The 144,179-nt window shown below is 41.4% G+C and overlaps 7 protein-coding genes and 1 long non-coding RNA gene across 13 annotated transcripts; 6 read left to right on the plus strand and 2 right to left on the minus strand.

Annotated features, from left to right (window-relative positions):
• Window positions 1-1,577: 1,577 nt before the first annotated feature.
• On the plus strand, window positions 1,578-7,703 carry LOC121398098 (B-cell antigen receptor complex-associated protein beta chain-like). 2 transcript variants are annotated; one of them, XM_041576653.1, is made up of 6 exons: window positions 1,578-1,690; window positions 4,440-4,481; window positions 5,204-5,515; window positions 6,473-6,594; window positions 6,799-6,840; window positions 7,560-7,703. In XM_041576653.1, the coding sequence occupies exons 1-6, from the start codon at window positions 1,588-1,590 to the stop codon at window positions 7,656-7,658; spliced, it is 720 nt and encodes a 239-aa protein (XP_041432587.1). In that variant the 5' UTR covers window positions 1,578-1,587; the 3' UTR covers window positions 7,659-7,703. The 2 variants fall into 2 exon arrangements, with proteins under 2 accessions (XP_041432587.1, XP_041432588.1); XM_041576654.1 differs by having other exon boundaries at window positions 1,610-1,690; window positions 6,470-6,594.
• Window positions 7,704-13,642: 5,939 nt separating this feature from the next.
• gh1.L (growth hormone 1 L homeolog) lies at window positions 13,643-16,649 on the plus strand. The gene is made up of 5 exons (XM_041576655.1): window positions 13,643-13,714; window positions 14,062-14,219; window positions 14,346-14,462; window positions 15,655-15,813; window positions 16,449-16,649. Exons 1-5 carry the CDS (start codon window positions 13,705-13,707, stop codon window positions 16,647-16,649), a joined length of 645 nt encoding a protein of 214 aa, XP_041432589.1. The 5' UTR covers window positions 13,643-13,704.
• Window positions 16,650-18,263: 1,614 nt separating this feature from the next.
• Window positions 18,264-30,954, minus strand: arf1.L (ADP ribosylation factor 1 L homeolog). Its single transcript, NM_001086588.1, is given in 6 exon segments — window positions 18,264-19,404; window positions 19,518-20,664; window positions 21,902-22,026; window positions 23,253-23,363; window positions 23,488-23,652; window positions 30,909-30,954. Coding segments are annotated over 4 exon segments (546 nt in total). The 5' UTR covers window positions 23,636-23,652; window positions 30,909-30,954; the 3' UTR covers window positions 18,264-19,404; window positions 19,518-20,502.
• A 202-nt stretch (window positions 30,955-31,156) lies between these two features.
• Window positions 31,157-39,806, plus strand: LOC121398333. The gene is made up of 3 exons (XR_005964264.1): window positions 31,157-33,540; window positions 35,755-35,759; window positions 39,123-39,806. It is a non-coding gene; the product is annotated as an uncharacterized LOC121398333 (long non-coding RNA).
• Window positions 39,807-40,717: 911 nt separating this feature from the next.
• On the plus strand, window positions 40,718-75,199 carry nsf.L (N-ethylmaleimide sensitive factor L homeolog). Of its 2 annotated transcripts, none has more exons than XM_041575422.1 (20): window positions 40,718-40,861; window positions 47,823-47,908; window positions 52,015-52,114; window positions 52,362-52,401; window positions 60,698-60,864; window positions 61,591-61,698; window positions 62,053-62,128; window positions 63,608-63,763; window positions 64,383-64,582; window positions 65,286-65,451; window positions 65,546-65,620; window positions 67,444-67,631; window positions 68,069-68,164; window positions 69,051-69,341; window positions 69,448-69,514; window positions 69,599-69,678; window positions 71,011-71,145; window positions 72,266-72,379; window positions 72,489-72,544; window positions 73,836-75,199. In XM_041575422.1, the coding sequence occupies exons 1-20, from the start codon at window positions 40,850-40,852 to the stop codon at window positions 73,861-73,863; spliced, it is 2,241 nt and encodes a 746-aa protein (XP_041431356.1). In that variant the 5' UTR covers window positions 40,718-40,849; the 3' UTR covers window positions 73,864-75,199.
• A 2,654-nt stretch (window positions 75,200-77,853) lies between these two features.
• On the minus strand, window positions 77,854-89,590 carry wnt3.L (Wnt family member 3 L homeolog). Its single transcript, XM_018234885.2, has 5 exons — window positions 89,367-89,590; window positions 83,075-83,316; window positions 80,318-80,583; window positions 79,537-80,023; window positions 77,854-78,461 (listed from the first exon to the last, which is right to left on the minus strand). The coding sequence occupies exons 1-4, from the start codon at window positions 89,441-89,443 to the stop codon at window positions 79,544-79,546; spliced, it is 1,065 nt and encodes a 354-aa protein (XP_018090374.1). The 5' UTR covers window positions 89,444-89,590; the 3' UTR covers window positions 77,854-78,461; window positions 79,537-79,543.
• Window positions 89,591-95,500: 5,910 nt separating this feature from the next.
• On the plus strand, window positions 95,501-104,325 carry wnt9b.2.L (wingless-type MMTV integration site family member 9B L homeolog). 2 transcript variants are annotated; one of them, XM_018234886.2, is made up of 4 exons: window positions 95,501-95,678; window positions 101,543-101,799; window positions 102,791-103,056; window positions 103,544-104,325. In XM_018234886.2, exons 1-4 carry the CDS (start codon window positions 95,587-95,589, stop codon window positions 104,000-104,002), a joined length of 1,074 nt encoding a protein of 357 aa, XP_018090375.1. In that variant the 5' UTR covers window positions 95,501-95,586; the 3' UTR covers window positions 104,003-104,325. The 2 variants fall into 2 exon arrangements, with proteins under 2 accessions (XP_018090375.1, XP_041433112.1); XM_041577178.1 differs by lacking the exon at window positions 95,501-95,678 and having other exon boundaries at window positions 100,213-101,799.
• An 18,084-nt stretch (window positions 104,326-122,409) lies between these two features.
• Window positions 122,410-135,076, plus strand: gosr2.L (golgi SNAP receptor complex member 2 L homeolog). Of its 3 annotated transcripts, none has more exons than XM_018234443.2 (6): window positions 122,411-122,579; window positions 125,185-125,249; window positions 126,218-126,326; window positions 131,148-131,280; window positions 132,473-132,613; window positions 134,550-134,965. In XM_018234443.2, exons 1-6 carry the CDS (start codon window positions 122,551-122,553, stop codon window positions 134,709-134,711), a joined length of 639 nt encoding a protein of 212 aa, XP_018089932.1. In that variant the 5' UTR covers window positions 122,411-122,550; the 3' UTR covers window positions 134,712-134,965.
• Window positions 135,077-144,179: the final 9,103 nt, after the last annotated feature.

Consider the following 144,179-nt stretch of genomic DNA (forward strand, 5'->3'; position numbering starts at 1 on the left):
GAAGAAAGGGAGGAGTTGCTGAGTTTGCCAGCAGAGTGCAGGAGGCGGCTGATCCTGATAGAGATGGAATTGTTTGTATTGATGAGTTCAGAACCAACCGTGTCCCTAAAACGAAGAGGGAAAAAAGGGGCAGATTCATTTGTATCAGAACTGGTGTATCCCAGCATAACGAAGTAGCAATTGTTACTGCTTGGCAAAAAATTATGAAGAATAAAAGATCTCCCCATTAGAGTCCCATCCCCCTAGTAGGTTAGTACACATTGAATCGCATAGTGGCTCTACAATGCCACCAATTGCTGGGTTGGGTCCTATATAACTAATCAGTCCTTACCTCAATTACATTATCAAACAATCCAAAAGCTCCAGTCAGCCAATCTAATCCCAGATAAATCATAGATGAAGTTTAGTCTCTCCTACACCATTCACTAGAGCAGTGATCTCCAAACAGTAGGGTTGCTCTCCAACCCCTTGGATGTTGCTCCCAGTGGCCTCAAAGCAGGTACTTATTTTTGAATTCCAGGCTTGGAGGCAAGTTTTGGCTGAATAAAAACCAGGTGCACTGCCAAACACAGCCTCAATGTAGGTTGACAATCCACATAGGGGCTACTAAATGGCCAATCGCAGCCCTTATTTAGAACATTTTTCATGCTAGTGTTGCTCCCCAACTCCTTTTACTTCTGAATAGTGATGGGCGAATTTATTTGACAGGCATGAAATCTCGTTGAATTTCCGTGATGGTTCAGACGGTGTCAATTTTGCGATTCGCAAATTTTTCGCCCGGTTTGCGAATCTTTCTGGAAATTCGCAAATTTTGTGGCGAAGAGAAACAGGATAAATTTGCCCATGACTACTTCTGAATGTTGCTCACTGGTTCTAAAGGTTGGGGATCCCTGCACTAGAGGAACAATACCTGAATGCAGGTCTAGACTCCAGCTGTAGAGAAAACAGGATCAGATGATGAAACCAAGTCAAAGGACATGCCATGGTCAATGAAGGCAGCAAGGATTGGGGAACATGCCAAATTAATGTCTCCATGTTGCCTCCATCTCTGAAATCATTCCTAGCTCCGTCTGTTCCTCCTTCCTGTTTTTAATCAGTCTCTCTATGACCCTATGAGTCGTATTCTTTCTAGCACAGAGTTCCTAAACTTTTTCATGGGGACCAAGGCAATATTTTGGAGTCATCTTCATGACCCAACCAGAAGTAACTTTGCTCACTCCTACTTGTTGCTGTATAGTAATACTGTTTTCTTACCCTTCCAATAGCACAGACACAGTTTAAGTCATAATCAGAGCCTCGCAACTATCATTGATGGCACAATGTCATTGTGTCTAAATATCCCATAGGCCTGATGGTTGCAATTTTCACAAGTGGATTTTAGATTCAATGTCAGCCTTCATAACCCCAATATATTAAATGTGTATAAATTCACTTGCAAAACATGGGGCTTTTCATGCACAGAAACCTCACTGAAGTCTGGTAGTTACTAAGAGGAAGTTCCTGCCCAGAGTAATTTGCATGAATAGGACAGGCCTTTCCAGCTGATCAAGGCTTATCCCCCCGAGACCTTGCACAGTCGCACCCAACATGATAAGCCCAGGACGACGACACAAATACACTTCTTGCGCCAGGATGAAAACATCTCCGGTCTTGATCTATCTGCTGTTTGTGATATGTGTCCTTATGATAGGTAAGCAGCCTTTCTTATTTTCTTTGTATATGACTTATGAATATCTCCAAGGACTTTTTATAGACTGTAACTTGCATAAAGAACAGACTTTTTGCATGGCTGCCAACTCTTTACACTTCTATTTCTTTTGAGAAGTGCAGAAGAACAACCTAAAGGCATGTGTGCTTGATGGAATCTTGGTTGGTTGATGGGATGCAAAAACCCTTGGTTCATTGCCATAACTCAGAATTCAGCAGTTCGTCCATATATGATTTAGGCCAAACTGCACAGATGAGACACCTTTACAGAAAGAGAGAGGATCTTGGAGTTGATTTAGTAAAATAGGCGCTAAATTGCACCAGTCCAATTGCCTCTAGCTACAAATAAGACATTTGCTTCCAGTAGACTGATCAGTACTAGTTGCTAATGGATTGCTATCGGCAACCTTAGTATACACTTTACACATGGCTTTATTTTGTAATGGAGACCTGATGAATTGCAGCTATTATTTACTCTATACCGGTGGAAACACAAGTATGATTCACAGAATCTTGTTTACAAGCTCACGGGCGATGCCGACAGAAAGTAATGTTGAAAAACGTAAAAAAAAAATATCCTTCCTGGCCATCTGTGTGAAAGAGGAAGCTAGAGCTATGTTCTCTAGAAGTTTTAGGAGATCAATCAGCCAGAACAAATGGTTCTCCATTGGTGGGGGTGATAAAATATTATAGACACTGGAATGCAAATGTCGAGCAAGAAGCATTATGGTCAAGCAATTTGGCCAACCTAAGTCCTATTGCTTGACCATCACTCTACAAACAATTTTGAAAGCCCATCTGATCACAGTTGAGCAATAATCTAGCTTGTTGATGTCCCCCATCTTTGCTTGTTAAAGATCTATTGTTATTCAGAAATTGACAGTGGTCACCCGTCCTTCCTGCTTCTCTTGAGATCGGTTGATGATTGATGGTCATGGTCAGTTGTCTATGTGTGTGACCAGACCAATTATGATCCTTTTTTTAAGCCGGTAGACCAAATGTATTACAAGGGAATTGACCTGTGTGGAAGCACATCATTGGCTTACAATGTTATAAAATATTAAATATATTCTCTTAGAAAGACATGTGAAAAAGCACCATGGATCAAATACACTAAATGCCCCCACACAAACAATCTTTAAAAGGAACCCGTAGTGTCTGATTTAGGCACTTTTCTGAAAACTATTTTGGATCACAAAGCAGTTCTTGTTAAGTGAAGCTTAAAATAGATAGTAGAGCAGATATCGAGCCCAGGGCAGCAAGAAAATTCCATGGACTTGTCTGGGTGGAGGGGTTGGGTGTACACGGTGACCTACTGCAACTCAACTTGGTCAGGCTGGCTTCTATGCTGTCTACTTTTGGCACCGATCTACATTTTGAGCCTGAAGCTACTATATAATTACCATATTGCCCCCCCCCCAAAGTACTTCATTTAGTACACTCTTTGGGCCTCGAGCTCTCAGTCTACTCTTTTGTAGAGCTGAGCCCTTTTCTTCAACTTGAGCTCATTGCATGCTTATGTTGTTAATCATGTTCCAGTAAAGGACAGCAAAGTATAAGCTCGAAATCTCAGAAAGTTGATTTCAGGCTATGCTGCCCGCATCCACTTTATTCAGGTGGTGCAATAGTACCCCCTATTGTACAACATAAGGCTATTATAAGTCATTGTGGAGTTCCATACCCGCTTAAAGTCACAAGCTTGAAGGTCAAGTTCTTTATACAGGTCATGGAACTCCAAAGTGACTTGTAGTATCTTCAAATTATAACTAAAGACATCACTGAGCACCATTTATAAGGATATTTTACAGGGTATTAAATGGTTCTTTTTCTACTGTTCCATAACAAGCAGGTGGGTGTTTGTCTGCCACAAAACCTGACAGTTATAAAAAGAACCAGTCATTGAAGTAAACAGTAGGACACAGTCAGATGGGGAAGATTAACCAATTTGAATAAAGTCCCATGAGTCTAAATCTGAAGCATGAGACAGACAGTGGGACAAGATACGAAGGCGGCATTCTACCCACACCACCCCCACATGACTAGGTCAACTTTTTTATTTCAGGGCTAACTTTGATATCAGTCATTTAGTCCATGCATCACATAGCTTATTACAAGCATAAATATATTGGAAAACATTGCTATAACCAGCCTTTTAGCCATATTTACAGAAATATCTAGGTCATCAGTTTTCACCCCCAATCTCACCCTAACTGACTGACTTGGTCAGATTATGACCAATGATGACCAATTATGACCAAGGGTGGCTTGGATGATTATTCAATATTAAATATCAATGCATCCAGTGCAATTGATGTTTATTGTTTCTGTATTCGGGAGACATTTTGTTCTAAAAGTGACTTTCTAACGTATAAACGGCAGACTTCTTAAAACACAAGAAATTGCTGCGGCTCCTGTTCACATCCTCATCTGTTGACGCACCATGTTCTGGCCAACATGAAGATTACATTGATATCAGTTGGGATCAATTGACGGGGATCAATTGGGAATTGTAGGGAATTGCAAGTCCTAGTATTCTGAAGCCAGATTTGGGCGCTGAGGCATGTTAGTGCAACAGTTCCAAAAGATCAATCTCTCCGAACAAACTTCAAACTTGTATTGCAGTTCATAACAGGCCAAGGGCCATGAATCGGTTGGCACTGCCCTAGATCTCGTCTATTTCCTGATGCCTGAATACAGTGAAATTGTAATATCTGAATTTCTCCTTTGTGCAGGTCTTGGATCTATTGTAGAAGGTTGCCAAGTCCACGATACCGGTAATCATTTCTCTTTGTCCATAAAAAAATGTAAATATGAAAAGGGCATTTTAATGAAATACTACAGGCATGGGATTTATTATCTGGAATATTTGGGAATGTTGGGGTTTTTGAGTGATATAGAGCATCATGCCCCAACCTACTCGTGAGCAGAGTTGAGGAGCAACACAAGAATGCCAAATAAGGCCTGTGATTGGCTATTTGGTAGCCCCTATGTGGGCTGGCAGCCTACAGTAGTCTCTGTCTGGCAGTACACTTGGTTTTTATGCAACCAAAACTTGCCTCCAAGCCAGGAATTCAAAAATAAGCAACTGCTTTCGGCCACAGGGGTTGTTGAGCAACATGTTGCTCCTGAGCCACTGGTTGGGGACCACTGCCTAAAGGCTACAAAAAATGTAAACATTAAAAACCTCAAAAGGATTGTTTTACCACCAATATGGATTCTTGCAGTTCAAGAACAAAATAAGAATAATAAATTTCAATAAAATTGAAATTCTCATATTTTGGAAATTTCGGAATAATTTCTTGCCCATGTCTTGCTGGGAGACTTGTCAGTACTAAAGATGGCTGCCCGCACTGGGAGCATCCTCCAAGCAAGGTGCCCTTTAAGACCAAATTTTTTTAAGACAAGTCAAGAATTGCGGGAGAATCAAATCCCTTGTACAATGTATGTGTTTTATGTGTGCAACAAGGTAACAGTTCATGTCAATTTCTGTGTGTAGGAGATGCATTTCCATGCCAGAACCTGCGTTTTATGGCCATTAGGAAGGGCCGGACGGCATATATTTACTGCAATGGAGTGAGAGAAAATTGCAGCAGCACTGAAAACTGCACTTTCTCGTGGTACATTGGAAATCCAGATGGCTCTCGCATTAGTTATATCAGGCAAGACGCAGACCCACACATGCAAATACGAAACAGCTATTATATGTCCACCTTAACACTTAATAAAGTCCAAAAGAAGCATAGCGGTATATACTTCTGTGAGTCGAATAAACGTCAAGCCCAGTGTGGGACTGAGATAATGGTGGTAGGTGAGTATCAATAAAAAGACTTTAGAGTTGGATAGAGTGGTCTACTCAGGTTGCTAGCATGTTATTTGGGTGGTGGGAGTGCATTCATAAGAAAAAGCCAGATAGATTGAGAATTTGAACATGCTAATTACCTTTCCTACCTAATGTATATAGGTGTTATTTGCCATGTATACTAACATCGCTCGTATGAGGGGCTACTTTCAGGCACTGCAGTTGTGGTTGTCAAACATTTTTAATTCAAGACCCAACTGAAGGGCCCCACTTGAAGCTCCAGCCTTTGGTCAGTGCCACCCTAAGATCTTGAGATAGATAATTATGGGTGTATCAGCCATTCAGAAGTAAAAAAGAATGTCTAATCAAACAAATACCCATTGTCCCCAATTCCCATCCTAGCTAGTCTTCAGGCTTAGCCCACTCTGACATTGCTACAAGTTTGGAAACCACTTCATGACCTAAACCACTGATATACAGATCCATCCACCAGCTATAACTGACTGCAACTTCATCATTGACCTACAATTTAGTGGCTAGACTACTATTGTCTAATAGAACAAATAGTCATTGTCCCCATTCCCACCATAACTATTCTTCAGTCTGAGCCAACTTTGACATTGCCACAAGTTTGGAGACCATCGCATTCGAAGAACGTCTCTCTTGTGCCTGTATTACATAAAGTAAGTAGTTCAACAAGATTAGTGCAATGAAATGCAAATTATTAGTTCCATGGTACTGCAGAAGGCATGACCTACATCACTGATATACAGTTCCATGCACCAGCTATAACTAGCTGGACCTCCATCATTGACCTACAACCTAGTGGTTGAACATCTTAAGGACTAGAGGTTGTATGTGCCAGGTGTAAACATTCCTACCAGCTAATGAGTTGGTGGCACTCCATATAAAGCATGTTACCACAGTAGGTTGCAGTTTTAGGTACATTTTTATGTTGTTCAGCAGGTTGCACTGGGAAACCAGGAAGCGCATTTTCAAGAAACATAATGAAGGACTCATTAATACTGGTTGAGACAATCCTCGTCTTGCTTTTTACGCTAATACCGGCTATGCTGCTTATGGAAATGGTAAGTTTGGATTGAAATATAGAATCAGATCAAACAAGACTTGTCTTGTCAGACATTTGCTACTAAAGCACTAACCAGTAAATTCTACCTGTTGTTGCTATTAGTTACTAGACCCAAAGCAAATTCCACACTAGTTATGCCACTGTTTTTGTCCCCCCCTAAATATGTAAGAGCTAACTGGTTGTATTTCTCTCCCAACATTAGAACAAGAAACGCAGTGTGAAACTAGAAGAGCATATCTACGAGGTGAGTAACAATGTCATGAATTAATTATGTATATGTTTTAGGGAGACAAAGTGTCCAACTTGGGAACTGAATTACCCAGAGGAATATTACCCAACAGGACATTGTCCATTCGCTTTCTATTTACAGCCATAATTCTTCCCAGGAAAGTCCCAAATGTATAGAGATGGGTTTTATTGGGAAGAGGTACATCAAAGGTGTGGCTGGATATAAGTGGGTGTGGCTTGAGTGGATAAGACATGTAGCCTGAATTGAAATACAGAAATGTATGCCTCTAGGTTCCAGCAGAACTCAATTGTGAAGCCAACAGGTTAACCAAAAACTCATACTGGTAGGAGCATATTATATCTATGCTTGGAAACATGATTGTCCATTGGCTCCTTTCCATTTTGGAAAGCAACTGCGGGAGTTCCATATCAGTTACTGTGAAAATCTTGGATACAGTATATTTGTAGATTTAACTTCCTGACTATGTCATGGCTACCCGGTGTTCAGAATGGAAACCATAGGGATGGACCATTGAGACTATAGCATCTACACTGCACTTCCATGTTTCCTTTTTTGTAGTCTGGTAACTCCATCTCATTCAATAGACAAGCTCCATAGTGAACAAGTGTGATTCTGAACCAAAAATATTAGTGGTCAGAGAAGCCACATAATGTCTTTCTCCTGTAGGATAAAAGGACTACGCAACATAATAGCTGATTTTGTTCTTTACACAGGGTCTTGACGTGTACCAAACAGCCACGTATGAAGACATTCATACAGTACGTAATCTAAGTACAAAGCGGATGATAGCAGAACATCCTTGCATGGAGTAGAAGGAGGACATGCAATCTTCCATCATAGATCTGAAAACCCATGCAATGGGGTCTGCCCCTGACTGGTATTTTGGGAAATATGGGGACATTCACCCTGCAGGCCTTGAGAGTTCCTCATAGCTGTTACTGACCTTGCTATTTTACAATTAAGCTAGACCTCAGGTGGCGCCCTTTCTAAACAAAGCCCTGGACCAATGGTCACATCATAATAGACTATACCATACATTGGTACCACATCCAGGCATGAGGTTACCAACTTAATCCTGACAGTGAAATCCTTACTGTACAAATGGACATGGAACAAGAAGAAAACTCCAAAGTTGATTGCAACTCCACTCTTGGGCAATGCCAACCATAGCGACCAGGTCAACATGCATGTTAGTGGCAAATGCTAGTGTTAACCAATTGCTCAAGCTCGTTGTTATAGCTAATAACATTTGTATGTATTTATACGCATTTGGAATGCAGACTACTTCTGTCAAGTACATTTCCCAGTTATGAACCGGTTCGTATCTATTGCAAATTATTGTCTTCTGCTCAGGAAGAAGCTGTTTTAGAAATGGTTCCTCAAGCAATGATGTCCCCATTCTTAAGCTTTCATAATTATGCTTGGGCTGTCACACAACTGCTTGTAATCTTGCAATAAGCTGTCATATAACACATGTACAAAGGGTAAGAAAATTCAACACAATATTCAATTGCTTTTTTTCTAGATTTTCAGAGGTATTTTGGAGGACATCGTGCAGAACGCTCTTGCCCAGTATTATGCTAGGGTTGGTATAAGTTAGGGACCCCATTATTCCTAAGCAAAGGTTCCTCTAATTTAGTCTGAGAGAAAGTAGCTACTTCAGAATTATGCTTAATACAGGAACAGGACCTGTTATCCAGAATGCTCGGGACCTGGCATAAGAGGTATTATGTTATGTGTACACCACAGTCTCTTGTGTGGAAAAGCTATTTCATTTTGGAAATTATTGTTTAAGGAGAAGGAAAGGGATAATAACTTGGGGGTTCAAAAATACTAGGCACCAACCTGTGATTATAGACTCTTACCTATGCCACCGGCTCAGGGTACTTCTGTAAGAGCCCTACACTGCCATCTTTATCTTCTTTATGGATCTTCTCTACTTTCCGGTTCCAATGCATTGTAGAGTGAAAAGAAGCAACAAGCCAGCTGTTCTACTCTACTCTACTGTGCATGCACACCTGGAACGGGGCTGCAAAGAAAATCCAAGAAGTAGAATGTGATGCTCCTACAGACCTTCCTGATTTCCATCAGGTTGTCGTCAATGTACAAGTTCCTACACATTGTGTAACTGAATCAGTAAAAGCCAAATACACCTACAGTACCTATACAGACTATGGGCCCAACCAACTTACCCAAACCCTACAAGATTCCTTTTAATGGTGTTATCAATCACCGAGTGTATAATTTATTGCATTCAATATAGTATGTGTATTTTTTTTTATCCAAAAATAGTTCCGTTTTTGGTGCTTTTCATCTAGTGGAAGTGGATTTTATTGAAGTGAATGTGTTTGTTATTGATAGTAAAATATTAATCGCAAACGTCTTGCAATATATATGTATCTATGTCTGTGCCAAAATGAAGGCTGTCTTTGTTACCGTTACTAAACTGCAATCAAGTCTCCGGGTATAAAAACAGGTCCAGTTCCTAAATTATCGGTGCGCCATCTTGGCCACTGTGCTTTTGGAAATGAAGCATCCAAGATGGCGCCCATGAAGTAGGTTGTTGATCTACATTCTCTGCCAGTGATTCAGGGACAGACTACATTTTTTGACGTAGAGAAAATCTAATAGTTTCAGAATAAACTTCTGCACCTGAGGTGGAAAGAGAGAGACTGGAGCCCCTTGAAATTGTGTGCATTCCACACATTGTTTATCTATCTCTTCAAATTAAAATTTTAAGGTTTGAGATGTAATTCCCCGTTGATAGGTTGGTGTTTTTGCCTCTATCCTGTTGCATGTGGGAAATGTAACTGGCCAATTAAGTTAATGTGGCTCTCCTTGCCCTTTAATCCCTCAGCAGGGACTACACCTACAGAAAACAGAATTCTATTAATTTAATTGTCATGGAAAAGTGCCACGATCAGGCCAACATAACATCAAACATACATGGATAGGCAACTTTTCGATCAAAAAATATATGTAATACAGTATATATGTAAGCAATTGTGGCTAAATCAGTACCATTTAATTGTAATTCATTAGCCTTGGAGTTAACCCCCCAATCCCCTTTGTCTTTTGGCTATATGTACAGAGAAAGAATGCTCTGGGCACAATAAGCTTTGGCCCCATACTTTACTAATTCATATAATAAAATAAATGTGAGATAAACCTTATATTTGACTGTGATGAATAATTTCTGATTTCATGTTATGGCTGCCTTGCTCAGCCTGAAATACAATCCGCAGCAGTATATGAATAGTGAGGGGATCGCTTGGGTATCCACACTGCTCAATATCCATCATATAGGTGTGAGGAAATGAATGAATGCACAAGGGATGCAAAGAGAGTTCAGGCAGTGCCGAAGGACACATAACAGCCTGGTACTCACAGTAGTATTTTAGAAAGGCTGCCTTTCTGACACTGGCACTGTTTGTGGGTGAAATGTGTTTTCAATATGTATTTGTTATATTAAAGGGTTCCACAGTGCTCACCTACGTACAACCTGTATTAGAACAGGGACAAAGCAAGATCTTGGACAGTCCCTGTGCACATATAAAATGAAGGACCCACCTCCAGTCACAAAACACAGAGAGGGATCTTCAAAATCATTCTGAGGCCCAGTTCTATACTACTAGTAAATTAGTTGGGGTCACAGACTTTGGCATCCATTTAGCAAGGAAACAAGGTCTACATCTAGAACATTGTCTACATCATACTAACATTAATGTTGAGAGGAAGATCATACTAATATTAATGGTGAGGTGAACATTGTCTACTTCATTCTTACATTGAGGCCCAGTTCTATTCTACTAGTTAATTAGTGGGTGTCACAGACTCTGGCATCCATTTAGCAGGGAAACAAAGTCTACAACTAGAACATTATCTACATCATCCTAACATTAATGGTAAGATGAAGATCATACTAATATTAATGGTGAGGTGAACATTGTCTACATCATTCTTACATTGAGGCCCATTTCTATTCTACTAGTTAATTAGTGGGGTCACAGACTCTGGTATGCATTTAGCAGGGAAGCAAAGTCTACATCTAGAACATTGTCTCCATCTAGAACATTGTCTACATCATACTTACATTAATGCTGAGAGGAAGATCATACAAATATTAATGGTGAGGTGAACATTGTCTACTTCATTCTTACATTGAGGCCCAGTTCTATTCTACTAGTTAATTAGTGGGGGTCACAGACTCTGGCATCCAATTAGCAGGGACGCAAAGTCTACATCTAGAACATTGTCTACATCATACTAACATTAATGTTGAGAGGAAGATCATACTAATATTAATGGTGAGGTGAACATTGTCTACTTCATTCTTACATTAAGGCCCAGTTCTATTCTACTAGTTAATTAGTGGGGGTCACAGACTCTGGCATCCAATTAGCAGGGAAACAAGGTCTACATCTAGAACATTGTCTACATCATACTAATATTAATGTTGTTGAGAGGAAGATCATACTAATATTAATGGTGAGGTGAACATTGTCTACATCACTCTTACATTGAGGCCCATTTCTATTCTACTAGTTAATTAGTGGGGATCACAGACTCTGTCATCCATTTAGCAGGGAAACAAAGTCTACATCTAGAACATTGTCTACACCATACTAATATTCATGTTGAGATGAAGATCATACTAATATGAATGGTGAGTTGAACATTGTCTACATCATACTAACATTAATGGTAAGATGAAGATCATGCTAATATGAATGGTGAGGTGAACATTGTCTACATCATTGTAACATGGAGGCCCAGTTCTATTCTACTAATTAATTAGTAGGGGTCAAAGACTCTCGCATCCATTTAGCAGGGAAACAAGGTCTACATTTAGAACATTGTCTACATCATACTAATATTAATGTTGAGCTGAAGATCATGCTAATATTAATAGTGAGTTGAACATTGTCTACTTCATTCTTACATTAAGGCCCAGTTCTATTCTACTAGTTAATAAGTGGGGGTCACAGGCTCTGGCATCCATTAGCAGGAAAACAAGGTCTACATCTAGAACATTGTCTACATCATACTAATATTAATGTTGAGCTGAACATCGTCTATACCATTCTAGCATTAATAGCGAGAGGAACATTGTCTACATCATACATTTATGTTGAGCTGAAGAGCATACAAATATTAATGGTGAGGGGAACATCATCTACATTCTTACATTGAGGCCCAGTTCTATTGTACTAGTTAATTAGTGGGGTCACAGACTCCGGGATCCATTAAGCAGGGAAGATTTCAAACCGCACAACAAGGTCTACATCTAGAACTCTAGCTCTTTCTAAAGGAAATAAAAGAAGTCGAGGGCCTATAGATGTCAATGGAAGTTGCGCTGATCCTATTGGACTTTTTTTTAGCCATTCAGACTTTTAGAATTTTTCTGAATTGTTTTTCATTGGTAATTGTCGAAACAACATTATTCTTTTTTGTATTTTTTAGCACATCATTCAGTATTTTTCATTTTTCTCTTTTTGTATTTGGGTCTGTAAATAAATGACAAGGCATTCCTGATATTAGAGAAATAAAGTTTAATCATAGTTTTAAAAAACTCTGAAGCCACTAAAATGTGAATGTTAATAAATGGCCTCCCCATTTTTGGCACATACTGAATAATCCACCCCCCCAATCTCACCACTGACTTGCCCTCAGACCTCACCCAGTTTCTGGCACCCCTTGATGGGGCAGTACTACAGTTTAGGAATCTCCAGTATGGGCATTGGGTTGGTATTGGGACCACCTCCCTTGGGCCCCTCTCGGTCGCCACAGAGTAAGGGCTGGGAAGCACAACACCATTATAAAGATTTATATAAAATGAGCCACCATGTCTAGTGTCACTTTATAGTTATTTCATTTATTGCTTTTCCTTCTCTTGCCATTAGCTTCAAGGAAAGGCCACAGCTGATTGGAGATGGCAGACTCTTCCTACCCAACCCCATGGATATATTCTCTCTTTACTGTACATTTCTTCTCTGCACCTTCATTTCCCTTTTGCTTTCTTTGCCCTCATTTCTATGAAACTGTGACTCCAGCAGTTTCAGCATTGCACATGACTCCATGTTTCTTTAGCTGTCTGGCTACCTCCATTCATATTTCCTTTTGTACGATTCTTTTAGTGCCAATTCCCCTTAAAAGAGGCCATCAAGTGTCCTAGGAGGTAAGGTCATGTAGTTGGATGCTATTGTGGGGGTGTGTGGTTTGCCAAAAACATCCGGTAATGGAAAACTCCAGCCATAGCAGTAGAATGGATAACTGGACGTGTCTACTTTGTGCCTTATCTACCATGTCCAGCCAACATTCCATTGTAATTAAGTCAACATGGATTCAAGCATATCTTCTTCATTGGACAAGGATGTTGGAAATTGTATTTCATAAAATCCTTAGCTTGTATGAAATATCCTTCAGCACTGTTTTTGAAGTTGAATATCCCTAGTACAGAATTAAATTCGTTGCCCATCATTTTGGTGTCAGGCCAAACTGTAAGTTACGTAGAAACCTGTGGTTAATTCATTGTTTTGACACCTTTGTGTTGAAAAACAATGTGTGCTCGTCCCCGCTCAATAATAAGGCCAGATGAGGCAAAGCAGCAGGCTCGATATGTGGTGGGAAAGGAGATAAATGTCAAAACACAGGATCCATATTAATGTCTATCCCAGGGCAAACATATCACTTATGTATAAGGTGTGCCCTGGTTACGCCAGTGACAGCAGTGTCAGCCTTATCCCTATTAATGGGATTATGTATATAAAATGGCTCACAACCGCACCGATTCATTCCAATCTCCACCGAGCCGAAGACCTTCAGTGACCACCTGTGGGACATTCAACTTTCGAACACATGGCTACAGGTTTGTAAAGGGCAGGGTTGTCTTAGGAAGCCAAGATCTCATTTAACCCAACATATCACACAAATAATAATAATGGATCCCACCAGTCTCTGCCCCAGTGAAGTTTACAATATCATTTTGCTGGTGTCTGCTTCATGCATAGTCAATTATAACTTCTTTCGCTGCCTGATAGATTGTTTTTGACTGTATATTGGAAAGTTGGGAAGAATCACATTTTCTTTCATTATTAAAAAAAACAACAGTTTATGGTAGAGGTCCCTTGTTATGTTTCAAATTCTGCCCCAAATAAGTGTTGCTAATGAAGTGCGTGCTGGAAATGTGGGTGTTGTGACCATACATTTTTGCAGGGTTCTGCTCTTCATTTGGACTCCTAGTCGTCTTGTTGCTGAAGAACGTTGCTGATGTTGGCGCTTTCCCATCGGTGCCTCTGTTCAGTTTATTCACCAATGCTGTAAGCAGGGCACAGTACCTTCACATGCTGGCTGCCGACACTTACAGGGATTATGTGAGTATCCCTAATTTTTTGAGGGGGCATATATTTCTTCATAACCCCAAGCAATTTATGTTGTGTTTAAAACATATGCATCAAACGTTGCAGGAGGCCAATAGTGTCGGCTAACTTGTGTTTTAGGAGAGGACCTATATCCCAGAAGAGCAGAGGCATTCTAATAAGAACTCCCATGTGGTGTCCTGTTACTCTGAAACCATCCCTTATCCGACAGACAAAGACAACACTCACCAGAAGTCTGTAAGTAAATACTATAGAAAGCGTTGCATAGTGGTCGTGCCAAAAATACAAATTGATAGAGGGTATTTATCTTGCCAACGTGAGTTCTTCACATCCTGGACCTTTCTCAGTCTGTAGTTTGTTAAGAGACTATCACCCAGCACTTATCAACAGAGGATGCTGAGAAGGTTAGGTCTACATTGAACTCATAAGTTGCACTGCTTTGAACTCTCTCCATTTCATTCATGCTTAGAGTTAAGTCAACCAATCCAAAGTTCACCTTATGGAAGTGTTGAGGGTTTGCCGAAAAATACACAGGGGTCCCTGTTTAATGTTGTGCTTTTATCAAGCATGTTGGTTTCAAAAATATTGGGCACCATATTCCATAAATATTCTAGAACTTGCTGAAACGATATGCCCTTGTCTATTCAACAACTTTTTATTAGTATCTGCCTATGTAAGCCTAAAGATAAACTTAATCTGAGCCATGTGACTTTTTTGTAACTTTAAAAATGTTCCTCAAATTTAAATACCCAAATACTGGATTGGTTTAGTTTTTGGCCAAACCTTTTTTGCAGATGATCAATTTTTTGGCCAAATCCAAGAATTATGGATTCAGTGTATCCCTACTGTATCCGTAAGTTTCTGGACTCTGAGCCAAGCTCAACTCGAGTCCAGGTAACATTTGAGATATATCAAATATTGTCTACCATGCTACAGCGTTCCAGAAGTATCCAGAACAGCAAATTGATCCCATATCTTTTGATTGCTCTTCATGTAGCAGCCCCTTATCTTTTCCACTGCCTACAGCAACAGGCCCACAATTAGGGAACCACTACTATAGTTCTTGTAAGTGCCAAATGTGAACTGTCCTGCTTTTTCCAATGTGTCTGCTGAGAGAGAAGCGAGAAGTAGTGAGAGGTTGTATATACGAATATAAAATAGCAGAAGCCATTTCTAACTTTCTCCCAAGCAAAATGCTCTGAAAGAGGTTCTTGACTGTCTTCATAACTTATTGTTTTCCACCTGATGATCTCCATCTGATGATTTGAGCTCAACTGATTTTTAGCAGCAACTAAATTTTGGCTTGCTAGGTTCCTTCAGCTAAAGCGATCCCCTTCAAGTCAGCTCACTCCTACAGGCCAAAGAGATAAGAACATGTAGCCTGTACCATAAATAATGTTTTCTTTTTCATGTTCTTCCAACTCCGCAGGACATGGAACTTTTGCGGTTCTCTCAGACCCTCATTCAATCGTGGCTGAATCCAGTGCAAGCCCTGAGCAAAGTGTTCAGCAACAACCTGGTGTTTGGGAGTTCTGATGTGTACGAGAGGCTGAAGTATCTGGAGGAAGGCATCCAGGCTCTGATGAGGGCAAGTACCTTTGAGTGGCAGGCAGATACTGCTTGGTTAGGTTTATAAATGAAGGCTCTAGCATGTAATTCTCCCTGGGGATATGTTGAGAACACTGCAGATAAAGTATTCCATGGTGGGTGCAAGAACATGGCTCCATAAGAATGTTGTTGTCCTTCTCTGGTACCTTTTAAAGGGCCCACCATTTGATCAGGGCCCCTTTTAGCTCATCACATTGTTACAAATATATAAAAACATTGCTGAAACAGCCATTAAGCCACAGTTAAACAAATATTTAGGACGTCAAATGTGTTCACCCCTAAATCTCATTCTAATGGACTTGATTAGCTTTCGGATGTATCTATAACGTTCTACCTTAGCTGGCCTTCAAGGTTGGCACAACCAAATCAAGGTCCTAAGCCCTCTAAGGACCAGTCCCAGAGGATGGGATATCTGTGAAAGTTATAAACATCTTTAGCTACAGGTTGGTTGTTTCTCCAAGCACTTCATGTAGCATCTGTGAAACATTGGATACTCTAATGAATAAAGGCAGGTGCAGCCCAGCTAATGGTTTGGTTGGCTGGAAGATGGGTCCAAGATGGACACCCAAGAGGGTGTTATTATATTTTAGAATTTATTTCTTTCATATTGTTCAGGAGCTGGAGGATGGTAGCTTCCGCAGCTTCCCCGTCCTGAGACCCCTGTACGAGAGGTTTGACATCAACCTGCGCAGTGACGAAGCTTTGGTAAAAGTCTACGGCCTTCTGTCCTGCTTCAAGAAAGATATGCACAAAGTGGAGACCTACCTAAAAGTCATGAAGTGCCGGCGCTTTGTAGAAAGCAACTGCACCATTTAACTGTGTATTTCTTTTCAACAACAGTTAGCCCTATCCCCAGGGAGCTCTGCCTTCTAACACTGCCTTGTGTGGTAGGAAAGGGGATAGGATCCAAGTTGTATATTACTTTTGCCTATAAATTCTGGTCAGAAACCCTGTTTTTTTTTTTTTTGCTTTGTGTGTTGCTGAATTTGTTGTAAATTGTGACTTTAAATATATTCTTAATAAAGATGCATTTACAGATTTGGGATTACACGGCGTGTTCAGAATGCAGTTTAGAGGAGACGTTCATCTGTAGGTTCTCCTGATTTAGTTATACGATGTGCCAAGCTGAAAGTGATTGGTAATTTACAATCCAATTTTCTAAGGGGTCACCTTTATTATCCTGTGGAGGGAAGGGGTATTTTAAGGGTTCTCTGGCCCCAGTCAGGCATACATGGAACCTAAACATCCCTGCCTATGGACCTACATAGCTCTATATACCCTCGCCAGTCATGGATCTGAAATCCATTGCAAGTCTAGTAAAATCTTTTAGTGGCCACATTGCCCTACGCACAGCGAATGTGCAAACGAGACCTCCTGTTACTAAGGGTGCAAGCTGGTCACATCCCAACACCAATGCATTGCATGGAAATTCCGGTAAAGTATATATCCATGCAACCAACCAGATACAACTTTGAAAGTCTTAAGGTGGCCATACATTATAAGATCCCCTCGTTTCACAAGGTCATCAAATGAGCGGCTCTTACCCCAATATGTGACATTGTATAAATAATATGCCCACCAGAAGGCCGCAGATATTGGGCTTATCCGATTGTTCTGCGCTACCGCCAAATGACTGGATTACGACGGGAATATCAGATGACTTGATGAGGGCCACATCAACTAGCCGATGTAGTCCTTGATCGGATGGGAAAATCAAACCTGCCCGATCGAGACCTGGACGATTTTTGGTCAGATATCTGTCTGGGAGGGCCCCGTGCACTGGCAGATAAACTGCAGAAAGGACCTGAATCAGCAGATTAAGTCTGCTCATGTATGGCCACTTTTAATTTCAAAATCAAATCAGATATAGGTACGGGACCCGTTATCCAGAATGCTCTCGACCTGGGGTTTTACAGATATTTCATCTTTCCTTAATGTGGATCTTTATACCATAAGTCTACTAGAAAATCATGTAAACATTAAATAAACCCAATAGGCTGGTTCAGACTTTTCGTAATTAGGAGCTTTCTGGATAACTGGTTTCCAGATAACGGATCCCATACCTATACAGTCACGAAATCGACTGACTGATGGCATCAGTACATCCTATAGTGCAACTGCAAAGCAGCAACAGCGCCACCTAGCTTCTCCATCTATTAGCGCACGTACTATACTGTACAAGAGCCCTCAATGCAGAACATCTAAAAGCAACTTGTAGCAGTAACAAAACTGGTTCCAGGCACATAATATATGAAAATATGGGATCTATTATCCAGAATACTTGGAACATAGCGATTTCTGGATAAGGGGCTTTTTCTATCATCTGAATCACTGTGCCTTAAGTCTGCTCTGTCATTGAAATGTTCTAGAACCCCAACACGATTGTTTTACCGCCAATTATGGATCCATGCAGCCAACATCCAACCAATATTATTTCAATACTTTTTATTTTAGAGCATATCAGACAAATTACAACATGGTTAGAAAACAAAAGAAAAAAAAAAAAAGAAAAAGATTTAGGTCCAATTGTACATCATGTACTTCACACTTTAGAATCAGTTTATACAGGAAAATAAAAGTTGAGCATTAAAGCTTCGATTCATTTGACGCATGAAGATATGAAAACGGTCTCATTTACAGACTTTTAAAGAAGTATATATATATATATATTTAAAATTGTTAAGAGCTACATTCCCAAGTCCCCACAAAAAGAAAAAAATGGTCTACAAATCTTTTGAGGTTTAAGATGAAACGGAAACCCCTGATGCTGCACACTGGGAGTAACACAAAGTAAGAACCACTCTCCCGCCTCCATATTAAAAAAGACATTAATTGAAATGTTCGTTAGATCCAGTAGGTGTGGCCTCGTGGGAGGGAAGCGGGGTACAGAATGAAGGGAAGGATAGAACCCTCAGTGTGGGGGTAATTCTGCTGGTGATAAAATGTTTCACAGCTAAGCCAAACGCTAAGGGAGAGGGGTGTAAATAAGTCATTTATACTAAAATATGGCTCTGATGATGGTACGGACCAATGCTCGTACACAACTACAACCCCCAGGATCACCTTGGAATGCTGTAGGTTGCCTTAACTCTGCCGTAACCTGTCTTTATCCTGCTTAATAGAACAGTAGCCCTGCCCAGCCCTTGTTTCTGGATTTCAATATTTTTCCCCCAAATTAAACAGTTATCCGATTATTTTCTTTTAACCAAAATCCATTTTCTAACCACCCAATTTTATACATTTCAAACTATGTCGCTTCGCAAAAAACAATTAGCAGGTTTTTTTTCCATATAAAATTATTTATTTACCGAGTTGTCCTACATTCTTGTTACTAGTAATGTACACCTTGCGCCCTTCCTGTTTGTGGATGTCCCCCCCCCCCAGAACTCTGGAAATGCCGCAAACCAGTCAATACATTTCTGGAGTGACTGTGCACATACATATTCCCTCTCACCTTTTTACCCCCTCACCTCCCTGCTGCTCAATTATTCTTAAATCCCCAAATCTCAGTCGTTCTGATAAACACAAAGCTACATTGAGACCAAGAATTGACAATTTGGGGGGACAAATTATTATATATATATATATATATATATATATATATATATATATATATATATATATATATATATATATATATATATATATATATATATATATATATATATATATATATATATATATATATATATATATATATATATATATATATATATATATATTTGATGCAATAAAATATTAGTAAATTAGAATACCTCATCACTGTACAGATTTCCTTCCAGGCAGGGGATATCCAAGAGCACCCAAGGATATTCCTTATAGAAATAAAAAAAAAAAAAAATTCTAAAGAGTGGGAGCAGTCATCTCAGAAGCCTTTAAGAGCAGGCTGGTGATACTACATGCAAGTCAGTATGAAGTGTGCAGGTATGTAGAGAAGTATGTAAACTGCACTGGGCCAACACTGAGAAAGTGAAACATTCCTATAACCTATTCTATTCAATCCAGTGCCTACGGCTCTCCGACTGTTGCCAACCTAATTACCATTACTGCAATGTCTGATGGGAGTTGCAGTAACAGACTGAAAGCCCACTACCTTGACCGTGTCTATGCACCCATTTTTTCAGCTCTACAGCTGCCATGTAAAATGAAAAAAGGCCATTTCTAATAAATGCCAAACTTGCTTAAAAATAATGGCCTTCTAGGGGAAATAAAAGTTGTGACACAATCAAATTGGGTGGATAAAAGCATGAATGGATACATTTAAAGGCAGCATATGGAGAGGTGAGGGGCACTTCACTGCATTTTTTAATGCAAGATGCCCTGAATGTTTACATCACAACGCCAAGATAGGCAGAAAGGATGCTACACAATCTGAATGCAATGCACAAAATGGGTGTCGAAGGCAACTGCTGACATGGCTGAATGGGTAGTGTTATTTTGGGTGTGGAGGATTAATACTGCTAAGCATGTATAAGGCACAGTGTGAGATTGCTGCTCCCACTCAAGCAGGCGTGCAAGCACACACAACTGTAACGTGTGCTGAACGAAACATGCCTGCCCGGTACACAGCAGAGATGCTAGCCAGCTCTGACAAGATGTTGAACAGGATGGGAGTTGGGTGGGAGAGAGAGAGGGGCATAGGGATGGAGGGCACTCATATGGAAAGGGATCACTTCTGGTTCTTCAGCTGGTTAGAGAGCCAGTCCAAGCCCTCATACAGCCCATCTCCACTGGTTGCACAGGTAGCCTGAATGTACCAGTTCCGATGACGAAGGGAATGCAGGCCCAGCTTGTCTGTGATTTCAGCAGCATTCATAGCATTTGGAAGGTCCTGTAGACAAAGAAAAAACAAAAACATGAGAAACAGGAAAGGAAAACAATGAGGCATGAAACCAAGGCAGGCTATGTGCAGCTGTAGAACTACAGCATCCAACATCTTTCCTTCTAGTTTATTTAGCAAAAAAACCATGAGAGTTGTAGTAGGACAACAGCTGGTTTGTAGCTCTTCGGCTATTTCAGATAAGCAGAACAGTCGCAGGGTGAAGTGGAGCAGTTTAAATCCTTAAAAATAACGTAGAATCGGTGAAAGCTATAAATATTTTGTGACAATGACCAGGACTCCAATTGAAGGGCATGTAAAGGCAAAAAAAATAAAATCCAATTTTTACTTGCTTTAATGAAAAAGAAACCTCTCCCCAATATACTTTAATTATGAGAAACCTGACTGTATGCAGTGAAATTCTCCCTTCATTTACTGCTGTGGATAGGAATTGTCAGACGGTCCCTAACTGCTCTGCAGGGAAACAATTATACTTATGAACAGCAGGGAAGCCCCAGCCTTACTTCCCAGCCGTGCAGAATTCGAGCAGCTTGGTTTGTTTCCCTGTAGAGCAGTCGGCGACTATATAGAGATTTAGATTGGATTTTATTTTTGCCTTTAATGTTTCCAAGTCCAGCTGCAGGGACAAAGATCATGGAGCCAGATTTAAACAGATGAACTGGGATTCTATTTGGAGGATTATTTTGCTGCAGCCACTGGTTCTGCAGAGTTGGAGAAAGTTTGTATTAAACAATACAAAAACTATAAAATCCACATTAGATTACATGACAACACAGGACCCAGTGCAGTCTGTATATTCTGATTATTAATCAGTCTTGCTGTATCGGCTTCTGGCAGATATTTGACTTGTGCTGTTTTGATCATTTATGACGATCCCTAAGCAGCCCAGATCACACTGAGCATGTGCACAGTCTTAGTCTTGCAAAGATGTATAACAAAGTTACAAGATGGTGACCCCCTGTGACCAACTTTGAAAGCATAAATCATTTGTTTGATTAGACTTGTGGTGCAGTAAATTCATGTTTATATGTAGTATACAAAATACAGCATTTCTAGCATTATTCTAGTTTAGACTTTACTTCCCCTTTAAAAAATAAAAAGCCGTGAACTAACTAGGTGGGTTGTGACCATAACTACGTAGCAAAACAGCTCATAAATACACAAAAGCTGCAGACAAAGTTGACTTATTGGAGAGAAAGGTTTGGGTGTAAACAAGGATTAATCTTACCTGCTTGTTTGCAAACACTAACAATACTGCATCTCTCAGCTCGTCTTCTGCTAGCATCCTTGTTAACTCCTCTCTGGCTTCATTCACTCTCTCTCTGTCATTACTATCCACAACAAAGATGAGACCTGCATGAAAAGAAAACAAGTTGCATTTAGAACTTCCACGATTCTCTTAAGAGATAAAAAAATTAAACATTTGCTTGACACGAATGACCCCTGTATGGTTATTATAAGAACTGTAATGTTAGAGTAATTGTCTGTTTGCCATTAAGTCCAATTACCCTCAGTTTTCTGCATAATAAATGCAAATAATAATCAGGTTTGGCAATTGACCAGAGGCAGGTAGCAATACTTAAAGGAGAACTAAAGCCTAACTAAAGAAGTAGCTAGAAATGTTGTACATGATGTTTTGGGTTTTTGTACCAGCCCAAGGCAACCACAGCCCTTTAGCAGTAAAGATCTGTGTCTCCAAAGATGCCCCAGTAGTTCCCCATCTTCTTTTCTGTTGATTCACTGCACATGCTCTGTGCTGCTGTCACTTACTGAACTTAGGGACCCACTCACAATATACAGTACACATAGAATACAAATGTCACAATATAAGGCTGATTAGTAATTAATACAGATAATTACTACATGGCAGCACAGAAACCAGTGCAATTAGCATCAGAATTTAATAATCAGCAAACCTGTAGCATCAGCTTATATTACAGCCAGGGAAGCTCATTTTCTGCTGGATAATTAGTGCCGAGCCCTAAGCTTAGCTTCTCAACAGCCAATCAGAGCCCACTGAGCATGTGAGTGTCACAGACACTTTACAAGATGGTGACCCCCTGTGACAAGTTTGAAGTCCTGGATCATTGCGGCTATTGACAAGCTCAAACTTTAGCCTCGTGCAATAAGTTAAGTATATAAAATGGCAGGATCCCTATGAGCTTCACAACCAGGCCATTTGTGTACACACACACTTTTTTGTTTATATAAAGAGTTTGAAGCAGTCATGCAGAATCCTGTGTAAAGGTGGCCATACACGATAAGATCATTTGGGGAGGTCGTCAAAGAGCTGATCTTTCCCCGACATGCCCACCAAGGGCCAAACAATCTGATTATACAAAGGAAATGGGCGTCAATGGGTCGTAGCTGATGCAGTGCTCGATTGCAGGAAAAAAAAATGCACGTGCTGGTTGAAGATCAGGTAAATTTTTGGCCAGATATCAATCGAGGAGACCCATCAGATGCTCCCACACATGAGCAGATAAACTGCTGAATCGGTCTAAAGGACTGATATCGGCAGCTTTAATCTGCCCGTGTATGGCCATCCAAACTGTATTGTCGGCACCAGATTTGCTTACCCTGAGTGTTCTGGAAATAATGACGCCACAGAGGTCGAATTTTGTCCTGACCACCAACATCCCACACTGTAAAACTGATGTTCTTGTATTCTACTGTTTCAACATTAAAACCTGGAGTAGAGAGGGGAATAAAAATAAATAAATAAATAAATAAAAAGAGCACATGAAATAAATTTGCACAGACTTTAAATAACAGCCATGCACTGTATACTAAAAAGATAAAATAATTAAATACCTATTGTGGGGATGGTGGTCACAATCTCGCCAAGTTTTAGCTTGTACAGGATGGTGGTCTTTCCGGCTGCGTCCAAGCCCACCATGAGAATTCTCATCTCCTTCTTACCGAAGAGACCTTTGAACAGGTTGGCAAAGATGTTCCCCATTGTAGTGTGTTTGTATCCTAGAAGGGAAACAATAGTAAAATTGAAGGGATTCTGTCATGATATTTATTACTAATTTACACTGCAAATAATTCGCTGTACAATATAAAATGTCATTCCTGAACCAGCAAGTGTATTTAGTTGTAATATTGGTGTGTAGGTGCATCTCAGGTCAATTTGCCTGGTCATGTGATTTCAGAAAGAGCCAGCACTTTAGGATGGAACTGCTTTCTGGCAGGCTGTTTTTTTCTCCTACTCAATGTAACTGAATATGTCTCAGTGGGACTTGGATTTTACTATTGAGTGTTGTTCTTAGATCTACCAGGGAGCTGTTATCTTGTGTTAGGGAGCTGCTATCTGGTTACCTTCCCATTGTTCTGTTGTTAGGCTGCTGTGGGAGAAAGGGAGGGAGTAATATCACTCCAACTTGCAGTACAGCAATAAAGAGTAGGGATGCACCGAATCCAGGATTCGGTTCAGGATTCAGAATCCTTCTGCCTGGCCGAACCCAAAACCTAATTTGCATATGCAACTTAGGGGTGGGGAGGGAAATTGTGTGACTTTTTGTCACAAAACAAGTAAATGTTTTCCCCTTCCCACATTTAATTTGCATATGCAAATTAGGATTCAGTATTCTGCCGAATCCAAAATAGTGGACTCGATGCACCCCTAGTAAAGAGTGACTGAAGTTTATCATAGCACAAGTCACATGACTGGGGGCAGCAGAGAAACTCAATATGTTTATCCCAATGTCAGATTTCAAGATTAAATTTAAATTTTTTTTTGCTCTTTTGGAAAAAAAATGGATTTCGGTGCAGAATTCTGCTGGAGCAGCACTATTAACTGATGTGTTTTGACAGTATGTCCAGTCTTTTGGCAAAACACTGTGCAATACAATCTCATCGACGGCACCGTTTTGACCGCTGCAAATATTTCCAAGACGAAAGTCAATGGGGAAAAAACAAAATCAGCTCCTAGTGCTCTCCGCTGTGGTTAAATACAATAGGCAGGCATAATAATCTGAAACGCTCTCTTTAATTGTCACTTATGAGATACACAGCACTTCTGGAAGTCTTGCTGCAGTGTGGGTCCTTCTATAAAGCCCCCTCCTGATAAAAGGTGTGGCATGTGGCTCTTCTAAATGTAATTTATTTTTCATAATTTCCATTGGGCAGCACTGGTTACAAAGCAGCGTTTCTTGCAATGCTTCCCCCACTCTCTATCAAGGCCACATTCATGAGTGCAGCAATTATAAAGGCAACGTCCTTCACAAGCCTCTATGTTGTCAGAGCAACGTATCAAATACCTTGCACCACCCCTCCTGCAACAAAAAAACGACACTGACGAATGTGAGTGTGGGAGGACAAGCATTGTCTCATTTTAGATGAGCATTTAAGGGTCTCTGGGAGAGAGAATAATTATGTAGTGTATGTATTGTGTGCATGACGATATTGTGCATGGCCCTATCACAGAGTTTGCCTCCGTGACATCCAGTAGAAAACAGATATTCTTAGAGGGGTTGTTCACCTTTAAATTAACCTTTAGTATGATGTAGAGGGATATTCCCAGAAAGGTTGCAATAATAATAACTCCATAGCCTTAAAGAGCAGTTTTTTTTATGGGGTCGGTGACCCCCGTTTGAAAGCTGGAAAACGTCAGAAGAAAAATGCTCCACTATACTGTCTAAGAAGCTTCTAAAGCAAAGATACAGAACACAATCAGCTCTATGTTCACGGAGTGCTTCTTAAACATGGCAGCTCCTACCCCATGTATAAATAATAATAATCCGGTATCTTTAAATAGCATTTGTTCTTTAGATGGGGGTCATTGACCCCCATTTGAAAGCTGGAAAGAGTCAGAAGAAATATTTTAATAGTAATTTAAAAAAAAAAAAATACATCAAAAATAAACAATGAAGATCAATTGAAAAGTTACTTGGAATAATCCATTCTATAAAATGTATAAAAGTTAACCTGAAGGTGAACCACCCTTTAATTCAAAGCCCTGCTGTTAAGGTGGCCATATATGGGCAGATTAAAGTTGCTGATATCGGTCCTTTAGACCGATCTTACAGTGTATGGCCACCTTAAAGGAGACATATAGGATAAATGAAAAAAACTAATTTTGTAAGTAATTATAAGTAATATATGGTGTTGCTTTTACATGGTGCTAAAAATGTATATCTTTAAACATGGCCCCTTTATTGGAGCTCCCTATAGATGTTCTCTGGTCCCTGACTGTGTTTCAAATGAGGGGTGGGCGTGTCCTAACGGTCCCTGCCAGAAGCACAGTAGGAGGGGGACAGCCAATCACAGCCCTGCAGTCACACAAGCACAGACAGGCTTCAGTTCCCCATCAGTTCCTGCTTGCTGCTGATTGGTTCCTGTCCTACAGTGCAGTGAGCTGAGAGCCTGCGTGGAAGAGAAGGGAGGGATTATTAGGGTTTTTGCAGAAATATTCAATAAATCAGCCTGAAACACTTTTTAAAGCACAATTCCTCAATCTAAATGAGTATAAAGCACTGGTACATTCTTATTTTTTACACCAAATGTCTCCTTTAACCTGACCACATACAGCAGCAGTGTAAATGAGTCTAGCAGTCTGTTTCACTGGGTCACATACATATCAATTGTCAGGAAATGAATAAGCAAGTTCAACGTGGAAACACAAAGTAGTGTCTCATTGTTTCTGAAGTAAACCGATACTTTTCCTTTATATCAGCGGACTGGGGTTTTAAAGGGGATGTTCACCTTAAAACACTTTTTTTCAGTTCAATTGTTAACCAGGAATAAAGACCGTTTTCAATTGATTTCCATTTTTATTTTTTTTTACCGGTTTTTCCAAAATCTAAGTTTAATGTTGAATGTCCCTGTCTCTGGTGTTTTGAGTCTGACAGCTCAGTAATTCAGGTGCAGACTCTGAACTGTTACAATTTGCTCCATTAGTTGATCCATTTCTCAGCAGCATCTCTGGAGTATCAGCAACTATCGTATCAAGTCTAACAGTTGCCTGTAATGAAACTCAGGAAATCAGCTCAGCAGGGACAAAGATAAGAAATGTATAAACTAAATTTATCCATTAAAAACAGTTTGCAGGGTCGGAAGTAGTGATGTGCAGGTCAGGCTTTTCCCCGACACCCGTCCTCCCACCATACGTGCCCGACATCCGGGTCTCTTAAAAACTCAACCTGGAAGCCGGCGACCCGGAAAGGAGCATGCGAGGTCGGCTCGTACATAGCTAGTCGGCGGCCCCCCTCCCAGAGCTGCTTTAGAAGGTGAAAAATGACACTTTACACTTCAATTTACACATAGAAAATAGAAAGTAATTGGAAAAAATATTTATTTCTGGCGAATTATCTGAATCCAACTGAAAAAAGTGTTGGAAGGTGAACAACCCCTTTTAATTGCAAAGGCTAATGTGAGTAACTAATAGTGGCCACAGACACACAAATTTTCGTTCGATATATGTGCGTGTATGGTGTGAAAAGAGCTGACCGATATCGGTAGAAGACTTGGATACTCGTTGGCTCGTTGATCGGGCTGGGCAGAAAATTTTGATTGGGCGCCTTTTGATTGGGTCTCCATTGTAAGCGCTGAATCGGCAGATACAGGAAGAATTCTATTGTTTCTATATGTATATCTGATGATTTAGCTCTACACGTGTGTATTAAAACAAACTATCTTTCTTGGAAAAATCCATTCCAAGAAAGAGCAGAACCAACATCTATGGCCACCTTTAAGGCTGCAAGAGGCTCTTATTTAATAGGCACTTCCTGGAATGCCGTGCTGGCTGGTGGGAACATGTGATCTCTGCTGCAGTCACATGACAATGACACAAGTGCAGCCGACAGCCGCAGTAAAACACATAGAATCAAGCTAATAAAGCGTGCAATAGTAAGAGCAATGCCTTTGCTAGCCAATCAACTACAGAAGGAGCAGTTTAACAGCAGCACTATTATGAGCCACATCCAATCAGATCTTTGCTTTTACAACACAGTTTGTTGCACTCCCAAATCCAGCATCTCTATTTAGACCTGCCCTCCCCTTTATTCTAAACCCAAGAAGCATTTTTATTTTATTACAACGTACATTGATTTTCTATTTTTAGGTGAGACATTAGCAGTTTTAGACTGCTTGCCCCAGGCTTTTGGCTCAGCAGCTTTCTTGGAGTCTAAACGGGAAATGCAGGACACAGCTGGGGGTCGGTGACACTCTGATCTTCAAGGAAAAAAAAAACACAGACTTCTGAGATGAAAGCCTGCTGTTGGCAGTCTAAGGGTCAGGCCACACAAGCAGATTCGGGGAGATTAGTCGCCCCATCGACAAATTGCCTCTTCTTTGGGGCGACAAACTCCCCGAACTGCCTTCCACTGGCTAAAATGAAAATCGCCTGCAGCAATTCACACGTGGCGCTTCGTTTTCCAAAGTCGCCCAAAGTTTCCTCATACGGCAACTTTGGGCACTTTAGAAACTGAAGCGACGCGTGTGAACTGCCACAGGCGATTTTCATTTTAGCAGGGAGAAGGCAGTTCAGGGAGATTGTTGCCCCGAAGAAGAGGCGATTTGCCGATGGGGCGACTAATCTATCCGAATCTGCGTGTGTGGACTTACCCTAAAACTGCTAGTACAGGTTTGGGAGTAATTATTCTGAAACCAGTTATCCAGAAAGCACTGAACTACAGGCAGTCTCCCATAGACTCCATTATGATCAAATAATGCAAATATTTAAAACTGATTTCCTTTATCTGTGTAATAATCAAACAGTCGCTTATACTTGCTCCCAACTAAGATATAATTAATCCTTATTGGAGGCAAAACCAGCCTATTGGCTTTATTTCATGTTTATATGATTTTCTAGTAGATTTAAGGTATGAAAATCCAAATTATGGAAAGATCCCAGGTCCTGAGCATTCTGGATAACAGGTCCCATACCTGTACTTTTGACTTTGCTTCTCCCGTTGCCTTCGTTCATTGTCGCTGAATTAGGATGAGTTCTAATCTCTCTTATTTCATTCACCCCGTATATATTTCATTCTTTTCATGAATTATTTACGGAGTTTGTCGTTTCTACAGCTCAGAGGTAATGTACAACCTGCTGGAGACCTGGATGGTTAGTGTTGCTGCGTATGTGAATATATTCCCTAGTGAAGGGCCCCCCTCCAACCCACTGTTAGTTCAGCAACAGCTAGAGATTCGGTTGGGGGAGCTCTCATGTATAAAAGGAGACATGGATGGAAATTATTTGGTTATTATTGAGTCTGTGGGAGATGACCTTCCCGTAATTCAGAGCTTTCTGGATAATGGATCCAATACAAGCCAGGTAGCCTTCTTGTCTGTATGCAGGTGATGGGAGATAATGTTCAAATAAATAAATAAAACCCTTTAATTCAGCCATGGCTCTTGGTTGGGCAGCTCTTATATATCTAAATGTTACAGACATGGATAGTTTTCTCTGTAATTATATCACACAAGAGCCATGAATACCCTGTAAATGATATCCTTATAAATGGAGCTTAATGATGTCATTTCTGGCACATGATTCATTGAAACATGTGTATTATAAGAAGGAGGAGTTCCATGACCTGTATATAAAAACACTTGGCCTTTGTCCTCGTGATTTTATATGGTCGTGGTAACTTATAATATCCTTATATTTTACAAGCAGGGGTACATTATTTACTATAAGGGCTGGAAATAAGAGAAATTGTTATTGGTTTATAAAACCCTTTAATTCAGCCATGGCTCTTGGTTGGGCAGCTCTTATATATCTGAATGTTACAGACATGGATAGTTTTCTCTGTAATTATATCACACAAGAGCCATGAATATCCTGTAAATTATATCCTTATAAACGGTACTTAGTGAGGTCATCGGTTATAATCGGAGCTTAGTGATGTCATTTACGTCACATGACTCACTGAAACGTGTGCAGTATAATAAATAAATAAAGTAGCCTCTGTTGCAAAATGAAGATAGTCACCTCAGAGATCCATGACCTGTATAAAAGCACTAGTCTTTCGGCCTTGTGTTTTATATGGTCATGGAACGCCTCAATGACTTATAATATACTCTATATTTTACAAGCAGGGGTACATTATTCACTATAGAAGGGTTAGAAATAAGAGAAACAATTGTTATTGGTTTATAATACACCAGAGCCATGAATATCCTGTAAATTATATCCTTATAAACGGTGCTTAGTGATGTCATCAGCTATAATCGGAGCTTAGTGATGTCATCAGCTATAATCGGAGCTTAGTGATGTCACTTAAGTCACATGACTCACTGAAACGTGTGTATTATAATAAATAAAGTAGCCCCTGTTGCAAAATATGAGGATATTAGAAGTCACCTCGGAGTTCCATGACCTGTATATTCGGCCGTGTGCTTTTATATGGTCATGAAACTCCTCGGTGACTTAGAATATCCTTATATTTTACAAGAGGGGGTACTTTATTCACTATATAAACGGTGCTTAATGAGGTCATCGGTTATAATCGGAGCTTAGTGATGTCATTTCCGTCACATGACTCGCTGAAACTTGTGTATCATTATAAAGTAGCCATTGTTGCAAAATATGAGGATATTAGAAGTCACCTCGGAGTTCCATGACCTGTATATTCGGCCGTGTGCTTTTATACGGTCATGGAGCTCCTCGGTAACTTATAATATCTTTATATTTTATATATTTTACAAGAGTATATTACGTACAGGGTGGCAAGCAGCAAGGCAGCCATACGGCAAAGTCAATTAAGACCCCCTTTAAAGCTTGGGAATAAGATATTTCATGAAACTGCAGACATAGGGGTCCCCAGTAGTTACAGTTCCATCCCTGGGGGGCAGCCATGCATACAATGGCAGAGTTAGATAAGAATGAATGAAGGCTGGTGGGTTCCATAACTCATGGGCGCCCAGTGTGGCCCTCCAGCAGCTGGAGCCCACAAGCTGTATATAACATGTAACAAATCCCCCCCACCCTCGCTATGGTTTATCCCAGAGGACCCTGTGATGATTGGGGCCCACAGCAAAATCTATTTGGCCCTGAAAAGTCAGGTCTGGCTTATATAGAAGTAAAACAATATTAGAATAGGCCGTCAACTACCCCACCTTCCTCCCAAGCAGCACTAGGTGTGACAGAACTACAACACACCCCAACTACATGCAGCTGTATGGTTAGAACGCCTAGAACCCGGCAACCAGCTAAACAAGATACAGAAACAGCAATACATCAATCCCTCGGCAAATTATATCTGTCGTCCCCTCGAGAAATCTCTTACCACCGTCTCTCCGTCTCCTTCCACCTCCCGCCGCCGCTCCTTTACTGCTCACTCACACGAAATGGCGGCCACCGCTCGCTAGCGTCACTCTAGGAGGAGAACCGGTTGCGTACCTGTGTGGGTGGCACCGCGCCGCCCAATCAACATCCACCATTAAGGTCACAAGGGTCAAACCGGACCAATCCACTCACTGATCGTCAGTAAATGGCATTTCGGGAGGGGTGAGAGGTTTGGCCATCTTGCTACTCCACCGCGAGTTGGGTTCCTGTGTAACTGTGAAGCCTCACTAGCTAGCAAATAATAGCAAGGCAATGCAAGCAATAGAAATGCGCGAATACATAGGTTGTATTATTAATATGTATTATGGTTTTGGAGATATGTAGCAGTTGCAGCTTTAATTCGTGTGGGTAATGGGGGTACAAATATGGCAGAGAAGTAGCTTCAAAAGTCGCTTGTCAAAAGTGAGCTTGTGTTTCTGCCAAATCACATCAGAAACGTCACAGGATGGGCCCCAATCGTAATATGATTCGTCTAACAGTGAGAATGGGCGTGGTTTTAACCTGTGAGGTATATAATGGAAGCTGCTGGCCGCGTCCTATATTTAGCTTGCGTGGCGGTAATAGAGTGGTTGAGTGAGTGGATAAGCAAGACTGGAAGTGGGCCGACTGGTTCATTGTTTAACTGGTTGCCATGGAGGCCTAATTCACCTCATAATTGCCCTGTTACTAGTATACACGTGTAGGGGCAAAAGGGGCCTCGCCCATGCTGTGAAACAAAGGGCCAGAGTTGAATAAATCTTGTAGAAACCACTCACTGTCCCCATTTATGTGTTAAACATGTCGAAGTTGTCATGAACCCTGTGAAAGGCAACATTAACCCCAAGAGCAAAAGCTTACAGATGAGAAAGTAGAAACAAAAGTCATAAAAGAGTAAGAAGACGCCTCACAACGTTTCTGTTTAATTCAGGCAATTTTCAAGCCCAATTGTCGGGCCCTCAGCCCTCAGCCATTTGTATGCAGAGATTTCATTTGGATCTGCTCTATACTAATAGGAAATTCAGTCGGGGATTTATTCGCTTCTGTCAGCCGAATCCAAGCGTCTGACAGAAGCGAATAAAAAAGGCACATGACTTTTAATCGCACATAACCGCCTGCCGCACGTGTGGTTCTCTTTTCCCCCTCATTTCCCTCATTTACATATGCAAATTAGGGTACGGATTCGGTTCAGTATTCGCCCAAACCGTTCACAAAGGTAGCGACGAACTTCTAGGTGAAATTCAACTTTTTTTTTTCTTCCAGCTCATCAGGATTCACAGTGGTTAGACTCTAATTCTATTCACCGCTTCCGTCTGTTGTCGCCTAAACAGTATTTTTATAGGAACAAGAGTAACAGGTTTCCGGCCATGAAAACAAACACTCCATTCCCATGGGGCGTGTAAACGTTTGGAAGTTTGTTCTATGCACATGCAAATGTAAGTGGAAAAATTCCTATGTGTTGGTAAAGAAACATGGCATTATCCTACCTACAGACTAATGACCTCCCTGTAATGTACAACCTAAGACCTTCTAAATCGCTAGGGTAGCAAGTCACATAGTCCATTCTAATTATGTATAATCCATGTCCTTCTTTGGATCACTTGTTAAGTCAGGCAGGCGCCATCTTCAGGCCTGGACTGGCAATCTGTGGGTTCTGGCAAATGGCAGAGGGGCTGCTATAAAGTCCCATAGAAAGCCAGTATTTAATGGGCTGGTGAGGGCTGTTTGGGCCTCAATTCGGGCTGATTGGGCCTCTGTGTACCTGAAATGCCAGGGTCTGTTTTAATTCTCAGTCCGGACCTGGCCATCTTAGAAAAATAACGAACGCTTCCTTCACCTCATTCAGTCTGGCTGCTACAGTCGGCCACGGTCAGATGCAGAATTGAATTTACGAAGTGAAAAAAAAGCTTTAAGGAGAAAACGGTCAGCATGACCTATAGGTAACTTCAAACAAAGAATAATTTTTTTAAAGATGTTTTTTTCATGTCAGCTTCTCTTTGAGGCGCATATGCGAAAAAAAAACTATGTTGACCCCTGGAGCGCGTCACTACTGACATAGCGCTCATTAGGCATCAGCGAAAGCAGCTCAGTAGAGGCAGCAAGAAGACAACGATTATCACGAACGCTCAAAACAAGTAGAAGCCCTCCTTTAGTATGTATTTCATAAATAAATCTTCGATCCGGCGTTAAATACATATAAAGCTATTTATTAATCATTGAATTTGTGCCGCGATCTTGGCCTGCTAAGTAAAAATGTGCGTCCCCTCGCAGCGCACCACAGGCGCTTGATGCTGTCTGTTGGCAGTACAAACTGTACTGTGATGCTTAGAATATGATTGGGCAGGGGGCGTGTGCTTCAAGGTCAATGATGACTATCGCATATGCAGATTAGCATGTGCGTCATCATGAATAGGAGAAAGGCAGCGCCCACGGTACTTGCGCATTAGATCTAAATTATACACAATGCACATCAAGGCTGCCTCTGGCAGCAGGAAAGAAGAAGAATGTGTTGGCGTGACGTCACCCGAGTCCAACGCTGCAGTCTTCCTATGATCGCTACTGCTTCCAGATTAGACCAGGGAGAAAGCATGTAAAAGGTAGGGATGTAGCGAACGTCGGAAAAAAAGTTCGCGAACATATTCGCGAACTTGCGCAAAAATGCGAGCGGTTCGCGAACGGTTCGCGAACCCCATAGACTTCAATGGGAAGGCGAACTTTAACATCTAGAAAAGACATTTCTGGCCAGAAAAATGATTTTAAAGTTGTTTAAAGGGTGCAACGACCTGGACAGTGGCATGCCAGAGGGGGATCAAGGGCAAAAATGTATCTGAAAAATCTGCCTGTGTGTGCTTGGAAGAGATAGTGTAGGGGGAGAGCTGTTAGTGATTTCAGGGACAGATGATAGTAAGTTTGCTGGCTAGTAATCTGCTTGATACTGCTCTGTATTGGAGGGACAGAAGTCTGCAGGGATTTGAGGGACATTTTAGCTTAGGTAGCTTTGCTGGCTAGTAATCTACTGTTCTCTTTAAACAACTGCCATACGTTGACCTTGTAGGCATTGTTTGCCCAGTTTTTTTGGACGCAGCCACTGAAGCACAGTTGCCATAAAAAATATGCCATATAAATGCTGAAAATAGTAATTTTTCGCCATACGTTGACCTTGTAGACATTGTTTGCCCAGTTTTTTTGGTTGCAGCCACTGAAGCACAGTTGCCAGAAAAAATATGCCATATAAATGCTGAAAATAGTCATTTTTTGCCATACGTTGACCTTGTAGGCATTGTTTGCCCAGTTTTTTGGTCGCAGCCACTGAAGCACAGTTGCCAGAAAAAATATGCCATATAAATGCTGAAAATAGTAATTTTTTGCCATATACGTTGAGTCAACGTATGGCAAAAAATGACTATTTTCAGCATTTATATGGCATATTTTTTCTGGCCTCTGTGCTTCAGTGGCTGCGGCCAAAAAAACTGGGCAAACAATGCCTACAAGGTCAACGTATACACTACTACAGCGGTGGATACGGATTACGTAAAATATATGAATGCTGCTTGAAAAAAAGTAACTCAAGTGGTTTTTCTAGAGACGATAATATTATCAATATTTAGACAAAATGTGAACAAGCTCACACAGCTAGATGGCGGGTTGAAGAAAACAGTGTGCAAATAATGCCTACAAGGTCAACGTATACACTACTACAGCGGTGGATACGGATTACGTAAAATATATGAATGCTGCTTGAAAAAAGTCACTCCGGTGTTTTTTCTGGAGACGGTAATATTATGGATATTTAGACAGAATGTGAACAAGGTCACACAGCTAGATGGCGGGTTGAAGAAAACAGTGTGCAAATAATGCCTACAAGGTCAACGTATACACTACTACAGCGGTGGATACGGATTACGTAAAATATATGAATGCTGCTTGAAAAAAGTCACTCCGGTGTTTTTTCTGGAGACGGTAATATTATGGATATTTAGACAGAATGTGAACAAGGTCACACAGCTAGATGGCGGGTTGAAGAAAACAGTGTGCAAATAATGCCTACAGGGCAAATAATGCCTAAAAGGTCAACTTATACACTACTACAGCGGTAGTAAAATAAAAAAAAGTAAAATAAAAAAAAATGAATATTAAAAAAAAAAAATTAAAGTTGGTGCTGCTGAACTACTAGGAGCAGCAGATTAGCACACCAGTCCCACTCCCCAACACTGCTAGACTAATAGCACTGGGCTCTTATAGTAGTAGTAGTAGTAGTAGTAAAACAACAAAAAAATAAATAAAAGCAGTCCTTACAAGGACTACTGTTATTGCAGCAGTCAGCAGATGAGATCAGAAGCAGGACAGCTGCCCACTGCAGCTACATACAGAGCACTGCAGTAGAAGGTAGATTACTAGCCAGCAAAGCTACCTAAGCTTAAATGTCCCTCAAACCCCTGCAGACTTCTGTCCCTCCAATAACAGAGCAGTATCAAAACGATTACTAGCCAGCAAACTTTCAACTGTCCCTGAAATCACTAACAGGCAGCAGCTCTCTCCCTACACTATCTCTTCAGCACACACAGGCAGAGTGAAAAAACGCTGCAGGGCTTCGGTTTTTATAGGGAAGGGGAGTGGTCCAGGGGAGAGCTTCCTGATTGGCTGCCATGTACCTGCTGGTCTGGGGTGAGAGGGCAAAAAAAAGCGCCAACAATGGCGAACCCAAAATGGCGAACGTCGCGCGACGTTCGCGAACTTCCGGCGAGCGCGAACACCCGATGTTCGCGCGAACAAGTTCGCCGGCGAACAGTTCGCGACATCTCTAGTAAAAGGCTACGTAAGTTCTATCTCCACAATACTTTGATTAGAGTCCTATTTATGGTTTGCCTTTCCTTCTCCTTTAATCAGTGTACTTAGTAAGAGGCACTCGGAACTTGTTGGTAAGGTGGAACTGCCAAGTTGTGCAGCAGAGGGTTGTGTCTACCAGGCTCTCCAGGGGATGGGCATCTAGATCTTCACAGTCAATGAAAATGGCAAACATTGTAAGTCATTTAGAAATCTTTTGGCATTTGTAAAACCAAAATGTCGCCTGGAACAAAAAAGGTACAAAAAGACGACGCATTTCGCTTTTAACATCGGCCTAAAGAATTATCTTGAGAAAAGGCGGAGCACTAAAGTAGATTCTTGTTATGAGGGCACCTTATTTCTACAGTGAATATAAGTGGCCTTGGCAAGAGTTGATCACTGCATATCTACTAATATAATTATAATTAGGTGAGCATTTAAGATCATGTGTTATTGTACAGGTATGGGATCTCTTACCTGGAAATCCAATATGCAGAAAGCTCTGAATTACAGGAAGGCCATCTCCTACTGTGAAAAGTATTTTTTTTTACTCTGTTCTGTTAAGGTCCCCATAGGCGCAAAGATTTCTCTTGCAGAACGACAGATTTTAGCGAAGTCCGACTAATCCTTCGAAATTATCGTGTGGTTAGTGTATTGAACGATCGAACATGTTACGATTTTTCGGCCAACATCTGTCAGGAAATTGATCGGCCAGGTTAAAAAATATTTGTCGGCCCCAGTGCAATCTATCTATGTTTGCAGGGCCAAGCAGGCAGCTACCCTTTGTTTTCCTGGCAAATTGGTCTTTTTAGTTGATGGACAATTCGTTTGATCGTACCATCATTCCGAGGAAATCATGGTCTCACGATGATGATCGTATCTTTTCAAAATCTTTACATCTATGCCCAGCTTTATGGTAATTCTGCATTGTGGGTTGAAAGCATGGTGATTCCAGCTGAAAGCATACTTTGCACATTGGGCTGAAATTATTACTACTGTAGGCTTTGATAATTGTTTTATGAAATAGTGCAGTGGAATTTAAGGCACTTTAATTTTACACTTGATCCCTACTTCTTCAATTAATCAGATATTTGCAGAGGTTTAAAGACCTATATCTTGAACTTCTCTTTATCTGTAAAACTGAGACACAGGCAGCCGCTGAGGAAAGGGAGGGTCCTGTTTCTACTGAGTTTATTATCTCTATTTGAACTAGATATTCTGCTTGCATTTGTTCAAAGGAGTTAGTATAGTCCATGAAAAGTTTATAAAAAAATATAATAGTAATTGTATACAAATAGTATACATATAATAATAGTAATCAGACAAGAAATTTTGCTCAGTTTTAAAATAAAACAAGCATAGAGTCTTTAAAAATCGTTAAAAATTAGAAGTAGGGATGCACCGAATCCACTATATTATCCAGTGTGAAAGTTCTGGCCAAATTCTGAACCAAATCTGAGCCCTAATTTGCATATGAAAATTACGTAAAAAGAGGGAAATAGAACCGCATGTTTTACTTCCTTTTTGCGTTTGCGTGATAAAAAGTCAAATCCGAATCCTGCTGAAAAAGACCGAATCTTGACCAAATCCACAGCACAACAGTTTTCAGCTCCTAATTACAATTCTTAATTCTGTTTTGGGGCCCATTTTTGCTTTATGCTCTAAATAGAGCTGTTCCATACTGCTGCCTTTGTGAGCCAAGTGCAAGGCAGCTAAATCCCGGGAATGAATGCCAAGAACTGAATGGACCACTGAACTGACTTTCCCCATCTACAGTATAATAGAATAACAGCAGCTTTTATTTATTTTTATTTCACTTTATGACAATTATGCTGCATAGACCAAGATACTTAACCCAGTCCTGACCATGTCTCTTATACACTTGGCATCTTTCAGTTCATAAAGGGCCGGAATTACAAAACGGGCACCCCTAGGCCTGCTGTCGTTCATCACCCCTGTCCCCTCCCCTTTATTCGTGCAAATTTATCAAATCTCCTGCACATCCCCATTGTTCAACGTGGGTGTAGTTGGGCAGCATGATGCCCCCTAAAATCCTGCCGTCCTAGGCTTGGGCTTTGGTGGCCTTTCCACAAATACCACCTGGACAAATGAATCCTTGAAAAGCAGTTCCAAATGGGAAAATATTAAAAAGACACCACAATTAAAGAATGTGTAACGTTACATAGAACAGTTCTGGAAAAAAATATTTACTAAAAGATCATCTGGTGCCATGTCCATTGTGTTCCTATAGGAAATTCTGGCGGAGATACCCACACATTGATTGGGTCCTTTTCCATGTTTTTTACCTGGAGCTGCTTCCATATGATGCCCATAAGGATGCACTGCTGTATTAATCTGTGTGTGCACATTATTATAAGTTGTATGGGGCAGGCACCTCCTGTCTCTTGTAACAATTGACACAATCATAGAGTTGATATTTCTGTATTCTTTTATTTACTCAGATCTGTGTTACCGGACTCTATGCTTAATGTATTTTAAGAAGCGTCCAGTAAAAAAGGTTTGTTGTGTAAATAAAATGATACATTATACAACAACAAACATGCCTGCATGCCTTGGAGCATTGCCTGGAAGCATCTCCATGATATGAGCTACAACCAAACCCTTATCCTATCAGTCAGATCATTAGAATGTTATTGACTGTGAAAAAACTACAAAATATAGGGGTATAACAAATGGAGGGTGATTTATCAAAATCTGAATTTTTCTGATTTTTTTAAAAAAGTCTGACTTAACTTGAATCCACCATTTGACCTTATTTATTATAAAAAAAACCCCCACAAATTAAACGGATTGGGGAAAAACTCGTACGAAAAATAGTATCATACAATCTTTTTGAGAGTTTTTTTTATGAAAACGTACAATTTTTTTTTAGTGATTTTTCCTGAACCTGATTTTTAGGATTTTTGTCCGAATTGGATTTTTGGGCTAATTCCAGCGCAGACCAGAAAAACTTCCACATAGGATAGGGACTGCTGCCATTGACTTGAATACAACCTCGGCAGGTCTGAGATGCCGGATTTTCGGAGTCAGACTTTTTGCTGCCTCTGGGTTTACTAAATCCAGAAATTTTTTTCCACTAAAGATTCGGATTTTATAGTAAAAAAAAACGTTTTTGAGTTTTTGGCATTCGGACTTTGACAAATAACCCCAATAAAGTGTGAAAATATGTTTATATGCTTACGTTGATTTGTCTGCCATAACTTCTGAAACAAGCATCTCCCATAAATTGTAGCTATAAAAGCCTATAATAATTCTTATAATAAGGCTGATTAGTAATTAATAAAGATGTTAATACAATGTTATATTAACACTCAGTGGAATTTTTCTTTTTCAGAGAACACTTTTTCTGTGCACGTTTGACCCGAAAATCCCGAACCAGAAGATCATTGCCCATTACTGGGTAATGCTCAACTCCCTGGAATGCAGAATGGGTGTTTAGATAAATATGGAATACATTAAATTAGATTTCCAGCCCTCGGCGTATAAATGTACTATTAGCAGCACATATACAGACATAATCATAACTGTCTTGGGGCCCTAAGAGTTAAAAACATTGAAGGACAGGGGCCCTAAGAGTTAAAAACATTGGTGGCAAGGGGCCCTTTAGAGTTAAAAACATTGATGGCCAGGGGCCCCTTAGAGTTAAAACATTGATGGCCTGAGGCCCTAAAAGTTAAAAAAAATTGGTGGCCTGGGGCCCTCAGAGTTAAAAACATTGGTGGCAAGAGGCCCTAAGAGTTAAGAACATTGGTGGTCTGGGGCACTAAGAGTTAAATACATTGATGGCCAGGGGCCATAAGAGTTAAAAACATTAGTGACCAGGGGCCCTAAGAGTTAAAAACATTGATGGCCTGTGGCCCTAAAAGTTAAAAACATTAGTGGCCTAGGGCCCTAAGAGTTAAAAACATTGATGGCCAGGGGCCCCTTAGAGTTAAAAATATTGATGGTCTGCGGCTCTGAGAGTTAAAAACATTGATGGCCAGGGGCCCCTTAAAGTTAAAAATATTGATGGTCTGCGGCCCTGAAAGTTAAAAACATTGGTGGCCTGGGGCCCTAAATATTGGTGGCCAGGGGCAGGGTATTTACACACTGTTAGGGTCAGGGCACAGGAAGATTCGGGGAGATCAGTCGCCCAGCGACAAACCTCCTCTTCTTCAGGGCGACTAATTTCCCCGAACTGCCTCCCACCGGCTGGAATGTAAATCGTTCTCTGAAGTCGCCCGAAGTTTCCTCGTGAGGCAACTTCAGAAAACGAATGGCTCTGAGTGCCATCCTGCTGGAGATTTTTATTCTAGCAGCGGTGGGAGACGGGAGGCAGTTTGTGGAGATTAGTTGCCCAGAAGAATAGGAGGTTTGTCGTCGGGCGACTAAATGTCCCTGAATGTGAGTGTGTGTCTCTGCCCTTATCTGAGCTGTCATGTTGCTGCCAGATGATTTGAAGCCTCGCGCCTCTACCTCTTTACTTTGCTTTGGCTTTCCGAAGTCGCCCGAAATTTCCTCGTGAGGAGACTTCAGGTGACTTTGAAAAATGAAGCATTCTGAGTGGCATCCCAACTGCGGTTTACATTGTAGCCGGTGGGAAGGCATTTAGGGGAGATCAGTCGCCAGTTTGTTGCTTGGTGACTAATCTCCCCCAGTAGCCACTGCCCCATCCTGCAGCACAAACTGTGACCCTCCTCTCTCTCCCTCCATATTCAGTGCTACAGTCAAACAGCAGGGGGCAGCCTTTCATCTCTGAAATGGAGAGAACCGCGCCAGCCCTGCGAATGTACGAATCTGGAATTCCCTTCCAACTAACTTTGTAGCTGCCACCCCAAACCTTTTGTCGCGATTTATTTATAAATAATACGCTTTCTGACGTTATAACACTGTAATCAGCGAGTCTCCCGTGCCCTATACTAAAATGGCGCTTTGCCTTATATCACTGAGGCGTCGCTGGGAGCGTAGATGAGGCACATGACCTTTTCTCCGCCCCGCTCCTCGCTTGGGCCCGCCCTCTCTGCTGAGCTGTACCTCTTCCTTATACTGCAGGTCTGACAGTGAGAGGAGAGCAGAGCAGACATGGCGGTGCGGGTAAGTGACTGGATTAGAGGGAGGGGAGTGACTGACCTGCAGTGAGGGCTAAGCGGCTGTCACTTCCTGGTCCCCCGGAATGGCGTCTGAGGGTTTACTGAAAAGAGGAAGCCCAGTCTGGGGCATTTACCCTGTCATTCATCCCTGTTTGTTCAGACACGTATTTAACCCTGCAGCAGGGATGTTTCAATCTGTATACAGTGTTATACACAGAGACAGGGTTATACATATTCCAGGGACAGGGTTATACACAGGGATAGGGTTATACATATGCCAGGGTTATACAGAGGGATAGGGTTATACACAGGGACAGGGTTATACACAGGGACAGGGTTAAACACAGGGATTGGGTTATACATATGCCAGGGACAGTGTTATACACAGGGACAGGGTTATACAGACTCCAGGGACAGGGTTATACACAGGGACAGGGTTATACCGAGGCCAGGGACACAGTTATACACAGGGATAGGGTTATACATATGCCAGGGACAGGGTTATACATGGGACAGGGTTATACATGGGACAGGGTTATACATGGGACAGGGTTATACATATGCTAGGGACAGGGTTATACACAGTGATAGGGAAAGGGTTATACAGATGACAGGGACAGGGTTATACAGACGCCAGGGACAGGGTTATATGTATGCCAGGCTGAGACAGGCTTCCAAGCAGTCCATAGGGAGGAATTGTTTTAAGGAATGTACCTACTGCAGGGTTTGGAATCCAGCGCAGTCCTCTGCTGTCATTCTCTAGAATAGAGTGTTCTATGTGTGTATGTGGGGATTCTGCAGCTCCCATACGATTGTCTTTCAATTTACTACAGGCAGCATCTATCTATCAACATACACAGCTCTATATATGTATATATATTATATATTTACATACATACACAGGTCTGAACTTGTGGAAAGGCTACCAAGGCCTGGGCCTGGGCCTAGGGCGGCAGAACTTATGGGGGCCCAACCACACCCACATTGGATCAGAAGCACTGGGGATGCGCAGGAGATAAAATAGTTTTTTTAATTTCCCGTGCGCCAATCCCATCACTCTGGTCCCAATTTGCATGAATAAAAGGGTTGGGACGGGGGGGAGGTGAACGTCAGCGGGCCTAGGGGTTCCCGCTATTTAAATCTGGCCCTGTACATACATAAACATGCCTACCCACACTGTCTGTCTACATGTCTGTCTGCTGCTATGTCTATCTATCAATCATCTATAACTATTCATCTATCCATCTATCTATCATACCTATCTATCAATCATCTATATATCATCTAAAACTATCTATAAATCATCTGTCGGTGCCTAGAAAATATAGGGGACATCAACTATTATAATCAATAAGGGGAGAGCAGGTAAAACCGCATGAAATACAAGATGCATGGGGATACTCTATGTATTATGTTACATCTATAAGATGCCTAGACATGCACAGAGGTATGAAAATGAACAGCCATTTTGGATGATACATAGAAAAAGCTTTCCATCCTCTCACCAAACACATATGTATCATATCTATCTATCTATCTATCTATCTATCTATCTATCTATCTATTTATCTATCATCTATCTATCTATCTATCTATCTATCTATCTATCTATCATCTATAACTATTTATCATCTATCTATCAGTCATCTATCTATCTATCTATCTATCTATCTATCTATCTATCTATGAAATACAAGATGCATGGGGATACTCTTATGTATTATGTTACATCTATAAGCCATGCACATAGGTATGAAAATGAATAGCCATTTTGGCAGCTGCCATATAGCAACGGTACGTATGTATAAATGCAGTTGTTCTTGCCGGTGCTCTTTGCCTGCAGAGTACTGAGCAGCACTGACACCTGACCGTCAAGTCATTGGCATTAGGCCACAGTATTATCAGCTAATAAATCCTGCAGTGTGTGTGTGTGTGACGGGGCTTCCTATAGATACACTGATTTCTCCCAAGGTTGCAACGCAAGCAGAAGCAGAGAGGGAGGCCTGTATCGGATTAATGCAGTCAGAGCGAGCAGATCCGACAACTGCAGCTGATGCTTTGTGGGATCCATTGTTGATTGCCCTGGGCAGTGCAGGGCATTTTAGCTCTAACTGACAAAAGGTTCAAAAGACTTGATCTATAATCCCCGCTTGTATTATTTCAGACCTTATGAAAAGAGATAATCGCAGGCTGCTCATATTACATCCAGTTGGAACCAGCCTTAAAATAATATGAATAATATAATATGAAAACATAAACAATTCTCGTTGGCTGTTGTTCAGCACTGTGGACAGTTCTGTATTTATTTTTTTTTTTTTTTGCAACCTTAGATTAGTAATCTGTCATTTTTATTTGTGCAGTTTAGTTCTATTTTTTATCTCTCCAATGGGCCTTCTTGTCCCTCTTACCCTCTTAATTTAAAAAAAACTATAGAAAAAAACAATGAAGACCAATTGAATTGAATTAACCACCCCTTTAAGACTGCCAGAAAAAAAGCAATTTTTGGTGTTTTGGTAGAATAGTAAACATGTCAAAGATACAGTTACATTATATGGGAAAAACTAAATGGAGACTAGGCACACCCATTATTGGAGACCCCCTACTAGACACACTCATTATTGGAGACCCCCTACTAGGCACACCCATTAATTGATGACAATTTCAAGCTTCCTATTTTGTGGTAACAGTTTTTGGCCAAGGCCTTTCCTGTTTTAGCACAATAATGCCACATCATTCACAAAACCAGGTCCATATAGAGCAGAATCTACTGATGAAGAAGATTTGGCTGCATGTGAGATTGAGAAGCAATTCCCAGGACTATGGACAGCGGATGAAAATGCAGTAGAATGCAAAAGTTTAGAGCCCCCCGTTAATTGAGGATGCTCAGTAATTAAGGTAAATGTGTAAATCTCTAGGTTACCGATACAGGTCTGATATAAGCTGCTCCTTTGAAGTTAAATCATTTATTATATAGAAACATTAATCAGCATGTTTTCCAGCATACGCCTTCCCTGCAGCAAATTTTCTTTACGCATCTCATTGCAGCTCGGCAAATTGTTTGCTCCACACTCCAAGTTCCATCAGTCATTGATTGTGTCCCTCACATCAGGCTGAATGATCAGTGCTGCAACCATCTGTACGTTACTTTTGGAACATACCCCTTCCGATATTTTAGAATTCAGACAAAATTGATAGGTTTGGATGTACACTACATGGCCAAAAGTATGGGGACTCTTGCCTGTACAGCATCTCATTCCCAAACCAAGAGGATTAACCTGAAGGTGCTCCTCTGCTGCTATAACGACCTCTATTCTGTTGGGTTTGATGAGATGGGAGCAGAAGAACTGCACAGAGCCCTGACCTCAGTCCAACTTACTACCGGTGGCCAACGTCATCCAGGTCTTCTCCTGACCACCAGTGCCCAACCTCTTCCATATGAATAGAAGCTCATCCCACCAACAATGTTCCAACATCTAGTGAAAACCTTTTCAGCAGAATAGATGTTCTTATAGCAGTAGAGGACCACCTTTAGGTTAATCCCCTTGATTTAGAAATGAGATGTTGTACAGGTAGGAGTCCCTGTACTTTTGGCCATGTAGTGTACATCTGAAGTCTAAAATATCTGAAGGGCTATGTTCAGCGTTGGACTGGACGCCCAACAGGGCTTCTGCCACAAGGCCCTCCACCTCTGGCCACCACCCCTCCAGGCCTCCATGCATACCTGTGCTGTAGTTGCTCCAGTGATTGGGCAAGGGGGGGGGATGCGATCAGGGAGCAGTGCGGGCTGTAGGTGGGTCTGGGTTGGCAGGGCCCACCATGTTTTTACTCGATGTCCTGCCAGCCAGTCCGGCCCTGGGTATGTTCCAAAACTTGGTTGCTGCACTAGCACTGCAGTCAGCCTGATGTGAAGACACAGTCATTGACTGATGAGACATGGTGTGCTGAGCAATTAATTTGGAAAGAGGCATGTAGAGAAAATGTTCTGAAGGAAGGGAGGGTGCATGTTGAAAATATACTGATTAATGTTTCTATATATTAGGGATGCACTGAATCCACTATTTTGGATTCCGCCAAATTCTTTGCAAAATATTCAGGCAAATACCGAATCCAAATCCTAATTTGCATATGCAAATTAGGGGTGGGAGGGGGAATTTTTTTTTACTTCCGTATGTTGTGACAAAAAGTCACAATTGTTTTCCTCCCCGCCCCTAATTTGCATATGTAAATTCGGTTCAGCAGGCAGTAGGATTCGGCTGAATCCAAATACTGCTGAAAAAGCCTGAATCCTGGATTCGGTGCATCCCTATATATGTAAATGATTTAACTTCTGCTTCTATCAGATCTGCAATTGGTCAACCTTGAGCTTCACACATTTACTTTAATTATTGAGTATCCTTAATTAACGGCGGCTCTGAGCTTTTTCATTCTGGCACATTGTCATCCGCTGTCCATGGTCCTGGGAATTGCTCCTCACATGCAGCCAGATCATCTTTATCTGTTACCCTCCGTTTTATCTCGTCCCCTGAAAAACGTAAAATTGGGGTTCTACTGTAATTAATCCTTATTAAAGGCAAAACCAGCCTATTGGGTTTATTTGTTGTTTACATGATTTTCTAGTAAAATTTAAGGTATGAAGATCCAAACCCCAGGTCCAGAGCATTCTGGATAACAGGTCCTATACTTGTATTTATTAATAGTGATTGATCAGATTAAATTAAATGCTGTTTGATGACATGATGGGATTTTAGACCTACAAGATGCACCAGGCCATACTCCTCTCATTTAAAGGGGAACTATGCAAATCCACTCCACCCTTAATTAATTAAATAGCAAACTACTGTATTTTTATATTCATTTCCCTTCTTCATAGTGAAGAGCTCTCATTAGGTGGAAATTGGACTTCTTTAGCCCTTTTGTCCCACCTTCTGTGCTGCCTGTGGGTAATAAATAATGGAGAGCTAAATATTAAGAGGTGCATAAATATTTATCATACATCTTCCCTCTAAAGGCTGCAGTTTTTTGCTTTGCCGAAGATTTTAATGTTGCTGTCTTGTTGCAGCATTCCTTAACCCCATCCTAAAGCCCCATTGTAGTGTTGTAACCAATCTTAGTTGGAATCAAATACAAGCTACTGCTATTATATTATTATTATTATTATTATTATTATTATTATTATAGAGAAAAGGGAAATCATTTTGAAAAATGTTAATTATTTCATTAAAACAGAGTCTATGGGAGGCAGCCTTCCTGTAATGCAGTCCTTTGCTGGATAGTGGTTTTCCAGATCCCATACCTGCATTGTAATTAATAACTGTACGTGATACAGGTATGGGGTCCGTTATCCGTAGTCCAGAAAGATCTGAATTGCGGAAAGGCCATCTCCCATAGACTCCATTTTATCCAAATAATCCAAATTTTCAAAACTGATTTCCTTTTTCTGTGTAATAATAAAACAGTCGCTTGTACTTGATCCCAACTAAGATATAATTAATCCTTATTGGAGGCAAAACCAGCCTATTGGGTTTATTTCATGTTTAAATTATTTACTAATAGATTTAAGTTATTAAGTTACGGAAAAATCCCTTAGGTCCTGAGCATTCTGGATAACAGGTCCCATACCTGTATACACGAGACCCAGTACCAATCTGCCGGCAGTATGTGTAGTGACACCCCTGCGTCTGTCTCGCCTCGGGAACGGGAATCTTGTTTGTTATGGAAAGCTTATGCAATTAGTCTGGCAGTCAATTAGAAGAAAGCCTTTGGGAGTTCATCCTATGATGGGGACTGTGAGCCGAAACGAGTGCCTCATTACGACCTCTAATTTACTTTTTTTTTTTTTTTTAAATTAATATGATTGAATTTAATTTGAAATACTACCTGCTGGCTCTGTCCTACATTGTTGTCAGATAAAAAAAGGCTTTTTATTATGATGATAATGTCCCTTTAAATTAGGGATCCACCGAATCCAGGATTCTGTTCGGGATTCTGCCTTTTTCAGCAGGATTTGGCCGAATCCTTCTGCCCAGCCGAACCGAATCCTAATTTGCATATGCAAATTAGAGGCGGGAGGGAAATTGTGTGACTTTTTGTCACAAAACAAGGAAGTAAAAAAAGTTTTCCCCTTCCTACCCCTAATTTGCATATGCAAATTAGGATTTGGATTCGGTATTCGGCCGAATCTCTCGCGAAGGATTCAGGGGTTCGGCCGAATCCCTACTTTAAATACTCCCTAGTCAACATCAACGTCCCTAGTTCATCACATCCACTGCTTCTGCCCTTGTCTTCATCGGATCTCCGTAAGTCGGGAGCATTTTCGGGTATTCGCCCAAAATGTTTCAGCTCCTAATAACTTTAAAGGGGTAGTTCACCTTCAAATGAACTGTTAGTATGATGTAGAGAGTGATATTCTGAGACAATTTTTTATTATTTGTGGTTATTTAGCTTTTTATTCAACAGCTCTTCAGTTTGCCGTTTCAGCAGTCGGGTTGCTAGGGTTAAAGTTACCCTAGCAACCATGCATTGATTTGAATAAGAGACTGGAATATGAATAGGAGAGGCCTGAATAGAAAGAGGAGTAACAAAAAGTAGTAATAACAATAAATGTGTAGCCTTACAGAGCATTTATTTTTTAGATCAAAGCTGGAAAGAATCAGAAGAAGGCAAATAATTAAAAAACTATAAGATACTAAAAGTTATCTTAAAGGTGAACCACCCCATTAAATCCAAGCACTGGAAATAATCAAATCAGCTTTAAGAACTTCTATACATTTAACCCACCGTTTATATTAATGTGCCTTTTACCGATTCCAGCCATGTTTTTTAAGAAAGTGAAATGAATAAAAAAAAAAAACAAGACGTGCAAAATAATCGCTGGGATGCCCGTTGCTGGGAGGGAATGGGGATATAATTACTATCATTGTCTTGTTGTGGTATAATTAACTGTATGTGCTTTTTGCTCCCTACAGTCCATGCAAGCAGCGCGGTGCCCCACAGATGAGCTCTCCCTTAGCAACTGCGCCGTCGTCAATGAGAAAGATTTCCAGTCTGGCCAGTAAGTATAGCTGGAATCAGTGGGTGTACTGTAGTCAGGAATGGGGGTCCAACCAGGAATCTGCATTCACCTTTATACGTTTAACATTTACTATCTTCTAGAGTGGCTAATTCTGAGCAACTTTTCAATTGGTCTTCATTTTTTCTTTTTTAGTTTTTAAATCATTTGCCTTCTTCTGACTCTTTCCAGCTGTCAAATGGGGGTCACTGACCCCATCTAAAAAACAAATGCTATGTAAGGCTATGTAAATTAGTTATTCCTCATCCTTCTATTCAGGCCTCTCCTATTCATTTTCCAGTCTCTTATGCAAATCAATGCATGGTCTTCACCTTTAAGAAGTAGAGAGTGACAATTCTGAGATAATTTGCAATTGGTTTTCATTTTTTTTATTATTTGTGGCTTTTGAGTTATTTAGCTTTTTGTTCAGATGGTTTCCAGTTTGCAATCTGGTTGCTAGGCTCCACATAATCCTAGCAACCATGCACTGATTTGAATAAGAGACTGGAATATGAATAGGAGAGGGACTGAATAGAAAGACGAGTAATAAAAAGCAGCAGTAACACATGTGTAGCCTTACAGAGCATTTGTTGTTTTAGATGGGGTCATTGACCCCCATTGGAAAGCTGGAAAGAGTCAGAAGACTTTTTATAGAGACCTACATTGTTTGGGGGGTATAGTTTTCCTTGTGTACAATGGGTTTTGGGTATGGGATCCGTTTTCCGGAAACCCATTATTCAGAAATTACGGAAAGTCTGTCTCCTGTAGACTCCATTATAATCAATTTTTTTAAAAAATTTTTAAAACTGATTTCCTTTTTCTGTGTAATAATAAAACAGTCGCTTGTACTTGACCCCAACACAGGTATAATTTATCCTTATTGGAAGCAAAACCAGAATATTGGCTTTATTTAATGTTTACATGATTTTCTAGTAGACTTAAGGGATGAAGATCCAAATTACAGAAAGATCTGTTATCCGGAAAACCCCAGCCCCCTGAGCATTCTGGATAACAGGTCCCATACCGTATACACAACACTAATAGATAACTTATGGAGGTCGTTATTGGGTTTATTTAATGTTTACATGATTTTCTAGTAGACTTAAGGTATGAAGATCCAAATTACAGAAAGATCTGTTATCTGGAAAACCCCAGGTCCCGAGCATTCACAGGTCCCACACCTGTACATTTTTGCTCTGTTGACTATATGATGGTTATTAGGGTATACTGGCTTAAATTGTTTTGGAGCCCTATGTAAATGTAATTTTTTTTGTCTACCAGCTGTTTGGGTTTCCAGCAAAACAGTTGGATCTTCAGCTAGGGAAGCACCAAATCCACTATTTTGGATTCGCAAAAGATTCATCCGAATACCGAATCCTATATACAAATTAGGGTGGGAATGGGAAAACATTTTTTACTTGTTTTGTAACAAAATGTCACGCAACTTCCCTCCCCGCCCCTAATTTGCATATGCAAATTAGGATTCGGTTTGGCCGGGCAGCAGGATTCAGCCGAATTCCGAACCGAATCCTGAATTCGATGCATCCCTATTTTCAGCTTAAACATTTAGGGCTAGTCCACACGAGGAGATTCGGGGAGATTTTGTCGCCTGGCGACTAATCGCCTCGTCTTTTGAGCGACTATTTCCCCAAACTGCCTCAGCGTTTTTTCCCCATAGGTTGCAATGAAAAGTCGCCTACGCTAATGCACACGCGGCGATGCGTTTTCAATAGTCGCCCAAAGTTGCCTCAGCTTTTTCATTGCAACATATGGGGAAAAACGCTGAGGCAGTTCAGGGAGATAGTCGCTCAAAGGACGAGGCGATTAGTCGCCAGGCGACAAAATCTCCCCGAATCTCCTCCTCGTGTGGCCTTACCCTTAAATGCAAACCAACACAGGTCTGGGGTATTGGAAGTAAGCTTCTGTAATTTAGGACACTGAGCAAATTTACACATAGACAGTAACCCATATCAACCAATCACTATGTGGCTTTTTTCCACCATCAACAGGTTGAAGTATAAAAGCAGACATTCAATTTGTTGCCATTGGTAATTGCCCAGGGGGGAAACTTGCCCTGTATTTATACACAAGCCCCCATATGTTTCAAATAAGGATTGTAGGGTTTCCTTCTCCTTTAATATTCCTTGTTTAGTTGGGAGATTCTTCCTCGCTATTATTGGACCAGAACACGCACAAAACACTTAAGCTGATGCGAGAAAAAATCTGTCGACAAAGTGAGAGGCTAATGCATAATTCCTACGCTCATAAACCCTGTAACCGCTCATTAGCAGCTAATTCACCCATTATAACTTCTCGTCTCTGCCAGCATTTTGGGTGTGACGGGGGAGCTCACCAAAATAAAACTCACTGCAAACGGGATCCCAACTAGACAACCGAATGTTAAAAACGTATGCAAAACGGAGACATTCCGGAGGATCACAGTGAATTGCAAAAGTGTATTTTATTATGTAAATTCTGACTTACTGTAATTTGTTTTGGTTTTCTGTCTGTACTTCTCCCCCAAGAGACCTCATGCCTCCTTTACTTTAAGGAACAGTAACACCAAATAATGAAAGTGTTTTAAAGTAGTGAAAATATAATTCTCTGCACGGGTAAAACTGATTCTTTGCTTCAGAAAGACTATTATAGTTTATATAAACAAGCTGCTGTGTAGCCATGGGGGCAGCCATTCAAGCACAGGATACACAGTAGATAACAGATAAGTACTACTATAGTTTATATAAACAAGCTGCTGTGTAGCCATAGGGGCAGCCATTCAAGCACAGGATACACAGTAGATAACAGATAAGTACTACTATAGTTTATATAAACAAGCTGCTGTGTAGCCATAGGGGCAGCCATTCAAGCACAGGATACACAGTAGATAACAGATAAGTACTACTATAGTTTATATAAACAAGCTGCTGTGTAGCCATAGGGGCAGCCATTCAAGCACAGGATACACAGTAGATAACAGATAAGTACTACTATAGTTTAAATAAACAAGCTGCTGTGTAGCCATGGGGGCAGCCATTCAAGCATAGGATACAGAGTAGATAACAGATAAGTACTACTATAGTTTATATAAACAAGCTGCTGTGTAGCCATGGGGGCAGCCATTCAAGCACAGGATACACAGTAGATAACAGATAAGTACTACTATAGTTTATATAAACAAGCTGCTGTGTAGCCATGGGGGCAGCCATTCAAGCACAGGATACACAGTAAATAACAGATAAGTACTACTGTAGTTTATATAAACAAGCTGCTGTGTAGCCATAGGGGCAGCCATTCAAGCACAGGATACACAGTAGATAACAGATAAGTACTACTATAGTTTATAAAAACAAGCTGCTGTGTAGCCATGGGGGCAGCCATTCAAGCACAGGATACACAGTAGATAACAGATAAGTACTACTATAGTTTATAAAAACAAGCTGCTGTGTAGCCATGGGGGCAGCCATTCAAGCACAGGATACACAGTAGATAACAGATAAGTACTACTATAGTTTATATAAACAAGCTGCTGTGTAGCCATGGGGGCAGCCATTCAAGCACAGGATACACAGTAGATAACAGATAAGTACTACTATAGTTTATAAAAACAAGCTGCTGTTTAGCCATGGGGGCAGCCATTCAAGCACAGGATACACAGTAGATAACAGATAAGTACTACTATAGTTTATATAAACAAGCTGCTGTGTAGCCATGGAGGCAGCCATTCAAGCACAGGATACACAGTAGATAACAGATAAGTACTACTATAGTTTATATAAACAAGCTGCTGTGTAGCCATGGGGGCAGCCATTCAAGCACAGGATACACAGTAAATAACAGATAAGTACTACTATAGTTTATATAAACAAGCTGCTGTGTAGCCATGGGGGCAGCCATTCAAGCACAGGATACACAGTAAATAACAGATAAGTACTACTGTAGTTTATATAAACAAGCTGCTGTGTAGCCATGGGGGCAGCCATTCAAAGGAGAAAAAGGCACTGGATACTCATCAGATAAGCTCTGCATAAGTATAGGAGCCCTCTAGTTTTAGGCAGCCCAGTTGTACAAAGATATAATGTCCTTTGACACATCTATTCTCCTGTCTTTAGGCATGTCAATGTGAGGACTTCCCCAAACCATCGCTATATATTCACAGTCAAGACTCACCACACTATACTGCCGGGAAGCATTGCTTTCAGTCTCCCACAGGTAAGTGTCCTTGTCCAAGGGGTTGTACACCTTTAAATTAACTGTTAGTATGATGTAGAGAGTGATTTTCTGAGACCATTTGCAATTGGTTTTCATTTTTTATTATTTGTGGGTTTTGAGTTCATCTTTTTATACAGCGAGGGTCACTTATATGTGGCATTAGGCCGAAGAGCTTGTATTTGTATGGTTTGGCAGTAGGAATATCTTACAGTATTGCGTTTTTTGACCACTTTTTTTCTGTTTATAGAGAAAATGGGCTGGACTCTCCATTGGACAAGATGTGGAAGGTAATATTGGAATCAGCAGTGCTCCAACATAATGTTATGTTTTGACTAAATGGGTTATCCTGGTGTTAATTATAATTACATCTTAGTGTTAACTAGAATTTTACTGAGGGTATTTTTCTATACAGACTATGAGCAAACTTAGAGGACTGTTCCTGCTGAATTGTGCTTAGCACAGGGGATACCTACACTGCCATAGTTTTATGGGATCTCTCTGTACAGACTATGAGCAAACTTACGGGCTGTTCCTGCTGAATTGTGCTTAGTACAGGGAATACCTATGCTGCTATAGTTTTATGGGATCTCTCTGTACAGACTATGAGCAAACTTAGGGGACTGTTCCTGCTGAATTGTGCTTAGTACAGGGGAATACCTATGCTGCCATAGTTTTATGGGATCTCTCTGTACAGGCTATGAGTAAATTTAGGGGTGTTCCTGCTGAATTGTGCTTAGTACACGGGAATACCTATGCTGCCATAGTTTCATGGAATCTCTTTGTACAGACTATGAGCAAACTTAGGGGGCTGTTCCTGCTGAATTGTGCTTAGTACAGAGGAATACCTATACTGCCATAGTTTCATGGAATCTCTTTGTACAGACTATGAGCAAACTTAGGGGCTGTTCCTGCTGAATTGTGCTTAGTACAGGGGAATACCTATGCTGCCATAGTTTTATGGGATCTCTCTGTACAGACTATGAGCAAACTTAGGGGCTGTTCCTGCTGAATTGTGCTTAGTACAGAGGGATATCCATGTTGGCACATATTTATTCTGCCCTTTAGTCAATGTTAAGGGAAAAAACACAGAGTTGCTCCTTCTATGGCGAGATCTCTTTACAGACCCAATCTGACTGGCCGTGTTTAGTCAAGGCATACATTAGTTTCTTATTTTGGACAATTAACAACAAGAAATAAACATTAAGGTTTATTGGCTTGTTAATTGTACCTCTGAGCCTCATCTATACCACATTATCAGGTTTGAGTTGTGCCGCTACAAACAGCTGCAGCCACCCGAAGCAATAATAAAATATTGATTAAAAACCGACACCTTCTATAAGGGCTTTCTTCTGGTGTAAAATCCATTTATTATTAGAGTTTGCGACTCCAAATCCACTAAAAAGTATTCTCTTTTTTTTCTCACCACGAGGCTGTAAAGTAAATCAGCCCCAAAGCACCTTTTCCCGTTATTGTTATTGCTATCATGCTGTCGTTTTGCTTTGGAAACAAGGAGAGCAGAACAGCGGCAGTTATTGAAATGAGGAAAAGGGGTCGTTATATATCCATGTGTAATTTGGAATATTCCGACCGGAGTAAATAAAAATGTTTTTTTTCCCGTATCCCCTGCTTTAATCCTGCGCTCTCAGTCATGTAAGGTGAAGGCTGCTTCCGATCTAGCCTTGAATAATTGAGGCACTTGGGAGATTAGGAGACCTCTTTTCACTATAAATAGTCCTTCAGATTCCCCTGTTCCCTTAGCTGAGCGCCGGTATTTTTTTTAGCCGTAGGAAAGAGAAAAGGGTTATGCTTATTTATGAATAATGTGTCTTCATATAGCATTGCCTGCTGTACAAAGGCTGGATGAGAGCAGATCATTCAAGCAAACTCTCTTAAAGGAGAACTAAACTCCAAAAAAGAATGTGAACTACGGATACTGAACTTATTACACTAGGCTAAAGTTTCAGCTTGTCAATAGCCGCAATGATCCAGGACTTCAAACTTGTCACAGGGGGTCACCATCTTGGAAAGTGTCTGTGACACTCACATGCTCAGTGGGCTCTGATTGGCTGTTGAGATGCTAAGCTTAGGGGTCGTCACTAATTATCAAACAGAAAATGAGGTTTGTCTGTAATATAAGCTAATGCTACAGGACTGATTATTAAATTCTGATGCTAATTGCACTGGTTTCTGTGCTGCCATGTAGTAATTATGTGAACTAATTACTAATCAGCCTTATATTGTGACATTTCTATTCTATGTGTACTGTATATTGTGAGTGGGTCCCTAAGCTCAGTAAGTGACAGCAGCATGTGCAGTGAATCAGCAGAAAAGAAGATGGGGAGCTACTGGGGCATCTTTGGAGACACAGATCTTTACTGCTAAAGGGTTGTGGTTGCCTTGGCTGGTACTGAAGCCCAAAACATTATATACAACATTACTAGCTACTTATTTAGTTAAGTTTTAGTTCTCCTTTAAGGAGGCCATACTGGGGGATAAAACTGCTGACTTGGCCCTTTCTGAATGAGTTTGAAGCTTAGAGGTACGTGTATAAGGCCTTCCCAGCAGCCTGTCTCACCAAAATTGTTCGGATCTCTGGAAGGCAGGTTTGAAAGACCCTAATACTCCATCTAGTTCAGTGGCAGGTGTCAGTTGTGGATGAATACGATTCCCTGCATGAGTCGTGGGCCGTGAGAATCGTGTGCCATCCACTGATGAAGTATAAAGCCGCCCCCCTTGGGCGAATGCTGATCATTTTGTCATCCTTCCAAAAGAATGAACTGGAGCCGAGTAAAACTCATGGCCAGTGTTACATTCCAGCAGGCAATTAGTACTGTTCTTGCTTCGGAATCTGTGCTGAGCTCTATAATAAAGAGTGCAGCCATCTGTTCTGCTCACATTTAGCAGGGAAATAACTCGTCATGTTCCATGAGTTGCAAAATCTTAATATATTTACTGGGTTGTAGGTGGGTTGACATTTTGCAATCTTATTCTTGTTCATTTGGCTAGCCCAAGTAATCACCCATAGAGCAGCATTGTTTCATTGCCCTGCTAGGCACTTGGGTTTGGTTCTACCCAGGTTACTATATTTTTGGTGAGTGCTTATTCCCCGGAATTTTCTTTGTAAACTCAGGATACCACATATAGTTGCCGCCGGGCCACGGCCCAGTATGGGACAATTAACGCGGTGCGTTGAATTCAGTGTCGGACTGGGACACCAGGGGCCCACCCAAACAACTTTAGACCAGGGGCCCACTCTTAAGTATTATTTTCTTCCTTTCCTTAGTCAACCTCTATTCTCCTATTCTCTTTTCTTTCCATACTATAACATATTATTCCATCTATTTAGCCTCTTTATTCTCATAGAAATAGGGAATGGCCATGAAATAAGCCAAATGTTTAGAAGCAGGAGGGCCCACTGACACCTTGGCCCACCAAGAGTTTTCCTGTTATCCCGGTGGGCCAGTCCGACACTGGTTGAATTGGTCCAGAATAGGACGCCGGCGCTCCAGAATAGGACGCTGACCCCCTCCAGACCTCCTCCTGACCCCTCCCGATCCTCTCCCCCGGCCCAAAAAAGGTTGGGGACCCCTGGTCTAAAACCATGCTGTGACTTCTAAATATATCAACCCTATTGTTTGTGTGCAGAGGCCTATCATAGGTTGCACCCTCCGCTCTATGTAAACGATGGCTACGCTCATATGGTGTTGCTACATAAATAAGGACTATAAATAATAGAATCAGGACTTGTCTTTCTAATGTGTTTGGCTTTGTGAGTATTATATCAGGGGTTCCCATTAGTAGTAAAATGACCTTATCCACACACACACCAATTCTTCTTCTCCAATGTCCTAATTTCTGCCATTTCTCTTCTATTTGGCTTAACTGACAATTTTCAGCAGTCCGCACCTGACAGTCTCCCTCGGTATCTGATTTATGCGGCTGATAAATTATTGATTGAGGAACGTTTAATTGGTAGCAGAGAGGCCAGTGCCTTTGAGCTTTTAATCAAAAACGGGCCCAGACTGAATCGCAACCCAAAGCTTTATGTCAAACCAATTGGGCACCTCATTTCAATTACGGTTTTCTAGTATGGGGATCTAATTTTGCACCCCGACCCATACGAATCTCTGGGCTTGTTCATGTGTGTACTGCTGTCCAAGGTCCTGATTGTTACCAAGGGATCGTGCTCTGCTGTCGCTGATCAATTACAGACATTAGACGTCATTCACTGACCCAGTGAAGCTTACAGTTTAAAGTCTGTATCAGAGTCACACAGGAGGAAACCCTTGAGGACAACATACACACTTCTTGCGGATAGTTCCCTGTCTGGAACTGAACCCAGGACCCCAGCACTGCAAGGCAGCAGAACTCTTGTGTCACCATGCTGCTGTGCTGTAACAATACATTTTTGGGGATAAATTCTGACTTTTGCCATCAATTGATATTTGTACTTTATCAAGGATGTATAAATGACCTCTTTGATTTTCCTTTTTCCTTGCCATTATAATGGGATGTTAACTGATGCATTGGAAACCCGCACCTTTCTTGCCAACAGAATGAATGACTTTTTCACAACAGAAAGTGAGGGAGTGTACTTGGCACTGCCACTCCTGTAAAGATCTCCCGTGGGATGGGTTTTAGATGGCAGTTTCAGAGTGAGCGCGGCCTCTTAATTTTTCTTCACCCTGGCAGCAGCTGCCCCCATGGCTACACAGCAGCTTGTTTATATAAACTATAGTAGTACTTATCTGTTATCTACTGTGTATCCTGTGCTTGAATGGCTGCCCCCATGGCTACACAGCAGCTTGTTTATATAAACTATAGTAGTACTTATCTGTTATCTACTGTGTATCCTGTGCTTGAATGGCTGCCCCCATGGCTACACAGCAGCTTGTTTATATAAACTATAGTAGTACTTATCTATTATCTACTGTGTATCCTGTGCTTGAATGGCTGCCCCCATGGCTACACAGCAGCTTGTTTATATAAACTATAGTAGTACTTATCTGTTATCTACTGTGTATCCTGTGCTTGAATGGCTGCCCCATGGCTACACAGCAGCTTGTTTATATAAACTATAGTATTACTTATCTATTATCTACTGTGTATCCTGTGCTTGAATGGCTGCCCCCATGGCTACACAGCAGCTTGTTTATATAAACTATAGTAGTACTTATCTGTTATCTACTGTGTATCCTGTGCTTGAATGGCTTCCCCCTTGGCTACACAGCAGCTTGTTTATATAAACTATAGTAGTACTTATCTGTTATCTACTGTGTATCCTGTGCTTGAATGGCTGCCCCCATGGCTACACAGCAGCTTGTTTATATAAACTATAGTAGTACTTATCTATTATCTACTGTGTATCCTGTGCTTGAATGGCTGCCCCCATGGCTACACAGCAGCTTGTTTATATAAACTATAGTAGTACTTATCTGTTATCTACTGTGTATCCTGTGCTTGAATGGCTTCCCCCTTGGCTACACAGCAGCTTGTTTATATAAACTATAGTAGTACTTATCTGTTATCTACTGTGTATCCTGTGCTTGAATGGCTGCCCCCATGGCTACACAGCAGCTTGTTTATATAAACTATAGTAGTACTTATCTATTATCTACTGTGTATCCTGTGCTTGAATGGCTGCCCCCATGGCTACACAGCAGCTTGTTTATATAAACTATAGTAGTACTTATCTGTTATCTACTGTGTATCCTGTGCTTGAATGGCTGCCCCCATGGCTACACAGCAGCTTGTTTATATAAACTATAGTAGTACTTATCTATTATCTACTGTGTATCCTGTGCTTGAATGGCTGCCCCATGGCTACACAGCAGCTTGTTTATATAAACTATAGTAGTACTTATCTATTATCTACTGTGTATCCTGTGCTTGAATGGCTGCCCCATGGCTACACAGCAGCTTGTTTATATAAACTATAGTAGTACTTATCTGTTATCTACTGTGTATCCTGTGCTTGAATGGCTGCCCCCATGGCTACACAGCAGCTTGTTTATATAAACTATAGTAGTACTTATCTATTATCTACTGTGTATCCTGTGCTTGAATGGCTGCCCCATGGCTACACAGCAGCTTGTTTATATAAACTATAGTAGTACTTATCTGTTATCTACTGTGTATCCTGTGCTTGAATGGCTGCCCCCATGGCTACACAGCAGCTTGTTTATATAAACTATAGTAGTACTTATCTGTTATCTACTGTGTATCCTGTGCTTGAATGGCTGCCCCCATGGCTACACAGCAGCTTGTTTATATAAACTATAGTTGTGTTTCTGAAGCAAACACCCCATTTTAACCACTGCAGAGCAAAAATACCATATATTGTCATTTCTTTAAAGCACTTTTTATTTTTTTTGGTGTTCCTGTAACTGAGTTCATCTTTATTTTATTTTCCATCTGCCTCTTTCCTCCTCACGGTCTCCATGCCTCCGTTTCATTTGCAATGGGCTGCTGAATGTACAAGTCACATCATTGACTCTCGACAAATAAAGGCCACATCTCCTCCCTATTTCTCTCACACTGCCCATTGCAAAGCATCAAGCTCCAGCTCAGTGCACCATTATTTATTTATTTTGTAACTGTGCCAATGCAGCATTCTGTGCTCCTCCCAGATCAGCTTCACCGTCCTCCTGTATTCACCCGTAACTCCATGTGCCAAACCATACACAGCCGTATCTCACCTACAGCCACTATCTCAAACACTTTCCCCAACTTCTTTCCTTCCTATTAGAATATTAGAATAAGGTCCACTTATACAAGGACTACATGAAAACAAATGTAGTGGCCATTGACACGTTATACAGATCCTAAAAAAAAAATGTAATCATATAAATATTAAAAAAAAAAAAAAAAAATGAGAGAGTGAGAAGCAGGAGGGTAAATACACAGAAAAGGGAAAATTATAGAAAAGCTCTTTTTTTAGTGGAGTTAAAGCCAGAAACAAAAAGAATCCCATATAGAAGGTGCCAGCCACATTAGTTGTTCACCTTTCAATTAACTTTTAGTATGATGCAAATTGGGTTTCATTTCTATTATTTGTTAGTTTTGAGTTATTTAGGTTTTTATTCAGCAGCTCTCCAGTTTGCAGTTTCAGCAGTCTGGCTGCTATGGTTCAAATTCCCCTAGCAACCATGCACTGATTTGAATATGAGCCTGGAATGTGAATAGGAGAGGCCTGAATAGAAAGAGGAGTAAAAAAAAGTAGCAATAACAATTAGGGGCAGATTTACTAAGGGTCGAATATCGAGGGTTAATTAACCCTCGATATTCGACTAGGAACTAAAATCGGTCGACTTCGAATATCGAAGTTGAACGATTTAGCGCTAATCCTACGATCGAACGATCAAAGGATTATTCGTTCGATCTAACGATTAAATCCTTCGAATCGAACAATTCGAAGGATTTTAATCCAACGATCGAAGGAATATCCTTCGATCAAAAAAACACAGGCAAGCCTATGGGGACCTTCCCCATAGGCTAACATTGAGTTCGGTAGCTTTTAGCTGCCGAACTAGGGGGTCGAAGTTTTTCTTAAAGAGACAGTACTTCGATTATCGAATGGTCGAAAAGTCGAACGATTTTTAGTTCGAATCGTTCGATTCGTAGTCGAAGGTCGAAGTAGCCCATTCGATGGTCGAAGTAGCCAAAAAAACACTTCGAAATTCGAAGTTTTTTTAATTCGAATCCTTCACTCGAGCTTTGTAAATGTGCCCCTTAATGTGTAGCCTTACAGAGCATTTGTTTTTTAGATGGGGTCAGTGACTCCCATATAAAAGCAGAAAAGAGAAGAAAGCAAATAATTGAAAAACTATGAAATATAAATACTGACGGCCAATTGAAATGTTGCTTAGAATTGGCTATTCTATAACATACTATAAGATAACTTAAAGGAGAACTAAACCATAAAAGTGAATATGGCTAAAAATGGCATATTTTATATAGTGAACTTATTGCACGAGGCTAAAGTTTGAGCTTGTCAATAGCAGCAATGATCCAGGACTTCAAACTTGTCACAGGGGGTCACCATCTTGGAAAGTGTCTGTGACACTCACATGCTCAGTGGGTTCTGATTGGCTGTTGAGAAGCTAAGCTTATTGCTCGTCACTAATTATCCAGCAGAAATGAGGTTGGTCCTTTAAAGATGAATCACCTCTTTAATCAGTATTTCAGTATTACTGCGCCTGTTTTTAGTGGCACAACTGAAACCTGATATTGTGGTATGGACAAGACTCTGGGGTACAATTAAAGAGCCAATAAAACGTAAAGTTTATTTCTCGTTGTTATTTGTCTAAAATAAGAAACAAATGTATGTCTTGACTAAACACAGCCAGTCCAATGGGGTCTGTAAAGAAAACTCGCTACAGAAGGAGCAACTCCACGTATTTTCCTTAGAGAAAATTAGAGAGAATAACTCAGGGATGAAGCTCAATAACATTGTATCACACGGGAAAATCATAAACCCTTATTTTTATCAGCAAAAAACATAAGTCTTGAGGTGTGTAGTACAGAAGATGCGTAGCCCCAGGCTCTGTGGGAGGCTAATTATATATTCTCTTTCCTTTTCAGTTGGGGTATACACATTTGACAAGACCAAACAGTGCATCGGCACCATGACCATAGAGATTGATTTCCTGCAGAAGAAGAACATCGACTCCAACCCTTATGATACGGACCGAATGGCAGCTGAATTCATACAGCAGTTCAACAACCAGGCCTTCTCTGTAGGCCAGCAGGTGAGCTTGAGGCTAGGGAACATAACTATATATATATATATATATATATATATATATATATATATATATATATATATATATATATATATATATATATATATATATATATATATATATATATATATCCTGGGCCGCCATCCAGGGGGGCACTGGGGGGACAAGTAGGAGCCAAGTCGCGTCGAAGTAGCAGCGGAGTCGTGTCGAAGTAGGAGCCGAGCCGCGTCGAAGTAGGAGCCGAGCCTCGTCGAAGTAGGAGCCGAGTCGCAGTCGAGTAGTGTCGTAGTAGGAGCCGAGCCGAGTCGAAGTAGTAGCCAAGTCGCGTCAAAGTAGGAGCCGAGCGGCGTCGAAGTAGGAGCCGAGTCTCGTCATAAGTATGATTGTTTCCCTGCAGAGCAGTTAGGGACCATCTGACAATTCCTATCCACAACAGTAAATGAAAGGAGAATTTCACTGCATACAGTCAGGTTTCTTATAAAAACAGTACACATTTTTTAAATAGTATATTTTAAAAGTATATTAGAGGTTTCTTTTTCATTAGACAGTAAAACTTAGATTTTATTTGTTTGCCTTTACATGCCCAATTAGTGGGAAAGGGTGCTTTTTCTGCATTATTTGCTGATTTTTTAATGGCAATAAACATCTGAACTTACTGTTTGTAGAGTATCTTGTGCACGTTGAACTGTCAGGAAACTACATGTGTGTAAATGTTCCCTTTTTCCTTTACAGCTAGTGTTTAGTTTCAATGACAAGCTTTTTGGCTTAGTGGTGAAAGACATAGAGGCCATGGATCCAAGCATTCTAAGGGGAGAGCAGTCAACAGGAAAGAGGCAGAAGGTAAGGCCATTGCATTATATCCACTGGTGAAGTCCATACACACGAGATTGCAAAATCTTGTAATCATAAATTAGTGTTAAAGTGATAAATTTGAGTTTGTAACATTTCAAAGCCTCCTCCGGAATATGAGCCCACTGTTACCCATATGTCATCAAACACCAGGAAGCACAAATGTTTATGTAGGGGTAGAATATCCCCAAGTGCCTCGCACTTTAAACATTGCCATTGTGGAATGGGACCACAGTGCAGGTTAGATAGAAAATTATATTGTTTATTCCTTTGTGATATTGTTACAGATGAGCCTGTTTATATTTTCCATTTGTCTTTATGTTCATGCATTTCTTTCTCCTGCAGATAGAAGTTGGACTGGTGGTAGGGAACAGCCAGGTGGTGTTTGAGAAAGCCGAAAGCTCCTCTCTGAATCTCACAGGTAAAAAGCAGTAGGGAATAGGTGCTCTCAGCTGTTATCAGAGATATGATCCCCATCAAGCAAACCATGGGGTAGTCTCTCTGATGCCATCAGCTGATAATTGTATTGTTTTTATACATGGGGTTTATTTTTTTAAAGTAGGCTCAATCATTTCCACACAGATTATCCTCCACCCCCTGCTAGAACAGAGCTCAGGGTCGCATATTATGCACCTTTACTTTTCCCTAATATCCTGCTTATATTGGAAGATCCCTGAGGTTTCATATGCTCATTTATAGCACTTTGTTGTAAGACACAGATCCTTATTTTATATTTCGCTACAGAGCCTTCTTAATATCGCAGGTTTCTTCCTTTTCACAGTGATAATACAGGTTCTGTTATCCGGAAACCCATTATCCAGAAAACTCTGAATTACGGAAAGGCCGTCTCCCATAGACGCGATTTTATCCAAATAATCTAAATTTGTAAAAATTATTTCCTTTTTCTGTGTAATAATAAAACAGTAGCTTGTACTTGATCCCAACTATAGGTCCCTATACACGGGCCGATGAAAGCTGCCGACAGACCGAGTCGGCAGTTTATTGGCCCTTGTGTGGGGCCATCTGATGGGCTTCCCCGATCGATATCTGGCCAAAGTCGGGCAGGTTAAAGAAATCCCATCGGATCGTGGGCGCATCTGTGAGTCTATGCGGTCCCGCGATCCGACCGCCTGTATTGATCCATTATTATCCAATTGTTGCGTCCTAGGGCCCACGATAGGATCAGCCTGATATTGCCCACTTCAATGTGGACATATCAGGGAGAGATCCGCTCTTTTGGGAACATCGCCAAACGGGCGGATCTCTGTGTCTATGGCCACCTTAAGATATAATTAATCATTATTGGAAGCAAAACCAGCCTATTGGGTTTATTTCATGTTTAAATGATTTTCCAGTAGACTTAAGGTACAAGTATGACATCTGTTATCCGGAAACCCATTATCCACAAAGCACCAAATGGAAGATTATATCTCATAGACTCAATTTTAATCAAATAATTAAAATTTCTAAAGTGGCATGCTTTAATAATAAAACAGTAGCTAGCACTCGATCCCAACTAAGATATAATTAATCCTTATTGGAAGCAAAACAATCTTATTGGGGTTATGTAATGTATAGATTATGTTTTTAGTAGATTTACGGTATGAAGATCCAAATTACGGATAGATCCGTTAACATCCCAGGTCCCAAGCATTCGGGATAACAGGTCCCATACCTGTACCACGTTTCTGAGCGAGTTATGACTGCAGTATTTATGCCCTGCCAGTAGAGAGGATTCGGTTATTAGGAAGGCAATGAATATTGCTTCCCCCCATGACCATGTTTCATAATGTTAGTCTCTATAAAGAGGTAGATGTCTTATATGTGTGTAAGTGTATAAATAATTGATCAAAAGAGTTACTACTGTCATAAAAAACATTCTTTCTATCCTTCTATTTAGGCAAATCGAAGACAAGGCAGGATCGCCAGTCTATAATCAACCCGGACTGGAACTTTGAGAAGATGGGCATTGGGGGGCTGGATAAGGAGTTCTCAGATATCTTCAGGAGAGCCTTTGCCTCCAGAGTCTTTCCGCCAGAGATTGTGGAGCAAATGGGTACGACGCGCTGTATCACTGTGCCAATGACGTTTAAAAGCCACATAAATTACAGTTACATAAGTCACTGAATATCCAGTTAAAGAGACAGTACAGATGCTGCCCACGGGTTAATTTCCGATTCATGTCAAAGATGTTGCTTATCTGTTTTTGTTTGTCTTCTGTAAATGGTTTTAGTCGCTAGGTGTTTCACTGAGAGCCAGGCTTTGCCTGTGTGTTTCTTTCTATTTGCCACCTGTGTGGTAGGTAAAGGTCACCCTCTAACTGTATTAGACCAGGATGACAGACCTTTCATTTCTCTGCACACACAGCTGTCAGCAGGGGCAGGTAATCCCCCTGTGTGCCAACTGCAAAAGGCCAAATCCCCATTTCTCCCACCCCTAATCTTCCCATAGCTTTACAAAGATAGTCATCAGCTGGAAAGGTTGCCAGTACAGTCACGTATAAGGACGAGCTGTGCCATAATAAAATTCTGACACTTTTAACCCGTTTTCTTTTGAATGGAATTCAAAAATAATGTCATGAAAGATGTATGCTTTGTATTTCTGCCCAAAAAAAGTGAAATATTTCGTAGAGTGGTATCAGAAATCAATCTGAGGTTAGCTGTTCCTTCCTACAGGCTGCAAGCATGTAAAAGGCATTCTCCTGTTCGGCCCACCTGGTTGCGGCAAGACCCTGATGGCTCGACAGATCGGTAAAATGTTGAATGCCCGCGAACCCAAAGTGGTCAACGGCCCTGAAATTCTGAACAAGTACGTGGGAGAGTCTGAGGCAAATATCCGCAAACTCTTTGCAGACGCAGAGGAGGAACAGAGAAGGGTAAGGTTATTGGTAGGGGCACAGACCGTTCACTAAGCAGTGAATAATGTTACTCTAAGGGGTATATTTATCAAAAAGTGAAGTTAAGACCCCCATTCACGGGCCGATAAAAGCTGGCAACAGACTGAGTCAGCAGCTTATTGGCCTGCGTGTGGGACCATCCGACGGGCTTCCACGAAAGTCGGGCCGCATTTGTTGGATCGTGGCCGCATCTGTGCTTTTATGCGGTCCCACTATCCGACCGATTGGATCGTTGGGTCCATGATTGGATCAGCCCGATATCACCCACTTCAATGTGGGCATGTCGCCAAACGAGCGGATCTCTATGTCTATGGCCACCTTTAGAGATCGCCGCAGTCCTCTAGAGTGAAATTCCGCCACTCTCCATTCATTTCTATGGGATTTTTAAACAAGTATTAATCAATGGGTGAAAGTTCATCCTTTGATAAATACGCCTTTCAAAATCCCATTTAAATGAATGGAGAGTGGTGGAATTTCACTCTAGAGGACTGCGGCGATCTGTAACTTCACTTTTTGATAAATATACCCCTTTGAATGGAACATTGATCAGTTATTGGTAATGTGGGGAAGCAAAGTGGAGAATGGGTCCACTTGGTAACACCTTTTACACTATGATATTTGTATGTTCTATGGAACCAGTGCCATGGTAACAATCTGTGGGGTTTTTTTTCTTGTTCCCCAGCTGGGTGCCAATAGCGGGCTGCACATCATCATCTTTGATGAAATAGATGCCATCTGCAAGCAAAGAGGGAGCATGGCAGGCAGCACTGGCGTCCATGATACTGTGGTCAATCAGCTGCTGTCCAAGATTGATGGTGTGGAGCAGCTCAACAATATCCTAGTCATCGGTGAGAAGCTCGGGAAAAGCACCTCTGTACTGGGAAGGGACAGCACTGACTTATTGTGTCTGATTCACCTCCTTTCCCTGTATCTCCTGCCCAGGTATGACTAACAGGCCTGATCTGATAGATGAAGCTCTTCTGAGACCTGGAAGACTGGAGGTGAAGATGGAGATTGGTAAGTTAGTCGACCATTAGGCATTGAACGTTAACTTGGCCGGATCTGTCCCTTTCATCCAAGAGGCAAATGGACAAATTAAATCCTATTTAGCAACATGGGGTAGGTCATATGTTTCAGTACAGACAGGGCCGCCATCAGGGGGTACAACCGGCTTTGCTGCAGTTTTTGAATTAGCCAGGCCCCTCTTGAAGAACAAGGAAAGTTAAACTAAAGAAGTAGACTAGAAATGTTGTATATAATGTTTTAGGTTTCAGTACCAGCCCAAGGCAACCACAGCCCTTTAGCAGTAAAGATCTGTGTCTCCAAAGATGCCCCAGTAGCTCCCCATCTTCTTTTCTGCTGATTCACTGCACATGCTCTGTGCTGCTGTCACTTACTGAGCTTAGGGACCCACTCACAATATACAGTACACATAGAATAGAAATGTCACAATATAAGGCTGATTAGTAATTAATACAGATATCGGCTTATATTACAGACCAACCTCATTTTCTACTGTATAATTAGTGACGACCCCTATGCTTAGCTTCTCAACAGCTGCTCAGAGCCCACTGAGCATGTGAGTGTCACAGACACTTTCCAAGATGGTGACCCCCTGTGACAAGTTTGAAGTCCTGGATCATTGCTGCTATTGACAAGCTGAAACTTTAGGCTGGTGCAATAGATTCAGTATATAAAATATGCCATTTGTTGTCGTATTCATTTTTAGGGTTTAGTTCTCCTTTAAGTGATGTGCCGTCGAACTGCTGAAGTCCCAAAAAGAGCAAAAGCCCTGATAGGGAACCCTGGCCACCGATGATTTTTTTAATTTGTAGGGGGGCTCTAACCACCAATATTTTTAAAAAAAATACTTTTATGGGGGACCTGGTGCCAATGTTTTTTTTTAACTTATAGGGGGACCCTGACCACCAATGGCTTTTTATAACTTGTGAGTGGGGTGTTTACTATTTATAGCAGTGATGTCTGTGTGAACTTTTTACTGTGTTGTGGGCGGGATCTGGGGTGGGGCTTGGGGCTGGGGTGGGCGGGGACCAGGGGGCCCAGAGAATTTTACTTTACTGGACCCTGTGATTTCTGATGGCCCTGAGTACAGGCCCAGATTTGATCAGTCTTTTAAAAAGGGCTGCTCACATTAAGGCTAAAAGGGTTGTTCACCTTTGCAATAACTTTTAGTATGATGTAGAGAGTGATATTCTGAGACAATTTGCAATTGGTTTTCCTCTTTTATTATTATTGAAGGTTTGTGAGTTATTTCGCTTTTTATTCAGCAGCTCTTCAATTTGCATCTTAAGCAATCTGGTAACTAGGGTCCAAATTCCCCTAGCAACCATGCATTGATTTGAATAAGAGACTGGAATATGAATAGGAGAGGCCTGAATAGAAGGAACCGTAATAATAAGTAGCAATAACAATACATTTGTAGCCTTACAGAGCATTTGTTTTTTAGATGGCAGTCAGTGACACCCATTCGAAAGCCGCAAAGAGTCAGAATAAAAAGGCAAATAACAATAAAATGAAAACCAATTAAAATGTTGCTTAGAATTGGCTGTTCTATAACATCATAAAAGTTACCTTAAAGGTGAACCACCCCTTTAAGTGCAAATATGGAGAAATCGGGTGAAAGACATATAACAGGGTAGGATTAAATCAACAAATACCCAAGACACAGTCACTGTAATGGGAGAGAGTAGATGGACTTTAACGGTGCAAAAGCCCCCCTGTGTGCATGCAAAGTAAAGGAAGATTTAATAATAGGGCAGAAATTTTTTATTTTTTCTACGAATTATGAATTCTGTTTTCTCATTCGTTGCCTCATCCAGGGCTTCCCGACGAGAAGGGTCGCCTGCAGATCTTGCACATTCATACGGCCCGGATGAGGGAACACAGCCTTCTCGCATCGGATGTGGATGTCGGCGAACTGGCACAAGAAACCAAAAACTTCTCTGGAGCAGAACTGGAGGGGCTGGTGAGGGCGGCCCAGTCGACGGCCATGAATCGGCACATCAAGGTGAGAAGCGCTTGCCTCCAGCTAGAGTCCTGTGCGGGTTCATTTTTTGGAACCCGTACTCGCCTATTGGAAGTAGGCGTGATCAGAAAAAAAGTAAAACAGGAAGTGTTGTCATTGTAAACTGGAAGTGACATCGTAGTGATCAGAAAAAAGGCGTAAAAATCGCTTTTGAGAAGACCCGCGGCCCAACCCGCAGAACTGCCAACCCGCATCTATACCCGCACCCGGAACTTCAACCCGCAGGGTACCGCAGGTTTTTGCAGGTACCCGACCCTCTGCAGGACTCTACCTCCAGCCACAACATTGTAACTGGAGCCAGTGCACATTAAACAATGCTATAACCTGCGTTCTTTGCAATATCCATGTTTTTATCTGCATCAGGCCGGGGTAAGCAGCAATGTTTCTTAAAACTGAACTGCAACCTCTCTTCTTCTCAGGCAACCAATAAAGTGGAGGTGGATATGGAAAAGGCAGAATGTCTGCAAGTGACCAGAGGAGACTTCATCAATTCTTTAGGGAATGACATAAAACCTGTAAGTGGTCAATACATTTTCTAATCTACCCCTGTGCCCAGAGCCAAAGCTGAATAACTCTCTGTACCCATTAGTAATTCACCTGCAGGCTGTAACTTAAAGGAGAAGGAAAGGTTAAAACTAAGTAAGCTTTATCAGAAAAGTCTATATAAATACACCGGTAAACCCTCAAAGTAATGCTGCTCTTAGTCGTAAAAGAAACACAACATTTCTTTCCCTCTATTGTGTACACATGGGCTTCTGTATCAGACTTCCTTCTTTCAGCTTAAACTTCAGGGCTTGGGCTTGAGCATGCTCAGTTTGCTCCTCTCCTCCTCCCCTCCCTGCTGTAATCTGAGCTCAGAGCAGCAGGTAGAGACTCAGGCAGGAAGTGATGTCACAGCAATCTAATATGGCAGCTGCTATCCTAAACAATCAGACACAGTGGGGCTCATTTATCAACACTGGGCAAATTTGCCCATGGGCAGTTACCCATAGCAACCAATCACTGATTAGCTTTTTAAAGCCAGCTGCAAGTAGAGCAATGAATGCAGCAATTTAATAGGTTGCCATGGGTTACTGACAAATTTGCCCAGTGTTGATAAATGACCCGTAGTGTCTACAGCTGTCTACTTGTGGCTAATCTAATGGCAATAAACTGCCTTGTGGCTTTCTTTCTCCTTTAAGTTCATAAATAATAAGAATGAATAAACTTGGTATAGACAAAACTTGACATTTTCTTCATATAGTTGTAGAGTACCATTTCTACCATCTGTAACAGGCTCTTTCATTGGCAGTTGGTGGGGGGGTGTGTATATATATATATATATATATATATATATATATATTTATATGTGTGTGTGTGTTAACTAATGTCCTTTCACATAATTTTTAAACTTCTCTTTAGGCTTTTGGGACGAACCAAGAGGACTATGCCAGCTACATAATGAACGGCATCATTAAATGGGGCGACCCTGTTACTCGGGTTCTCGATGACGGAGAGCTGTTAGTCCAGCAAACGAAGAACAGCGATCGCACGCCGCTTGTTAGCGTTTTACTTGAAGGTCTTCCTCATAGTGGCAAAACAGCCCTGGCTGCCAAGATCTCGGAGGAATCCAACTTCCCGTTCATTAAGATTTGCTCACCGGAGAAGATGATTGGCTTCTCTGAGACAGCCAAGTGCCAGGCCATAAAGAAGGTAGGAAACATCACGATTCTATATAAATTTTTACTCTCGTATCGGCCTCTTTCACCCCCTGTTCTAATCTGCTCCTCTAACAGAACTGGTTTCCTTCCCTCCCCAGATATTTGAAGATGCGTACAAGTCACAGCTGAGTTGTGTTGTGGTTGATGACATTGAAAGGCTCCTAGGTGAGGGTGGTCCTCTAGTTACATTGCATCCTGTAATAGTTTATTATGTATCATATGTATTTACTGTATGTGTTTTCCCCCTAGACTATGTCCCTATTGGTCCTCGTTTTTCCAACTTAGTGCTGCAGGCTCTGCTTGTCCTTTTGAAGAAGGCGCCTCCTCAGGTAAAAGAGCTAAAGTTCGGTAATGCTGATAAAAACTCCACTTAAAGGAGAAGGAAAGTTTCTAAACAACATTCCCTAAAAACCTCAGCCTTAATATAGTCTCTAACATATTCCCCCAGCTCAGTGTCCTGTTGCTTAGTTTGCTTCTGAAATGGCAAAGTCCGTTCCTGCAACCAAGTACCTGCTTCAATCCAGTGTTGCTTCCTAACCGCAATTTCTCCGGGCAAACACATGCGAACTTCACTGCTCTGCTGCTGCTGCCATTTTTTTTAGCATATTAGCATATATTGAGCTTGCTAGCCCCGCCCACTTAATCACATTGTCCAATCGGATTTTGCCCTTATTGTTTCTATTACTCCACTAAGCACAGCCCCTCTCCCTAAAACCTTCACACATGTGCAATATGCAGGAAGTGACGTCGGCAGTGAGAAAATGGTGACCGCAATCTAAGTGATTTTCATTTAACTCCTTTCCTTCTACTTTAAAGGGAAAGTAAAGTGTAAAATGCTGTATTTTGTATACTAAACATAAACTTACTGCACCGCAAGCCTAATCAAACAAATGATTTATGCTTTCAAAGTTGGCCACAGGGGGTCACCATCTTGTAACTTTGTTATACATCTTTGCAAGACCAAGACTGTGCACATGCTCAGTGTGGTCTGGGCTGCTTAGGGATTGTCATAAATGATCAAAACAGCACAAGTCAAATAATATCTGCCAGAAGCCGATACAGCAAGACTGATTAATAATCAGAATATACAGACTGCACTGGGTCCTGTGTTGTCATATAATCTATTGTGGATTTTATAATTTTTGTATTGTTTAATACAAACTTTCTCCAACTCTGCAGAACCACTGGCTGCAGCAAAATAATCCTCCAAATAGAATCCCAGTTTATCTGTTTAAATCTGGCTCCATGATCTTTGTCCCTGCAGCTGGAGTTGGAAACAGTAAAGGGGATGTAAAGGCAAAAATAAAATCCAATACAAATCTCTACACAGTCGCCGACTGCTCTACTAGGAAACAAACAAAGCTGCTTGAGTTCTGCATGGCTGGGAAGTAAGGTGGGGGCTCCCCCTGCTGTTCATAAGTATGATTGTTTCCCTGCAGAGCAGTTAGGGACCGTCTGACAATTCCTATCCACAGCAGTAAATGAAGGGAGAATTTCACTGCATACAGTCAGGTTTCTTATAAAAACTGTAGACATTTTTTAATTAAAGTATATTGGAGATAGGTTTCCAAGTAAAAATTGGATCTTATTTTTTAGCCTTTACATGCCCATAATGATTATAATATGTTCTTCACCATTCATATGCTTCTTTCTCTATAAAGGGTCGCAAGCTGCTAATTATTGGCACCACCAGCCGCAAGGACGTGCTTCAGGAAATGGAAATGCTCGATGCATTTAGCACAACCATCCGTGTCCCAAATATTGTCACAGGTGAACAGCTCATGGAAGCCTTGGAGGTGAGGACTTAATGTCTGCTCTATCAGGAATATGGATTTTGCTCTGTGAAAATGAAATTGCTAAAACATTAGCTAGGGCACTTCTGGTTTAGAAGTTCTAAGGCACACACTCCCTTTTTACTATTGCTGTATTTGTATTAAAGGGGTTGTTCACCTTTAAATTAACTGTTAGTATGCTGTAGAGGGTGATATTCTGAGACAATTTGCAATTGGGTTTCATTTTTTATTATTTGCAGTTTTTGAGTTATTTCGCTTTTTATTCAGCTGCTCTCCATCTTGCAATTTCAGCAATCCGGTTGCTAGGGTCCAAATTCCCCTAGCAACCATGCATTGATGTGAATAAGAGACTGGAATATGAATAGGAGAGGCCTGAATAGAAAGACGAGTAATACAAATGAGCAATAACAATAAATGTGTAGCCTTACAGAGCATTTTATTTTTAGATGGGGTCAGTGACCCCCATTTGAAAGCTGGAAAGAGTCAGAAGAAGAAGGCAAATAGTTAAAAAACTATAAAAATAAATAAATAATGAAGACTAATTGATTAATTGCTTAGAATTGGCCATTCTATAATACATGAAAAGTTAACTTGAACCACCCTTTAATGTAGTGGAATTATTATCAGAGGAATGTGTAATAGTATTCCTGTTGCATGCTGGTCTGACCTACCATAATCCTCCTTATATCTTCCCAGTAAGGGCAGAGACACACGTGGAAATTCGGGCGACTAATCTCCCCACAATTCTTTCCCGCCTGCTAGAATGTAAATCACCGGCGGAATGGCACTCGGAGTGCTTTGTTTTTCCGAAGTCGCCCGAAGTTTCCTCATGAGGCAACTTCAGAAAACGAAGCACTCCGAGTGCCATCCCACTGGTGATTTACATTCTAGCCGGCGGGAGGCAGTTCAGGGAGATTAGTTGCCCGAAGAAGAAGAGATTTGTCGTGACTAATCTTCCCGAATCTGAGCGTGTGTCTCTGCCCTTAGCTTTGTATTATATTCCTGGGACAATAGAACGGAATAATCTACAGGGTTTGTTTTTGAGGCAGATTGCTCTTCAGTCGTTTCAACACGTTCATGAACTTTGCTAACTCTTCGTTTTTTTTTTTGTTTGTTTCAACAGCTCCTGGGGGGTTTCAAGGACAACGAAAGATCAGTAATCGCTAAGCAAGTTAAAGGCAGAAAAGTGCATATTGGAATTAAAAAACTGCTGATGCTAATTGAGATGTCCATGCAGGTAAGGCTGAGACTATCGTTATGATTGGCTTTATCACTACCTGTAATGACTGCAAATCAGAGAAGATTTCTTCTGCCATGACCCTAATTCTGCACTTCTGCTCTTCCAGATGGATCCGGAATATCGGGTTAGCAAGTTCCTTTCTCTTCTCAAAGAAGAGGCGGCGTAAGTATTTGACTCTTGACTTGAGACCGACAGCAGATCCAGCACCCATGCCCCTTGTCTTTAAAGATGATGAATTATGGTATTTGGAGATACAGGTATTGGACCTGTTATCCAGAATGCTCGGGACCTGGGTTTTTCCGGATAATGAATCTTTCTGTAATTTGGATCTTCATACCTTAAATCTACTAGAAAATCACGTAAATATTAAATAAATCCATTTGGCTGGATTTGCTTCCTATAAGGATTAATTATATCTTAGTTGGGATCAAGTACAAGCGACTGTTTTATTATTACACAGAAAAAGGAAATCATTTTTTAAATATTTGGATTATTTTGTTATACTGGAGTCTATGGGAGACGACCTTTCCGTAATTCTGAGTTTTCTGGATAATGGATCCTATACCTGTACCATGATACTACTCCTGATGATGTACAAACTTTACCCATCACAGATTGCCATCCCTCCGGCGATTCCCATTCTGCCAGCGGGAGGCAGTTTGGGGAGATTAGTCGCCCGAAGAAGAGATATTTGTCGCTTGGTGACTAATCTCCCCGAATTTGAGCGTGTGTCTCTGCCCTAAGGCTACAAATGTATTGTTATTGCTACTTTGTATTACTCCTCTTTCTATTCAGGCCTCTCCTATTCATATTCCAGTCTCTTATTCAAATCAATTCATGGTTGCTAGCGTAATTTGGACCCTAGCAACCAAACTATTAAAACTGCAAACTGAAGAACTGCTGAAAATATAGCTAAATAACACAAAAAACACAAATAGAACAATAAAAGCCAATTGTCTCAGAATATCCGTCTCTACATCATTCTAAAAGTCAATTTAAAGGGGTTGTTGACCTTTAAATTATCTGTTAGTATGATGTAGAGAGTGATATTATGAGATGATTCGCGGTTGGTGGTTTTTTTTTTAGTTATTTAGCTTTTTATTCAGCAACTCTCAAGTTTCTAATGTCAGCCATCTGATTACTAGGGTTCAAATTCCCCTAGCAACCATACACTGATTTGAATAAGAGACTGGAATATGAATAGGAGAGGCCTGAATAGAAAGATGAGGAATAAAAAGCAACAGTAACAATAAATGTGTAGCCTTACAGAGCATTTGTTTGTAGATGGGGTCAGTGACCCCCATTTGAAAGAGTCAGAAAAAAAAGGCAAATAACAAAAAATAAATAATGAAGACCAATTGAAAAGCCACTTAGAATTCAACATTCAATAACATACTAAAAGTTAACCAACCCCCTTAATGTTGCTAACCAGAACTTCTCTTCTTTCTTCAAGAGAACCGGTGCATCGTGGCTATGACTAACACAATTCCCCTCCCAGATGGAAGCCAACATTGAAGCCGTTAACCACATGAAGACGTTTTAACATTCCCCAAAGAGCTGCTCTCCCTCAGAAGGCTGGATTCTCCCACTGCGCTACTGGCTCTGCCACGTCTCCATCACACGGTGCATGTTCTTAATAAACAACTTCTCCTCCGTCATCTGAGGCTGTCGCAATATCTCCTTCACTTTTCAGCTTCCTCAACTGCCGATACCCAAAGCAGTCTGTGAATCCACTGCTGTTGTTTTAGTCGGTATTCCGTAACTCTGACATGTCTGTTGGCCTAGAGCTTTTCCCATCGGGCACCCATTGGTAAGCTTATGCAAATTAGGGGCAGGGAGGGAAATCGTGTGACTTTTTGTCACAAAACAGGGAAGTAAAAAATGTTTTTCCCCTCCCGTTCCCAGGTTATGGTTCGGTATTCGGCCGAATCTTTCGCGAAGGATTCGAGGGTTCGGCCGAATCCAAACCAATGGATTCGGTGCATCCCTAATATATACTGTACCTCCATACCCTAGTATACAATTCTGCATGTAAATCTATGGTAAACACAACTATACCACCATGCTCTAGTGCAGGGATCCCCAACCTTTAAACCCGTGAGCAACATTCAGAAGTAAAAGGAGTTGGGGAGCAACACAAGCATGAAAAATGTTCCTGGGGTGCCAAATAAGGGCTGTGATTGGCCATTTAGTAGCTGTAATGTGGATTGTCAACCAACACTGAGGCTCTGTTTGGCAGTACATCTGGTTTTTACACAACCAAAACTTGCCTCCAATCCTGGAATTCAAATATAAGCTCCTGTTTTGAGGCCACTGAGAGCAACATCTATGGGTTTGGGGAGCAACATGTTACTCACGAGCTACTGGTTGGGGATCACTGCTCTAGTGCATCAGATAAATGGAAGAAATCAATTAAATCCAAGGTCCAGACATTGTATTATAATAATAATAATGATGGATGATTTCTAGTGCAGGGATCACAGGCTTAGGCTTTGCATGCAACGCTCAACTCTGCGAGTCTGCAGTGGGGGATATGGTGGACACATTGAGTATCTTAGATAAGAGCCAATGGGATTTATGGGGTCCAGCCTTCCACCTCCCCCCCCAATGAGTGTAATAACTGTTGGATCGTTGGTCCTAAGATGTCCTCTTGATAAGTGCTGTGATTATTATGTAGCTGCTTTTCTTTGCCTCCCTCACCTTTCACACCCCACCTTTCCACTCCACTGTACATGTATATTTTTATTGTGAATTTCGAGTATTTCGTGGGATATCTCAGCCGAAACCAGTTACAGTAAAGTCATTATTTATCCGTCACGCCTGCCTCGTCTGAGTTTTATCTGCGGCGGATTTGATCAACGAGGGCGCTACCCCTAAACCGAACCTAAACCCACATATTGTAGATATCACTCCGGAGAACCGATTTCTCTAGTCCTCATCGCTTTATTTGAAAAAATGCACAACGTGTTTCGGATCGGGTGATCCTTCCTCAGGTGCTCAAGGATCACATGATGTGCATTTTTCAAATAAAGTGGTTACCGACTAGAGAAATCGGTTCTCCAGAGTGATATCTACAATTTGTGAAAGTTTGGAAGCTCTGGTGGTGCTTTACTCTGAAGGTGAACCCCAAAAAGTGTGCATGTCTTCAAACCTAAACCCATTGCATCTGTTATTGTTTGAGTTTTATAGAATGTTTATGTCTCCTTTAGGCTCATTTACAAAGGCAGTGCATTGTACAAAGTAGGGATGCACCAAATCCACTATTTTGGATTCGACCGAATCCTTCGCGAAAGATTCAGCAGAATAATGAACCAAATCTGAATCCTAATTTGCATATGCAATCTTAGATTCGGTGCATCCCTAGTACAAAGTGCCATTTTCATACAGATATATTGCATATAATTTTGTGTGAAGATGTGGAATTGTCTCCCTGAATCAGTGGTACAGGCTGATACATTAGATAGGTATAAGAAGGGGTTGGATGGTGTTTAGCAAGTGAGGGAATACAGGGATATGGGAGATAGCTCATAGTACAAGTTCGTCCAGGGACTGGTCCCATTGCATCTTGGAGTCAGGAAGGAATTTTTTAACTGGCAGTTAGACAGGTTATATATACAGTAGACTTACGGTTGAACTTGATGGATGTGGTTTTTTGTTTTTTTTCTACCATAAATTACTATGTGACAGATTTACTAAAGGGCGAAGTGACTAATGCTGGCGACCATTCGCCATCGTTACCATTTTTAGGCTAGCGCTGTCTGAACGAATTTTCACCTGGCGTAGTATTAGGATGGCTGCAAAGCCGTCGCTGGCAAATTTTCGCCCCTTAGTAAATTAACATGATCTTACTCAAATTGTAACAAAACTTCAGCATTATGTTCCCAAAGGCTGTTCTATTCAGACTATCCAGGAGGGGGCAGCAAATACTGATATATCATGCTTCTGCACTAAAATGCTAGACGGAAGAAATATATACAACTATAAAGACTGCACACAATCATAAGAGATCGCTGACCTTTTGACGATATAAAGACATATAATCAAAAGGAAACGGCCTTTATTTATTAGAATCTTCTCTACTGTGGAATCAGTAAAAACCATGTACAATGCTGTGTTACTGCAGTTTCACAGCAGGGGGCACCGGTGAGTCTTTCCACTGTAAGATCCACCAGGATCCAGTTGTTTATAGAAAGTGCACATCCCTTAAGAAGACATTACGTCCATTCATAGCAGTTCCCCCCTATCTGTACGGCAGGTAAAGGTCACACTGTATCTGTATTAGGCCGGGATGACAGACCCCTTCACTCCTCCGCACTCAGCTGTCAGTAGCAAGTAATCCGCTGACTGCCAGCTAATGTAAAAGGCCAAATCCCCGCGTCTCCCTCCTCCCAACCTTTCCAAATCTTTACTGGGAAAGGTACAAATGGAAAGGTTATGTGCAAAGCAGCGACCAACACTGACCCATAGAAGGGACGTCATGTCTGGTCTCGTATCCCAAATAAGCCCTGGCCTTTCAATTTATACAAAACCAGTATTTTGTGACAAACCAGGGTGACAGTTGTAAGTCAAGAGACCAGTTCATAGTCAGGGCAAAACCACTTTAGGGAATTAACAAGGGCACCCAGGAGAGTCGTTGGCCCCAGGAAGGTCCATAATATCAGGTCTAGTAGGGTTCTCCTCCTCCAGTGTCTGTAAGACGACAAGCTGGAGATTGTTTTATAGAAGGTTTACTTTGCCTTTAATAATCGGTCCATGGATAACCAAGATCTATATAAAGTTTCATGACAAATTTTCAGACGATTCCCACCGGTGTTACAAGTCTTTGCCTTTATTTATTCTCTGCTTCAATGTTTGTAAAAAATCTAGAAAACGAATTAAGGATATAGCTAACAACATGAGTTGCATTTACCGGTCGAATTAAATACTGCCCATAGAAATGTCCTCTTTACACGTCTTGCAAGTACAGGTGTGGGATCCGTTATCCGGAAACTCGTTATCCATCTCCCATGAAGATCCAAATTACAGAAAGATCCATTATCTGGAAGCCCCCAGGTCCCAAGCAACTGGATTACAAGTCCCATACCTGTATGATAATTTGGCCAGAGAAATTTAATTTTTTTTTTCCATTACAGCCTTTAAAAAAGGGTTTCCTCATCTGAGCAATCATGGCTGCCCCCAGCGATATATGCAAACAGGAAGTTAAAGTTAGACCCCTCCCCTTCGGTGACTCAGAATGAGTTTTAGTTGGTCTTAATCACCCACCACAATCCAAGTGCACTAAAATACCCTGGGAAACAGAAAGAATAAGAGACCGAACACAGGAATTTTTTTTTTCTCCAAATATATATTTGTAATATATTATATATAATCTTAGTAAACTCACAGAGTATATACATACATTGTATAATAAATATATATATAAATGATTTAGAATATAAATGTCCAAGAGACGTCGATGATCATCTCCGTAGTTTGGGACAAAGGTATTTCCGATACTGTGACCCTGGGCTGGAATGGAAAGTCTGGGAAATCTGGAACCTTCATCTCTGTTGGAGAGAGTGGTGGCCCAACACTGGTGCCTTTAGATTGGATTATATTAAGGTGTTGCTACAGGTTTAGGTTTGCCTTATGTCTGTTTGCAGACACTAACTTTCCTGTATAGCTATCAAACCCCTCCTATTGTGTTATAATTACTATAAAAAAGTATCTGGTGCTTGGCCTGATATCACTAGGGCTGTGTGGCCTTCTGAAAGTTGCCAGTAATAGAATGCTTAAGGCATAGATAGATTAAATATTCCTCCGCAGTAAGCACAATTCAGCAGGAACAGCTCCCTAAGTGTTCTCATATTCCAAGAGAGACCCTAAAACTAAACTTAATTCAGTTGGGAAGCTAAAGAAAGCAAATGTTCTCGCTACATTTAACCCTACTCTCCTGGTTCCTATGGCCAAGTAAGAGTTGCGTCTATTCCTGAAGTCAAACTAGTTCAGCCTTGTTCTTCATCTGTGGGATGGTCGTGCTTCAGGTGGAACCAGCTCCTTCCAGCGGAGGTGACACAGTGATACGTTCTTCAGCAGGAGCCTGTGGATAGAAATGGTAGAATGTTCTTTGAGTTCTACTGCAGATGCCAACGGTGGCTTGAGACATTTCAGTGCAGCAGAAGCAGAGGGCCATGGTTTAGGTCTTTTTGGAAGAAGACTTGGGATCTAGGAATCCATTCAGGACTCTCCTATATGTTTTAGACGTACTGGTGTAAACTACAACAGTAGGAACTTTAACCTGAATCCCTTCCTAAATAAAAGGTCAGTAGTGATGGACTCAAGAAGGTGTGATGATCACTTTTTCTGGATGATTTAGCGTTACATGGCTTTGTTGTGACATATAAAGTTTATTAAACGTTTAGGATGCACAGAATCCATCATTTTTAGATTCTACCAAATCCAAATTTGCATATTCAGGTTTATGAACAACAGCATGCAGTTGTCCAGAGCTCCAACGTCACATGACGTCAAGGGTCCAGATTTAGTTAGTTTGAACTGGTAGCCTTCAAAAAGTGCTAGGATATGTTCGTTATTATGGATTCGGTGCACCCCCTTTTGGCAAAAATGCATAGTTTGGTTGATTTTTAGCGGAATCGATTCCCAATCACAGCATGAAACCTTGTAGGGAATGGCCCTTGGTTGGGGTCCCCAACCTTTCTTACTCGTGAGCCACATTCAAATGTAAAAAGAGTTGGGGAGCAACACAAACATGAAAAAAACCTGGAGGTGCCACATATGGGCTGTGATTTGCTATTTGACAGCCACTATGTGGACTGTCAGCCTACAGGAGACTCTCTTTGGCAGTAGACCTGGTATTTATGCAAGCAAAACTTGCCTCCAAGCCTGGAATTCAAAAATAATCACCTACTTTGAGGCTGCTGGGATCAACATCCAAGAGGTTGTTGAGCAACATGTTACTCACGAGCTACTGGTTGGGGATCACTGATCTATGGTGTCTCTGGCCAACTTTAAGAAGAAGAAGGGGCTGTACTACGTCTAAGAAATATGCATCCCTATGGGTTGGGAACCTATGACCTGAAAGAGCTCTTGGAATAAAGAAATATATCAATTATGATTAAGCTCATTGCTGCTCAATGAATCAAGAGATTTAGTACCTTGGTTTCACTTGCAGGTGTGGACATCATAGATGCGCACGCATTCTTGGCAACTCACATAACAGCACCAGTGGAAAATGCAGTGACACTTCTCCTTGCGTTTCTCAGTGCGTGTGTTGTGACCCCTTCCACAACACAGGAGGTCACATCCATCAATCCCATGAGATGTCACATTACAGGAACGGCCCTGGGTCCCAAACGATCCGGTTTCTGCATTGGGTTCACAAAAGTTGGGGGATGTTTCATAGTACACAAGGTCCCTCTCGGTGGGAGGTTTAAAGAGTGAGTATTTGGACCTCAGTGTTTCTACCCAACCTCGGGATTCCCGGTGCTTCTCCACTGACATCTCAGAGGCACTGTCATACTTATCCTTTAGGTGATCCCCAATAGCTCGAAAGTCAGGTTGGGACCACCAGCAAGTTTTAACCTCACAGCTGCCAGAGAGACCATGGCATTTACATCGGAGGTGTATGTGGTCAAGGATGGTCTAAGAGAAGACAAAAATACATCATTATCAGAAAATTTTAAAGAAAATGATGGATGGATGGTGCAATACAAAGGGAAACTAAAGAACTGAAGCTTGGATGACGGTGTCTTTCAACAGGTCAATTGTCCGAAACACAAACCCAATGGCAGCTGCCTATAGGGGCAAACGTCTCTAACTGAAGCATTGGGTAGGAGCATTCTGATGGCACCTTACAGAGGTAAAACGTGGCATCTTGAAATGATGGCTCTAATAAATTGGGAAGGAATTGGGGTTCATAGTTTCTTTATTACTCACCGCTCTTCCTGCCTCGTTGTTGTGTCGGTTCATAGCCGATCTGGCGTCTGGCCTGTTCTCTCTGGCATCAGCAAATTCGCGGGACACCAGAACTCCAAAGTCCGCATCCTCGCTGCAGCCACCCCACTTCCAACCATCTCCAGAGGAGCCTTTGTGGTGAGAGTCACAGCCGCAGATTGTGGAACTGCCTTCAGCACAAGAACGAGTTACAGCAAAGGCCACTCCGGCAGAGGCAATGGCGTGGACAAAGGCTGATTCACGGGTGGCTGAAAATGACACACTCTTGGTTACAGCTTTGTTATACACGATCAACCCAACAGATTCATGTGCTGTATGGCTATGACTTCCAAGAACCTCAAAAAGACCAACAATCCTCCCTCAATCTATTATTTTTCCTGCTGCAAACAACTCAATCATGCTGTTTGGCACCTGGGCAGTCTAGAATCCTGCCTCAAGCTAGAAAATGGTAACGATCGGGGAATAGGTGAACTTTGAATCTAACAATTTGTACCAGCAATAACTTTGCTAGAAGTCTTGAAGGAGCAGTAATAAACAGGTCAATGGCATCACCAATAAAACCAGTGAATTTTACACCATCTAATGATATGTAGCTCCTCTACTTCTCTCGCTTACTTTCATTTCGAGACAATTAGGTGGAACAATTCTGAAAAGAGAGAGGGGGGGCTGCAAAAAAGAGAGGGGCAGGAGGATATCACACCGCAGATCTGGGATGGAGAGGAGAAGGGATTAAGTCTACTGTTAAAAGGCTTCCTCCCTCCTTCCCAGTTCGGCCAGTTACCTGCTGGGACGCTCAATTCCCTTTTGTGTGCTGGTGTCACAGTGTATTAGTGACATAATGATGGGCGTCCTTGGGACCTGTGTGTTACCAGACTGCCATTTCCCTGTCGGTTCGTAGCAACAGGCCCTTCGGCAGACTACGTACTGTCCCGTAATGGAGGAGTCCCCCTCTCAGTCTAAGGATGGGGGCAGCGAAAGGGCGTGTGAATAGCCCCAGAGTCCTGCTGGGCCAGGAACCCCTCTCAGCCTCGCAGTGGGGAGGCTTAAACTCCTTTTTATTCAACACTAAGCTCATTTCACTCATTCACTTTCTGTGCTACTGATCCGGCAGCCTCCGTGTGAGAGCAAACCTTGCAGATTCTCCTCTCTGGGAACTTGCTCGGCGTTCTGCCCCTCTCTCACACTTCTCTTCGCTCCCTGTATTTGCTCTTTCCGACTCTATATCATGATGTGTGGTTGTTGACATGGGCTGTGACTAGGGTTGCCACCATATCTAGAAAAAAATACTGGCCTTCCTATATATTTTCTTTTTTCCCTATTAAAACCATTTGGATCCACCATCATTTTTACCGGCAACCCTAGCTGTGACAGACCAGCTCCTAGCATACTGTACATACACCATTTAGTTCTATAACGAATCGCACGAATGTCAAAGTGAAGTTACCATTGGTTCCTTTGGATAAAGTCAAGATTTTGATAAAGTTCATGGGTGCCAACCAAGTGAGTGGTTCCTAAAGCGTTTCTAAAAGTAAAGTACTGACAAACCCAAGCTAGTGTAGGTGCTATGGTAAATTCAGTATTCAGTCACATACACAGGTGCTCCTAAATGACTTACAATATTTAAACTTGGCTTCCAAGAACATCAATTAGAGGGCAAACCCTCATAGACTCCAGGGGGCACACATTTATTCTATATTGTAACCTTCTCAATCTAGTTCACAAGGTCCCCTTGCCCTGAATTGTAAGGCCTTCTATCAATGTTCACTGTGTCCTTTCACCCCAGGCGCTGGACTACATCCTCCACTTCTTCATTGAGGGGTTCCAAGAGAAATAATGAGACTTGTCCCCTATCCTTTATAAAATAGTCGTTACCTGACGCTAGACAGCTGCCATAGCATTTCCAGGTAAGCTCTACCCAAGTTATACAGACAAGGAACCAAGTTCACACATGTTGTGGGGATACACTAGACTGCAAGATCCATGGACATTAGTGGTATGCAGCTTGTGGAGATACACTAGACTAGAAGATTCCATGGAAATTGGTGGCACACATGTCGTGGGGATACACTAGACCAGAAGATCCAATGGACATCAGGGACACAAAGGTTCTGTGGATATACTAGACTGCAAGATCCCATGGATGTTAGTGGCACACAGCTTGTGGGGATACTCTAGAATAGAAGATCCCATGGAAATTGGTGGCCCACAGGTTGTCAGGAAACACTAGACTAGAAGATCCCATGCATATCAGGGGCACACAGGTTGTGGGAATACACTAAACTGGAAGATCCCATGGATACCAGGGACACAAAGGTTGTGGGGTGCACTAGACTAGAAGATCCCATGGAAATTGGTGGCACACAGGTTGTGGGGATACACTAGACCAGAAGATCCAATGGACATCAGGGACACAAAGGTTCTGTGGATATACTAGACTGCAAGATCCCATGGATGTTAGTGGCACACAGCTTGTGGGGATACTCTAGAATAGAAGATCCCATGGAAATTGGTGGCCCACAGGCTGTCAGGAAACACTAGACTAGAAGATCCCATGCATATCAGGGGCACACAGGTTGTGGGGATGCAGTAGACTAGAAGATCCCATGGATACCAGGGACACAAAGGTTGTGGGGATACACTAGAGTGGAAGATCCTTTGGACATCATGCAAAAAAGGTCAAATATTTTATACTGAAGTTATAGAGGTGCACATTATAGAGGATACTTTCTTCTGCAGTACCTTTGTCCAGTACCGGTCCGAAGATAGCCAGGCTGTCGTGAATGGTGGTGCAGTTCCAGCGGCGACCCCTGAACTGATGCTGACATTCTTGAATTCCCAGCTTTATCCCCTCTGCTACGCTGGGCATGATCTCAATGTAGTTCCGGCAGAACCGCATCTGTTTCGGGACAAGACCTGGTATAGATCCACAGAGGATTGGCTGCGACCCAAGGGAGCTGTACTGCTGGCCGAGTGCCAAGGACCTGGGCAAAAAGTAAAATGGAATGCCTATTACTGGGACATTCAACAGAGAACCCAATATTTACTATCTGCAGGGTCAGAAATGTTCAAGGATGGGGAATCTGAGCCATGGGCTTTGCCGACCTCAGCAAAGCCCCAAAGAAACCATGTTTATAAATGCTGCCTGTGCCTCCACATTGTGCCCAATGATGGTACTGTTGTAATTATGATAGCGGTGCTACAGTCTTTGTGCTCCATGTGATTTCCAGCGAAACATTATCAGCACCCAGGCAGCTGCAAGGCCAACCTAAAATGTCACCTCTTTTTCTGGAGGTTGTTTACAACTGCTGCCATCCCTCAACACTCCCACGGACGACAGGCCGCTGGCTTAATGGGTTTTATGTGAAGTCACTAAAGCTGATCTTAAAACACAGAATATGGTCTAACTTTCGCCACATAATTATAACCTATGATGATTATAATTATAAAGACGCACATACAAGTGTAGATCCATGCTCACCACCACTTATTGAGCCAGTAATAAAGTTAAAAACAGGGAAAAAGTCTTAAAAATATAGTAATTTTATTTGTTTATCCAAGGTTTATCCAAGGAGACATAGCAAAATGGGTGATGTTCCTGGCAAAATTAGGATGAGCCTTGTGTCCCTTTCCCATTTCAATTATTCTTTCTACGTCCTACTTGTTCTCCTCTGCCCTTCAGTCCGAAACAGGTTTTTCACTGCTCTGAAGGATTTGGGGGGCAAACAATGAAGGGGCTTGAAGCATCTAGCTGAAACCCATTGTGTACAACACTGGAACTTATAGTGCACCTCATATAAGAACGTTAGAAAATGATCAAAAAAATCTGATTTAATATGTAAAGCACATTCGTGTCTGAGTTTAGGCCAATGGCATAAGCATATTTCCTCCAGCTGAAAAAAACATGATCACCCTGAGCCTATGGGGTAAATTTATCAAAGAGTGAAGTTCCGCCACTAGAGTGAAATTCCGCAGCTCACAATTTGGGGCCGATTCATGAAGCTCGAGTGAAGGATTCGAATTAAAAAAACTTCGAATTTCGAAGTGTTTTTTGGGCTACTTCGACCATCGAATGGGCTACTTCGACCTTCGACTACGAATACGACTACGAATTTAACGATTCGAACTAAAAATCGTTCGACTATTCGACCATTCGATAGTCGAAGTACTGTCTCTTTAAAAAAAACTTCGACCCCCTAGTTCGGCAGCAAAAAGCTATCGAACTCAATGTTAGCCTATGGGGAAGGTCCCCATAGGCTTGCCTAAGTTTTTTTGATCGAAGGATATTCCTTCGATCGTTGGATTAAAATCCTTCGAATAGTTCGATTCGAAGGATTTAATTGTTCGATCGAAGGAATAATCCTTCGATCGTTCGATCGTAGGATTTGCGCTAAATCCTTCGACTTCGATATTCGAAGTCGAAGGATTTTAGTTCCTAGTCGAATATCGAGGGTTAATTAACCCTCGATATTCGACCCTTCATACATCTGCCCCTTAATTTCTAAAGGATTTTGAAAGGCATATTTATCAATGGGTGAAAGTGAAAGTTCACCCTTTGATAAATACACCTTTAAAAATCCCATAATAATGAATGGGAAGTGGCTGAATTTCACTCTAGTGGCGGAACTTCACTATTAACTTCACTCTTTGATAAATATACCCCTATACCACCATTCAGATCAGTCTATACTATAGACACCTGGCACTTCTACTGAACCCCCATCAAAGATTATTGGGGAAATGAAGTCAATGTGAAATAAATGAAGGAGAGAAAAAAAATATCCTCCTTTAATTTCATCGGACCCAATATTTTTACAAATGTCAAGTCCCGTCTTCCATCCTCAAGCCCTTCCAATCTCCACCCAGTTGACTTAAGTCTTTCAAAGCTGACACTTTTATTCTGGTAACAGATAACTGTGTTGATTTGTGAACCCCCTCCCTCTCCTACCTCTACCCCTGACTGGACACACTCCATGCATTGGTGAGCCCTCTCTCCTGTTCCTCGGGGAGATCTCATTACAAAGGGCTTAAGCCTCCAGATCTGTAGTGTATCCCATCCAGAGAAAGCCTGCCCAGACAATACTGCTCATCCCAAAACCTAATCCTCGGACAATAAGGATTAGGATGCTCCGGATATTACCTACTGACCACCCATTCCAGGTCAGCCAGCTGGGTATCACAGAAATATTCTAAAGGGGCGGCCATGATCCATCAGGACCAGATTCTTGCAATGAGAAGAAGACTCCTAAACTCCGGACAGGATCACTAAGCTCAGGCTCATAATAGACCTGGACATATCAATATTCCAGAATATTGACAGAATAAAGATAAGGTCAAGGGGAAACTCCACCATTGCCCGTAGTGTTTTGGTTGACTTTATTTTTTTGAAGGACCCTTGTTAAAAGAAAACAATCTAAAGCTTATTGCTGAAATAGAAAGTCTTCTACTAGAAGTGCTATAATGCTTGCCACTGTGGGATCTATTATCTAGAAAGCTGCAATGGGTTCTTCTTTCTTGACCTAAAGGAACAGGAGACCCCTACTGCCAGCTTTGGGTGCTTCTCCATTTCCATAAGGTATCAAGAAGTCCTTAGGTTACTAACAATGCTTAGGATCCTGGATTGAGGACATTGGCCGAGAAGAATAAAGATTTCATGAGACTTAGCCTCCACCAAAATAGACCAACTAATATATATTAATGTATAATTACAAGTTCTCCAACGGAAAACTCAAGCAAAACGTCCTCCTCCCGTTTGAGGCGAAACACTTATCTTATTGCTCTAAGGAAAAACTTTATCATCAGCTCACGTTTTCATATCCTTCTAAAGAACAATAAAAAAAATATTAATGATGTTATAAAATTTATTCAGAATGCAATTATTTTTTAATTTATTGACCAAACAGCCCAATTACAGACTGAAGCCTTTATTCCCCATTGGGAAAAAAAAAAATCATTGTCTAAAGCAAATTTTTCTTATAGAAAAATACTGGTCTTGTTTTTCTTTTAATACTGTATATTAATGATGGGCGAATTTCTCCCGTTTCACTTCACCGAAAAATTCGTGAATTTCAATGGCGAAAAATTTGCGAAATATTTGTCAAACTCGAAAATTGCCGCCCGCTTCTATTTAGACGCCATCGTCAATTTTGACGTCACCGTTAAAGTCAATGGGCATCCAAAACTTTTTGTTGTCTGCAAATTTTTGTGGGAGTTTCGATAGCGGCGAAACGTGGAAAATCACCGCGAATTCGCACCAGGAGAATTTATTCGCCCACCACTACTTTATATGTAAGTTATGGAAGCTTTTAAGCTTTCCCTACTAAATTATTACTGAATGATATAAGATGACGCTTTAAGGAGAAATGGAGTTTTCCGTACAAAGGGTCTCTCCTTAATTTGGATCTCCCTACCTTAAGTCTACAAAAAAATCATTTAAACATGAATGAAACCCAGTAGGATAGTTTTTGCTTCCAACAAGGATTCATTATTCACAATCTGATATAAATACGGGTATGGGATCCATTATCCAGAAACCCGTTATCCAAAAGCTCTGGATTACGGGATGGCCGTCTTCCATAGACTCCATTTTATCCAAATAATTCAGATTTTAAAAAACAATTTCCTTTTTCTGTGTAATAATAAAACAGTCGCTTGTACTTGACCCAACTAAAATATAATTAATCTTAATTAGAGGCAAAACCAGCCTATTGGGTTTATTTCATGTTTACATGATTTTCTAGTAGACTTAAGGTATGAAGATCCAAATTACAGAAACATCAATTATCCGGAACACCCCAGGTCCAGAGTATTCTGGATATCAGGTCCTACACCTGTACTTGATCCCCAGTTAAGATATAATTAATCCTTATTGGAAGCAAAACCAGCCTATTGGGTTTATTTCATGTTTATATGATTTTCTAGTAGACTTAAGGTATGAAGATCCAAATTGTGTAAATACCCATTATCTGGAAAACCCCAGGTCCCAAGCATTCTAGATAACAGGTCCCATACCTGTATGCTTAGGAACACTTTCTTGAAATCATAAAGACATTTAAAAAAAAACATTTAAATTAAATTCCATTCCATGAACAGGTCTGCAAGAAATTTTATGCTAAAATATTTTAAATATGACGTTTACATTATATATAATAAAAAAAATATTATTTTAATAATTATTTAATAATTTACTTTATTTAAAAAAAAAACAATAGTAATACACAGCCTTGGAATGATAATGTAAAGTTTTTACAGCATAGAATTGTTGCAAAAGAATGTTGGGGGTTCTTATTGGGTTTTCCTAGCAGAAATCAGTGAGGAGTTAGAGAAGACTGACAAAAAATTAAGAACTTTTCTTTCCTTAATCAGAAGCGGAGTAACGTTAAAGGGCAAATTACACGCAGGGGAGAGGAGAGATGATATTTTTTAGGATCTGCTCATGGTTACTTGTCTGTGCAGTCATATAGATACAGGTTATTTTATCCAAATAATCCACATTTTAAAAAAATGATTTCCCTTTTCTGTGTAATAATAAAACAGTCGCTTGTACTTGATCCCAACTAAGATATAATTAATCCTTATTGGGTTTATTTAATGTTTATATGATTTTCTAGTAGACGTAAGGTGTGAAGATCCAAATTACAGAAAGATGTATTATCCGGAAAGCCCCAGGTCCTGAGCATTCTGGATAACAGGTCCCATAAGTGTGCTTGATCCCAACTAAGCAAAACCTGCCTATTGGCTTTATTTCATGTTTACATGATAATTTGCCTTGTACTTTATTATCTTTCTCTCTCTTTCTGTAATTCACCCTGTATCCCCAGACATATATCTTATAAATATATATATATATATATATATATATATATATATATAAATAGATATAGAAATAGATATAGATATATACAGTAAGGGGCAGATTTATCAAGGGTAGAATTTCGAATAAAGAAAAACTTCGAAATTCATATAAAAAAAAGACCAACGGAAACTTGTTAAAAAAAGCTTTTTTCTGGGTGCATAGTCCGTATTCTAACTGAAGTTTTTTGAAGTCCACCTATTGGCACCAAATAGGTTCTAGGAGGTCCCCCGTAGGCTAAAACAGCAATTCGGCAGGTTTTAGATGGCGAATGGTCAAAGTCGAATTTTTTAAAGAGACAGTACATGATAAATTTTGATATTCAAATTTTTTTCAAATTTGAATCGAATTTGGACTATTCCCTAGTCAAAGTACACAAAAATAGCTCCAATTCGATAAATCTGCCCCCTGATATAATTTGTGCCTTCACTTTCTTTTTTTCTTGTGGGTGCAGGTTCAAATTAAAATATAAAGTAGTTTTAGAGGGACCCGCTCTCCTTGTATTGGGAATTAGAAACTTCTTTATTCAAACACGGGTATTGTTTGAGTATAGACGTTTTCAATTCACAATACGTGCGAGTGCGGGTCCTTCTAAAACGACTTTATATACAGTATATATATATATATATATATATATATATATATATATATATATATATATATATATCAAGTGCTATAGAGCTGTTGAGTTCAATACCTCTGTCTGTTCAGCCTCTCAGTCTGTCTATTATTATTATTATTATAATATAGAATATAAATACATATAATTCTAAAGTCTTTAACATAAAGGATTAGGCAGGACAGGGTTGAGTGGGTGCTGCAGTTGAGTGGAGGTTGGGTGCTGCAGGAGTGGGTGCTGCAGGAATGGGTGCTGCAGTTGAGTGGAGTTTGGGTGCTGCAGGAGTGGGTGCTGAGTGGAGGTTGGGTGCTGCAGGAGTGGGTGCTTCAGGAGTGGGTGCTGATTGGAGGTTGGGTGCTGCAGGAGTGGGTGCTTCAGGAGTGGGTGCTGAGTGGAGGTTGGGTGCTGCAGGAGTAGGTGCTGCAGGAATGGGTGCTGCAGTTGAGTGTAGGTTGGGTGCTGCAGGAGTAGGTGCTTAAGGAGTGGGTGCCGAGTGGAGGTTGGGTGTATGGCACCCACTGGGAGTAGCTGAGTGTAGGGGGTAATAATAAAGAGTCTCTTACCACCAGATGGGGTAACCTGCCAATACCGGGGCAGCGGAGAAGATCCAGAGGAGGTGTAAGAGACGGAGTCTGTCCATGGGGGGCGCTGGGTTTCCCTGGAGAATTCGGCAGGTGTTGGGGGGAGTGAGTGATCCCTAATGGGGAGGTGAGACACGTTCCATGTGAAGCAGGTCTGTCCTCTCTGTGTGTCTGTCTGTCTGGGGGCAGGGGTGTAGGTGCATTTTATAACCTTCCTTGTCTGATTATGTCGAGGGGGAAAGAAAAAAGCTGAATGTCATTAGGCAGCCAATCCCTGAGCCCTGGGACAAAGTAAGGGAACCCTCCCTATTTAGGGCTGTCAGTCAAGCAGCTCCCCCCCCCGCACTTCATGTTAATTTAAATATCCCTCGCCCCCTCCCAACTCTGTCTTCTCCAGTTCTGCATCTGCACTTTCCTCCTCTTCTGCTCCTTCCCCTTCATCACTACAACTCCCATAATCCTCGCTGGCATTTTGCAGCAACAAAGAACTAGTAAAGGAACGTAGGCTGATCTTCTGAGTCTTTCTACCCAAATAAATGTGGATGTATAAACGCATGACTTGGGTGGGGGGGTGTTCACCAATCCCTCCTGTGCAGTGTCGGAACTGGGATACCAGGGGCCCACCACAAAACATTAGGCTAAGGGCCCACTTTCCAAACTATTGTACCTCCTCTCCTCACTCAACCTCTATTCTCCTAGTCTCTTTGCTCTACATACTATACTCTATTCTTCCATTATTTAGCCTCTTTGTTCTCATAAAGAAATAGGGAATGGCCATAAAATAGGCCAAAAGTTTAGCAGCATGAGGGGCCACTGACACCTGGGCCCACCGGGAGTTTTCCTGGTATCCCAGTGGGCCAGTCCGACACTGCTCCTGTGGCTTCTAACACTCCACACACATTGGGTGGGCTGCCTGTAAGGTTAGACTGTAAATGCCGATTGGTGGGGTTGGCAAAGAGCAGATCTACCATCGACACCCTTGGCCAAGTGGGAGGATCTGACAGTTTGGCCTCCAAACCAACAATTGGATCATAATATGGACCTTGCCGCTACCCTTGGGACCAACTCCCCACCCTCTGGTCACATGTCTGTACATAAATACCTCCTCCTTCCATCCTTGCGCCGGCCTCATGTGGGAGCACTCGCACCCTGGTAGTTACGTTACCGTTGCCCAGTAGATATTTGATTTTCAGCCAGATGTTGCTCAGCCTTGGGACAGACCCACAGACTCAATAAAATGCATTAAAATGACCTACTGGTCACCTGTTGGCATTTAAACCTCTGATTGGTTGCTATGGGTTACTAGACCTACTGCACTAGATCTAACCCAGATGTAACACAAAAGGGCTCAACAGCGTCAGACTGGATTGTCCAAAGGCCACTGTGGCTGCCGCCTTAGGGCCCCACACACACACACCTGTGTCCCCCGCTGTGGCACCACAACCCCCTACACCCCACAGAACATACCAGGGCCGGGGGGAGCTCATGTGGCAGCACCCAGGAATCAGTGGGAGCAGGTCTGGGTCAGGAGCACCCCCACAAGTACTGGGGTCCAGAAGGTTTTTTTTCCCAGTGTCCCACCAACCCAGTGTGACCCCGGGGCTCAGTTACTACTGCAAGTCGGAAAAACTGTCAGTTCAGTAGCACCACCTCCTGTTCTGAATTAATGGCAGTTGCACCTATTGACACAGGGGGACCCCAAACTTACTGCCCCTCTGAACCAGGCGCTGACTCCGGGGTTCCCACAGTGGCCTGAGCATTTGCACCTAAATAACGGGGTGCAGCCTCCCCCACCCCAAATACCACAAAGTGACATTTACCAGAATTGATTCTGAATGGATTTAAGCTCAGCTCTAACAGCTCAGCTCTAACACACGCTCGTTGGCCATTTGCAGTCACACAGGGAAAATAAAGCTCTGCCTTAAGCCCAAGTGAAAAGCCCCCTGCGGGGAGTGTCTCCCGGGAGACTCAAAACTGCCGACAACCAGCCACAATCTTCCCACAGCCCCAAGAATAAAGATAGTGGAGTCGGATTAACCCCTCCAGAGCTATACCCCCAGCTACACATTATAGAATAGGGACAGTGAAGCCGGGTTAACCCTTGAATACCCTCTGTAACACATTATAGAATTAGCATATCTCCCAACTGTCCCTTTTTCGGAGGGACAGTCCCTCTTTTGACAGCTCAACCCACAGTCCCTCATTTGTACTGGAAAGTCCCTCTTTACCCTGCACTGAACAGACAGAAAAAGAAACAAAGTTTCTCACTTAATTGGCTTTTAGCAGAGAGCCCAGAACAGGTAACAGGTGCAAATAAGATACTTTGTAACAATTTTGAGATACAAAGAAACAGTTTAGATAAGGAGAATTATTTTCAAATTTGCATAACCTGCCAAATTTTGTAAAATGAACATGATAATTAGGGGGTGTGGCCACAGAAATGGGCGTGGTCAAAAAACGCTTTCTACTTGCGGAAAAAGCATTTTGCACCTCTTTTTACTCCCAAAATGTTGGGAGGTCTGGAATAGTGACAGTGAAGCCTGGTTAACCCTTGAATATCCATACCCTATGTAACACATTGTAGAATAGGGACAGTGAAGCCTGGTTAACCCTTGAATACTTATACCCTAGTAATAGGGATAGTGAAGCCGGGTTAACCCCTGAATAGCTAGACCCCCAGTAACACATTATAGAATAGGGACAATGAAGCCGGGTTAACCCTTAAATACTCATACCCTAGTAATAGGGACCGTGAAGCCAAGTTAACCCCTGAATAGCAACTGTATATCCCCTGTAACACATTATAGAATAGGGACAATGAAGCCGGGTTAACCCTTGAATACTTATACCCCAGTAATAGGGACAGTGAAGCCAAGTTAACCCCTGAATAGCTATACCCCCAGTAACACATTATAGAATAGGGACAATGAAGCCGGGTTAACCCTTGAATCCTTATATCCCAGTAATAGGGACAGTGAAGCCAAGTTAACCCCTGAATAGCTACTGTATATCCCCAGTAACACATTTTAGAATAGGGACAGTGAAGCCGGGTTAACCCCTTAATAGCTATACCCCCGCTAACACATTATAGCATTGGGACTGAGCCTGGAAATGCTGCTGTTTATTTCCAGGAAAGGCAGAAACTCTGGAGTGAACAGATTTTTATGCAGTTTGAAAGGTTTTTGAGACTCAAGTAGGCGTTAGTGATATAAAGGTTAACAATGGAGCGGGGGCAACATGAAAGGGTGAAATATGCTCCATTCCACATTACAGAAAATAAAAGGCAAATCCCAAGGCAGAAATAAAGGGCCCAATATTCTACAAATACCCAGTGCAGATAAAATATGGTGCAATACTCCCCAATGTAGGCAATGAAAGATTTAATATTCTGCACATAACCAGTGTATACAACAAAGGGTGCAATATTCTGCACATAACCAGTGTATACAACAAAGGGTGCAATATTCTGCACATAACCAGTGTATACAACAAAGGGTGCAATATTCTGCACATAACCAGTGTATACAACAAAGGGTGCAATATTCTGCACATAACCACTGTTTGCAAATATGGCTGCAGTGCTCTACAAATTCAAAATCTACAAAATTGCTAATTCTGCTGTTAAAATGTGAAATGTTCTTTAGTTTAACGAATTGGACCTGACAGTAATGTGAGTGATATGATTTAGGCTCCTGTATGATGGGGGATTTACCTGAATTAAGTATTTCTATAGCACATACTGACCTCTAGTGGCCTAACACAAAACTGCAGGCAGAAAAATTGATAATGCACTGGAGGGCAACATGTGGCAGGGGGGCTTCCAGTTTGTCTCAAATCATAGAAATCAGCCTTGTTCCCTTTATATTATAGCTATATTTATTTATAATGTATTTATAATTAACAGAAATGTATATAGCATATTAGAAAGAGTTTGTTAAATTCAAATAATGGAGCAACATATAGTGACTTCCAGCAGGTGGCGCTCCAACCCTAGTTATGTCTTTACATCAAACAAGTTAATGTTCAGCACCACCTGATGCTAATTTCAGCCTTCAGTTGTTCTGCTTAGAACTGACCACATGAACATCCAGTGACTCTTCCCTGCTCACTAACTTCTCCTTTTAAGCAATAAAATGGTTTCTTGTCTCAGGAAATGAATTTTCAGCCTATTGTAGCCTGTTGAAACGAGCAGTGGGTGGTGCTGTGGTTTCACATTGGTTATATTAGCCTCTTACAGACCTCTAACAGCTTGACATTTCAGAAAAATAGATACATAATGTAATTAATAATTAATTTTGCATTAAATAAATTTGAGGGTTTACATTTCCTGTAATCCTTTGGCAAAGGGTGAGTTGTACCTGTTACACTCATTGTGGCTCAGGATTATTCTTTAGCTCCTTGGACTGGTTATAAATGACCCTGACCCCTAATTTCATTCAAGCAGTGACTCACCAGAGACCCCTCTCATCTGCAATTGTAATGCTCACACTCAGCCACTAGGGGGCGCTCCCTGCTATTCTAAGAATATTCAATAATTAAGAATATTGTACCTGCACTAGAAAACTTCCTGATATTCTAAGCAGAGGGAGGAGATCCCGTATCTGTGCCACAATAAAGGCAAAGTTAAACTTGCGATTATGATCATGATGGGAGGAATTTAGTAACAATGGAGGTGCCCGGTGCTCTTTGGCATCTCCAACAAGTGCAGAATATATTTGGGGCCCAGTTGGCAATTTTGGTTGGGTACCTGTTTCACTGTGATAATAACTTACAGTTCAACTGTCATATTCTGTAACATAAAGTTGCTTTCATAACAAGGTTACAGAGATATAGAAACATTGGGGTGTCACCCTGCTATAGTTCCAGGGGTACCAAGGGAACAAATAAGCACTCACCCCAAATCTCCCCCTAACTGGCCTTCAGGCTGGGCCCCCTTAGCTCATAACAAGGTTACAGATATATAGAAACATTGGGGTAACAGTCACCCTGCTATAGTTCCAGGGGTACCCAGGGTACAAATAAACACTCACCCCAAATCTCCCCCTAACTGATCTTCAGACTGGGCCCCCTTAGCTCATAACAAGGTTACAGATATATAGAAACATTGGGGTAACAGTCACCCTGCTATAGTTCCAGGGGTACCCAGGGTACAAATAAACACTCACCCCAAATCTCCCCCTAACTGATCTTCAGACTGGGCCCCCTTAGCTCATAACAAGGTTACAGATATATAGAAACATTGGGTAACAATCACCCTGCTATAGTTCCAGGGGTACCCAGGGCACAAATAAACACTCACCCCAAATCTCCCCCTAACTGGCCTTCAGGCTGGGCCCCCTTAGCTCATAACAAGGTTATAGATATATAGAAACATTGGGGTAACAGTCACTCTGCTATAGTTCCAGGGGTACCCAGGGTACATTACCCCAAATCTCCCCCTGACTGACCTTCAGACTGGGCCCCCTTAGCTCATAACAAGGTTACAGATATATAGAAACATTGGGGTAACAGTCACCCTGCTATAGTTCCAGGGGTAACCAGGGCACAAATAAGCACTCACCCCAAATCTCCCCCTAACTGACCTTCAGACTGGGCCCCCTTAGCTCATAACAAGGTTACAGATATATAGAAACATTGGGTAACAATCACCCTGCTATAGTTCCAGGGGTACCCAGGGCACAAATAAACACTCACCCCAAATCTCCCCCTAACTGGCCTTCAGACTGGGCCCCCTTAGCTCATAACAAGGTTACAGATATATAGAAACATTGGGGTAACTGTCACCCTGCTATAGTTCCAGGGGTACCCAGGGCACAAATAAGCACTCAAATCTCCTTTGGGCAATGTAGGGGTGCAATGTGGCCCTAAAAATAATATTAAGTGGCACATGAGGCCCCAAGAGGAAACTGAATTATATAATAATACAAATATAGAATAAAAGGTCGATACCCTCCTGTTCGTGCTCATTGACTGACAGTTTTATTCTGCGCTTATTACAATGATAACTCAGCCCTGCGCTGCTTCAGGTGAGGTCTGCACCCCGCCCCCGTCTTCACCGTCAGCCAATGAGAAACAGGGAGTGTTTGGCTGCCACCAATGAGAGGCGAGGCGTGGAGCAGCCGTTTGAAGTGAAGGAGCGGACAGTCCGGTGCATTGGGCAGTGGGAGAGAAGGAGAGAGATGAGGAGAAGCTCAGCACAACAATGCCCACCGACCCCTGTCTGGCCGACCTCTGCCTCCCGCTCCTGCTGCTGCTGATCACTCCCCTCCTGCCGCCGACCGGAGCCTATTTCGGGTCAGTCATTTACCCCTGTCTCCCGCTTTATCTTATTCTCCCCCTAATTCTCCTTATTCTACTCCTCATTCTATTCCTTCTTCTCCTTCCCCTAATTCTTCTCCTTCTTCTCCCCCTAATTTTACTCCTAATTCTTCTACTTATTCTCCCCCTTATTCTCCCAATTCTACTCCTTATTCTCCCCCTTATTCTTCCCCTAATTCTACTCCTTATTTCCCCCTAATTCTACTCCTTATTCTCCCCCTTATTCCCCTAATTCTACTCCGTATTTTCCCCCTAATTTTACTCCTAATTCTACTCCTTATTCTCCCCCTTATTCTCCTAATTCTACTCCTTATTCTCCCCCTTATTCTTCCCCTAATTCTACTCCTTATTCTCCCCCTAATTTTACTCCTAATTCTTCTACTTATTCTCCAATTTATTCTCCTAATTCTACTCCTTATTCTCCCTTATTCTTCCCCTAATTCTACTCCTTATTCTCCCCCTAATTATACTCCTAATTCTTCTACTTATTCTCCTTATTCTCCCCCTTATTCTCCTTAATCTTGCCCTAATTCTTCACCTTATTCTACTCCTTATTCTCCCCCTCATTCTCCCAATTCTACTCCTTATTCTCCCCCTCATTAGCCTAATTCTACTCCTTATTGTCAGACAGTGCAGTCAATAGCAATGGAAGATTTATAATGAATGTAATGCAACGTTACTGGGGGTCTCAGTTATGATGTCAGTTATCCAGTGTGACCCTGAGCACATTCCCTGGTACCATTAAACTGTCAGTACTTTCTGCCCATACACACGTGTTTCTTGTACGACTGCTACTTATTTAGGATAAAGACCTTTATTCTGCCGTTTGTCACTCATTATAAATTGCATAGTTACCCCCCCCCCATAAATCCCCAAAGAACGACCTGTTTCTCTCTCCATCTCACCTCTTTTCTGGCTCTTATCCTCTATTTGCCATTGACTCTCTTTCTCCAACCCACTGTCTCCAGGATTCTCTCTGTCTCCCCACATTACTTTCTTCTTTCTTTCAACATTGGCTCCCTCTATTCTCTCCCTCTATTTTATCTCCCCCATCACAGTCCCTTGTTCTCTCTACATCTCTCTCTTTCTCTCTCTTTGGGGCAAATTCACTAAGCGCCGAACGCTAGCGTTACTTCGCTAGCGTTTGGCATTTTCGTTACCGCGCAAATTAACTAACGAACGCTGGCGTAGATTCGCTAGTGTTACTTCGCACCCTTACGCCTGGCGAATTTTCGCTACGGACGTAACTACGCAAATTCACTAACGCGCGCAGTGTACTGAACGCTACCTTTTACGCTAGACTTCCTTCGCCACCTCAGACCAGGCGAAGCGCAATAGAGTAGATAGGGATTGCTTCAAAAAAATTCAAAATTTTTTCTAAGTCCCAAAAAACGCTGGCGTTTTTTCTATATTATGGGTGATAGGCTGAAAAAGATCGAAAAAATTTTTGGGGCTCCCCTCCTTCCCCCCTACATTTCCTGACTCATGGCAACTTAACTATACAGTGGGCACATGTGTAGGGCAAAATAAAAATTTTATTTGATGTTTTGAAGGTTTCCCAGGCATTTGTAGTGCTGATACGTATTCCTCCATTGAAATTTGAATTTGGCGCCGTATGCAAATTAACCATCGCTAGCGTAACTTCGCTTCGCGAATCAACGCTAGCGCAACTTCGCAACCTTACGCTACCCCTGAGCGCAACTTCAGATCTTAGTGAATTTGCGAAGCGCTGGCGAAACTACGCCTGGCGAAGTGCGGCGAAGTTACGCCTGGCGCAACTACGAATCTTAGTCAATTTGCCCCTTTGTCTCCCAACATTTACGGTCTTTCTTCTTCTGTCTTCTCTAATTTTTTCCCTTCTGTATTCTCCCTGTTCCATTCTCTTCTATATTCTCCCTGTTCTCTTGCCTCCATTTCCCTTCTCTTTTGTCTTCTCCCTATTCTCTTCCCTTCCATCTTCTCTAAATTCTCCCTCTCTCCCCATGAGTAAACTCCACTTTCACTGCACTTACACCCCCTTATTTCTCTCCTTCACCCCACATTCCTCTGTCAACTCTTTATCATTACACCAAACGACTTGTCATCCTAAATGATTTTCATTCCACCACCGACCAACTCAGGGATTATTTTAAAGGCAATAACATGAAAGTCTCTGGAATGGGAGAGTTACTAATCTCTTTGTGAGAGCCGAGGGTCCAGTATTTTAGGCTGGATGTTACATAGAGGGGCTCCACAGGGGAGACAAATAACTCATTGTTGTATAACTTGGTTAAATAATTAACTAGTAGAATTATGTTTTTATATGTTTTGTCCAAATACAGTTTAAAAAAATGACTTTGAACATTAGGAAGAATATGTAGCAATATCTTGGCCTCCAGTTGTTGTAGAACTGTACGTCTCATATTCCCCGGGTAGTGTCACTGACTGTGACTAGAGCTGTAATATTATTATATTGTCCGGCCCGGGGGTCAGAGGAAATATCGGTGAATTGATTTGGGGAATGTGATCTTTGCTGAATGAATACAAATGTGTTTAATAGATCAGTAATACACAGGATATAGAAGGACATATTAGTATATATACGATTCCTTTTATTAAAATGTATTTCTGCTTTTAATTTTTTTTGTTTAATTTTTTCTTTATTTTGTAATTATTTTTTTTTAAATCATGTTAAAAGTATTTCTTCCATGATCCTATTTCTATCCGTGTTCTGCCATATACACACACACACACATATATATATATATATATATCCCCAGTATAAATGAATGTGACGGAGCTCCTTCAGCTGGCAATGTTAGTGCATTATGGGATATTTATGAATCACTAAAATGATTCTTTTTCCAAGCGTGTTTTCATGCAGAGCTGTGAAAGGGTTAAGGGAGCATCACAAATATCTTTGTACTTTTTTTTCTCGTTTCTTTCACCTAAATTTCCCTTTTCCTGTTTTTACAAATCCGTCGTGTGTCCTTTTGGCCTTTGAATCCATTTTCCATTGCCAGTGGCGTAACTAGATATTACTGGGCCCCACAGCAAATTATTTTTCAGGCCCCCAAAATGTTTAGAGGTTGACCAATATTTATTGAAATTGTATATGAATTAGGGCCTCATGGGGCCCCTATACCTCCTGGGCCCCCCTGCAGCCACAGGGTCTGCTTCCTCTGTAGTTACGCCCCTGTCCATTGCTCTTTCTTCTCTCCCATTCCCTCGCTCTTTCATCAGGGTGTCTCGCTCTCTTCTTGTGTCTCTGTCTCTGTACAACTCTCTCACTCTTCCTCTCATTCTATTCATCTCTCTCCTCTGTCTCCCATTCCCTCGCTCTTTCATCAGTCTCGCTCTCTTCTTGTGTCTCTCTCTCTCTATCTCTGTACAACTCTCTCATTTACTCTTCCTCTCATTCTATTAATCACTCTCCTCTGTCTCCTGTTCTTCTCACTCTCATCTCCAGCTCATGTCTCGTTGGGGGTCTCTTGTCCCTAAATTGTGTGTATCCCAAGATCCTGCTCTCCCCAATGTCTGTCTCTCTCTCCTGTCTTTCTCCCACTGTCTCTTTCTCTCGGGATCCTGCTCTGTCTCACACAGTTGTTTCCATGTAAGAACAAAATACAAATCTAAAAGACCTTGAAGGGAAGATAAAATATTTACATGTCATTTCCCAGGCAGAAGTGCAGGTGACAAAACATAAGGGCTGAGGCATGAACAGTATAAGAGATCAGACACACACTGCGGTAGGAGCTCACTGTACAGATATGGGATCCGTTATCCGGAACCCGTTTATCCAGAAAGATCCAAATTACAGAAAGCCCGTCTCCCATAGACTCTTTTATATTCAAATAATCAAAATATTTAAAAATGATTTCCTTTTTCTGTGTAATAATAAAACAGTCGCTTGTACTTGATCCCAACTAAGATATAATTAATCCTTATTGGAAGCAGAACCAGCCTATTGGGTTTATTTAATGTTGACATGATTGTCTAGTAGACTTAGGGGCAGATTTATCAAGGGTCGAATTTCGAAGTAGAAAATTATTTCGAAATTTGACCATCGAATTGAAATACTTTGACTTCGAATATCGAAGTTGAAGTATTTTTCAACAAAATTGGTCATTCTGCGATCAAAGTAAAATCGTTTGAATCGAACAATTTCAACGATTTTAGCGGACGATCGAACGATTTTCCTTCGACGTGTAAAGAGTTAAAAAATGGTTGTAGAAGGTCCCCATAGGCTAACAGGGCACTTTGGCAGGTTTAATTTGGCAAAGTATCGAAGTCAAAGTTTTTTTAAAGAGACAGTACTTCGACTATGGAATGCTGGAATATTCGAAAGATTTTTTACTTTGAATCGAAGTAAATTCGAAGTCGTAGTATCCTAGTCGATGGTCGAAATATCCAAAAAATTACTTCAAATTTTTTTACTTCGTAAATTTCCTCGAATTCACTTCGACCCTTGATAAATCTGCCCCTTAAGGTATGAAGATCCAAATTAAGGAAACATCCGTTATCCAGAAAACCCCAGGTCCCAAGCATTCTGGATAATAGGTCCCATACCTGTAACTGTCTGGCAACTGCCTGATTTCTTTGTATCTTGGTTAGGTTTGTTTCATTGGACATTTCAGAAGATGTCACCTGCTGATGTTCTAGCGCATGGGGGTCGGTGCATGGGGAACAGTGCATGGGGCAATGGTGCATGGGCAGATGAAAGAGTGATGAGGAGCCACAGCTATTAGTGCCCAAAAGGGACCCCCTTACTAAGCCAGACAGTCCTGTCCATCACTTGTCTATCCATTTCCATGCTGTAGGTCCCAGAGCCAAGAGTTCAATCCTGTCCACCGCAGGCAAGCAAAGGCATGTCCCATCATGCACAGCAAGAGACCCAACAATTTGCATTTACGGAAAAGGCAGCGGCCTGAGCTGACACTTATAGGAGGGTATTTAAATAGAGGGCACTTGGGCCAAGGCCAGGTATTCGAACCCCTAGGGGATGATAATTCATGTATAAGACAGGGCAGGAAGCACAAGACTGAACATATGGGAGAATGCAGAATAAAATGCAGAATAAAATGCAGAATAAAATGCAGAATAAAATGCAGAATAAAATGCAGAATAAAAGGGCAGAAAGGGTCTATATTGGCTGGTGGGAGCTGTACGTCAGTAAGTGAAGGGCTACCGGCTGGGCAATATTAATATAGAGAGTTACTTAGCTCCCTTCTGTAACTTTGGGAATAGATGTGCCAATTTAATCCCTAAGTAAAACGGATAAGGGGTATATTAACCCCAGACATGACAGTATAAATACTACAGAAAATAATTAATCAGATGTGCTAGCCCAATTGCTAGAGAAAATGGATAAGCAGTATATTAAACTGTGCCGGTATAATCACTATTGTAATGGCCAATACACACTACACTTCGTCAATCCAGACTAGCCAGTAAGATCACTGGAACAAGTCCAATGAGCACTCCATTAACTCCATACATGCCAGTAAAATCAGTGGATAGAAAGCATTACCTTACATTTGCACAAGCTCTCACAGCTGCTTGGCGTTTGCCTGCCGTAGGCTGCTGAGAAATCCAAGATGGACGTGTGTTCCACGGTGGAACACACAGGTTTCGTGGAGAACAGAAGAGCAGCGGCAGAGGCAGAGAGGCAATGGCCTGCAATAAATTCAGTGGGCCCTGGGCAGATGCCCCATTGGCCCTATGGATAAAGCAGCCCTGTGTATCCCCCCAGGGCAACTACAGGATCTGCTTCCCATACAGTCCTACAATAAACCAAACCTGATACATCAATTTCCAGTGAGTAATTCTACAATCTCCCTTTCCTTCTTCCGTCTCCGCAGTCTGACCAGCAAAGAGTCTCTCTCGCTCTTCACCTCCCCGGCCCCCATAATCAGCAGCACCCACAGCCGACCCCACCTGAAACACTGCGACCTGCTGCCCCTGACCCGGCGCCAGAAACGGCTGTGCCGCAAGGAACCAGGACTGGCCGAGGCGCTGAGAGAAGCCGTGCGACTGGGGGTCGTAGAGTGTCAGTTCCAGCTGCGGAACGAACGTTGGAACTGCAGTCTCCAGGAAAGGGGGACTCTCCTGAAAAGAGGTGAGAGCTCTCTGTCCAGTCACAGACACAGTGAGTCCATCTCTCCTACAGGACTGAACACACGTCTCCTATGGAATATACAAGGAATTCATGTAACTATAGAGGAAGTAGGGGGCCCAGGAAAAGGTAGGGGTCCAGATTGTGAGATCTGCTTCCTCTATAGGTAATAGGAATACCCCCAGCTGCTCTCTTACTCATAGTCTGTACAGAGAGATCCCATAAAACTATGGCAGTATAGGTATTCCCTGTACTAAGCACAATTCAGCAGGAACAGTCCCTAAGTTTGCTCATAGTCTGTACAGAGAGATCCCATAAAACTATGGCAGCATAGGTATTCCCCTGTACTAAGCACAATTCAGCAGGAACAGCCCCTAAGTTTGCTCATAGTCTGTACAGAGAGATAACATAAAACTATGGCAGCATAGGTATTCCCCTGTACTAAGCACAATTCAGCTGGAACAGCCCCCTAAGTTTGCTCATAGTCTGTACAGAGAGATAACATAAAACTTTGGCAGCATAGGTATTCCCCTGTACTAAGCACAATTCTGCAGGAACAGCCCCTAAGTTTGCTCATAGTCTGTACAGAGAGATCCCATAAAACTATGGCAGCATAGGTATTCCCCTGTACTAAGCACAATTCAGCAGGAACAGCTCCCTAAGTTTGCTCATAGTCTGTACAGAGAGATAACATAAAACTATGGCAGCATAGGTATTCCCTGTACTAAGCACAATTCAGCAGGAACAGTCCCTAAATTTGCTCATAGTCTGTACAGAGAGATAACATAAAACTATGGCAGCATAGGTATTCCCCTGTACTAAGCACAATTCAGCAGGAACAGCCCCCTAAGTTTGCTTATAGTCTGTACAGAGAGATAACATAAAACTATGGCAGCATAGGTATTCCCTGTACTAAGCACAATTCAGCAGGAACAGTCCTCTAAGTTTCTCCTCTGGAATATACATGTAATATGTCTTGGTTTTGCCATTGCAGGTTTTAAAGAGACAGCATTCCTGTATGCCATTTCAGCTGCCTCCCTCACCCATTCCCTAGCGAAGGCCTGCAGTGGGGGCAGAATGGAGCGATGTACCTGTGACGACTCCCAAGGCCTGGAGAGCCAGCGGGCTTGGCAGTGGGGTGTTTGTGGGGACAACCTCCGACACAGCACTCGATTCCTGCAGAACTTCCTTCGACAGAGGAAAGGGGGGAAAGACGCACGGGCTAAGATGGATGTTCATAACAGCAACGCAGGCATTAAAGTAAGGATATGTCTTATAGCTGCAGCAGGAACAATACTCTAATCATAACTATACAACTATGGCAGCATAGGTATTCCCTGTACTAAACACAATTCAGCAGGAACAGTCCCCTAAGTTTGCCCATAGTCTGTACAGAGAGATCCCATAAAACTATGGCAGCATAGGTATTCCCCTGTACTAAGCACAATTCAGCAGGAACAGTCCCCTAAGTTTGCTCATAGCCTGTACAGAGAGATCCCATAAAACTATGGCAGCATAGGTATTCCCCTGTACTAAGCACAATTCAGCAGGAACAGCCCCCTAAGTTTGCTCATAGTCTGTACAGAGAGATCCCATAAAACTATGGCAGCATAGGTATTCCCTGTACTAAGCACAATTCAGCAGGAACAGCCCCTAAGTTTGCTCATAGTCTGTACAGAGAGATAGCATAGATGCCATATTTAAATGGAAACATAAATTGTTTCTGTTTTGCTTTTCCCCCATCCAGTCTGTAAAGAGTGGATTAAAGACCACGTGTAAATGCCACGGGGTGTCCGGCTCCTGCGCTGTCCGCACATGTTGGAAGCAACTCTCTCCTTTCCATGAAACAGGAGCGCTGCTGAAAGCCAAGTATGAAAACGCCATAAAGATCCTTGGGGCCTCCAATGAGGCGGTGGGAGGCCATGAGACCCCGGGACAGTTATTCGGTGGGCGTCACACCCGCTCTACTGACTTCTTATACCTGGAGGAGTCACCCAACTTCTGCAGGTCGAGCCGCTTCTCCCCCGGCACAGCGGGACGGACATGCTCTCGAGAAACCACGTGCGACAGTCTCTGCTGCGGCCGAGGATACAACATCCAAACTCGGTTGGTGACTTTTTCCTGCCACTGCCAAGTGCACTGGTGCTGCCATGTGGAGTGTCAGAAGTGCGTCCAGCAACAGGAGACGTATACCTGCAAGCACTGAAAGCAAAGGATATATATATATACGGGGAAGGACAGATCTTATGCACTGCCTCATGCAGGATTCTGGGAGTTGTAGTTCAGTAACAGCCGAGAAGCCACAAGCTGGTCGTACCCTGTCCAAGCAACCTGTATGGCAGCAGCTCAGCTTCTCTGACATTAATGCTGTAAAACAAAGAGACTATTTATCTTACTGGACTTCGCTTCTATGAGCACTACTGTACAAAGCCTGTTGTTATTCACGCTCTATGGATCAAATTAGAATTTTAATGGTCAAAACTATCAGATTCGACTAGGGAGTTATTCAAATTCGAATTTTAATTTTAATTCGATTTTTTCGAGATTCATCATACTCTGGCCCTTTAAGAACTCGAATTTGACTATTCGCCACCTAAAACCTGCCGAATTGCTGTTTGAGTCAATGGGAGAGGTCCAGGGATCAGTTGGGAGTTGTTTGCAGCCTTCCTGACATTCGAGGTTTTTTCGAGTTCAACAAAGTTTGGAAAATTCTATTTTTTTTAATAAATTTCGATTGGTCGAATTTCAGGTTTGTGGAAGTTTAGGGGAGTTTTTAAAAACATGAATTCGAAATTCGACCTTTGATAAATGTGCCTTCCCGTGTATAGGAGTTATACAGCAATGGGAGCCTTGTAACCCCTAGCAACCAGTAAACAGGCAGTTGCTAATGCTGCAAAACCCCTCAGGGATCCTTCGACAATCCATTTCCACTTCTGTCCCTTTAAATCAGCGTTGCTGAATGCCGAGGGTGCGTGAGCCTCCTAAGAATTCCTAAAATCCGATTTTAATAGGGTGCCGTGTTTGCAGGTAGGGCGGCCATTGTTCTCTTGGGTGATGTTAGTCCATAATGACTGACAGGCAATAAATTATGTCTGCATAAATGGGTGTAAAACTGCCAGAGCTGGGGGGAATCAAGTCGCTGCAAGAAGGAAAAAGAGCGTCAGGGATGATCTATGGCCTGAGATCTGATTCTGACTGTGTGAATTATGTAGCGCTTATTGCATGCCTGCAGGGAGGAGGCCCACCACAGAGCCCCGATATAGGCCGGATTTAAGGGATTGTTCCCCTTTAAATTAACTGTTAGTATGATGTAGAGAGGGATATTCTGAGACAATTTGCAGTTGGTCTTTATTTTTTTTATTATTTGTGTTTTTTTACTTATTTAGCTTTTTATTCAGCAGCTCTCCAGTTTGCAATTTCAGCCGTCTGGTTGCTAGGGTTCAAATTCCCCTAGCAACCATGCAATGATTTGAATAAGAGACTGGACTATGAATAGGAGAGGCCTGAATAGAAAGAAGAGTAATTAAAAAAGTAACAATAACAATACATTTGTAGCCTTACAGAGCATTTGTTTTTTAGATGGGGTCAGCTACCTCCATTTGAAAGCTGGGAAGAGTCAGAAGAAAAAGGCAAATCATTTAAAAAAAAACTATAACAAATAAATAATGATGACCAATTGAAAAGTTGCTTAGAATTAGCCATTCTATAACATACGTGGGGGCACATTTACTCAGTTCGAGTGAAGGAATAGAATAAAAAAAAACGTTGAATTTCGAATGTTTTTTTTGGCTACATCGACTACGACTTCGAATCGAACTAAAAATCGTTCGAATATTCGACCATTCGATAGTCGAAGTACTGTCTCTTTAAAAAAAACTCCGACCCTCTACTTCGCCACCTAAAACCTACCGAGGTGCAATGTTAGCCTATGGGGAGCTGTCATGATGTTTAAAAAGCACTCTGTGAGCGTAGAGCTGATTGTGTTCTGCATATTTGCATTAGAAGCTTCTTAGACAGTATAGTGGAGCATTTTTCTTCTGACTCTTTCCAGCTTTCAAACAGGGGTCACCGACCCCATCCAAAAAAAAAAAGCTGCTCTGTAAGACTATAGAGTTGTTATTGTTATTGCTTCTTTTTATTACTCATCTTTCTATTCAGGCCTCTCCTATTCATAGTCCAGTCTCTTATTCACATCAGTGCATGGTTGCTAGGGGAATTTGAACCCTAGCAACCAGACGGCTGAAATTGCAAACTGGAGAGCTGCTGAATAAAAAGCAAAATAACTCAAAAACCACAAATAATAAAAGAAGGAAAAGCCATTGCAAATTGTCTCATAAAATCCCTCTCTACGTCAACCCCTTTAATGGGGCTCATTTACTAATATAGGTGCAAATGCCAATAGCAATTAACTGTAAGGCTTATATATTATATCTGGGAGCACAGAACATTCACTGGATCCCTGTATTTATACATATAGATAGGACCTGCCATATTGCTTCTATTTATGAGAGTAGCAATACTGTGTGTGCAGGACATTCATTCTCTGTATATTTGTATTTATTGCTGATTGGTTGATTTGTATTGTTTTTATTGGCTTATCTGAATGGATCAGCCCATCCTGCAGGCACAAGGGCAATCATTTGGCATAGCTACTAAAAAATTCTCCCAAACTCTGCCATTGACTTCACTTGCCTGTATGTGTTTGGAATGTGGGAATAAACCCAGAAAAGGGGAGAACATACATACTCCTTGCAGATACAGGTATGGGATCCGTAATCCAGAAACCCGTTATCCAGATTTATGGGACGGCCGTCTCCCATAGACTCTATTTTAATCAAATAATCCAAATTATTTCCCTTTCTCTCTGTAATAATAAAACAGTCGCTTGTACTTGATCCCAACTAAGATATAATTAATCCTTAATGGAAGCAAAACCAGCCTATTGGGGTTAATTCATGTTTATATGATTATATAGTGGATTTAAGCTTTATAGATCCAAATTATGGAAAGATCCCATATCCGGAAAACCCCATGTCCCAAGCATTCTGGATAACAGGTCCCATACCAGTAGTGCCCTGGCTGGAGAAAACCAATCAATGTGAGCCCCTCCAAAAAATCAATCAAGGTTAATTAAAAGTACAAAAATATTTATTAGGACATAATGAATGGAGGCCTAACGCGTTTCGTGCCTATTACTCATAGGCTGGAATTCCTGCCATGGCTGGACTCAAACCCAGGACCCCAATGCTACATGCCACACAATCCCTCCCTATATACAGACTGACATTTTTGCAGAAATGTTTCATTTTGCTTTAAAACTCCAAAAACATTTATATGGTCATGTTATTATTGTTATTATTATTATTATTATTATTATTACAGTACTTATCTTCTTGTTTGCTAAATCTTGGCCGCTGCGCCTAGATTCTACCTCAAATGTACAGCATTTAGGAAATGGGGAAAAAAGACCAAAAAATAAAATATTTAAATTATTTATAAGTGTAGAATACCCACTGCAGAATAGCCACTTATTGTTTGCCATGTGCCAGACTGTATAAAGTGATCTCTCTTACAGAATATATTTATATTTTATCACTGTATATAGGAGACCTGTTTGTGTACCACTTGGATATTACAGAAATAAAACTGACTTTGTATAATAAATATACTGTATATGTATTTTATCAATGTGATATCTAGGCAATATATTAGGATAGCTAGAATCTCAGCTGCCATAAAGCAGGGCAGGACTGCTGCTTACAATGGGGATCAGATAGGATCTGTGCAGCCACTGGGACAGAATGCTCTGTTATACAGATAGCTAGAATCTCAGCTGCCATAAAGCAGGACAGGACTGCTGCTTACAATGGGGATCAGATAGGATCTGTGCAGTCACTGGGACAGAATGTTCTGTTATACAGATAGCTAGAATCTCAGCTGCCATAAAGCAGGGCAGGACTGCTGCTTACAATGGGGATCAGATAGGATCTGTGCAGCCACTGGGACAGAATGTTCTGTTATACAGATAGCTAGAATCTCAGCTGCCATAAAGCAGGGCAGGAGTGATGTAGAAGGATCTGAAGGTGACAAGATACCTGTGTTTAGCTCTTCAAACAGGCAGTGTAATAAAGGTAGCATTTATTGGGTTACTCAATGAAAGCAAACATCTGATTGGTTGCTAGGTGTTACTAGACCTTGGAAAACATTGCACTTTTTTCTTTCAGTGCCCCAATCTCTAAGGGTCCTGGTACATGAGTGTTAGCCCCTAAACAAGCCACACTCCACATGATTTCAGCATCTACTGCTATTGTGCTCTCCACCCCCACCCAAAGGGGCAATATCGCTTTAAGAGTGGAATGTAGTTAATGTATTGAGTAGTGCATTTAGCCATTTCACTACTGAAACATATTCTGAATTCCTCTCCTCTCTGGGCCGGATTTATTTTGCACCAGAGAACATTTGGGAAGGAAGCAGATGAATGCTCTTTGAACTCCACTCAGGTCCAACACTCTGTCCCCTACGTGAGAGCTGCCATATGCACTTGCACTCTTATAGCTGGCAGCAGAGAAAAGCTGGGGTTACACAGAGCAACCTGCCTATAGATTTTCCATATAAGGGATAATGTACCCCCTACTGTAAATGATAAGGATATTAGAAGTCACTGATGGGTTCTGTGACCATATAAAGGCACAAGGCTGCAGGCTGAGTTATACAGGGAACTCTGAGTATCACTCATGTATTATAAGGTATAATGTACCCCCTACTGTAAATGATAAGGATATTAGAAGTCACTGAGGGGTTGTTCTGTGACCATATAAAGGCACAAGGCTGCAGGCTGAGTTATACAGGGAACTCTGAGTATCACTCATGTATTATAAGGGATAATGTACCCCCCTACTGTAAATGATAAGGATATTAGAAGTCACTGAGGGGTTGTTCTGTGACCATATAAAGGCACAAGGCTGCAGCCTGAGTTATACAGGGAACTCTGAGTATCACTCATGTATTATAAGGGATAATGTACCCCCTACTGTAAATGATAAGGATATTAGAAGTCACTGAGGGGTTGTGACCATATAAAGGCACAAGGCTGCAGACTGAGTTATACAGGGAAATCTGAGTATCACTCATGTATTATAAGGGATAATGTCCCCCCTACTGTAAATGATAAGGATATTAGAAGTCACTGAGGGGTTGTTCTGTGACCATATAAAGGCACAAGGCTGCAGGCTGAGTTATACAGGGAAATCTGAGTATCACTCATGTATTATAAGGGATAATGTCCCCCCTACTGTAAATGATAAGGATATTAGAAGTCACTGAGGGGTTGTTCTGTGACCATATAAAGGCACAAGGCTGCAGGCTGAGTTATACAGGGAACTCTGAGTATCACTCATGTATTATAAGAGATAATGTACCCCCTACTGTAAATGATAAGGATATTAGAAGTCACTGAGGGGTTCTATGACCATATAAAGGCACAAGGCTGCAGGCTGAGTTATACAGGGAACTCTGAGTATCACTCATGTTTTCGTAATTCGGAACTTTCTGGATAACGGGTTTCCAGATAAAGGCTCTGATACCTGTATTTAATTGTGAATGAAGTACATAAGGTATCAGTGCGCAGATATAAAGTAGAAGAACGGCTGGGGAGAGATTTTTATGTTAATTATAGAGGAAGCCGACCCTTCACCCCGGGACCCCCACAGGGTCTGCTGACTTTTAGCCACAGCCTTGAGCCCATGTTTGGGGGCAAAAACAATGGCAGCCTCCTGATCCATGTGTGTTACAGGTTTGCTCAGATATCAACAGGGAAGTTGAAAAATTCCATCTTGCGATGTGGCCCTAAAAGAAAGGTCAGCAAGGGCCCATCATGTGATCTGATCGTCGGCTCAGATGCCAATAAATCAGACCAACCAGACGACCCACTGGGCTGCCCTTCTACCTGAGTAATCTGCCTATGCTTTACCCTGTGCTTCAAATAATAATAATGCTTATTAATTCCTCACCTGAACTCCTGAGACTATTCATAATCACTGCCATAAAGCATGACAGGACTGCTGTTTATTTTAATAAAAGGAAATAGCCACAGTACCAGTCGTTATGTTTTTGGTAGCCGAGGATAAGTAGAGTATGACAGTGCTTTATTAGCAGAGTCATGCAGCCATTACACAACAGTAACTTTCACTTTCAGTAACCATGGACTATAATATAAATACATATATTTCTTTTCTCCAAACTACCCTACGTTGCTGTCAGGTATGAGATCAATGGAGTAACTCAGGGCCCAACAACAATTAAAGTGATACGTCTGGTCCAAGGTTGGATTTGGGTTTGAGCAGAGAGAATGCAACATGGTTGTTGGTGTGTTTGTGTGTATACACGGTGTGCATACAAACATGAAACGGCATGTGCGTGTGTGTTAATACGTGTGGTTTTGGTGTCCTGGGGCACTGAGCTGACAGGTCTGCAGGTGTCCGACGGCTTGGATCACAGATAAGTCAGAGGAGGTAAAGTGCCGCCTGGGGGGAGAGGCACAGACTAAGAGAGAGATTTGGGAAGGGGAGCAGGAAAAGATTAAGCAAAGAGAGGGGCAACTCAGTGATCCTAGATGCTAAAATGCATCAGGAATCCTAGCAACGTTCTCCTTAGTGGCCACTAGGGGTGCTGTTGTTATTACAGTCTGGAGACGGTTTCTACAGAGGCTGGAAATGTAGCAGCTACCACTCTATATATATATATAGCCATGAATATCCTGTAAATTATATCCTTATAAACGATGAGTTCTGATGTCATCAGTTATAAACGGTAAGTTCTGATGTCATTTCTGTCACATGACTCACTGAAACGTGTGTATTATAATAAATAAAGTACCCCCAGTTGCAAAATATGAGGATATTAGCAGTTACATCGGAGTTCCATAACCTGCAACCCCATCCCTCTTATGATATCACACCAGGCCCTCTTCAATGCTATGTGTCCAAGCTGATCTTAACACAATAGGAGAGCTACGGTAAAGGATAAAGAAGGCTGCACCTGGGAAGAATAGACCAACAAAAGCAACATTTTGGATAAAAAAAGAAGTCAATTCATTGGAGGATTGGGATTCAGTAAAAACCCCATCAAAATTTGTAGGTTATTAAATGGGTTATAATCAAAGTATAATCTCTGGTGTCAGTGTGTATTCATGTGGCATTGGTGCATATGGGTGCCTGAGTGACACCCAAATCCAGGATTCGGTTTGGCATTGGGCCAGGATTCAGCCTTTTTCAGCAGGATTTGGAGTTGCCCGAATCCTTCTGCCCGACTGAACCGAATCCGAATCCTCGTTTGCATATGCATATTAGGGGCAGGGAGGGAAATCGTGTGACTTTTGGTCACAAAACAAGGAAGTAAAAAATGTTTCCCCCTTCCCACCCCTTATTTGCATATGCAAATGAGGATTCCGATTTGGTTCCGTATTTGCCCAAATCTTTCACAAAGGATTCGGGGGTTCGGCCGAATCAAAATAGTGGATTCGGTGCATCCCTAATAATGATATCAAAACCTGGTTTGGGGCAAATGTGGCTCCATGATCATTGGATAAGGTGGTCTAGAAGGGTTCCCACCAATAAAACGCAGATTATTTTGCAAAAATATCTGTTTTCCTGACCCTGTGTTTTGAATATTTGTTGCAGGGAGTCACTGCCTCCGGTTATATCCAATTTAAGAGCGATCATCGGGGGGAGTTAAAGAGCTGAGTCTGCCCTCGCTTTGCGTGCGATGTCTCACTAACACAATACCACCTGCGGGGGCTCACCCATTAACGTTTTCCATACTACGGCGTTGGCCCTGTTTTTGGGAAGATATAGAAGCGTCTGTCATCTCCACATTCACACGCTAAAAAGGAATGCACTGCTGAAAAAAAAAATTCCAAGTGCCTCATCAAAATTCCTGGTGGATTATTAACGTCCCCGGTCTGGGGAGGAATCAGGATGTCACCTTCGCACCTCCATTCTCATTGCAGCAGGGAATCAGGGCTGTTCCCATTGGGGGGACTGACTAAAAGATATCCAACACTTCTTTTTCCTTGTTACCCAACATAACCTCTAACGGCTGTTGTCACAGAGATGTTTTTATACAGATTTTGCTCGTTTACTGTCGTTTATAATTATTTCCCAGGGCAGGTCCACTTGTCCAGGACTCCAGACATCTGATTCTGGGGGAAGAAAGTTGATAACGGTACAATAAACAACTTATTTTTATTGTATAGGTATATTGTAGTAGAGACTAAAGAAGACCCGTGTACATCAAGTTAAATCTTTTGCTTTAATAAATGTAACTTCTAGCTGATTCACAACTATCTCCGGTTTTCCTAAATAGTCCAGTCCCCGGATTACATTTTTAATAAGAGTATTGTTCAAAGCCCACCAGGAAACTGGGGAAACCCCAAGTGGTCCCTGGTCCTGGTAGGCCCTTGGAACGTCTAGTTTCATGTTGAGCATGCAACTAACTGCTGGAGGTGGGACTGCTCTGAGACCATGGGAGACCTCACCTCCTAACTACTAGGCTAATTATTATTGTACAAAGGGCACTTTGGTATTCCAGTGCTATTTTGTTCATGAGTATTTGAGGAGCCCTTGAGGTCAAGTTCTCTTGTAGAACCAAAGTCTAACACTGTAACCAAGTCTTTCACTTGGGCACCCAAACCATCCAATTTATCTACCAACACATCCATTTTAGGAGGGCAGTTCCATAACTGAATATCAGGAATGTCCTACCTTCTGCTGGAGAACATCAAGATAGACATCACTTCAACTTGGCCCTTATATGGGGGCCAAGTTGAAGTGATGTCTATCTTGATGTTCTCCAGCAGAAGGTAGGACGTTCCTGATATACAGTTATGGAACTGCCCTCCTAAAATGGATGTGTTGGGGCTTCTTTTACTCTAACTGTGCGTCAGACTGATATATTTTTCCTGAAATAATTTTCCCTTCTAATTCCAAAAACCAAGAACAATCCCAGCAACACTCTTTACCCTCCCCACCGCCTCTATCCACAGGGTCTCCCACCCCACCTCCCTCTTCTCATCAAGGTCAAGTGATTGCTATATGGGAATTCTCACGGCTCCAGCTGCCTCAGAACTGACAGTTTTAGACATCTTCTGGTTTATTAGGTTTTTTTTCTCCCACTAATCACTTAATCTCCTTATTTCGCATAATTATCTCTATCTTGTAGAACTGAAAAGGGTTGGAATGTAAACTTCAAATTCTGTGGCCCGACGGAGGTATCTTCAGGGCAGAAAGAAGTGACTTATTAAAACCTATAACGGAATGTTCACAAGGTAACTGCATACATTCAAGGAACCAAGCAAATTTGTTATAGCCACAAATTAATTGTATACCTGACAAAACTTTCCCCCACAACCGTTTACATTGGTGGTCTAAAGTTACAGTTGACATTTTTGCCATATTTTGATGATAAACAATGTGCAGAACTAGTAGAATGTGCAAGGGAATCCCAAAAGGCTCCACCAGCTCCACGTGATTATTAGTCAAATCAATGGGGAGTGATTACAAGGGTCTTGTTCCCCACCTGTGTGTTAATTGTGTGGCCACAATAATTCTTCAGGAACCTTATAACCACTTACCCTGGTCATGGAAGGAATATTTCAACATCATGATAGGTCTCTGGCTCAGATCTTACAGACTGGCTTGTTTGCAAAGTTACACATCATTCAGTGGTTTTTGGGTTCAAACATCACATTATTGTTCTAAATTTGGTCAAGGCCCCTGCCTCCATCCTTTGTGTAATCTTATTGTTATTGAAAGGAGGCACTTGATATGGTAACAACCATGCCAGTGAGCCATGCCAGTGCTAGTCTTACATAATGCACCCACCCAGCATGAAAATACTCATAGAACTTGTGCCATTGAATGCCTACTAGAGCAGGATTGTAGCGATGGAGCACCAGGTTGGGGAAGGAAAAGAAGTTTATAAGCAGACCATGGGTGATGCATCCAGTGAACAAACCTCCAGACTGGAAAAGGTACTACTAAAACAAAAAGTCTACCAGTAGACCTTGATCTAGTGATCACAGTTGATCACGCAACAGCCTAGCATTGTCCATCAATAGTTCCAATGGCTCTTCCTTCTGGGAACCGTGAACCTCTTTGTAGGTTTTGAAGTTTGTATGTTATTCCTGGTGTTTGTGTGGTTTTCTTTCAGGTACTCTTTGTTCTTCCTACACTCTGAACACCTACAGGCAGGTTAAATTGGCTCTTGATAAAAGTTGACCCTAATGTGAATGAATATGATAGGGACCTTGGACTGTAAGCTCAACTGGGACAAAGACCAATGTTAAGGATGAATAGTCTCTGTTTCTCAGATATTTCCCAGGTTATCATGAAGAAAACACAAATGCAATAAATATACCAATTAGGTCTGTTGTGTAGGTACCATGTGTGTGTCTCACCAGCCAAGGTTATCTTGGAGACATCTAGGTGGGCATCTCTATAGAGATAGAAATATATTACATATCACCAAGGAAAAGACAAAGAACTGGGAGCCTCATTAATTCAGACCACCATAGTCTCCCTGTGACCTTTCCTTAAAAAATAATTTTCATGTTCCGCGGCACGGTGTATTTACACCAAAACCCAGGTGCTTTTCCTATCCCTAAGCTCCAGTATCCCAATCATGGGAAATCTACGCCCTGAGGGCTGCGGTTGTGTTTTGCCCAGGAAGTTTGTGTTTTCAGTCAAACTTTAACAACAAACAGTGGCGGGTATCCTACATGTCATCCACAAACACATTTCTCCTCCTGTGGAATGCTGGAAATATCTCCAGCTCGTTCTCTGGAAGGTGGGAGTGAAAGCTGCACCGGGAGAAAGCCAAAAAAAGCCGTAACTGCTCTACAAGTGCTATTTTACTAACACAGTTGGAGATTGTGTTTAAATTTCTATATAAAGGCACAACAGCCGATGCTAATTGCACCAATAGCCTGGTACCTGCCCCACCAGTTATATATATATGGAGTAAGTGGTCTCACGGCTTTGGGCACCTGCATTTTTCAAGGCGGTGCATCCATAAATTGTTGGTAGGCCACATACCCTTATATAATTGGCTTCAGGCAACTTGAGTGGAGTTTGGGCACATTTGTAGCATGGCCATATGACTTGTGAGCAACTCTTTATGGCAACACTGGTTGGTTGGTTGGTATGGGTTATTTTAACAAGGCAAATTTGCACAAATACTCAGTGTTTGTGTTTCTACATTGGGAAAGGTCTGTACTATCTGGATTGCCTCCGTTCTTGACCAGTTCTTCTGCCTGAGAGTGTGTTAAGAACTTCAACCAATCAGAATAGCTTCACAATAGCTTGTATGTAGGGTTGGACTGGGCCAGCTGGGCACTGGGAGGGACCTGCCAGCCCAGGGTCGCTGTCTCCCTGGTATCTGTGCCCACTGGCAATCTTTTGGGAGGGGCAGGGACGTGGGATGGGAAGGCATATGGGGGAGATTGGTTTGCACCAGTATAGGAGCGGGCCCTTCAGTTGGTGGCCCCAGAGTGGCTCTAGGACACCCCAGTCCAATGCTGCTTGTCTCTATCTCTTAGTGACGCCATTCCCTAGACGCCTGGCAACATCTCCACCTCGAAGCGCCTGCCATAATATTAGTGTGTGTGTGTAGCTAGTGATGGGCGGATGAATTTGGCAGATGCGAATTTCCGCGTTTCACCACCGGCGAATAAATTCTGCCACGAAAATTTGCTGGCATCAAAAATTTCTGGACACATGTTGAAAAAGTTGCTCGCGTCAAAACCATCGCCCATCAACATTATACGGACGTCCATTGACAAATTTTCTGCCGCGAATTTCACGGGTAATTCACAAATTGGACAAATTCGCCCATCACTATGTGTAGCTCCTGTTTTTATGTTTTGCTGCTGAGTATGTGTTTAGCCAAGAGAAGGTAAGAGAAAACCAATTATAATGTAGCATTGCCCCCCTTCCAAATTCTAGATATTTCCCATAGTCAATGTAAAGTTATGATGATTCCTAACATTTCACAGTGGATATTTTGCATAGATTAAAGCATTATTCTTTGCTTCATTCAACCTGATTGGTCAACCCTTATTATTGACTCAGGGTTCCCATCCTTATTGGGTGCCCTAAAAGTTTATGCTGGGGGGCCCAGTCTTTTCTAGTTAATCAATATCTAACGTCTTTTATATCTATCTGGTTCTAGTGAGTGTTGTATGGCACCCCTACTTTGTTATCTTTTTAGGCGTGCCGCTAGAATCCATTTTATTATGTCATCGGTAAAGCGCTTGCCTTCTGGGTAAACGGGTGAACATGTCAGAGACGATACCGGAATCACTCTCAATTGGAAAATAATTCCCTTCGAGGCAATAAAAATGTTTTGTTGATGATGTCAGACATCTCCTTGAGGGTTTTTTTCCCACATTCCAGGAACAGAAGTTCTTTAGATGACAATGCAACAAAGACATGGTTTTCAAGTGTTAGTGGCCATGGAATAAGATGATACTTAAGAGTGGGAGCCGCCATGGTATGTGCTATATGGCAGCTCCCACCTACATTTATAAATTGATATATATGAGTCTGACTCGTGTTATTATTGGCAAAGATTGTACAGGTATTGGATTTAGGCAAAGTATACATTATGAAAAGGTGCAGTAGTTGCCCATGTTAGGATCTTGTCTGGTTCTGAACCAGAAGCAGAGTCAAAATCTAGCGATAGCTGCAGCTCCTTGTCCTTACCTTGTACTTACCCCCTGCCTATATCTGAATGAACTGGGCAAGAGGGGACACATCAATTTGCCAACCCCTAATGAACACAGCACTGCCAAACAAAGGTGGTAGCACAGAAACCTGCAATCATTCAGAGAACGTTGTCCCCTTTAAATTTGATGACATTTTGTAATAGCTAAATTGTTCCTTTGTGTATGTGATAATAAATGGCAACGTTATGGTAATATGTGGGCACTACCAAATTTATTGTAACCAGAGCAGTCGGGTGCAAATTGAGTAGGTAAAGGGTTAACTGCTCTCTGCCCCGCTTAGTTCCACACCAGTTAACCACCCCACAGCCAAGGTGAGTGCGTTAAAGGCACCTTGTGAGGTCTGTGTTGTGTAAGATGGAAATCGCCTGGAGGGGACGAATGGAGACTGTCACTCAGGATAATCTCTCCTTCTCTCCATCTCCCTCTGTCTTATTCACATGAATGCCCAGGGCTAGTGTCTGTGCTCTGCCTTCATGCGATGAGATGCCGTGACTGCCTCGACGCCCGCACCCAGACCGAGGGCACAGGAGGGGGTGATTAGAAAGGGGTACAAGTAGGAGTATAAATATAAGACTCTGTGTATGGCCAGTGCTGATGTGGGACCTTTACTTCTCCTGGAGTCCAGATTTGGGGAGGGAGTTAGATCTACTTTGTGGGTGTAATTCTACATTACTAGCTCTGCAGTTTTTGACACTGATATTTTCTTAACTCTCCCTATTGTTCCAATGAGTTCTCATATATAATAGGACCATAACAGTGGGATAATTATTCCTGGAAGGGGGGTCGGGGACTGGTGGGATAGCAGGTATAGTAGGGAGCGATGGTGCCTATAGTAACAGTGGATATAGGTGCTCTGGGAAGGGAGGTGTGCTGTGGGATAGCAGGTATAGTAGGGAGAAGATGGGTGCCTATAGCTAACAGTGGATAATAGTCTCTGGGAAGGGAGTGTGACTGTGGATAGCAGGTATAGTAGGGAGAGATGGTGCCTATAGTAACAGTGGGATAATAGTCTCTGGAAGGGAGTGTGACTGTGGATAGCAGGTATAGTAGGGAGAGATGGACCTATAGTAACAGTGGATAATAGTCTCTGGGAAGGGAGTGTGACTGTGGGATAGCAGGTATAGTAGGGAGAGATGGTGCCTATAGTAACAGTGGGATAATAGTCTCTGGGAAGGGAGTGTGACTGTGGGATAGCAGGTATAGTAGGGAGAGATGGTGCCTATAGTAACAGTGGGATAATAGTCTCTGGGAAGGGAGTGTGACTGTGGGATAGCAGGTATAGTAGGGAGGAGATGGTGCCTATAGTAACAGTGGATAATAGTCTCTGGGAAGGGAGTGTGACTGTGGGATAGCAGGTATAGTAGAGAGAGATGGTGCCTATAGTAACAGTGGATAATAGTCTCTGGGAAGGGAGTGTGAATGTGGGATAGCAGGTATAGTAGGGAGAGATGGTGTCTATAGTAACAGTGGATAATAGTCTCTGGGAAGGGAGTGTGACTGTGGGATAGCAGGTATAGTAGGGAGAGATGGTGCCTATAGTAACAGTGGATAATAGTCTCTGGGAAGGGAGTGTGACTGTGGGATAGCAGGTATAGTAGGGAGAGATGGTGTCTATAGTAACAGTGGGATAATAGTCTCTGGGAAGGGAGTGTGACTGTTGGATAGCAGGTATAGTAGGGAGAGATGGTGTCTATAGTAACAGTGGATAATAGTCTCTGGGAAGGGAGTGTGACTGTGGGATAGCAGGTATAGTAGCCTCTAAGAAGGGACAGGTATGGTAGGGAGAGATTGAGACTATAGACCTGAAAACCAAACCAGATGCTTTGTGAGTTACACATATTTGTATGCCCTATGGAAGAAGGGGCACAGACAGCCATGCTGTGGGCGAAGCAATAATCAACACATGTGGTTCCATGGAGGCTGACATCTCTAGGAACTGATTCACTTTACCTACATTCCTAGAGTTGTTAAAACATTCAACAGAAGGGCCACTGAAGTACCACAAAGTGTCCTGTATCCTGGGCACCACCTGTAATTACAAGTAAAACTTTTGTTCTCTGGTAATGTTCATATTTAAAGGCAGAATAAACCCTAATTTTTACAATTTGTTGATAAAGTGTATAAATGTCAATGTCAAGTGATGGTCCAGTTATATGAAACATTTTTTAGCAATCAAATACTCTTCCGCCAATAAATTAACGACCTTAATGCACGTGACGCAAATGAGCAGGTTGTAACCCTAAAGCCCCCCCGCAGTCCTGTGATCCCACAGCCTGGGAACGCCGAGCACAAATTGCCCTCCCACGTCTACCCCTTCCCTACGGCTCCCTCTTCATATCACATGACCTCGTTGTCTTGGTATTCTGAAATCTTATTGGGTTTAATCTGTTGACCTGGAAGTAAAGGGATCAGTATCTTAGTGCTAATTAGTCGTTAACCCACAATTCTGGGGTCTGATCAGTCAGAAAGATCTGGGAAGTGGAGGCCGAGGATCTATTTTTCTAGGTCAGACAGAAAGTAACAGAAAGGATAATCCTGCAGGCAGGTAGATGAACATCTATGCAGTTGGCGGCCCTTACTATGCCATTCTCATCTGTATATTTACTCATATATGTCATTTATGCTTTCATACAGTTTTGCAGAATCTGCAGGTGGGCCACACACTGTCCCTTTAAATTCAGATACAGGTCAAGGGGGAATTATTTGCCCTATTCGTGGATCAGCGTTTCTACCGTGGCATTGTTTTATTTCTTTTTTATTTCGAAATTTACATCGATAGGAATCTGTTATTTCAAAGGCTTCCGTATTTGAAATCTGATTTTAGTTCTCTTAAGTTATACTGTAAAAGAATTTGCTTGGTTGGCCGTGTCGGAGTTGCTCCAAATGTAGGAATGACCCTGAGGCATTTCCAGACTCAGTGATCAGTAACTCTTTTATCCTATTTACAATACACAGTCTCACTTAAAACATTTAGCTTACTGGATCTGCCCCAAGGCTGTTGTGACTACACAGAACCCCCCAACCACCCCCAGCATCGGTGTCCAAATTCGTACCCGTTGGCTCAGTCCATGACATCTTACAGTTCTCGTTTCTTTGACACGCCTGTCCAAAAATCCCCTGCCTCTGGCGTGAGGGTTGCTGAAGGTTGAAGCTGGAAGACTGACAGAGTCTCAATTCTCCTGGATCCATCAGTAGGGGTGTATGACAGGTTCTCAAGATACCTCCTAAAAGGCAAAGTCTAATGTGGTTCATTTGTCCCGGTCTGGCAAAAGTCCATATAAGTTACTGAGGCCATAGAAGTTATACATGTTATTCTTTGTGATGGTTCTTGACATGGTTACGTAGTAGATGAGGAAGAAAAAAGCCATAAATCCATCAAAGTCAATCCTTCCCTGAATTCTCTTCTGAAGAGGTCTTCAGACTAATTGGCTTTAGCCCCTTCTTTGTGGTCCAACTTTTTAATTTTTGGTACAACTTTTATGGTCCACTATTTGTTCAGGACCTCCCTGGCTTCATATATATATGAAATCATTGTAGAGCATTCTAATAAAGCTGTCTCCAAAATCGATAGAGACAGGGGCATAACTACCAGGGGTGCACTGGGCCCGCTCCCCCTTGGGCCCTCCAGACGATCGAGCCGATGTGATGGTGCACAGAAAACTGCGTCCAGAGGAGAGTGGGGGGCTCCAGCTTCACTGCCTGCACCTGGGCCTGACCCTCATTAGTTACATTACTAGATAGAGAAGACCCAAAATTTTGGTTCCAGTATGGAGTGTAGAGACCTGCAAGTACTCTGTGTGGCTGTATTTGGTAGGAGTGTCAAACTGGCTCACCGGGATACCAGGAAAACTCCCGGTGGGCCCAGGTGTCAGTGGACCCTTTTGCTTCTAACTATGTGGCCAATTTCATGGTCATTCCTGATTTCTTTATGGGAAAAATGCTTAATAATGAATAATGGAAGAATAGACTAAGTAAATATAAAAGACTAGGAGATTAAAGAGGATGAGTGTGGAGAGGAGGAATAGCAGTTTGGAAAGTGGACCCATGGTCTAATGTTTTTCTGGTGGGCCCCTGGCATCCCAGTCCGACACTGTAGGACTGTATTCAGGGGCGATTCAGTGTCGGACTGGCCCACTGGGATACCAGGAAAAGTCCCGGTGGGCTCAGCGGTCAGTGGTCCCTCATGCTGCTAAACATTTGGCCTATTTCATGGCCATTCCCTATTTCTATGAGAAAGAGACTAAATAGATGGAATAATAAATTATAGTATGTAAAGAAAAGAGACTAGGAGAATAGAGGTTGAGTGAAGAGAGGAAGAATAATATTACTGTGAGTAGGGACCAGGATTCGTCTTTTTTCAGCAGGATTCGGATTTGGCCGAATCCTTCTGTCCGGCTGAACCGAATCCGAATTTGCAAATGTAAATTAGGGTCGGGGAGGGAAATCGCGTGACTTTTTGTCACAAAATAAGGAAGTAAAAAATGTTTTTCCATTCCCACCCCTAATTTACATATGCAAATTAGGATTTGGATTCAGTTTGGTATTCGGCCGAATCTTTCGCAAAGGATACGGGGGTTCGGCCGAATCCAAAATAGTGGATTCTGCCCATCCCTTACTGAGAGTACTGAGAGTACTGAGAATATTGGTAAAGCAGGTCAACCTCTCAACATGTCAACATTTTGGGGGCCTGGAAAATAATTTGCTGTGGGGCCCAGTAATATTTAATTAAACCGCTGCCTGTATTCATGATGGATGGGAAAGCAAAGACACTGAGGGGCACTGGCAGGTGCAGAAGGCCATAGCAGAGCCCTGTACCCACTGCCCTATGACAAGTTGTAAGGGTTACTTTGCACCTGCATTCTACACCTAGCTCTGTGTACAATGGTTTTACTAGCCACCTCATTTTTGGGCCCCCAATAGGTTGCCCTGTTTTACCAATATATGGTAAATTAATTAGGGACTCATATACTTACTGGGCCCTCCTGCAGCCACAGGGTCTGCTTCCTCAGTAGTTACACCCCTGGCTGGATAGAGGGCAGACTCTGGGGGCAAATGCTTTTTAAATGAGCATATTTTATTCCTCTAGCCCTTGTGTCTTGTCTCGAGCAGAGTAAATGACCTTTGTGTGTCCGTACCCTTTGGCTAATGTCACAGGAAGTGTTTTGACCACTGCTGCCATCAAGTGGAAAACAGACGCATTGGAAACCCTATTATTTGTCCGTCCCCATTTCCTGTAGTAATAATAATAATCGTAAACAAGAAAGAGTTGGGGCCTAACCCTGGCAACACTGGAAGGCTGGGCCCACAATGATCTCAGTGTAAAGTGTGTGGGTGTGTGTAGGGGGAGAGAATTGTATTACACAGAGACATACAATTGGCCACCCTCAGCTGTTGCTGAACTACAACTCCCATCAACCCTAGCTGGAATTCAGTACCACCCTACAACTTGAAGTGCACTTGTTTATGTTCTTTATTAGAAAGGGACATGAGACTGCAAACAAATACAGGATTTCTCCATTTATTTCAGAGCAGGAAGCTGCCCACCACAATATCACAACAACATGTGGAAAACAAGTTAAAAAAAGATGCTGATTCTGATATCAGTCACCATGGCAACGATACGGAAAGCCCCAGTTAGGCTGACTTATGCCCTGCCTGTAGAACGCCTGTTGCACTTTCCCTCTCTTAGAAGCCGTTTTTGTTAATATCAGTTACCCCGTCCAACTAAGGAAATCAGATACATGTGTTTGGTTCCGTGGCTTTTTTCTTTCCACGCTTGTTAAAATGTTGTCTGTCGACAGGCAGCGCGGACACCCCAGTGGCTCGGCTTCGTCCTGAAGGAACCCGGAAGTGATGACGTGTGGTACAGCCACGGTTCTCTGTGGGGCGCAGGGATACGCAACAGATTGGTCGGTGGTGGCGGAGGAATAATCAATTATAGATAGAGGTTAAGATTTACAGAAAGCGGTGCCATGGAGTCGCTTTATCACCAGAGTAACAAGTGAGTCGGACCTTTCCCACCTCCATTGAACAGAGAAGCAGAGATTCCTCCTCATCCTTTGGCTACAGAACGTGTTTAGTCTGCTCAGTGCGATTTCTATCAGCTCCTCATTAATGGGAGGCTTCATCTTTAAGTTTCCTTTTAGTCTGCTATACACTGGCCAATTCTAAGCAACTTATCAATTGATCTTCATTATTTCTTTTTTATAGTCTTCAAATTATCTGCCTTCGTCTACTTCTGACTCTTTCCAGCTGTCAAACGGGGGTCACTGACCCCATCTAAAAACAAATGCTCTGTAAGGCTACAAATGTATTGTTATTGCTACTTATTATTACTCCTCTTTCTATTCAGGCCTCTCCTATTCATATTCCAGTCTCTTATTCACATCAGTGCATGGTTGCTAGGGGAATTTGGACCCTGGCAACCAGACAGCTGCAACTGCAAACTGGAGAGCTGCTGAATAAAAAAGAGAAATAACTCAAAAACTACAAATAATAAAAGAAATAACATGAAAACCAATTTAAAATTGTCTAGCCTACAGAGCATTTGTTTTTAGATGGGAGTCAGTGACCCCCATTCGAAAGCTAGAAAGAGTCAGAAGAAGAAGGCAAATAATTAAAAAACGATAAAAATAAAATAATGAGAACCAGTTGAAAAGTTGCTAAGAATTAGCCATTCTATAACATAGAATTAATTCTAAGCAACTTTTCAATTGGTCTTGATTATTTCTTTGTTATAGTTTTTGTACTTCTTTGCCTTCTTCTTCTTCTGGCTCTTTCCAGCTATCAAACGGGGGTCACTGACCCCATCTAAAGAAACAAATACTCTGTAAGGCTACAAATGTATTGTTATTGTTACTTTTTATTACTCCTCTTTCTATTCAGGCCTCTCCTATTCATATTCCAGTCTCTGTTCAACTCAATGCATGGTTGCTAGGGGAATTTGGATCCTGGCAACCAGATGGCTGAAATTGCAAACTGGAGAGTAGCCGAATAAAAAGCCTTTTACTCCTGACTTTTTCCAGATTTCAAATGGGGGTCACTGACCCCATCTAAATGCTCTGTAACAACATGTTTTGTTACTATTCAGCCCACTGGGGTTTGCACTTTGGGGCCCCCCCCACACCCCCCCCAGGCCTCCTGTCCCATTGCTAAAGACACAGACAACTCAATGCCCCCCCAGCTGTAACCCTGCTCCTACCTTTTCTTGCTCACAACCAGGGGCCGGGAGAGAGGTCAGGGACCGGGGCAAATAGTGGGCCTGCCGGGGCCCACTGGGTTTTTTCCCGGTGTCCCACCCGCCCAGTCTGACCCTGCTCCTATTCATATTCCAGTCTCTTAATAAAATCAGTGCATGGTTGCTAGGGGAATTTGGACCCTAGCAACCAGATTGCAAACCTGAGAGATGCTGAATAAAAAGCTAAATAACTCAAAAACTACAAATAAAACAAATACAAATGAAAACCAATTTAAAATTGTCTAGCCTTACAGAGCGTTTGTTGTTAGATGGGGTCAGTGACCCCCATTTGAAAGCTGGAAAGAGTCAGAAGAAGAAGGCAAATAATTAAAAAACGATAAATAAAAAAAAAAATCATGAGAACCAGTTGAAAAGTTGCTTAGAATTAGCCATTCTATAACATAGAATTCATTCTAAGCAACTCTTCAATTGGTCTTCATTATTTATTGTTTATCGTTTTTAATTATTTGCCTTCTTCTTCTTCTGACTCTTTCCAGCTTTCAAATGGGGGTCACTGACCCCATCTAAAAAACAAATGCTCTGTCAATCACATTAACACTAACCGGCAGATTTATCAAGGGTCGAAGTGAATTCGAGGGAATTTTCGAAGTAAAAAAATTCGAAATTCAAAATAATTTTTTGTATACTTTGACTAGGGATGCACCGAATTTAGGATTCGGTTCGGGATTCAGCCAGGATTTGGCATTTTCAGTAGGATTAGAATTCGGCCGAGTCCTTCTGCCCAGCCGAATCCTAATTTGCATATATAGGGGCGGGGAGGGAAATCGTGTGACTTTTTGTTATAAAAAAAAGGAAGTAAAAAATGTTTTCCCCTTCACACCCCTAATTTGCATATGCAAATTAGGGTTCGGATTCGTTTCGAAGTGCTATTTCAGCCTATGGGGACCTTCTAGAGCATTTTTCTAAGTTTTTGGAAGTCGAAGTAAAATCATTCGCTCGATCTCTGAAATCATTCGAATCGTTCGAAGGATTTAATCGTTCCATTGCACGTTTTTTCTTCGACCGCAGGATACCCAAATTCGCTGAAAAAAACGTCGATATTCGAAGTCGAAGTATTTCAATTCGATGGTCGAATTTTGAAGTATTTTTAACTTCGAAATTCGACCCTTGATAAATCTGCCCCTTAAATCTGATGAACATTGCTAATGAACGTATAACAGAAAGCTACTTACATTCTCTTATAGGCAAACTACTGGTTTTGCATTGAGATTCCCTATAAGGGGACACTATATAATAGCTGCTTGTTTCTGTATGAGTCTTAAACACTTCATTTACTAACTTAAATAATAACCTTTTGTTTTTTCTTTACATTTCTTTATATATTTATTTATTTATTTCCCAATTTTAGGCAGGTCCATGAGGTTCAATCTCACATGGGTCTCCTGGAAACATCTGACAAGCAGTCTATACACCGTGAGTATAAAGCTTGCAAATTCCTGTGCAAATATTTATTCGAGTTTTTAAATAAATTCGAATTCGACTATTCGCCTTCTACAACCTGCCGAATTGGTGTTTTAGCCTACCGGGGACATCCTACTAACCCTAATTTGGAGTAGTTTGGTGGACTCCTGAATATCTCATTTTTTTCGGGAAAAAAACGCAAATCGGATTCGATTCAGTGTCGATCTTATTTACCCAAATTGAAAAAAAGTTGATTTTTTTTTACAATAAATTTCGATTGGTCTTTTTTTTTTTTGAATTTCGAGTTCATGGGCTTTTCCCACGAACTCGAAATTCGACCCTTGAAAAATTTGCCCCTTAGTATGTTATAAAATGGCTAATTCTAATTGGTCTTCATTTTTTCTTTTTTGTAGTTTTTTAAAATTATTTACCTTCTTCTTCTGACTCTTTCCAGCTTTGAAACGGGGGTCACTGACCCCATCTAAAAACAAATGCTCTGTAAGGCTACAAATTATTGCTACTTTTTATTACTCATCTTTCTATTCAGTCCCTCTCCTATTCATATTCCAGTCTCTTATTCATATCAATGCATGGTTGCTAGGGTAATTTGGACCCTAGCAACCAGACTGCTGAAATTGCAAACAGGAGAGCTGCTGAATAAAAAGCTAAATAACTCAAAAACCACAAACAATAAAAAATGAAGACTAATTGCAAATTGTCTCAGAATATCACTCTCTACATCATACTAACAGTTAATTTAAAGCTGAACAACCCCTTTAAAGTATTTTGAACCATGGATTTATTTTTCTAAGGGACCAAGACCTACTTGGTGTTCCAGTGCAAGGGTTATTCTAAACCTGGTTCCTGTGTGTTCTGATTCTCTAAAAGGCAGCCAACTATACCCCATATTTTGAAGCATGCATTTAAGTTATTTTCATTATCACAGAACTTTGTCTTAATTGTGATTTCCCAATTTTTAGTGGTAGAGAATGAAATCCAAGCGAGGATCGACCAAATCTTCAGCAACCTGGAGCGCCTGGAAATACTGTGCAGTAAGGAGCCCCCAAGCAAGCGACAGAATGCCAAGCTGTGAGTATTCAAAGACTGACAAGCTTCAGAGCGACAGCTGCTGCAGAACTGCAACCCTCACAGCCCTCGCCAGCGATCTTGCGTCGTGTTGTTGCAATCAGAATTGTAGATTTGCCGCTTTTTCAAGCAGAATGTTAACGTTTAGATCACCAGAGTTATTAAGCCACATTACAGGATTGTAGTTTACAGGGCAGGGTTGAGAATCCACTGAACGGAAATTAAAGGAACAGTAAAACCAAAAAATGAAAGTAATGAAAATATAATGTTGTGTTGCCCTGTACTGGTGTGTCTGCTTCAGAAAGACTACTATAGTTAAGTAATAGTAAATAACTACGCTGCTGTGTAGCCACAGCTAATTTCCTGTTATTTTGTAGGTAAAACTCCCATTTCATTCGAGTACCTTAGGCTTCATAATGTGCCGGAAATATGATCCTGTTTGAGCAGGAAAATTCTGGAGGCCAAATTGTGCTGAACTTGAACCAGTCCTTTTAATTAAAGGGATGGTTCACCTTCAAGTTAACTTTTAGTATGTTATAGAATGGCTAATTCCGAGCAACTTTTCAATTGGTCTTCATTATTTATTTTTTATAGTCTTCAAATTATTTGCTGCCTTCTTCTGACTGACTGACCACTGACCCCATCTAAAATACAAATACTCTGTAAGGCTAAAAATGTAATGTTATTGCTACTATTTATTCTTCATCTTTCTTTTCAGGCCTCTCCTATTCATATTTCAGTCTCTTATTCACATCAATGCATGGTTGCTAGGGTACTTTGGACCCTAGCAATCAGACAGCTGACATTGCAAACTGGAGAGCTGCTGAAAAAAAGGCTAAATAACTCCAAAACTACAAATAATTTAAAAAACAAAAAATGAAAACCAATTTAAAATTGTCTAGTCTACAGAGCATTTTTGTTTTTAGATGGGGTCAGTGACCCCCTTTTGAAAACTGGTGGAAAGAGTGGGAAAAAGAAGGCAAATAATGCAAAAACAATAAAAAAAAAATGAGAACCAGTTGAAAAGAATTCTATAACATAGAATTAAGTCTATGCAACTTTTCATTTGGTCTTCATTATTTATTGTTTATCGTTTTTGAATGATTTGCCTTCTTCCTTTGACTCTTTCCAGCTTTCAAATGGGGGGTCACTGACCCCATCTAAAAACAAATACTCTGTAAAGCTACACATTTATTGTTATTGCTACTTTTTATTACTCATCTTACTATTCAGGCCTCTCCTATTGATATTCCAGTCTCTTATTCAAATCAATGCATGGTTGCTAGGGGAATTTGGCCCTTAGCAACCAGGTGGCTGAAATTGCTGATTGGAGAGTTGCTGAATAAAAAGCTAAATAACTCAAAAACCACAAATAATAAAAAATGAAAATCAATTGCAAATTATCGCAGAATATCCCTCTCTACATTAGGGCATCTGTTATCTGAAAACACGTTATCCATAAAGGCTGTCTTCCATAGACTCCATTATAATCAAATAATCCAAATTTTTAAAAAATGTTTTCTTTTTCTGTGTAATAATAAAACAGTCGCTTGTACTTGATCCCAACTAAGATATAATTAATCTTTATTGGAGGCAAAACCAGCCTATTGGGTTTATTTCATGTTTATATGATTTTCTAGTAGACGTAAGGTATGAAGATCCATATAACGGAAAGATCTATTATCCGGAATACACTAGGGCTCGAGCATTCTGGATAACCGGTCCCATACCTGTATATGTAAAGGGGAAATCAATCCTAGAATTAAATGGGTGGTTCATCACTAAGTTATAGAATGGCCTATTCTTACTAGGGATGCATCGAATCCACTATTTTCGATTTGGCCGAAGCCCCGAAACATATTTGACTTCCTTGTTTTGTGACAAAAAGTCACGCGATTTCCCTCCCCACCCCTAATTTGCATATGTAAATTAGGATTCGGTTCGGCTGGGCAGAAAGATTCGGCCGAATTTGAATCCTGCTGAAAAAGGCCGATTCCTGGATTCGGTGCATCCCTAATTCTTACAAATATTTGAGTCTTTTTTTTATGGTTTTTGAGTTATTTAACGTCTCCTTCATTCCAACTTTCAAATGAGGGGGGTGGGTCACTGACCCTGGGAGCCAAAAACCCATTATTGTTAACATGTATTTTTAGAGGACCAACATATTGCGCAGCACTGTATTGCCAACATTTTATAGATATTACTACTTTCTATTACTCATCTTTTCTCTTAATCATTTTCCAGTGTCTCGTTTACATCTCTAGGGTAGATTGAAACCTTGCAACGAAATAGTCGCTGAAATTCTAAACTCGAGAGCTTCTAAACCAGGATACAATATCATACCACATTTTAAAGGGATACTGTCATGGGAAAAAAACATTTTCAAAATGAATCAGTTAATAGTGCTGCTCCAGCAGAATTCTGCACTGAATCCATTTCTCAAAAGAGAAAACAGAATTTTTTATATTCAATTTTGAAATCTGACATGGGGCTAGACATATTGTCAGTTTCCCAGCTGCCCCAAGTCATGTGACTTGTGCTCTGATAAACTTCAATCACTCTTTACTGCTGTACTGCAAGTTGGAGTGATATCACCCCCCTCCCTTTCCCCCCCCCAGCAGCCAAACAAAAGAACAATGGGAAGGTAACCAGATAGCAGCTCCCTAACACAAGATAACAGCTGCCTGGTAGATCTAAGAACAACACTCAATAGTAAATACCCATGTCCCACTGAGACACATTCAGTTACATTGAGAAGGAAAAACAGCAGCCTGCCAGAAAGCATTTCTCTCCTAGAGTCACATGACTTGGGGCAGCTGGGAAATTGACAATATGTCTAGCCCCATGTCAGATTTCAAAATTGAATATAAAAAAATCTGTTTGCTCTTTTGAGAAATGGATTCCAGTGCAGAATTCTGCTGGAGCAGCACTATTAACTAATTCATTTAAAAAAAATTTTTTTTCCCATGACAGTATCCCTTTAAGTTCAAGATGGACTTGAACTTTGAGTTTAGTCAAGGCCAAATAGATCATCTCTGTAGATACCCCCCGTGCAGAATATGAATTGGATAAGGGAGCGAAGTGTACGACACATCGGAAGCAGCAACATCTGTTGTTTTTCCGGCAGCGGCTGATTTGTAAACTTCAATTATGTTTTATGGTTTGAGAAAAAAGAAATGCCCTGATCATATCAGCAGAAATAATCACAACTTTGAAAAAAAAAAAAAAAGACAGAATGGATCGGAATAATAATGTACGGGGTGTGTAGGGGGGAGAGAATTCAGATATTTCTGCAGTTGGCATGTGACCCCCCCCTCACTTCAGATTCCATACACCTCCTGGGGCGGTTTTGGGAAGCTTTTAATTGACTCAGGTCAGGAAAAGGGCACAGAACAGGTTTCCTGTCTAAGGTATTGTGATAAGGATTTGAGTTCCCACATCGAGCAGGTAACACGGTGTTAACCCTTCCGCTGCATTATTACCAGACCTTACCTGATGTTTAATTAATCTGTGTCTTATCAGCAGTCCCAGTGATTGAGATCACCCCCCCCTCTCGCTCTACACTTCCTGTATGGGGATGTCGGCACATTGGAAGTGGCAACTGTAACCTTTGAAATTATATGTGTGTGTAGTGTTTCCCACTGCTTCCAGCATTTTAAAGGAGAACTAAAGCCTAACTAAAGAAGTAGCTAGAAATGTTATACATGATGTTTTGTGCTTCTGTACCAGCCCAAGGCAACCACAGCCCTTTAGCAGTAAAGATCTGTGTCTCCAAAGATGCCCCAGTAGCTCCCCATCTTCTTTTCTGCTGATTCACTGCACATGCTCTGTGCTGCTGTCACTTACTGAGCTTAGGGACCCACTCACAATATACAGTACACATAGAATAGAAATGTCACAATATAAGGCTGATTAGTAATTAATACATATAATTACTACATGGCAGCACAGAAACCAGTGCAATTAGCATCAGAATTTAATAATCAGCAAACCTGTAGCATCAGCTTATATTACAGCCAGGGAAGCTCATTTTCTGCTGGATAATTAGTGACGAGCCCTAAGCTTAGCTTCTCAACAGCCAATCAGAGCCCACTGAGCATGTGAGTGTCACAGACACTTTCCAAGATGGTGACCCCCTGTGACAAGTTTGAAGTCCTGGATCATTGCTGCTATTGACAAGCTGACACTTTAGCCTCGTGCAATACGTTCACTCTATAAAATATGCCATTTTTAGCCACATTAATTTTTAGGGTTTAGTTCTCCTTTAAAGGGGTATGGTAAAACCAAATGAAAAGTTGCTTAAAATTGCCTGTTCTATGAAATAATAAAAGTTATGTTAAAAGTGAAGCACCCCTTTAATTATTTCTTAGTTGGGGTCAAGTTCAAGGGACTGTTTTATTTATTTATCTTTCCATATTTTGGAACTTTCTGGATAACGGGTTTCCAGATAATGGATCCCATACATCTTACATTAAATCATAGAGCTTCCATCATTTATATATTTATATATTGGTTACACATATGTATTTAAAGAAAAGGAAATGGTCCAAATTGTAATTGACAATTGCAACATCGTTTCAGGATTTCATATTAAATGGATTCTCGTTTCTAAGATTTTTTCAAAATAAATTCATATCATTAATAAAGTTTTTAATAGTTCAGTTATTTAAGTTTATTCAGCACATGCTTAGGAATTTGTTTTTACAGATTCCCGATTCCTGACAGTATGGACAGCCCTACATTGTACAAACTGCCACATAAATGAGGTTTTGAACTATATTACTAGAATATAATCCAGACCTGTTTCTCTCCATCTAATTGTAGACGAGTCGATCAGCTGAAATACGACGTGCAGCATCTACAGACTGCGCTGAGAAACTTCCAGCATCGTCGCTATGTCAGAGATCAGCAGGATCGGGAGCGAGAGGAGCTGCTCACCCGCAGTTACACCACCAATGTAAGTGCCTTGTCCTCAACAATAGTCTCTATGATTGTTTATTAGAGGTGTTCATTTATATGTGAATTCCTCAATATGTTTCTCATGCTGTGAGTCACTGACAGCTTTCCCCTGCTCTAAGTGGCGGTTTCCAGCGTAAGAAACTTGCAGTTGCACTACTGACACAGCATGGTTGAGTTGTCTGCGGTAATTAGATCATGTTAGGTTGAGGAAACATACTATTAAAGGGGTTGTTCACCTCTGAATTATCACATAGAGAGCAGTCGGTATTCTGAGTAGGGATGCACCGAATTCAGGATTCAGCCTTTTTCAATAGGATTTGGATTCAGCCGAATCTTTCTCCCCGGCCGAACCGAATCCAAACCTAATTTGCATATGCAAATTAGGGGCTGGGAAGGAAATCACAAAACAAGGAAGTAAAAATGGTTTCCCTTCCCACCCCTAATTTGCATATGCAAGATAGGATTTGGTTCGGTATTCGGGCAAATCTTTCGCGAAGGATTCGTGGTTTCGGCCAAATCCATAATAGTGAATTCAGTGCATTCCTAATTCTGAGACAATTTGAATTTATTTTTTTATTATTTGTGGGTTTTGAGATATTTCTATTTTTATTCAGCAGCTTGCAGTTTCAGCCATCGGGTTGATAGGGTCCAAATGACCCTAGCAACCATGCATTGATGTGACGAAGAGACTGGGGTAGGAGTAGGAGAGGCCTGAATAGAAAGACGAGTAATGATAATAAATCGCAATAACCATATATTTGTAGCCTTACAGAGCATTTGTTTTAGTTGGGTCAGTGACCCCTATTTAAATGCTGGAAAAAGTTTAAAATAAAAAAGGCAAATAATTAAAAAACAATACAAAATAAATAATGAAGACCAATTGAGAATTTGCTTAGAATTAGGCATTCTATAACATAATAAAAGTTAAATTAAAATAGGAACCACCATGGGAAACCATTTACATTTGCTGAAAAAAATGCGGCTTCTGCTAAAGCACAGGTACAAGTATAATCATCTAATTGCCTTCCTTCCTTTAAGCAACACTGAGAGCAGATCCTCAGCACCAAACATACATCCCTCTGCCCTGTACTATATACATTATCACTATACATTATTACTATATACATTATCACTATAGCTCAGAACAGTCTAACCGGAGGGGTTCCCTCCCTCCCCCGTTTCTCCCACAGGATTCAGAGACCACCATACACATGGATGAGACCCTTCAGTTTAATTCCTCCATCCGTAATGCTCACCAAGGCATAGATGATCTACTGGGGAGCGGGAGCTCTGTACTGGAAGGGCTGAGGGACCAAAGGAAGACTTTAAAGGTGGGGAACGAGTGAGGCACATGAGAATCCCTATAGGAAAATGATTTTACTTACAGCAGCAGACTGGCCTCCATTACTGCACCCACTGCACAACCCTAGGCCTTCATTAAACATCAGTCTGGTAGAAATATGGCTGCTCTGGAGCAAGGGCTGTTTGTTTAAAGGGGAGTTGTACCTTTTTTTTTTTTTTAGTTGTCTAATTTACCACTGGCTGTGTACAAACTTTTATAGGTCAAGTTGTCCAGTAGGCATTTATTGATATCTCCCCTGTACTAAACACAATTCAGCAGGAACAGTCCCCTAAGTTTGCTCATAGTCTGTACAGAGAGATCCCATAAAACTATGGCAGCATAGGTATTCCCTGTACTAAGCACAATTCAGCAGGAACAGTCCCCTAAGTTTGCTCATAGTCTGTACAGAGAGATCCCATAAAACTATGGAAACATAGGTATTCCCTGTACTAAGCACAATTCAGCAGGAACAGCCCCCTAAGTTTGCTCATAGTCTGTACAGAGAGATCCCATAAAACTATGGCAGCATAGATATTCCCTGTACTAAGCACAATTCAGCAGGAACAGCCCCCTAAGTTTGCTCATAGTCTGTACAGAGAGATCCCATAAAACTATGACAGCATAGGTATTCCCTGTACTAAGCACAATTCAGCAGGAACAGTCCCTAAGTTTGCTCATAGTCTGTACAGAGAGATCCCATAAAACTATGGAAACATAGGTATTCCCTGTACTAAGCACAATTCAGCAGGAACAGTCCCCTAAATTTGCTCATAGTCTGTACAGAGAGATCCCATAAAACTATGGCAGCATACGTATTCCCTGTACTAAGCACAATTCAGCAGGAACAGTCCCCTAAGTTTGCTCATAGTCTGTACCGAGAGATCCCATAAAACTATGGCAGCATAGGTATCCCCTGTACTAAGCACAATTCAGCAGGAACAGCCCCTAAATTTGCTCATGACTGTACAGAGAGATCCCATAAAACTATGGCAGCATAGGTATTCCCTGTACTAAGCACAATTCAGTAGGAACAGCCCCATAACTTTTCTTATTACTTGTATAGAGATACCAAACTGTATGCCAGTATAGGTATTCCTTTGTACTGTGCACATTTGCTTTGCTTTTCTTTTAAATTAATTATAATAAAGTCTGACTTGTACAGAATAATAGCAGGGAAAAATTTAGTACATTAGCCTAGAATTACTGGATTATACGAGTTTCATCCCCTGGTGCTAGGATTTTTTAGAAAGACATCCAAGCTGTTTATTTAGCTGTGGCCAACTGAGCCTCAACATTTTGGGGTGTTGTTCACCCTCACTTAAGGGATGATAAAATGCAACAGTCCATATCAATTAATTTTTTTGGCACAGCTGAATGAATACCTTTTATTTAAACCTGGGATTGTTTTCTTTTTTTTTTTTTTTTAGTTTAATTCAAGCATTTTGTACTTCTGTTTGTTTTCCTATTACAGATGGCTGCTGCCCTTTGCATTTAATGCCCCCTCTGTAGAAGTGATTCCACGGTTTATGTCTCCCATTAAAACATTATATAGACTCCCCCCTCCACCAGTGGGGGGAAATGGGCTATCCCATTCTAGAATCTAGGCCTGGCTTGTTGGAGCTGTCAACAGAATGGGGCAAACCATTACCCGGGGAGGAAGAGGAACATAGGAATGATAGACGTGTGGGTGTGTGTGTACAAATACTCGGAGCTATTTCCTGGTCTGTTCTGAATGTTCTGCCAATCGGTCATGATAATATTTTGTATTCACAGGATAACGTGGGAAAATGTTTGACAAATATAATGTTAATATTTGATTTCAGTCTCTGAAACACAACTCAGTCCTGTTAATGATGTTGATGTTGAATCTACGTTTGTTTCCCCTTTGTTCCGTCTTCTCTCCCCCCTTCCGCCGATCTTTGCAGGGGACCCATAAGAAAATCCTTGATGTGGCCAACATGCTGGGGCTCTCTAACACAGTCATGCGCTTGATCGAGAAGAGAGCTTTCCAAGACAAGGCGATTATGATTGGTGGGATGCTGCTGACCTGCGTCTTCATGATCCTCGTGATCAAGTACCTGACATGAAAGCGATGACTTTCTTACAAATACTGTCCCGGTTCCTCTCTCTTTCCGCTGCCACCCATTCAGCTGTGAAGAACTAATACTGCCACGGCAGCTGCAGAGGGTTTGGAGGGCCACAAGGAGTTAAAAAAAAAAAAAGTAAGACTTCTGCAATGAACATTAACTGAGTCACCAACTGTTCCTCGTTGTATCTAACTGCCAGCTCCCAGTGCCCACAACTCATTAAAATCCATGTGCGTTGAAGCACAGTGACTGCCGCTAAGTGGACGGGTCATGTTTTGGTGCAGAGGGGTGGGATGGAGTTAAAGGAACAGTTCAGTGTAAAAATAAAACTGGGTAAAAAGATAGGCTGTGCAAAATAAAAAAAATGTATCTAATATAGTTATTTAGCCAAAAAATGTAATGTATAAAGGCTGGAGTGAGTGGATGTGTAACATAATAGCCAGGACACTACTTCCTGCTTTTCAGCTCTCTAACTCTGAGTTATTCAGTGACTTTAAGGGGGCCCACATGGGACATAACTGTTCAGTGAGTTTGTAATTGATCCTCAGCATTCAGCTTAGATTCAAAGGCAACAGTTATGTGTCATGTGGCCCCTCCTCAAGTCACTGATTGGTTACTGCCTGGTAGCCAATCAGTGGAAACAGTGGCTTCTAAATCGAGTGCATTTTGGCTGGAGTATTCATACCAGATACATGGGAAAGTCTGATGGAAAATGTATTTTATTCTCTGTATTGTTATTTTAAAACATACTGGGGTTCACATGCAGCACAAGCTCCATGCTCAGAGCACTTGCATCTGTTTTGACTGGGTGACATTGCACCTACAGACACTCACTGCTGTGCCATTGAAAGGACATGTATTAATGCATTCTCATGTCCCACCCATATGCAGCCCCCCCCCCCTGAAATTTGATAACCAGCACAAAATTTTGCGCTTCCAGGAATGCAGGTTTCATGCTTCTAACTAAAGAAGTAGGTAGAAATGTTGTACATGATGTTTTGTGCTTCTCTACCAGCCCAAGGCAACCACAGCCCTTTAGCAGTAAAGATCTGTGTCTCCAAAGATGCCCCAGTAGCTCCCCATCTTCTTTTCTGCTGATTCACTGCACATGCTCTGTGCTGCTGTCACTTACTGAGCTTAGGGACCCACTCACAATATACAGTACACATAGAATAGAAATGTCACAATATAAGGCTGATTAGTAATTAATACACATAATTACTACATGGCAGCACAGAAACCAGTGCAATTAGCATCAGAATTGAATAATCAGCAAACCTGTAGCATCAGCTTATATTACAGCCAGGGAAGCTCATTTTCTGCTGGATAATTAGTGACGAGCCCTAAGCTTAGCTTCTCAACAGCCAATCAGAGCCCACTGAGCATGTGAGTGTCACAGACACTTTCCAAGATGGTGACCCCCTGTGACAAGTTTGAAGTCCTGGATCATTGCTGCTATTGACAAGCTGAAACTTTAGACCGGTGTAATAAGTTCAGCATATAAAATATGGCATTTTTAGCTATATTGGTTTATAGGGTTTAATTCACCTTTAAAAATAGAAACTTTCAGACTATGTTGAGCTTTATATTGACCATTAGCAGGGCCGTGTGTGATTGCAGAGCTCCCTCTAGTGTATCTTTCAAGTAACACAAGTGTAATGGCTCAACTGAGTGGATATTGTTTGGAACAGCTCTAGCAAGTGATTGATCGGGCGGTGGTATTAAAGCTACAGGACAAACACAAGCCAACTTGTAAAGAATTTAAAGGGGCAGTTCACATTTATTAAACATATTTTGTGTTCTATTGATATACCCAAATACATGGCTCGTACATGGCAGCCACAGGGGTGAATTGATTACTTTTCCACAAGCCAGCGGGTTTATCAGATATGGACTAATAGACATGGGCTGGGAGTGAAAGGAAAGAGTGTGAGAGCAATGGGGAGGAGAAGCGGAAGGCAGACGTATGTGATAGGGAGAGGAGAGATTGATGGGTGGGGGGATTGTTTGGCTGCGCTGCTGTGTGAGGGAAGGCAATGTTTGTGGCACGCGAGGTTCTCAGGGCTTCTTACCATTCCCAGCTCTGGGTCACAGATATTTCTGCACGTCTTTCACTGGTTGCCCAGAGTCAAGGACAAGCCGAAATGCTCTGCAACGTCAACAAACAGTCAGGATACACCTGTCCCAGCCTCCTCCTCCCTTCTCCAGTCATAACAGTCAGGAGGGGGAGCCGGGAGAAGAGGGGAGGCAGATCAGCGCTGGAGGGGGAGTGTGATTACAAAGGGAGGAAAGTGGGTGAATGTTACATCTAGGATAAACAGATGACCGAGAGAATGGGAAAGAGAAAACAGACCAGGACAAAATAATAACTGAACTGCCTGACAGTTTCATTGCTGGATCTGGCAGTGTCGTATCTCTAAATGGCCACAGGGTGGCAGTGCCTGTCCAAGATGTAAATCTAAGCGATACTGTGACATGCTCTATTCTCTTAGACTGCAAGCTCTTTGGCCTTGGAATTGCTTTTAGCTGTGATTTTATTTATGAACCCCAAAACAGAAAGCCTATTCTAAATCCCAGCCTGTAGCTCCCAGTTGGTAGAGCAAGAAACCCAAAGCAACCAGATGGCTTTTTAAATTCCAGACTTGAGAGCAGCCGGATAACAAGTTCAGATTGTGCAAAAAGAACAACGCCGCATCCCTAGTTTAAAGTCAAAATAAGTTAAATCAACTGGACTGGACAATTCAGAATGACTTGTAAATAAGGACTATATCCTCTGGAATGTCCTTCTGAATTGAGAAAGCCAATTGGATTGACTGGTGAAAGGATCTTCAAGAAAACAACACAAAGCAAGTTCAGTTGATTTGACTTATTTCTACTAGGGATGCACCGAATCCACTACTTTGGATTCGGCGGAACCCCCGAATCCTTAGTGAAAGATTCAGCTGAATACCGAACTGAATCTGAACCCTAATTTTCATATGTAAATTAGGGGTGGGAAGAGGAAAACATTTTTACTTCCTTGCTTTGTGACAAAAATTCATGCAATTTCTCTCCCCAGCCCTAATTTGCCTATGCAAATTAGGATTCAGTTCAGCCAGGCAAAAGGATTCGGCCGAATCCTGCTGAAAAAGGCCGAATCCAAAACCGAATCCTGGATTCGTTGCATCCCTACTTTCTACAGATATACCATGACCTGGATGAATGAGAATCTTCACAAACATATTTAAAGCAGTCTGTCCTTTTAAAGAAACAGTTCAGTATAAAAATAAAAACTGGGTAAATAGATAGGCTGTGCAAAATAAAAAATGTATCTAATATAGTTATTTAGCCAAAAATGTAATGTATAAAGGCTGGAGTGAGTGGATGTGTAACATAATAGCCAGAACACTACTTCCTGCTTTGCAGCTCTCCTGGTTTTTCATTTTGCACAGCCTATCTATTTACCTAGTTTTTATTTTTACACTGAACTGTTCCTTTAATAGAGAATTGAAGTGCAGTGCCCTGTTCCTTTCCTTGTTCTGCGGTGGTGCTATATCTCCCCCCTCCTCTGTACATTCTGTCCCTTGTCTTGCTTATTAACTCTTCTGCCCTCTCCCATGGGTCCCACCAATCTGCCTCCATCCTACACCTTTAATTCCCTGCTGCCACCCTCATCAGCACCCGCCGTCTTAATAAATATCCCAGCGCCAGCCTCCCTCCTCCTCTTGTGCTGCCAGGCCGGCTCCTCCTGTATTATTCTCCTGTATTATACACCCTGTCTCTACTCTGCACTCGCTTTCCTTAAATTCAACATGCGCCAGCGATGTGTTTAATAGATCAGCCTTTCCAAAAAGTCGTGCGGCCCACTGACCGCAACTGGCTCAGGACTAACACATGAAACTTGCCCCTGAGCGCTGGGATCCCATTGTCTTCAATCACTGGCTGAGCCAAAGCATAGGGATGGCAGAAAGTGGCTTAGGGCATGTAAAGGCAAAAAAATAAAATCCCATTTTTACTTTCTTTAATGAAAAAAAAACCTATCTCCAATATACTTTAATTAAAAAATGTGTACAGTTTTTATAAGAAACCTGATTGTATGCAGTGAAATTCTCCCTTCATTTACTGCTATGGATAGGAATTGTCAGACGGTCCCTAACTGCTCTGCAGGGAAACAATCATACTTATGTACAGTAGGGGGAGCCCCCGTCTTACTTCCCAGCCATGCAGAACTCAAGCAGCTTTGTTTGTTTCCCTGTAGAGCAGTCGGCGACTGTGTAGAGATTTGTATTGGATTTTATTTTTGTCTTTACATTGTTCCACCTGCAGGGACAAAGATCATGGAGCCAGATTTAAACAGATAAACTGGGATTCTATTTGGAGGATTATTTTGCTGCAGCCACTGGTTCTGCAGAGTTGGAGAAAGTTTCTATTAAACAATACAAAAACTATAAAATCCACATTAGATTACATGACAACACAGGACCCAGTACAGTCTGTATATTCTGATTATTAATCAGTCTTGCTGTATCGGCTTCTGGCAGATATTATTTGACTTGTGCTGTTTTGATTATTTATGCCGATCCCTAAGCAGCCCAGACCCCACTGAGCATGTGCACAGTCTTGGTCTTGCAAAGATGTATAACAAAGTTACAAGATGGTGACCCCCTGTGGCCAACTTTGAAAGTATAAATCATTTGTTTGATTAGGCTTGTGGTGCAGTAAGTTCATGTTTATGTTTAGTATACAAAATACACCATTTCTAGCCTTATTCTATTTTACACTTTACTTCCCCTATAATGCAAATACTCTCTTATGGGGCAAAACATATTAATGGCATTGACATCTCTCAGGCACCGTCCTTTTTAGATCCATGACAAGTCTAAAGGGAAAGTTAACCTAATTCATTAAATTTTTTTGCGTAATAAAAAGCAGCAATAACAATAAATGTGTAGCCTTACAGAGCATTTGTTTTTAGATGGGGTCGTTGACCACCCCATCTGAAAGCTGGAAAGAGTCAGAAGAAGAAGGCAAATATTTAAAAAAAAAAAAAATATTTAAAAAGAAGTAATGAAGCTCAATAGAAAAGTTACTTCGAATTGGCCATTCTTTAACATACTAAAAGTTCACTTAAAGGTAAACCACCCCTTTATAAGAAAGCGAGTCCCTCATATTCGCAACAACCAAATTCATGACCAGTTGCAGCCAGTTAATAATCAGAAAGGGGAAAAAAAACAAATAATATGGTGAAATAATAATGAGCAATTGCAAAGGTGCTTCCGATAGGTCCCTTTATGCCAGGCTAAAGCTTAATTGGAAGATGAATGAAATACTAGATGTACATAGTCATTTTGTTTAGAGGTGGAGTGTTTTATTGTGGTACAAATAATTGGGTTTATTGAGCGGCTGCTCCTTGGATAGAAATGGAATAAAACGGAGAGAAATCCACTGCTATAGCAACTGGCAGATTTGCATGATGTTGTGTATTGAGCAGCTACAGACACATCCCGCAGATAAACACACACACAGGGATTGTACACAAGCAACACACAGTACACAACACACACACTGTCTATTCTACAGGTCCCTCCTGTCAGTGTGTGGGTTTTGGGGTGACTGGGAATGAAATCTGCATCACCCCTAGACCACCTGCGGGTGACTAACTGGGGGGCCTGTGCGGATCAATTCCCCCCACGCTGCCGTCAGCCAACTGACAGTTAATTAGGCGAGATCAGGCCGAGGAACTGAGAAGGTGGGTGTAAGCGCTCAGTGTCCAGCCTGATCTCTTTTCTCTAACACGTATATGTAGCACAAACACTGGCTCGGCTTAAAGGAACAGTGACATCGACAAAATTAAAGTGTTTCAAAGTAATCGAAATATAATGTAGTGTTGCTCTGCACTGGTAAAACTGCTGTGTTTGCTTCAGAAACACTACTATAGTTCATATAAACAAGCTGCTGTGTAGCAACGGGGCAGCCATTCAAATAAGAAAAGGCTCTGGTTACACAGCAGATAACAGATAAACTCTGTAGAACATAATGGTGTTATCTGCTATCCACTATTTAACCTGCGCCATATAGTCTTTTTTTTAATTTCCGCCATGGCTACACAGCAGCTTGTTTATATAAACTATAGTAGTACTTATCTGTTATCTACTGTGTATCCTGTGCTTGAATGGCTGCCCCATGGCTACACAGCAGCTTGTTTATATAAACTATAGTAGTACTTATCTGTTATCTACTGTGTAACCTGTGCTTTAATGGCTGCCCCCATGGCTACACAGCAGCTTGTTTATATAAACTATAGTAGTACTTATCTGTTATCTACTGTGTATCCTGTGCTTGAATGGCTGCCCCCATGGCTACACAGCAGCTTGTTTATATAAACTATAGTAGTACTTATCTGTTATCTACTGTGTATCCTGTGCTTGAATGGCTGCCCCCATGGCTACACAGCAGCTTGTTTATATAAACTATAGTAGTACTTATCTGTTATCTACTGTGTATCCTGTGCTTGAATGGCTGCCCCCATGGCTACACAGCAGCTTGTTTATATAAACTATAGTAGTACTTATCTGTTATCTACTGTGTATCCTGTGCTTGAATGGCTGCCCCCATGGCTACACAGCAGCTTGTTTATATAAACTATAGTACTGTTTCTGAAGCAAACACATCAGTTGTACCAGTGCAGGGCAACAGTATATTATATTTTCATTACTTTACCATTTACATTTTTTGGTGTTACTGTTCCTTTAAAAGACAACTAAAACTGCTGACAGAATTTCGGTACAAAAAAAAGGTCTCATACGCTTTCAGTGTGGGACTGGGGGTCCGGGACCCACCAAGGTTTCCTTTCTTAGGACCCCCTGCCCCAGCCACTTCTTCTAGCAGGTTGCATTTATTGATGCATCAACAAGTAAATACAGGTATGGGATCTGTTATCTGGAAACCCATTATCCAGAAAGTTCAGAATTACGGAAAGGTTGACGCCCATTGACTCCATTTTATCCAAATAATCCGAATGTTTAAAAAGAATTTCCTTTTTCTATGTAATAATAAAACAGTCGCTTGTACTTGATCCCAACTAAGATATAATTAATCCTTATTGGAGAAAAAACCAGCCTATTGGGTTTATTTAATGTTTACATGATTTTCTAGTAGACTTAAGGTATGAAGATCCAAATTACGGAAAGATTCTGGATAACAGGTCCCATACCTGTACTTGATCCCAACTAAGATACAATTAATCCTTATTGGAGGCAAAACCAGCCTATTGGGTTTATTTCATGTTTATATGATTTTTTAGTAGACTTAAGGCTTGAATATCTATGAATTATGGAAAGATCTGTTATCCGGAAACCCTCAGGTCCGAGCATTCTGGATAACAGGTCCCGTACCTGTAGAACACTAATACCATTATTGGCACAGTTAAAGTGATCTCATCCTCACATATATATATATATAGATATATATATATATAGATATATATATATATAGATATATATATATATAGATATATATATATATATATATTATATATAATAAATACATTGATGTATCAATTCTAACAATATCCAGCACATCAAATAGATGTCTGACTTTGAAGGTGGGCTTTCAGGTGTAGGTAGTAGTAGAGAATACAGTTATGGAACCTGTTATCCAGAATGCTCGGGACCTGGGGTTTTCCGGATAAGGGATCTATTCGTAATTTGGATCTTCGTACCTTAAGTCTACTAAAAAATCATTTAAACATGAAATTAACCCTATAGAATAGTTTTGCTTCTAAAATAGATTCATTGTATTGCATGGGACCTGTTATCCAGAATTCTTGGGACCTGGAGTTTTCTGCATAATTGATCTTTTCATAATTTGGATCCTCATTCCTTAAGTCTACTAGAAAATCATATAAACATTAAATAAACCCAATAGGCTGGTTTTGCTTCCAATAAGGATTAATTATATCTTAGTTGGGATTAAGTACAAGCTATTGTTTTATTATTACACAGAAAAAGGAAATTATTTTTAAATATTTGGAAGATGGCCTTTCTGTAATTCAGAGGGCCTGAGAGCTAGGTAGGGTGAGTAATGGGTAGAATCCCTATAGGATCCATTATCCGGAAACCCCATTATCCAGAAAGCCCGTCTCTCATAGACTCCATTTTATCCAAATAATCCAAATATTTAAAAGTGATTTCCTTTTTTCTGTGTAATAATAAAACAGTCGCTTGTACTTGATCCCAACTAAGATATAATTAATCCTTATTGAAAGCAAAACCAGCCTATTGGGTTTATTTCATGTTTATAGGATTTTCTAGTAGACTTAAGGTATGAAGATCCAAGATCCGGAAAAAAACCCAGGTCCAGAGCATTCTGGATAACAGGTCCCATACCTGCACAATGAATCTATTTTAGAAGCAAAACCATTCTATTGGGTTAATTTCATGTTTAAATGAATTAGTAGTAAACTTAAGGTATGATTACTGAAAGATCCCTTATCCGGAAAACCCAAGCATTCTGGATAACAGGTCCCATACCGGTAGCCGTTAGATTATAATGTTGGATGGGGAGAGTGTAAGAATCGCAATTGAACTACATGACTGCGGTACAGAAATATTCTAATACAAGTGGGGGTTCTTGGGGTCCTACACTGATATTTAAATAAATCATGGCATTGACTACTAATGGGGAGAGTATAATAAGCGAGAGCAGTGTTAGCTCCTATGCACAAAGGGTCTCGGCTCGGGGGAGATATTACACTCTAATGAGCAGGAGGAGAGATCACATGGAACATCTGCAGTCCAAATATACAGAGATGTGGGAGGCTAAATTTAGATTTGTACAGATATATTATATATTACATTTCCACGGATGGATAAATACAGAGAAAGGAAAAAAATAACTCTTGAACTGCTACAACTGGCTGTCAGCTCATGGGTCCAACTCAAAGACCTTATTCCTTTCAGACTTCATCAGGGGGGATCCTGTCGTGGTGCCTTAGGTGTTAGGATTTAGGGTAAGGGGCAGTGGTCTATTAATAGAAGTCTTCATAGGTAATACCTGGGGTGTGAGTACAGAGTGTAGAGGCTCCAGTAATTCATGAGCAATTTCAATATATCTTGGTACAATAGTTCAACATACCAGTGTTTTGGGAAACCCACCAGACATGGGAAGAACTTACACCTTCCTCCCCAATAATGTTCTGTCTGTGATCTAAACCTAAAATTCTCTGCACTGCCAGTTATACTTCCCACTGTTACTATAGACACCATCTCTCCCTACTATACCTGCTATCCCACAGTCACACTCCCTTCCCAGAGACTATTATCCACTGTTACTATAGGCACCATCTCTCCCTACTATACCTGCTATCCCACAGTCACACTCCCTTCCCAGAGACTATTATCCACTGTTACTATAGGCACCATCTCTCCCTACTATACCTACTATCCCACAGTCACACTCCCTTCCCAGAGACTATTATCCCACTGTTAC

This window comes from Xenopus laevis, chromosome 9_10L (assembly GCF_017654675.1).
Source record: "Xenopus laevis strain J_2021 chromosome 9_10L, Xenopus_laevis_v10.1, whole genome shotgun sequence".
Taxonomy (NCBI): Eukaryota; Metazoa; Chordata; class Amphibia; order Anura; family Pipidae; genus Xenopus; species Xenopus laevis.

Excerpts from the sequence above, each read along its gene's own strand:
- LOC121398098 (XM_041576653.1), top strand. The coding sequence starts at position 1,588 with ATGATAAGCCCAGGACGACGACACAAATACACTTCTTGCGCCAGGATG. Across the intron at positions 5,516-6,472 it reads GACTGAGATAATGGTGGTAG|GTTGCACTGGGAAACCAGGA; the intron begins GTGAGTATCAAT and ends GTTGTTCAGCAG. Across the intron at positions 6,841-7,559 it reads TAGAAGAGCATATCTACGAG|GGTCTTGACGTGTACCAAAC; the intron begins GTGAGTAACAAT and ends TTCTTTACACAG.
- gh1.L (XM_041576655.1), top strand. Across the intron at positions 14,463-15,654 it reads ACAACACTCACCAGAAGTCT|GACATGGAACTTTTGCGGTT; the intron begins GTAAGTAAATAC and ends CCAACTCCGCAG. Across the intron at positions 15,814-16,448 it reads GCATCCAGGCTCTGATGAGG|GAGCTGGAGGATGGTAGCTT; the intron begins GCAAGTACCTTT and ends CATATTGTTCAG.
- nsf.L (XM_041575422.1), top strand. Across the intron at positions 65,621-67,443 it reads GGAGGTGAAGATGGAGATTG|GGCTTCCCGACGAGAAGGGT; the intron begins GTAAGTTAGTCG and ends TGCCTCATCCAG. Across the intron at positions 72,380-72,488 it reads TAATTGAGATGTCCATGCAG|ATGGATCCGGAATATCGGGT; the intron begins GTAAGGCTGAGA and ends CTGCTCTTCCAG.
- wnt3.L (XM_018234885.2), bottom strand. The coding sequence starts at position 89,443 with ATGGACAGACTCCGTCTCTTACACCTCCTCTGGATCTTCTCCGCTGCC. Across the intron at positions 83,317-89,366 it reads GCAGGTTACCCCATCTGGTG|GTCCTTGGCACTCGGCCAGC; the intron begins GTAAGAGACTCT and ends CTTTTTGCCCAG. Across the intron at positions 80,024-80,317 it reads ACAACGAGGCAGGAAGAGCG|ACCATCCTTGACCACATACA; the intron begins GTGAGTAATAAA and ends GTCTTCTCTTAG.
- wnt9b.2.L (XM_041577178.1), top strand. The coding sequence starts at position 101,403 with ATGGATAAAGCAGCCCTGTGTATCCCCCCAGGGCAACTACAGGATCTG. Across the intron at positions 101,800-102,790 it reads GGGGACTCTCCTGAAAAGAG|GTTTTAAAGAGACAGCATTC; the intron begins GTGAGAGCTCTC and ends TTGCCATTGCAG. Across the intron at positions 103,057-103,543 it reads ACAGCAACGCAGGCATTAAA|TCTGTAAAGAGTGGATTAAA; the intron begins GTAAGGATATGT and ends TCCCCCATCCAG.
- gosr2.L (XM_018234443.2), top strand. The coding sequence starts at position 122,551 with ATGGAGTCGCTTTATCACCAGAGTAACAA. Across the intron at positions 125,250-126,217 it reads TGACAAGCAGTCTATACACC|TGGTAGAGAATGAAATCCAA; the intron begins GTGAGTATAAAG and ends CCCAATTTTTAG. Across the intron at positions 131,281-132,472 it reads CCCGCAGTTACACCACCAAT|GATTCAGAGACCACCATACA; the intron begins GTAAGTGCCTTG and ends TTTCTCCCACAG.